Source organism: Leiobunum rupestre, chromosome 11 (assembly GCF_980474605.1).
Source record: "Leiobunum rupestre chromosome 11, qqLeiRupe1.1.hap1, whole genome shotgun sequence".
Lineage (NCBI taxonomy): Eukaryota > Metazoa > Arthropoda > Arachnida > Opiliones > Sclerosomatidae > Leiobunum > Leiobunum rupestre.
Genome location: NC_143394.1, coordinates 16420689 through 16564867, shown reverse-complemented (window position 1 = coordinate 16564867; position 144179 = coordinate 16420689). Strand labels below are relative to the sequence as shown.

General features: G+C 34.5%; 3 protein-coding genes across 5 annotated transcripts; 2 read left to right on the top strand and 1 right to left on the bottom strand.

Moving 5' to 3' along the window:
• Positions 1-57029: 57029 nt before the first annotated feature.
• LOC149921851 (uncharacterized) lies at positions 57030-115765 on the top strand. 2 transcript variants are annotated; one of them, XM_090163330.1, is made up of 5 exons: positions 57030-57345; positions 57402-57625; positions 59147-59176; positions 111056-111458; positions 115241-115765. In XM_090163330.1, the coding sequence occupies exons 2-4, from the start codon at positions 57544-57546 to the stop codon at positions 111361-111363; spliced, it is 420 nt and encodes a 139-aa protein (XP_090019456.1). In that variant the 5' UTR covers positions 57030-57345; positions 57402-57543; the 3' UTR covers positions 111364-111458; positions 115241-115765. The 2 variants fall into 2 exon arrangements, with proteins under 2 accessions (XP_090019456.1, XP_090019457.1); XM_090163331.1 differs by lacking the exon at positions 59147-59176 and having other exon boundaries at positions 57036-57625.
• A 695-nt stretch (positions 115766-116460) lies between these two features.
• On the bottom strand, positions 116461-118678 carry LOC149921850 (uncharacterized). Its single transcript, XM_090163946.1, has 2 exons — positions 118624-118678; positions 116461-117008 (listed from the first exon to the last, which is right to left on the bottom strand). The coding sequence occupies exons 1-2, from the start codon at positions 118638-118640 to the stop codon at positions 116600-116602; spliced, it is 426 nt and encodes a 141-aa protein (XP_090020072.1). The 5' UTR covers positions 118641-118678; the 3' UTR covers positions 116461-116599.
• Positions 118679-122157: 3479 nt separating this feature from the next.
• LOC149921849 (uncharacterized) lies at positions 122158-125961 on the top strand. 2 transcript variants are annotated; one of them, XM_090163324.1, is made up of 9 exons: positions 122158-122472; positions 122902-122963; positions 123052-123255; positions 123326-123439; positions 123493-123646; positions 123712-123764; positions 124881-125093; positions 125170-125385; positions 125895-125961. In XM_090163324.1, exons 1-9 carry the CDS (start codon positions 122430-122432, stop codon positions 125946-125948), a joined length of 1113 nt encoding a protein of 370 aa, XP_090019450.1. In that variant the 5' UTR covers positions 122158-122429; the 3' UTR covers positions 125949-125961. The 2 variants fall into 2 exon arrangements, with proteins under 2 accessions (XP_090019450.1, XP_090019449.1); XM_090163323.1 differs by having other exon boundaries at positions 122169-122472; positions 124881-125099.
• The last annotated feature ends 18218 nt before the right edge of the window (positions 125962-144179 follow it).

Sequence of the window (144179 nt, the reverse complement as noted above, 5' to 3'; positions counted from 1 at the left end):
CCTAAACAAATTTGAAGTAATTAAAAAACTTACTAATAACTCGTACCGATAGTCCTTCGAGCGAATCTCGGATCAAATAGATCTTCGAGTAATAAACTACATAAAAACTAAATAAAATAGCCAGAAATTCCAACGGTAGACCGGTTTCGTTCTATTTGGAACTCATCAGTACCGTGCGGGAAATCTGGCTGGCCACTGTTATATCGAAAAGAGAAACTAAGCCTAAACATTAAAAATTAAACAGAGCGGGGCAGGTTCTTCATTCTTTTTGGCATTAGAATTCAGAAGATCACGTGATTTCTTTAGCGCCCCTCGAGGGAAAACGTGGCGAAGTAAAAAAACCATAAAAAAATATTTTTGGCGACCATTCAAGGGGCTTGATTAAATAACGTAGCTAGTGGGTAGCGCGAGCAGTAGCGGAGAAAACATTTGAAAAATGCAGACGATTCTTTCCAATTTAGCTCGTAGAATTCCCATAGGATTTTGCTGGCTATTTTAAATTTTAAGAGACTCGACTCGTTTTGATTGAACTTGGTAATTTCTACGCTATAAAGGTATTAAATGTTAAAACTATTATTTGCTATCATAAATTTACATACTAATGAACAATAATCGTGATTCCGAAGGCGATATCTCCGTATAATTTTCTCAATACGCTTTGAAAAACCTTAAGCCTCGCCCGCTTTTTGCGATTATAGTTTTAAACCAAGGATGATCTATACCTACGTTTCAGGTTTGCCAACCGACGTTTTGGAGAGCAAACTACTTTTTCGCTACAAAGACTAAATATGGCGCTCACTAGATTTGCTAGTCCTAGGCCGCGTTCATTTCTTCTTTGCTCCGTGTCGAAAACATGATGATTCAAAAGTTTTACGTTGGCGACATAGGGAGTTAGATCAAATTTCCGTTTTTGCTTAAAATTGTATCCATACCCGTTTGGTTTTGTAAATTTATTGATGGGTAATTATTGATTAAATGCTAATTACCTCTCCGAGGGGACTTTGTACCCTAGGAGAGGTTATACAACCAGCGTGTCAGTCTGTGTGTGTGTGTGGCCTGCGAACGCGTTCGTATTTTCGGGGCAAAGGGTAATCACTGCGTACGCAGTCGAACAACCGTTTTAGCAGTTTAAAGGTTGGCAAAACCACCGTGTGACGGTAAGCGTTAACGGATAAACTTGCGATTGCGTTGAGTTTTTATTTTTCGTTAACGCCCACCGTCGCTACGTTTGTTATGGGTGCGTATTCTCCAACTCCTTCTTATTGACTTTTGGGACGGACCGAGTGCTGAGTGTAATGCTACCTCTCAACATCCAATGGCAGGGTTTCCACCAATTGTTCACGGTATTCGTCTTAGTATCGATTTGCGATCGCATCGGGCGGGATTTGAACCCGAGACCTCCTGTTCGACAGGCGGACGTTCTACCACAGAACCACCGACACTTGTTACGCTTTATTGAAATTAGACCTTCAGCTTTATCGGAAGCGTATTTAATAGAGTACGAAATTTTGGTTTAATTGAAATAGAATTGAAATTGAAATTATTATTAAAATAGAACGAAATTTCGTGTTCCATTTAAATTATTGCATCGAAGATATTCTAATGTACTGTCTACTTTGTTGATTAAAAACGGATGCGCCGCCCAGGTTTTGAACCCGAGCCTTCCTGCATGACAGGCGAATGATCTACCACAGAACCACCGATATATATTACGTTTCTTTGAAAATTATAAACTCAGCTTAGTGGAAGAGTATATTTATGGTTTTTAATGTCTACATTTCTTACGTATGCAATTTTTAGGGTCAAATCTTGTTTTAGCGCAGTCAGCAGAGATAAGAGGATTAAAGGGTAGAACCTGTGGGTGGTCCACTTTGTTAGTTTTTTTTGTTATTTATTTATTTACGGGTTTTATTATCGACTAAAATATAGTTGTATTAATGTAAAGGCGTTTATGTATCGTTTATTACTATACGAGCGGCCGTTTAGTCAAGTGGCTCTCTGTGCTTTGTTAATGGTAAGGTTTTTGCTTTTTGTTAATACATTTGGTGTGGATATTTGGATATCTACGATTCCTAATGCAGTCATTGATTTCCTGGGTGTGCGAGTCATTATATGATATTGGAAATTGGACGGCATTGGTCTTTTTAATGCGGTATGGTATCTTCATCAAGGGCGAGTGTTGAAATAAAATGAGCGTTAAAGATGCGGCAAGTAAGCGAGAAAAATTATTCGTCTCAATTATTTTAATTATAATTAAAATTTTATACCGGGCGGGATTGAACCGGGATTACGTTTTTAGTAAATAACTCTGAATTGCGGAGATATATCTTTAAGGGTCATCTCGAGAAATTAATACCACTAGGGACAATTCTTCCGAGGAGAGGTATATTTTGGCTTGCCAACTTGTTTTATTTTACAAATTGGACTTTTATATTATCGTCCTTGCTAGTGTTTTGTTGTACGCTTTCGTTAATAAACTGGTCTTAATAATAGTTAATTATTCTCTCGAGTTTAAAACCAAGAGGACTGGACGTATAAGCAGGAGTAAATAATATGGGCATCATTGATATTTTTGAGAGACGGCACTTATCATGAATTTTCCAGCCTTTTTTGAATTTTTAACGCGGATGAATACAACCCAGAGGGGGAACTACGCAAGTAAAACGCGTCTAGGCGCCATAAATTGGCCTGTGCTTTCTAGGGCTGTGCGATTAGTGGTTTTAGGCAAATCGAATCGGTTATCGAATATCAAATTTTTTTCATCGAGTATTCGTGTCGAATAATATTGAAATCGAGTCGAGTAACAGAGTACTTGATTAAGGGGAAACTTTATCTTATTCGAATCGAGTAACTAAAAAAACCTAGAGTAATAGTTTTAAGGAGTCGGGTTATCGAGCACTTAATTAGGAGCGGGTTTTATTCATGAAATTATGAAATTAAATTTAAAAGGAGTATAATGTAACTTTCAATGATGAAAAAAATGCCTTTAACTTAAATGAACCACAGTTTCCACAACTTTGTAGGTACCGTTTATTGCCCCCCAAAAAGTTGTAAAAAACCCTCCTAGAACTTTGAAGCAACGAGGATAGAAAAAACAAATACTCGACGAGTTTAGAGAGTACCCGAATATGCAATATGGTACTCGGTAATCGACGAGTATTCTCGCATTATTTATTCTAGGACAAGTTCGAGCCCTAGTGCTTTCATTTTGACTGCTATAGAAAACATGAACAGTTACAAATATAATTTTAACAAATTTTAGAAATATTTGCTAAGCCCGGGTACATGACGAAAATAAATAAGAGTTTAACCAATACTAAAACGCACCATTTGTTTTCGTGTATTCTACTTTACTTTAAATGTGTCTCCGTAGTCCGATTTCACATTTAGAAATAGAAATGAGCCTAGAACGACGATCGGATTGGGGGAGATGTACCAGCTAGAAGGCCGCCATTAGAGTAGAATTGCGCCATCTATTAAAAAAAGTTGAAACTAAATATGATCACGTGGCATAACGTCGTGTATGTAACTCGGTCACCTATTTAAAGGCATTATAAATGGCCAGGAATCCATACCTCTACTTGGAATGCTTATCCTGCCGTATCGCGTATGGTAAGATCACGCTGACGGCTTTGGTCCCGCCTACGATAAAAAAAAAATCCCCTCTACGCGCGCTCCCCTCTCACGTTGTTGTTTGTTCAGTTAACATAGTGAGGTCAATAAAAAAGTCAGCCATATCGAGACGAAAATCTGCCGCGATAACCATTGCAAGTAGATGTATGGATTCCTGAAGTCGCTTGATGACATGAGCCTAAGGTGCATGGTGCCTTGGGTATAAGCCTAGCTGATTATTATTATTATTGTTGTCGTTGATTGTTTATGTTCTTCGATCGGTTTTCGACATTGTAGAGTTGTAAAAAAGACATTATATAAGTTAGTTAAAATTTTTTAAAAAGACTGATACTTCATGGAGTTTTAAAATATTTTATTTATTTACAAATATTAGTTTGTAAAACTCCATGAAGTATCAGTCTTTTTTAAAAAAATTTAACTATTCAAAATAACCATGGAACAAAATTTTAAAATTTATAATTATATAAGTTACTTCGCATTTGCGTAAATTACGGGTAAGCCACTTTTATAAACGTTTTAAGTTTACTGCTCTTGAAATAAAATAAGCTTAGAAAGCTTATGTCTAATTGCTTTCCCTTCCATTTCCATTTTTTTGTCTCTGGAAATTTTGTACAGGCAAACTTTGGAATATGAAATAATTAGTTTTCTAATTAAAATATTTCGATGATAGCCCATCCCCAACTCAGCGTCAAACATAAGGTCTTGAAGTTGGCTGAAAATGAAAAACACTTATATTCCGAGATTAGTACAAAATAATTCCTGTAATATTTCATACTAATGAAATGAGCGTTTTATTTCTTTCCGAAATCCGTTTTTACAGTGCAAAAAACGCCATTTTTTATCATTTTTAATTTTCCGCGTTAAACGCCAACGCAAAAGTACCGTCACTGCACACGACGTGATGCGCAGTGGCTCGCCGCCTTCAAAATTTCCGCCGTAACCATGGCGACAATGTTTAAGGCGCTTGTCAGATGGCGCGGATAACTCAATTTCACCCTAATGGCAGTCCTTTAGCTTGCCCGTTTACTTTCGAATTGGCGGAAAGCAAAGTGGTTCTAGTCTCATTTATAAACTTATGTTTTCACCCGAAGTTCGTGGATTTCGCCTATAATATACAAGGCTTAGGAACATTTCAATTTAAACCAGAATTTGCGATGGCTAAAATGCATGTTGCCATAATTATCTTTCGATTTGTTGAGCAGCAAAATTGTAATATTCAGTATTTTTATTAAACGCTATATATATTATCATAAGCCTATCATAAGGTCCCCATAAAGCAAATGTCTAGCCAAGGGTCTACCATAGAGGCCCATGTTAACGGCGTTGTCCAGGAAGTAAGAAAATTAAGGTATGACGATATAGCAGTAGCGTTATCTTCGTTTTCAAAATTTCTACATCTAAAATATTATCTTACTTGGTCTAAATCTCAAATTTGAAAAATAAATACCTTCAGAAACAAGTTCTCTTGTTTCTAAAAGCCTGTTTTAGGTTCTGATGAATCATTTTGCAACGATAAGTGTTAGTTTTAAGTGAATAAGCCTTGGCTACGATGCTAAAGGCTCGCGGCAAAGATTTCTCCCGCGTGGTTCTAAGTTTAAAAACGTTCGCGCACGCCTTCTGCGCATTCATCATGCAACGCGCCAAATTCATTTGGAGAAATGCCTAGTTGAGAACATAACCACTAGGAGGTGCAGATTATGAATGCCTACCTCTTAATAACGGGTATATGTGATCGTCAAAAATTCGGCCTAGACCTTTGCTTATGGGGACGTTATAAAAGGTTGCGACTCCAAGTTGTTCGGAGAAAAAATGGTCTTTACAAAATGTATGGTTTTTTTAATTCATTTAAGAGAGCGAGTTTGGTACGTTATCGAATCCGGGTCCAATTTCGTCTTAATTGGTCGAAGCTTGGATTAATTAACGCAAAGGGGTGTTCCGGTATCGTTGAAATTCCCTTTGCTGGCGGAAAAGATAGGCTTGACAACGTCTGCGCATGCGCGAAAAAGAAAAATTGTACGTAAATTACGCCACCCGTTAATATATCTACTATTTAAGGGAGACCAAAAACTATAAAATAACTTATACCAAGAGTAAATAGGGGGAGTAGGCATGTGATCCGCTTTCCACGATAATATTTTTATTTAGCCAATCATAGATCACTTTGGAAAAGATCGCCGGGTGTCCCAAGAATGTATTTATTTATCAGGGTTAGTACAAAATTTTAGGAATTAAATTCCCTGACATTTCGAGTTTTTCCCTAATCAAATTGGCAAATTTTCCCTGACCATTTTTGTAGAATAAATGAATGGTTTGAAATAAAAATCTTGAAAAATATTTTCTTTCATAAATTTTTTTGGCTGATTTTTTTGAGGTCATTTTAAAGTTCCCTTACTTTTGGGGAACATTTTAAAATGCCTTGATTTTTCCCTGACATTTTGGAATAATTTTCAAAATCCTTAACTTTTCCGTGACCTTTTCGAAACATTTTAAAATTCCCTAACTTTTCCCTGACCTTTTCGTAACATTTTCAGGGGACTTTTCCAGGTTTTCCAGGTAGTGTACGAACTCTGTTTATACCAAGAATGTATTTAAATAATAATAATAATCAGCTAGGCTAACACATAAGGCACAATCTTAAGCCCGAGTCATCGAGCGACTTATAATGCCTCTAAACAGATGGCTGGGTTACAATACGTATTTATTTATACCAACAATGTATTTTTGTACACGTATATGTTGAAACGATCCGTGGGCATTATCGTGTCAATGGTGTCGAAGGTCGTAGGTTTTAGGTAGCCGTGAAAAATTGAAACTCTTTAAATAGTAATTTGTAAAGCTAGATGGTAACAGTTCTTAGTTATCCGTAAGCCAGTGGCGTAGCGAGGGGAGGGCAGGTGGGGCACCCACCCCGGGCGCCATTTATTAGGGGAGTCAAAAACTGTTTGACGACCTTTTTGTCAACGAACAAAGTGGCATTTTAGATATTTTTAAAGCAATAGGAACCCTTTAAGAGATTTGCCCATGGCGCAACAAACCCTCGCTGTGCTACTGCATATTCGTAACTGATAATTTAGTTTTTAGAAATGCCATTTACTCGTAGTTGGGAAAGTGGTTTTGCATGTGGGGTTCACGCGGGAAGCCAGGCGCTGGTCGCTAGGTGGAGTAATTGGCCATGTTTGTACAGCCGCTTTGTCGAAGGGACAATTCTGGGAAGAGACGAGTCCGCAGGCCTGGGGGCTGCTCTCTTGTCTTTCTGTGTTGTAGTAACGCCGTCACGGTATCCTCTCTCTTAAAGAATTCCTATTGAATAAAAAGCGAACCAAGGATCCTATATGTTAGAAGGATATGAGGCGAGGGACGAAAAATGGCAGCGGCGTCGGTGGGTCATGTGCGATAGAGAATCCGTCTTTAGATTCCGTCAAGGACAAAACATGGAGGAAGCACCGTCAAATTTTGTCCTTGAAGGAATAGAAACAAGACGTCCCACGTTTAGAGGCTCTCTTAATATCGACGGTGCTGCCGGCGTTTTGAAAACACGGGCTGGCCGGAGGGCTACCTATCCTTCTAACATATAGGATCCTTGGGCGAACTTACAATATTTCTTTAACATTTTCATTGCCTCTAAGAAAATAAGGATTGCCACGTGTTTTCTTAATGATCTTGTTGCTGCAGCCATATGTTGTTGTATTTCTAGTATCCACTATTATCGCTTTAATTAAACCGAGCTCCTTACTGCCAAGACGGAAATGTTTTTCTTTCACGTTTCCTCGAGCGCGTGCTTTGTCGGCTCACACGGTGCTTCCAGTGCAAGGGGTGTCTCCCCTTCACCAATTGGCCAAACTAAACTCCGCCCCCTAAAACACTATTCGTTCATGAATATGCCGACGTATATACAGGGTCTTACGGATAAGAATGTCATAAATTTTAGGGCGTGCTATTTGGGTCCTAATGAGTCAAATATGTCCTATGAACATGGGACCCAGAATGATTTGTTTCAGAGTTTTATGCCCAACAAAACCGGACCCCAAAACAAATAAATAGCCAGTTTTGCGAAGTTCGGTATTCTGCCTTGAACCCAATTGTTTCCAAAAGTTCATTATTGTACTAGCAGAGGTGTGCTTAGTCCTACAATGATTTTATGAATGCCAAGTTCCATTATTTCAAAGAAGCGAGTTTATACGACACTGTTAAACATGGTCAGAAATTTTGTAAATAAGCAACTTGTACGACGTGAGTGCGCTTTTTATTTTGGAAAGCGCAGAAGAGCGAAATAAGAGTGTTAATGAAACTGTTGAAGACACGGAATGGTGCTGATACAGTCTGATTAGCGTAAAGCCCGACCATTTAGCTTAGGCGGAAGAAAAAAATTACTCTAACAATAATACATCGAACGTTTTGGCCTAAGCTGTACTTAAGGGGGAAGACTATAGTGGCCATTGTCTAATTTCGCGCTATTTCAAGCTGAACTCTTTTAATTTTGTATTTTAACTTATAAAATTAATATTTAAGTGTAGAACAGCCTCTTGTTTAGTGCTTAAAATAATTTTGACAATTTTAAATTAAAAAATAATTAAGTTATTACGTTTTAATTCGGACCCCCGGAGCTAAACAAGTTGGGCAAGCGCCCAAACTACCCTTTAGTTAGGACCTTATATCTCGTTAACTATTAATATTATAATTATCAAAATTATTTTAAGCACTAGAGGAAGGTTCAGCCTAATAAGAAAATTATAATTAAATTATGTAATTGTTAAAACAGAAACGTTCAGCTTGTACGAAAAAGAGGCTTTTACTGTATTCTAACATGAGAAGCCCGCAACGGTCGAACATTTACAAAATACACATAAACTTGTTTACTGTATTCTTCCCCCTTAATGACACCTAACTTTGAAGATCAGGGGGATAAATTTCAATTTCGTTATTTGACTTTTTTGAAGGTCAGCGTGCTTTTTAAAGATCAAAATAAAGCGTTATATCGACAATTCATTATTAGTATGGCGCATTTTACTAATTCTGAGTACGCGAATATGCACCCAACGAACGGGCGGGCTCCGAGTGCAGTTCCCTCAAAGACCATTACCAGATCGACGCACATTTGCCTCTGGTGAAAGACGCTTGAGAGAACATGGAAAAATTCAACCAAGACAAACTCGTGAGCGAGTGCAAAAAGTATTCGGAAGACCTTGAGGAACAGGTACTTACACCAATTTTATTCAATTAGTTTTTGATGAAAACGTGTTATTCGATATGATTCGTCTTACTTTTTAGTTAAGTAAATTACTTCAAGCCAAGTGGATTTAAACAATAATTAGTTTAGGTTCTTACCATTGCCGAAAGCGATCCTGGAACAAGTACCCAGCGAGTTGGGAGACAATTGGGTGTAACTCACTTTATCGTTTGGCGAATTCTGCATGATCATCAATTTCACCCGTATAAACTTCAAAATGTTCAAGTTCTGAACGACGCGAGTTGACTTTTCTCAGTGGTTTGTTGACCATCAGTTCTCGAGTATTCTGTTAAAAGCCGATGATGATGAAGCCAATTTTTCCCGTGATGGTATAATCAAGATTATAACCAGTGCCGTATTTCCGCCTAGGCCAACCTAGGCCGTGGCCTAGGGGCCCATCCTTGGAAGGGGCCCTCCAGTGACCGTAATTACTGTATTCAAAGTCATAAATCTATAAAATCAATCGTAATTTATATTGGAGAAATTCCTAGGTAGAATATTTTTTTTTAAATTACCAAAATTTGTGCCTGGAAGTTTACGGACGCAGCCTTAGATCACAATGTTGCATAATTATCGCACATTTAGTCGACGATTGTTAAGAGCTTTTATTTAGTAATATAACCGTAGAGCTCAGACTTCTACGCTGAATCAGGGAAATTAAGGCACAGCCTAGTTCCAGGGAGAAGAGTAAATGCAGCGCGTGAAAAGGGGGCCCAGACTCCTTATTTGCCTATGGGCCCAGGATCTCTAAGTCCGGCCCTGAGTATAACTAATCTAATTAAATCGAAGCACTAATTCTAGGGAAATTAACGAGAAGGATCTCTAATTAATATTTAATTAAACACTGTCAATGTATATCAGTTGAATGTGGTAGGCCTATAAAATGTAAACTTAATTACTGTCTAAAACTTATTTCTAACTGTGCAATGCCTCTACCTAATGCGGCTGACACATAACATACCCTTTTAGATCGTTTTATTAATTCCAACCTAATTTAAATTACTCGATACCATTTAAAAACCAAGTTGTTAATTTTATTTTTGACCAAAATGCATATGGTTCTAATTAAATTAATATTATTTAAAGAAACAATTAACAACAAATACAGGAATTGTTCAAAATGACCACCACCGGCTCAAATACATGCATGCTTCACGAACTCTGGCAAAAATTCCTGGCGTGTTTCGAAATAAGACTTCGATGCTTTTTTTTAATCAAAAAGGGTGGACATCAATTGTGGTTGCCTTAATGCTCCTGTAGTATATTTGTAGTACACCTTTGGTCACTGTATACAACACGCATGACTTGCATTCGCTAACTAGTTGGTGCTTTTGTATTTTTTTGGTGAACAATAAATCCTATTGTATGGTTTATTTTAATTATAGTTACATTACTACGCGAACAATACAGGGTGTTTCAAAAGGTTACGCAAAGATTTGAAGGCGTTGTAAGGATTGAGTTGAGAAGTATGCCTGTTTTTCCCATTTTCCTACGATGAATTAAAAGAGCGCCAGAGAGCTTCAAAGTGTGGCCTACTAGTCCCTGGAAGTAGGCTGCAACAAACACAACACCAAGCAGCAGGGACTGTTACTACGGTTTAAGTTTACTTTTTTACGCTGGTTACCTCGATTTGTTTGTCCTTTTTAGTTTTACACGAGCCTAGTATAGGCTAGAGTAAAACTCCCGTAGCCCCTACAGTCCCCGCCGCCGCCGCCGCCTCCGCCGTTCGCAAACACGCCGTGTTCGAACGCCACGGTAGAATCCTCCTACGCACGCGTTTTAAACCAGAGAGGGAAAGCTAGCCATATTTTCCTATAGTTAAACCTAGGAATATGAATGTTAACATTCATCCTCCTAGGTTAAACCAGATTTTCGTCCCTAAAATTCACGTGCCTTCGACAACCAACAACCAAGCAAGTCGGGTAATCGGGATTCGGCAATCTTCTGGCGTTTCCGTATCTGGCGTTTTGGCGTTTTCGTTCGCACACGGTTTCCGCAACAGCGCTTGCCTCTCGCTTCCATTCGGGTGGGGGAGGGTAAGATAAGGCGGTTCTCCCACCGAGCGCTCCTTTCTACAGAGCCCCCAGGTGTGAAGGGAGGGGAGGGGCGGCATGGATTTTCGTAAGTGCATCTATAAAAGTGGTGAAATCGCTTCTGTTTGTTTTGTAACCCTTTAGCCCAACCACTCTGGGTAATTTTTTAGATTGTCACAACTATATTTCCCACAAACATATTTAGAGCGATTCCCATATTTCCTACAAAAATATTTCAAGCGGTTTTTCTCGACCGTTTATTTTATTTGATCATGTTTCCGTTACCGGTTATACTACTATTCGTTGTGTTCGCAAAGCTTGGCTCGTGTGAAACTATTATTTGGGACTGCCGGTCCCACTTGTTTACCTATCACACGAACCCAAACCTTAATGTTCGCATTTCCCTGCTGCTTGGTTTTGTTCTTCTTGCAGCCTACTTCCAGAAGCTAGTAGGCCACACTTTGAAGCTCTCTGGCGCTCTTTTATATCATCGTAGGAAATTGGGGAAAAACAGGCATACTTCTCAACTCTCCACGTACAACTCCTTAAAATTTTTACATAACCTTTCGAAACACCCTGTATACTTGGCCAACCCGAGCAAAACAACCTCAGTATGCTCCGCCTTTTACACATTAATCAAATCAGCCATTGAAGCACACGTGGGTCACGCTGTTCGTGCCCCCTCTCGTGGCCGCTAAAAACGAGACCAAGGTGCCCGCGGATCGTCCCAGCATTGTCATTCTACATAAATATAAATAGATTCATTCTTGATGAAACGCTATTTATAGTCGTTCATAAAATCTCCCAAAGAATTAAAACGCCATAACTACAAAAGGCGTTAACTTCGGGGGTCCTTATTACCGTAAAAACATTTAAAGCTAATGAACCAGGAGGGGGGGGGCATGAATTTCCGCCGCCTTTCACGTTGCGTAGTAAATTCTGTTTCCGCTTATAACGGATATGACCATTCTTATTATAGCTCCTATCGGGCGCGTGTACGCTTCGAATTCCGGCGCTGGGCCGAGTCCGGTTCATGTCTTTGCCGACTTTTAACACCTTTCTAATGTCCGTACCTGACACGAGGGGGCGTAGTTGTGGCGGTAAAAAGGGGGTAGCCGCGTGGGCAGAGAGAGACCTGCCCGGACCTGCCCGCGCTCTTAACAAGCGAGGTTCTGAAGTCTTCATTTCACTCACGCCCGCCGTGCTGCCTAATGGACATTTGTAACACATACCAAACAGTTGCCTTATAGTTTCACGCTTATACCTTTAGCAATTGCGTTAATAAGGCCAAGCTTTGGTAATTACTTACAAGAATACCGACGAAAGAACGCTTTTTTGCAGTCTAAATATAACCCAAAGAATTTTATTATTAGATTTGCAAATTCCCGCGTTCCAACTAAGTGGATACTTAAAGGCTCTATTCCCTTTGATTCACGCCAAAACGTGGCAACACTATACCGTAATAGTTTGTTTAATTTGCACCTTGTTCAGTGGCGTAGACAAGGGGGTGGTTCCGTGTTACCCCCCCCCCCTTGGGTATAACTTTGGCTGTACTAAAATGTAACCCCCTTCTCGACCCCTTAGGTATTTTACATAGTTTAAACACCTCCATTGAAGGATTTCTCGCTACGCCACTGACCTCGTTACCCCAAAAAAATATAAAATTGAATCATCTCGGTGATCATCAAATGATAATTTTAATATTTCACTTAATTTTTATCGGAATTATTTTTAAATAAATCAAAGTAAAACAATTAAATATCTAAATGTGATAATAATAGTAATGGTAATAGTTAGTGTACGGAGCTGTTGGCTCGCGTGGCATGAAAGGCTAGCCACCACTTTCCTACGCGTTGTAACCCGGCCACCTGAATTAATGGCTTTAAAAGTCGCTTGATGACTAAATTAGGCCTTGGGTGGTACCTTGGGTATTAGCCTATCTGATTATTATTATTATTATTATTATTAGAGTAAATAGTCCACTTAAAATAACGGTTGATTTGGAATATACTCCAGTCACGTCACGTTGGAAACCTCAGATATATTCTAAAAATGAACGTAATCGCTCAACAACTGGAAAGTAACAAAAAATGTAGGTATGAATAATTCACCTTTTCAGATAACTTAGAGACCCGTAGCGGCCAAATCGAGAATTTCAAGAACTGTTCCATCATTGATAAGCGGACGGTTATATTTTATAAAAACACAAAGCTTTTGTTTAGCATTGACGTTAAAGTTAAAATATTTTCCACGGCTTACTGGCTTAGTCTAGGAACCTTTCTCTGAGCAGGCGAAAATACAGTTCCTTCCGTTGACTACTACTTAATCGTAAAAGGTGAATTGGGCGAATGTGTCTAAAATCAAAACCTGCAATCACCTACTACTCTCACAGTAATGAGCAGCGAAGGCGGCGCCTACGTTTTGGCGTGAAACACTATATACTTCATCTACTGACGTCAACTGGTAAATTGAGTACCATTTTAGCGCCAAATTAAGTCAGAGTGTACACCGATTACTATAATCAATTTAAGCCAGTGTACACCAAGTCAAATTAAGTCAGTGTACACCGTTTACTATAGTCAATTTAAGCCAGTGTACACAGAGTCAAATTAAGTCAGTGTACACCGTTTACTATAATCAATTTAAGCCAGTGTACATCGAGTCAAATTAAGTCAATGTACACCGTTTACTATAATCAATTTAAGCCAGTGTACACCGAGTCAAAATAAGTCAGTGTACACCGATTACTACAATCAATTTAGGCCAGTGTACACCAAGCCAAATTAAGTCAGAGTGTACACCGATTAGTATCACCAATTTAAGCCATAATCTACACCGATTACTATAATCAATTTAAGCCATAATGTACACCGATTACCATAACCAATTTAAGCCATTATACACCGATTACTATAATCAATTTAAGCTAGCGTGTACATCGATTACCATAACCAATTTAAGGCGGCGTGTACATCGATTAACGTAATCAATGAAGCCTGACTTTACACAGTCAACAGCCCCTCTCTTTAGGGTGTTTCATTTTAAGCGTTCACTTCGTTTGTTAAGTTTTAAAGGAGCTATATACTATTTATTTTACATAATTTGAATTGCTCACCTACCAATGAAGTTCCCAAGTAAACGAAGAATCTACGAGTACTTAATATTTCCGGTTTTTTAACCGTCTACCCACGCTGTTGTAATATCATTGCTTCAATTCAAGTCAATAAGGTGTAAGAATTCGGTAAAATCTTTAAACAAACTTTTGTGTACATTGAAATAACGCTAACTTATTGGCAATACGTCTACTTGGAATGCTTGTCCTGCCGTATCGCGTATGGTAAGATCACTCTGGCGGCTTTGGCCCCGCCTACGAGAGAAAAAGTCCTCTTTGCGCGCGCTCCCCTCTCACTTAGTTGTTCGTTAAGTTAACATAGTGACGTCAAAAAACCGTCAGCCACATCGAGACGAAAATCGGCCGAGATAAGCATTCCAAGTAGATGTATGGATTCCTGTTATTGGTTATGCTATATTTTGAAAAATTATCTCTTCACGTAAGTTACCTTAGCTGTATAAGAAATCGACTCCCTGGTTTACGATTGCGAAAATACCCAACTTCAGAAAAATAAAAATATAATTTTTCTTGCTGCAACTAGGTGTAAAGGATATATAAAAAAACAATTGTGATAGCAGTGTTGCTGGTTAGGATTTTTTAATAATAGAGTCACTTTTCTTTGGCGCGAAGCAAAGTCTATTGGCCCATGAAGACGCCAGCTGGAGAAATAGTTGCTTTGACGTCATCTCGCGATGCGAACCCCCTTTTGGCCCGCCCCAATTCTCCCCTTACGGTGACCCCTCAAAATTGTTCCAATAATTGTCCTTAATTTTCCTCCATGCCTGAATTTATTATTAGTGTCTAAAAGAATTTAAACTTAGTGTGAATGGCTGTGTTAAGACGATAAGCGGCCACCATGGTCTAGTTCCCCCCAGAACGAGAGGGGGAAGGAAACACGTCATCGATGTGTGCTTCAATCGCGTCGGAAGACGTCAGTTTTAGGGTACTAAACTGGGTTACGTCAAGTGGAGAAGATATTTTCCTTATTAAAAGAAACGGTGTAACAAGAAAAAATATTTTTATTTTGCGAGTTTTGCGTCAAGTTGGAAAGATCGCGAAGTTCCAAACCAAATGGCGGTTGTGTCAAAGCATGGATGTAGCAAGTAATTCATTAAGCCTTGTCATCAAATGCTATTTCATAAATAGTACGCCATTCGACGCCATCTTGAATTCTTATTTAAAACTACCTCTAAAGCAGCGGTTCCCAATTTTATTTTTCTATGGAACCCTAAATTATCCACCTAATTCTGGTGGAACCCCAACTAATTTTTTTACTTATCTTAAAAGACTCTTGACACAAACAAAGATGGCCGCACTGCGAATTCTCGGAACCCCTGTGATCCTTCCGCGGAACCCTAGGGTTCCGCGGAACACCTTTTGGGAACCGCTGCTCTAAAGCGATCTTAGTTATCCTGAAAGATCTCTGACGTCAATCGCTCTTACTACCGGTTTTAAAATCCGTCAAGTTCGCGAGATCACAAGAAATCTTATCAACTTGACGTACCCAAGGAGAAAGCTGCTTAATTTTTGAGCATAGAGGGGGTTTGGAAACTGCAAATCGTCTCAACATAATCTCATACATTCTTGGTTTCTATAAGGACTTGACAGCATTACGTCACGGCGTACCTTTGGCCATGGCCATTATTTAAAATTGGAAAAAGCATGGATGACGTATAATCTGCATCATACTGCCAAATCCCTATAAGTGCTAAAATTTTGGAAAGTTGAATAATTTTCAATCCAGATGCGAGTACAAAATTTTACTGAGAATAGGCGCTTCCATAAATGCCACTCTCTTTTTCATTCCTCCCCTACGCGCATGCGCGAGTCACTGAATAAAATAGTCACGTGTTTATGAAAGGTTAAAGTTGATAGCGCGCGCGCATATTAATTTCGTTGCCCCGGAGAAAAAAATGTTGAAATTGAAATCTGGATCTGTCTCTGCCGCCGCTCCCAGTGCGAGTACAAAGTTCTGCTATAAAGGAATAATGGATGTGAAGAGGGGAACCATTCTCTATGCGCCGGAGGCTACGAGATAGATACAGAAAACTTTTGGGGGTTAAACTTAATTTGGCCGCCCGATGGAATTACAATTATATAGTTGTCAATGGTTCGTATTTTGCCACCACAAAAATATTTTATTCCTAATTTCTTGGCCAGCTAGCAAGATGGGACGTCAAAAATACCAGGCAGCTCTGGCGTCAGTTCTGGCTCCTCTCATCTGTTTCTAGTTTCGATCTATCTCGAAGGGGGTACAATGGTCGATTGTCCTGCGATGAGGGGAAAGGTCGAAAGAATGGGCGAGTGGGAATCATCCTTTGAAAAGGAGGGGTGTGCTAACAGGCAGGCAGGTAGCGTTGAGGGTAAGATAGTTTCAAGGGTGACATGTAGAAAAGGTTCTAGGCCATTAAGGGTCTCTCTTGAATGGAAAATATCGTGCAGGCTTTTGATTATATTGTCAGATTTAAATGGTACACGAGGAACGAAATAATATGCTAGCCTTCTTGGCGAACTTGTTTTATTTCAGAAGGCGCGATTGAAATTGAACAAGCCCTTCTATATTGAAGCGGTTTAAAATATAACGCTTTTAAAGTATGTCCTGGCTCTCTGTATTACTAGTTCTAGGCAAATAACTGATTTTTTTAGCTAGTTGTGTAAAATTTTGGAATGTTCAAGTTGTCTCTTTTTCAATCCAGACGTTGTGAGTTTGATCTTGATATTCGCCAAACTGAAAAGTCGTTTCGAATTTTGGTTAAAATAAAACCCTTTAGAACGCGCGCTTTTTCCTACGTACTTGAACGTTCAAACCACGTTTATTCGCTAATATAATTACCATTAATTGACGATATATATTTAAACGCGATACAATGGCGTTCTGCGGAAAAATTGGTCCGTTATTACGTCCTTATAAACGAATTTCGCGACACCGTTTGCACCTTAAATTAACTCGGTCGATAACCCCCAAAAATAGCGCGGGTGAAACGCATCCAAATAAAGATGGCTGCCCCCAGCAACAAAGCAAACAAAAGAAGAAGTAACGCAAGCGAGCCTTGACGAATGGACTTCCTTAAACGTGTAAATTATCTTCATTGAACGCGTCCCGTTTATTCGGTGTGATATAAATTAACCTGGCTCAAACGCTATTTCCAAGAAATCGCCCAAAAGTCGGCTTCAATTTGACGCGAGGACCAGAAATCGAATTACGCTTCGTTTCGCGCGAACTCGTCGCAACTGGGCCAGACGATCTTTGATCAATTCCACAGACGATTTATAAGGACGGACGGATATCGACGAAAAGACGCAATAGCGAATCACTTACTAAAGGCATCTATATCGCTTTAAGTGAGGCATTCTAGCACCGGTTCTTTCAATTCTTCTAGAAGCTGGACGAGTAACAATAAAGTAACAGGTGTGGGCTCGGCGGAGCGAGAGAAACTATTTTCGGATCGACAATGGGGGAAAAACAGCGGTATGTTGAAATAAAAGTTTGTACGGTTGTCGAACTCTCTTTGAAATGCTGCTGGACTGACGACGCACGGTAAATTTAATTTTAAAATACGACACCCACCCCCGCACAAACGTTTTACAAAAAAAATGTTAAAGATATTTGTTTCAATAGATAACCTTTTTTAGTTGAACTAATACGGCGCAGCTATTTCTGAAATGGTTGACTTTGTGAGATATGTTTACAATATACTACACTTTGATCTTAGTCAAACGACGAAGAATCTTGTTATTAAATTTCAAAAACAAATAATTTATACTAAGTCATCTCATTCGTAAAAAACGAAAAAATATATAGGTTTTGTTTAAGTTTTAGAAAAATAGTTTCCAAAATTATATCAAAAACGTCACAGCAAAGAAAAGTTATACTTTTTTAAATTTAAATTAGCTTTACTTATCGTGTCTGGACAAAACACTCAAACATACTAAAATATTTCCAGTCGGAATACTTTTAGTATTTGCTTTCCAATACTCTAAAATAGCTTTTACTAACACAGAAATAAAACTTTCTATAAAATACTCCAAAGACCCATTAGTTTCCTATGGTACTACAAAGATTAGAGAACCCCAACATGGCATTTGGTTTGAGAGGAGTTTTTGCCGAGGGGTAAGACACTCTGCGAACTCGGTGTACACTGCCGTACCTTTGACAGTGCTAAATGGAACTCGCGAACTCTTGAAAATATGTACCTTTAACAGTGCTAAATGCACGAACTCGGTGTACAGATTATCTGAGACTGTCTTACCCCTCGGTTTTTGCAGACCTATTGCACTAGCTAAGAGAAGTTATATAGCGCGTCTATTTGGATATAATCTCAATAGCTCCCCTACCATTAATTTATTTCAAACATGAATATTCGACTTATTACAAAAGCAAGCAGCAGGGAAATGCGAACATTAAAGGGGAACGGTCAAGCTTTAACCAGTTAGATAGCCCTATAGCCCATTAAAAAATAAAATTTATGGCGAAAACCGCATCAAAACATATTGAGTGGTTAATTTTTAATAAAATAAAGAAATTTCGGGAAATCGAAAAGCGCGCGTCCGCCGCGACCCCTGGTGAGAAGTCGGTGAGACAGAAAAGCTACGTAAAAGCGCTGAAACGCAAAAAAAAAATTGTTTTGCACGCGCGGCGCGTTCCAGTTAAGCCTAAATTGCGCGATTTTAAAAGTTAGGATAGTTCGCAAATCGCTCATACGGGGTTAGGGGCGCTGGCGGCAGCCCCTAAGATGGCGGCGAAAATTCAAACCCAAACACCTGGCGTTATTTTTCGTTTCAATTTTTTGGGCCAAAATCAATTTTTTCAAGACAAAAAAAGGTACGTGTTAGTATATTGAACGTCTTGTTAATCTTTTGATACGGAAATAAGGCCATATTTGGAAAAGCTTGGCCGTTCCCCCTTAAGGTTTGGGTTCGTGTTATAGCTAAGGTAAAAAAGGATTTTGTAAACAAATCGAGGTAACCAGCGTAAAAAAGTAAACTTAAACAGTATTTAAAGTCCCTGCTGCTTGGTTTTGCGCTGATCGCAGCCTACTTCCAGGGGCTAGTAGGCCACACTTCGAAGCTCTCTGGCGCTCTTTTAATTCATCATCGGAATATGGGGGAAAAACAGGCATACTTCTGAACTCACCCCCTACAACTAATTAAAATTTTTGCGCAACCTTTTGAAACACCCTGTATTGTTCGCGTAATAATGTAACTATAATTCAAATAAACAATTTATTAATAACATTATAGTACTGAAAATGTTCACTAGATGGATCAGGTTTCAAAATCCCAACCTGTCGCGTGAGAGGCGAGCACGTTACCATCAAGCCACTCAAAGATCGGCGACCCACACTGGCTTTTGTTGCATCGTTTATTTGGCAAGCAAACATACGGTAGAAATCAGCTTGAGAGCGGTCAATATCGCCAAAGCACGTTTATCTCGGAAGTTTTAATTATTTATAAATTAAATGTAATTGATAAAGAGAATGTGAGTAACGATAGAATTAGGTTCTGTTGGCTTTTTATCATGCCTTAACAGCCAATCATGATTTTTTCGGTTTTAAACAGGCTTGGACTTTCAGAACGTTTTGCGAAAAATAACTTTAGAAACGAGATCAGTGTTTATTTCACAAATTCTTTTGAATTTAATCAATAATTTCAAAAATTATTTTGAATTTAATCAATAATTTCAAAAATTATTTTGAATTTAATCAATAATTAAAATAAATCTATTGAATTTAATCAATTTCAAAAAGTCTTTGATTTAAGTCAATTATTTCAAATATTCTTTGATTTAAGTCAATTATTTCAAATATTCTTTGATTTAAGTCAATTATTTCAATAATTATTTGATTTAAGTCAATTATTTCAAAAATTATTTGATTTAAGTCAATTATTCCAAAAATTATTTGATTTAAGTCAATTATTTCAAAAGTGATTTGATTTAAGTCAATTATTTCAAAAATTATTTGATTTAAGCCAATTATTTCAAAAATTATTTGATTTTAGTCAATTATTTCAAAAGTTATTTGATTTAAGTCAATTATTTCAAAAATTATTTGATTTTAGTCAATTATTTCAAAAATTCTTTGATTTAAGTCAATTATTTCAAACATCTTTGGTTCCAAAAGGATATTTGGATTTTAATCAACCATTTTAAAAAAAATTGGATTTCAATCAATTATTTCAAAAAGATATTTGGATTTCAATCAATTATTTCAAAAAGATATTTGGATTTCAATCAATTATTTCAAAAAGATATTTGGATTTCAATCAATTATTTCGAAAAGATATTTGAATTTCAATGATTTCACAAATATATTTGGATTTCAATCAATTATTTCAAAAAGATATTTGGATTTCAATCAATTATTTCAAAAAGATATTTGGATTTCAATCAATTATTTCAAACATCGTTGGTTTCAAAAGGATATTTGGATTTTAATCAACCATTTTAAAAAAATTTGGATTTCAATCAATTATTTCAAAAAGATATTTGGATTTCAATCAATTATTTCAAAAAGATATTTGGATTTCAATCAATTATTTCAAAAAGATATTTGGATTTCAATCAATTATTTCAAAAAGATATTTGGATTTCAATCAATTATTTCGAAAAGATATTTGAATTTCAATTATTTCACAAATATATTTGGATTTCAATCAATTATTTCAAAAAGATATTTGGATTTCAATCAATTATTTCCTAAAATTATTTGGATTTCAATCAATTATTTCGTAAAATTATTTTGATTTCAATCAATTATTTCGTAAAATTATTTTGATTTCAATCAATTATTTCCTAAAATTATTTTGATTTCAATCAATTATTTCAAAAGGATATTTGTATTTCAATCAATTATTTCAAAAAGATATTTGGATTTCAATCAATTATTTCAAAAAGATATTTGGATTTCAATCAATTATTTCAAAAAGATATTTGGATTTCAATCAATTATTTCGTAAAATTATTTTGATTTCAATCAATTATTTCAAAAAAATACTTGGATTTCAATCAATTATTTCAAAAAAATACTTGGATTTCAATCAATTATTTCAAAAAGATATTTGGATTTCAATCAATTATTTCAAAAAGATATTTGGATTTCAATCAATTATTTCGTAAAATTATTTTGATTTCAATCAATTATTTCAAAAAAAATACTTGGATTTCAATCAATTATTTCAAAAAAATACTTGGATTTCAATCAATTATTTCAAAAAGATATTTGGATTTCAATCAATTATTTCAAAAATTATTTGATTTTAGTCAATTATTTCAAAAAGTCTTTGATTTTAGTCAATTATTTCAAAAATTCTTTGATTTAAGTCAATTATTTCAAACATCATTGGTTTCAAAAGGATATTTGGATTTTAATCAACCATTTTAAAAAAAATTGGATTTCAATCAATTATTTCAAAAAGATATTTGGATTTCAATCAATTATTTCAAAAAGATATTTGGATTTCAATCAATTATTTCAAAAAGATATTTGGATTTCAATCAATTATTTCAAAAAGATATTTGGATTTCAATCAATTATTTCAAAAAGATATTTGGATTTCAATCAATTATTTCAAAAAGATATTTGAATTTCAATTATTTCACAAATATATTTGGATTTCAATCAATTATTTCGTAAAATTATTTTGATTTCAATCAATTATTTCCTAAAATTATTTTGATTTCAATCAATTATTTCAAAAGGATATTTGTATTTCAATCAATTATTTCAAAAAGATATTTGATTTCAATCAATTATTTCAGAAAGATATTTGTATTTCAATCAATTATTTCAAAAATATATTTGATTTCAATCAATTATTTCAGAAAGATACTTGGATTTCAATCAATTATTTAAAAAAAATCGTCTCAACGTACTCATTCTTTCTAAGTATAAATAATTATGTTCTTGGTACACAATGAACAATAAAAAGAACGAGTGGAATCATTTATTAATTATTATTCTCTGAAATGGGAAATGAAGTGAAATCCAAACAAAGAAAGTTTGAAATAGCGCGTATTTCTTTTGTGACGAGGTCGGGTGAGTGTGTCATTTTCTGACAAAAATAAGGAAAGGGAAATTAAGTTCTAAAAATAATTACGAGAGAAAATTAAGCCAAAGAAATACGGAGGGGGGGGGGCTAAAAAGGGGGTTACATAAATAATAGTCTAGCGCGCGGTCGAAGGAGAAGCTCAGTGAAGTTGTCAAAAATAAACGAGATCGTATTAGAGTTACTAAAGACTAATATATACAGAAAATAACCTTACCTTTCGGATAACCGAATGTCATAATATTGTAAGTGAGATTTTTGCGAATTTTAGTTATAGATTGTTAAGTTTGAAGCTAAAAATTTTTACGTTTTTTTGAGCTTATATGTATGCCGTATAAATATAGATTTAGAAAATTAGTTATGATCCTAATCATTTACGAAACGTTTCTATGAAAACTTTATGACATTTTATAGAAAACTATAGATTGCCTAACGTTTTCTAACTAATATTGATATAGAAAATACCTCGCCTTTTCTGTAGGAATTTCAATTGCTATATAAAAATGACTCAAATGTCTGTAGAAATTTTGCACATTAGTTTTAAAAAGTTTTTTTAATGATATAAATGTCGAAATAGATTATTTATTTATTTTTTATTTTTTTTAGAATAATTTCCAAATTGAACTGGAAGGCGCTAATTTTTTTACGTTTATTAACATGAATAATTTAGTCTTGTGAGCTTGAGTGAGCTCTACGTAAATTTTGAGGTGTTTGGGAAAACAATTTCCAACTTTATCAGAATCGAATGCCGACTTTTTCAAAACGTAAATGAAATGTATTCTTGTTAGGTTCCCAAAATATTCCACCACCAGGACTGTGATATCGTTATATCTTTTGTTGAAAATTGTTGTAGACATTTTGACACTATCTTGTGCTTTCAGCCCTGTAAATAAAAGCGCCGTGTTTGAAGCGCCATCTACTATCGAAAAAGAGAAACGCTTAGTGTGTAATTTCCTTTTATCACTTAAATTTACAAAAACTGCCGTAGATGGCGCCACAATAAATACAAAAGGGGCGTTTAAAATAGTGTATATTGCAACTCTTGAAAAACGTAGATATACCATTTTGAAACGAAATATTTTGGAGATTCCCTTATCAGTTAAATTTCAATTATATTTTCAAGTCCAAAAGTAGGCTGAGAAAAAGCCCCAAATATGATTGGCCAGATCTGCATCACGAGGTACGGAAAAGGAGGAGCTACCGGATTTTCACCCAGATTTTTCAAATTCCAGTGTGGTTCTTTAAAATAAGACAACATTTTCGAGACTTAGCATTTTCGAGTTAACTTATTTTGTCACCGAAATTTGACGTTTGACTTAATCTATCTTTATATTATTTCTAGGCACAGGCGCACACGCGACTGTATTGCCATTTCCTGGACGTAACGCCGCCCCAAATTACCGGTCCTTAACTTCACACGACGCTAGTAGCGGACCTTGCCGGCGTATTTAGACGTCAAATCCACCCGGCTGGCCGCGCTAAAAATACACCAAAAACAGACCTCTTTCGTTACTAGTTGATCGGGCAGTTCTGCTTCTTTCGGCCTTCGTTGGGTCGCGAGGCTTTCGAGGTCGCTTTCCAAACAGCTAGCTCACTTGTTAACAATTCTCAGACATCGTACAAGAATATAGTAAATTGTCTTACAAGTAAATAGCCAGATTTATTATATGAATATAAAAAGATTCATTTAAAAATATAGCAAGATTCATTTAAAAATATAGCAAGATTCATTTAAAAAATATAGCAAGATTCATTTAAAAAATATAGCAAGATTCATTACAAAAATTTAGCAAGATTCATTACAAAAATATAGCAAGATTCATTACAAAAATATAGCAAGATTCATTTAAAAAATATAGCAAGATTCATTTAAAAAGTATAGCAAGGTTCATTTAAAAAATAGAGCAAGATTCATTTAAAAAATAAAGCAAGGTTCATTTAAAAAATATAGCAAGATTCATTTAAAAAATATAGCAAGATTCATTTAAAAAATATAGCAAGATTCATTTAAAAAATATAGCAAGATTCATTTAAAAAATAGAGCAAGATTCATTTAAAAAATAGAGCAAGATATTTTGCAAAATATAGCTAGATTCATTTAAAAAAATAGAGCAAGATATTTTGCAAAATATAGCTAGATTCATTACAAAATATAGCTAGATTCATTACAAAAATTAAGAAAGATTCATTACAAAAATATAGTAGGATTAATTATAAAAATATAGCTAGATTCATTACAAAAATAAAGAAATATTCATTAAAAAAATATAGCAAGATTCATTTAAAAAATATAGCAAGATTCATTTAAAAAATATAGCAAGATTCATTTAAAAATATAGCAAGATTCATTTAAAAAATATAGCAAGATTCATTTAAAAAATATAGCAAGATTCATTTAAAAAATATAGCAAGGTTCATTTAAAAAATAGAGCAAGATTCATTTAAAAAATAGAGCAAGATTCATTTAAAAAATATAGCAAGATTCATTTAAAAAATATAGCAAGGTTCATTTAAAAAATAGAGCAAGATTCATTTAAAAAATATAGCAAGGTTCATTTAAAAAATAGAGCAAGATTCATTTAAAAAATAGAGCAAGATTCATTTAAAAAATATAGCAAGATTCATTTAAAAAATATAGCAAGATATTTTGCAAAATATAGCTAGATTCATTACAAAATATAGCTAGATTCATTACAAAATATAGCTAGATTCATTACACAAATTAAGAAAGATTCATTACAAAAATTAAGAAAGATTCATTATAAAAATATAGCAAGGTTCATTTAAAAATATAGCAAGATTCATTTAAAAAATAGAGCAAGGTTCATTTAAAAAATAGAGCAAGATTCATTTAAAAAATATAGCAAGATTCATTTAAAAATATAGCAAGATTCATTTGAAAAATAGAGCAAGATTCATTTAAAAATATAGCAAGATTCATTTAAAAAATATAGCAAGGTTCATTTAAAAAATAGAGCAAGATTCATTTAAAAAATAGAGCAAGATTCATTTAAAAAATATAGCAAGGTTCATTTAAAATATAGAGCAAGATTCATTAAAAAAATATAGCAAGGTTCAATTAAAAAATATAGCAAGATATTTCGCAAAATATAGCTAGATTCATTACAAAATATAGCTAGATTCATTACAAAATATAGCTAGATTCATTACAAAATATAGCTAGATTCATTACAAAATATAGCTAGATTCATTACACAAATTAAGAAAGATTCATTACAAAAATATAGTAGGATTAATTATAAAAATATAGCTAGATTCATTACAAAAATAAAGAAATATTCATTAAAAAAATATAGCAAGATTCATTTAAAAAATATAGCAAGATTCATTTAAAAAATATAGCAAGGTTCATTTAAAAAATAGAGCAAGATTCATTTAAAAAATAGAGCAAGATTCATTTAAAAAATATAGCAAGGTTCATTTAAAATATAGAGCAAGATTCATTAAAAAAATATAGCAAGGTTCAATTAAAAAATATAGCAAGGTTCATTTAAAAAATAGAGCAAGATTCATTTAAAAAATAGAGCAAGATTCATTTAAAAAATATAGCAAGGTTCATTTAAAAAATATAGCAAGATTCATTTAAAAAATATAGCAAGATTCATTTAAAAAATATAGCAAGATTCATTTAAAAAATATAGCAAGGTTCATTTAAAAAATAGAGCAAGATTCATTTAAAAAATAGAGCAAGATATTTTGCAAAATATAGCTAGATTCATTTAAAAAAATAGAGCAAGATATTTTGCAAAATATAGCTAGATTCATTACAAAATATAGCTAGATTCATTACAAAAATTAAGAAAGATTCATTACAAAAATATAGTAGGATTAATTATAAAAATATAGCTAGATTCATTACAAAAATAAAGAAATATTCATTAAAAAAATATAGCAAGATTCATTTAAAAAATATAGCAAGATTCATTTAAAAAATATAGCAAGATTCATTTAAAAATATAGCAAGATTCATTTAAAAAATATAGCAAGATTCATTTAAAAAATATAGCAAGATTCATTTAAAAAATATAGCAAGGTTCATTTAAAAAATAGAGCAAGATTCATTTAAAAAATAGAGCAAGATTCATTTAAAAAATATAGCAAGATTCATTTAAAAAATATAGCAAGGTTCATTTAAAAAATAGAGCAAGATTCATTTAAAAAATATAGCAAGGTTCATTTAAAAAATAGAGCAAGATTCATTTAAAAAATAGAGCAAGATTCATTTAAAAAATATAGCAAGATTCATTTAAAAAATATAGCAAGATATTTTGCAAAATATAGCTAGATTCATTACAAAATATAGCTAGATTCATTACAAAATATAGCTAGATTCATTACACAAATTAAGAAAGATTCATTACAAAAATTAAGAAAGATTCATTATAAAAATATAGCAAGGTTCATTTAAAAATATAGCAAGATTCATTTAAAAAATAGAGCAAGGTTCATTTAAAAAATAGAGCAAGATTCATTTAAAAAATATAGCAAGATTCATTTAAAAATATAGCAAGATTCATTTGAAAAATAGAGCAAGATTCATTTAAAAATATAGCAAGATTCATTTAAAAAATATAGCAAGGTTCATTTAAAAAATAGAGCAAGATTCATTTAAAAAATAGAGCAAGATTCATTTAAAAAATATAGCAAGGTTCATTTAAAATATAGAGCAAGATTCATTAAAAAAATATAGCAAGGTTCAATTAAAAAATATAGCAAGATATTTCGCAAAATATAGCTAGATTCATTACAAAATATAGCTAGATTCATTACAAAATATAGCTAGATTCATTACAAAATATAGCTAGATTCATTACAAAATATAGCTAGATTCATTACACAAATTAAGAAAGATTCATTACAAAAATTAAGAAAGATTCATTATAAAAATATAGCTAGATTCATTACAAAAATATAGCAAGATTCATTACAAAAATATAGCAAGATTCATTACAAAAATATAGCAAGATTCATTACAAAAATATAGCAAGATTCATTTAAAAAATAGAGCAAGATTCATTTAAAAAATATAGCAAGATTCATTTAAAAAATATAGCAAGATATTTTGCAAAATATAGCTAGATTCATTACAAAATATAGCTAGATTCATTACAAAATATAGCTAGATTCATTACACAAATTAAGAAAGATTCATTACAAAAATTAAGAAAGATTCATTATAAAAATATAGCTAGATTCATTACAAAAATATAGCAAGATTCATTACAAAAATATAGCAAGATTCATTACAAAAATATAGCAAGATTCATTTAAAAAATATAGCAAGATTCATTTAAAAAATATAGCAAGATTCATTTAAAAAATAGAGCAAGATTCATTTAAAAAATAGAGCAAGATTCATTTAAAAAATAGAGCAAGATTCATTTAAAAAATATAGCAAGGTTCATTTAAAAAATAGAGCAAGATTCATTTAAAAAATATAGCAAGGTTCATTTAAAAAATAGAGCAAGATTCATTTAAAAAATATAGCCAGATATTTTGCAAAATATAGCTAGATTCATTACAAAATATAGCTAGATTCATTACAAAATATAGCTAGATTCATTACACAAATTAAGAAAGATTCATTACAAAAATTAAGAAAGATTCATTACAAAAATATAGTAGGATTAATTATAAAAATATAGCTAGATTCATTACAAAAATAAAGAAATATTCATTAAAAAAATATAGCAAGATTCATTTAAAAAATATAGCAAGATTCATTTAAAAAATATAGCAAGATTCATTTAAAAAATATAGCAAGATTCATTTAAAAAATATAGCAAGATTCATTTAAAAAATATAGCAAGATTCATTTAAAAAATATAGCAAGGTTCATTTAAAAAATAGAGCAAGATTCATTTAAAAAATAGAGCAAGATTCATTTAAAAAATATAGCAAGATTCATTTAAAAAATATAGCAAGGTTCATTTAAAAAATAGAGCAAGATTCATTTAAAAAATATAGCAAGGTTCATTTAAAAAATATAGCAAGATTCATTTAAAAAATATAGCAAGGTTCATTTAAAAAATATAGCAAGATTCATTTAAAAATAGAGCAAGATTCATTTAAAAAATAGAGCAAGATTCATTTAAAAAATAGAGCAAGATTCATTAAAAAATATAGCAAGATTCATTTAAAAAATATAGCAAGGTTCATTTAAAAAATAGAGCAAGATTCATTTAAAAAATATAGCAAGGTTCATTTAAAAATATAGCAAGATTCATTTAAAAAATAGAGCAAGGTTCATTTAAAAAATAGAGCAAGATTCATTTAAAAAATATAGCAAGATTCATTTAAAAATATAGCAAGATTCATTTGAAAAATAGAGCAAGATTCATTTAAAAAATATAGCAAGATTCATTTAAAAAATATAGCAAGGTTCATTTAAAAAATAGAGCAAGATTCATTTAAAAAATAGAGCAAGATTCATTTAAAAAATATAGCAAGGTTCATTTAAAATATAGAGCAAGATTCATTAAAAAAATATAGCAAGGTTCAATTAAAAAATATAGCAAGGTTCATTTAAAATATAGAGCAAGATTCATTAAAAAAATATAGCAAGGTTCAATTAAAAAATATAGCAAGATATTTCGAAAAATATAGCTAGATTCATTACAAAATATAGCTAGATTCATTACAAAATATAGCTAGATTCATTACACAAATTAAGAAAGATTCATTACAAAAATTAAGAAAGATTCATTATAAAAATATAGCTAGATTCATTACAAAAATATAGCAAGATTCATTACAAAAATATAGCAAGATTCATTACAAAAATATAGCAAGATTCATTACAAAAATATAGCAAGATTCATTTAAAAAATAGAGCAAGATTCATTTAAAAAATAGAGCAAGATTCATTTAAAAAATATAGCAAGGTTCATTTAAAAAATAGAGCAAGATTCATTTAAAAAATATAGCCAGATATTTTGCAAAATATAGCTAGATTCATTACAAAATATAGCTAGATTCATTACAAAATATAGCTAGATTCATTACACAAATTAAGAAAGATTCATTACAAAAATTAAGAAAGATTCATTATAAAAATATAGCTAGATTCATTACAAAAATATAGCAAGATTCATTACAAAAATATAGCAAGATTCATTACAAAAATATAGCAAGATTCATTTAGAAAATATAGCAAGATTCATTTAAAAAATATAGCAAGGTTCATTTAAAAAATAGAGCAAGATTCATTTAAAAAATAGAGCAAGATTCATTTAAAAAATATAGCAAGGTTCATTTAAAAAATAGAGCAAGATTCATTTAAAAAATAGAGCAAGATTCATTTAAAAAATATAGCAAGATTCATTTAAAAAATATAGCAAGGTTCATTTAAAAAATAGAGCAAGATTCATTTAAAAAATATAGCAAGGTTCATTTAAAAAATATAGCAAGATTCATTTAAAAAATATAGCAAGGTTCATTTAAAAAATATAGCAAGATTCATTTAAAAATAGAGCAAGATTCATTTAAAAAATAGAGCAAGATTCATTTAAAAAATAGAGCAAGATTCATTAAAAAATATAGCAAGATTCATTTAAAAAATATAGCAAGGTTCATTTAAAAAATAGAGCAAGATTCATTTAAAAAATATAGCAAGGTTCATTTAAAAATATAGCAAGATTCATTTAAAAAATAGAGCAAGGTTCATTTAAAAAATAGAGCAAGATTCATTTAAAAAATATAGCAAGATTCATTTAAAAATATAGCAAGATTCATTTGAAAAATAGAGCAAGATTCATTTAAAAAATATAGCAAGATTCATTTAAAAAATATAGCAAGGTTCATTTAAAAAATAGAGCAAGATTCATTTAAAAAATAGAGCAAGATTCATTTAAAAAATATAGCAAGGTTCATTTAAAATATAGAGCAAGATTCATTAAAAAAATATAGCAAGGTTCAATTAAAAAATATAGCAAGATATTTCGAAAAATATAGCTAGATTCATTACAAAATATAGCTAGATTCATTACAAAATATAGCTAGATTCATTACACAAATTAAGAAAGATTCATTACAAAAATTAAGAAAGATTCATTATAAAAATATAGCTAGATTCATTACAAAAATATAGCAAGATTCATTACAAAAATATAGCAAGATTCATTACAAAAATATAGCAAGATTCATTACAAAAATATAGCAAGATTCATTTAAAAAATAGAGCAAGATTCATTTAAAAAATAGAGCAAGATTCATTTAAAAAATATAGCAAGGTTCATTTAAAAAATAGAGCAAGATTCATTTAAAAAATATAGCCAGATATTTTGCAAAATATAGCTAGATTCATTACAAAATATAGCTAGATTCATTACAAAATATAGCTAGATTCATTACACAAATTAAGAAAGATTCATTACAAAAATTAAGAAAGATTCATTATAAAAATATAGCTAGATTCATTACAAAAATATAGCAAGATTCATTACAAAAATATAGCAAGATTCATTACAAAAATATAGCAAGATTCATTTAGAAAATATAGCAAGATTCATTTAAAAAATATAGCAAGGTTCATTTAAAAAATAGAGCAAGATTCATTTAAAAAATAGAGCAAGATTCATTTAAAAAATATAGCAAGGTTCATTTAAAAAATAGAGCAAGATTCATTTAAAAAATAGAGCAAGATTCATTTAAAAAATATAGCAAGATTCATTTAAAAAATATAGCAAGGTTCATTTAAAAAATAGAGCAAGATTCATTTAAAAAATAGAGCAAGATTCATTTAAAAAATATAGCAAGATTCATTTAAAAAATATAGCAAGATATTTTGCAAAATATAGCTAGATTCATTACAAAATATAGCTAGATTCATTACAAAATATAGCTAGATTCATTACACAAATTAAGAAAGATTCATTACAAAAATTAAGAAAGATTCATTATAAAAATATAGCTAGATTCATTACAAAAATATAGCAAGATTCATTACAAAAATATAGCAAGATTCATTACAAAAATATAGCAAGATTCATTTAAAAAATATAGCAAGATTCATTTAAAAAATATAGCAAGGTTCATTTAAAAAATATAGCAAGATTCATTTAAAAATATAGCAAGGTTCATTTAAAAAATAGAGCAAGATTCATTTAAAAAATAGAGCAAGATTCATTTAAAAAATATAGCAAGATTCATTTAAAAAATATAGCAAGATATTTTGCAAAATATAGCTAGATTCATTACCAAATATAGCTAGATTCATTACAAAATATAGCTAGATTCATTACAAAAATTAAGAAAGATTCATTACAAAAATTAAGAAAGATTCATTATAAAAATATAGCTAGATTCATTACAAAAATATAGCAAGATTCATTACAAAAATATAGCAAGATTCATTACAAAAATATAGCAAGATTCATTTAAAAAATATAGCAAGATTCATTTAAAAAGTATAGCAAGGTTCATTTAAAAAATAGAGCAAGATTCATTTAAAAAATATAGCAAGATATTTTGCAAAATATAGCTAGATTCATTACAAAATATAGCTAGATTCATTACAAAATATAGCTAGATTCATTACAAAAATTAAGAAAGATTCATTACAAAAATTAAGAAAGATTCATTATAAAAATATAGCTAGATTCATTACAAAAATAAAGAAAGATTCATTTAAAAAATAGAGCAAGATTCATTTAAAAAATATAGCAAGATTCATTTAAAAAATATAGCAAGGTTCATTTAAAAAATAGAGCAAGATTCATTTAAAAAATATAGCAAGGTTCATTTAAAAAATATAGCAAGATTCATTTAAAAAATATAGCAAGATTCATTTAAAAAATATAGCAAGGTTCATTTAAAAAATATAGCAAGGTTCATTTAAAAAATATAGCAAGATTCATTTAAAAAATATAGCAAGGTTCATTTAAAAAATAGAGCAAGATTCATTTAAAAAATAGAGCAAGATTCATTTAAAAAATATAGCAAGATTCATTTAAAAAATATAGCAAGATATGTTGCAAAATATAGCTAGATTCATTACAAAATATAGCTAGATTCATTACAAAATATAGCGAGATTCATTACAAAAATATAGAAAGATTCATTACAAAAAATATAGCTAGATATCTTACACGAGTATAGCAAGATTTAGTACGAAGTGTAGACAATTTTTCAAATACTTATGCTAACAGTCAGTATTAGTCAGTTTTGACTTTCTTTTATCGACCCAGATTGGGCAAATAGATCCCTCATTACTTAAAATAAATTAATACACACCGCGAAATAAAGATCAACAATTTTGGAAGAAGATTAAACATTATATTGGAACGAGTAGACTGAAATCATATAACAGCATTGCACTCTAGGGCAATGATCTACTACTTATTACTCAGGCTCCGCCCACTTAAAATTTCTTGGTAACCTCTCTTGATTGAAAAGGAAATTAGATTTTTATATTTTTTAAATATTAACATTATAAATTCCAATATAAATTATAATTAATTGTAATAAAACTTTAAATATTTATATTTGTATAAAAGTTCAATTTAAAAAATAAAAAGTAATTTATATTAATTATCAAAATGACAAAATTTTAATTTTGAATATCATAATACTTAAAATTTGATTAAAGGGCTATGAACTTCCATATTTACGAATTTAACATTTCTGCCACCAGGTTTAACACAATCTATGAGTGATTGACGTTACTTACACATCAAAAACCAGGTTATGTTGGATCAACGAATTTAACATTTCTGCCACCAGGTTTAACACAATCTATGTGTGATTGGCACTAGTTACAACAAAAACAAGTCGTAGCACTGTTAGCAGACGGTTTATCGATTTTTTTCCTACTCCTTTTAAAATGCTATTAAATTATGTTTAAAAAGAATGTAACGTTGAAACTCAGGAAAAACCCTCTACCAAGGCGCTACCTATCAAGCAAAGGCGAAACTAAATGGAAAAACTTATGGTGGCGCTTTAAAATGAGGACGAAATATAAAAATAAACAAGTTCAAATGACCGTTAAAATTTAGCCACAAACCAACAAGGCAATTCAGATCCCCTTTTGATTCACCGCTCCCTTATTTAGCTATTTTTATATTTCATTCTCCGATTGAACTTGTTCACCGTGTTTGTCTTTGAATGTCACGGTGTTGGCAGTTGACGTCATGGGGAAAAGTGTTAGCACGGTGTTCGCAGTTAACATCACGGTGAAAAGTGTTAGCACGGTGTTCCCAGTTAACGTCACGGGGAAAAGTGTTAGCACGGTGTTCCCAGTTAACGTCACGGGGAAAACTGTTGGCACGTTGTTCGCAGTTAACGTCACGGCGAAAAGTGTTAGCACCTTGCTCGCAGTTAACGTCACGGGGAAAAGTGTTAGCACGGTGTTCGCAGTTAACATCACGGCGAAAAGTGTTAGCACGGTGTTCCCAGTTAATGTCACGGCGAAAAGGGTTAGCACGTAGTTCTCAGTTAACGTCACGGCGAAAAGGGTTAGCACGGTGTTCACAGTTAACGTCACGGGGAAAAGTGTTAGCACGTTGTTCGCAGCTAACCTCACGGTGAAAAGTGTCAGCACCTTGCTCGCAGTTAACGTCACGGTGAAAAGTGTTAGCACGTTGTTCGCAGCTAACCTCACGGTGAAAAGTGTCAGCACCTTGCTCGCAGTTAACGTCACGGTGAAAAGTGTTAGCACGGTGTTCGCAGATGGCAGCCCGAGGCAAAGCGTTATCATTGTGTAAGCAGTTTTGACCACGTTATTGAGAATCAGTATTGGAGTCGCCTTGATTGTATTCGTGCGTTGTGTCACAACGGGCCGAAATGTCCATTGTCACGATAGACCATGTGAAAAACCCGCGAATACAAATAGTGGTTTACTACCACTGTAACAATTTCGGCCACCCTGTGAACCGAATGTCCCCATTTGGAGTATAAAAGAAAAAGAAAACAAAAATAAACACAAATACAAAAAAAAAGAAAAGTACATATTCAGATATAAGACATACACGAAAATAAACGATTTTAAATGTGAAGTTAGAAAAACGGTTGAGCGGAGAAATCAATTGGGCCACCATACCGATCGATCGGTTTGGGAATCATGTGGTTCAAATCAAATCGAATCCAATCATTTTATTTCAATTTCTTACAATTTATTTTGTGGTACGAGGGCTAAGTCAGCATGGAAACACGGAATAAGGTTGGTTGCAGTGCTGTCTGCAACGGGCTCGTCGGCTGGCTGCGAAAAATTGGGAGGGTGGTCGTACACGATGGTCTCGTTGGAGTCACTTCCGTAAACGTCGTCGTCTTCCCAATCATCGATGACAAAGTCGCTTTCGTGATCACAGTTTCGTATTCGGTAGGGCTTCATGTGGTTGACGACGTCGAGTTCTTAGGTATGGTGGGTCCTCGACACGGTAACTCACGGGGCCTGTCACGCGGTAAGAGCTTGGTAGTGCGGCCCTTTTTTAGCGAAATTCCGGATCAACACAAAATCTCCGACATCGAATGTAGAATTCCGTCGTATCGTTGTTTTTGTTTGACTTGACTCGCTTTGATGCGCTCCTTCACTCCCGCACGAGTCTCTTGAGCTTGCTGAACGTGACCTCTTCCGGCTAAATGATATTTCCCTGGCCCGGGAGAAGCGGGACAAGATCTTCCGTAGTTCAATTCATACGACGTCTTCTTCGTTGTCGCTTGCACGGATGAATTACTTGCAAAAACCGACGATTGAAGATGCTCGTCCCAATCAGTGTGTTCGGGGTTTACGTAATTATAGATCACGTCAGCCATGGTGTGATTAGCCCGTTCCACGAGCCCGTTGGTTTGCCTATGGTGACTGGAACTTGGCGCGGCTTTGATGCCCCACCGTCCCAGATCGACTTTGGTTTCAGCAGATAGAAAGGCGGTCCCACGATCACTTACCAATAGGCGAGGGTTCCCGTGGCGAAGTACGATGTAGTCTTTAATAAAGTCATTGACGTACCGTCTCTGTACTCGGTACGGGCTTGCTTCAATCCATTTTGTTAAATAATCCATGGCGATGAGAATGTGGCGATTTCCGGAGTTTGATTTCACGAGAGGTTCAGCGTGTTCGATTCCGACAACTTCGAAAAGTTTCGTCAGTGGTGGGATGGGTTGCAAGAGCGCTTGTAGTTGGCCGGGTGGCGATAACATGCTCGGTGTCCTGAGGGTCGTATTGGGCCAAAACCACTCCCAGGCCGTGGCCGGGAGCATCCGTATGTAGAGCTGCTCTATCACCTTCCGCGAAATGTCCGAGAATCGGTGATTCCTGGAGCGCGTCGTTTAAGCTCTCGCACGATCGTTCTTGAGCTATGCCCCAACACCACGGACAATTGTTTTTCAGCAAGTTCGTAAGCGGTTGTGACCTTTCAGCGTAGCCTCGAATGAACCAACGGTAGTACGACGTGGAGTCCTAAGAAGCCGCGAACGGTTAAGTCTCGTACAGCCATGCCCATTTCGTGCAGCCCAAGTTTTATAGGAGTTGGGGAAAATGCCCAGCGCGCTTAGATGTGACCTGGTAAAATAATCTTCTCGGACACGAAAATGCACTTGGATGGCTGAAGCGTGAGACTCTCCGACATGATTGCCGAAAGTACCAGATGTTCCCGGAAGGTTTTTGAAAAAACGATGATATCGTTGCATAATCCGAAAGGAAGCCAGGAAAATAGCGAAATCGATCTTCTCGATCTCGGCAAATTACTACAGGACTCGTAATGTAAGCCTATAAAACTTCGTCTTCCAAATGTCACGTTGAAATTTTACGTGAAGGGCAGCGCCACCTAGTGAAGTTCTTTGAATTTAAAAATTTGGGACAAGATGGCAGCGTCCATGGAGTTTTAGATCAGATTATTGAAAGGTAAAATTAACTCCGAATTTTCATTATACTAATCTATTTTATTAACTAGTATGATACGTATTTTTGGATATTAGATATTCTTGAGAATAGGTATCAATCTATTCTTTGCGAAACGGTTGAAAAACTCGAGGATGCGCAAAATATCCCTCTTAATGAATCTTCGAAAAGGCTGTTAAATTACGTAATATCGAATGGATATTCGATAGAATATTTGCAAGTAAAGAGTACAGCTCAAGGCGTAATATTAACTTCATTAATTACTGGTAAAGCTAAATTTTCCATGGAAATTTTGTACCCGATTTTTAGCTCTCGCGAATTACGCACGGTAGCGCTCCAGTCGAATAGCGCGACAGTTTGAAGATAAATACTCTATGGGAGCTTAGTATAGAATTGCGAGTCCTGTAGTAGTTTGCCCATGGTCGGAGGGTACTATACCGACCTCCGCTGCGTAAATACAACGAGCTGAAGTACTTGCATCCACCGAGCCTATCAAAGGTATCGTCGATATGCGGTAATGGGTAAACTGCCTTCTTGGTTATATTGTTTAATAGTCGAAAGTCTACACAGAAACTCCACGAATTTTCTTTATTTTTCAAGAGGATCACTGGGCTTGACCACGGACTAAACGATTCTCTGATAACCCCCACCTGTAGCATCTCGGTAATCTGCTCAGGTGTGATTCAGCCGGTGATACTCGTCGAGGTTATTGCTTGATCGGAAGATGGTTTCCCGTATCGATTTTGTGTTCCGCGAGATCCGTTTTTCCTAATTCTTTAAGAGTTAAGGCGAATAAAGCGCGAAAACGACTTAGAAGTGAGCGAATGTTCTGCGATTCTACCTCGGTTAAATGGGAGCCCAATTCTATTCTGTGGATTTCGTTGAAAATCACGTTCCCGTTGTCTTCGTTGTACGCGAGTTGCGAGTCTTCGAGTTGAATCGCGGAAGAAACGAAGGGTTCGCCAACGTTGCTCGAAGCGTTGGCTAATTCGCTGGCTTTGCCAAGTTTGTTGCCTGTCTTTAACGGAATTCCGTGATCGGTAGGGTTTACAATAAATACGCTCGTCTGACCAATCTTCAAAGCTCGCTAAACTAGCTGGTACGTTGAAGGATCGCAATGGATCGTGACGTTGATAGTTATGAATAAAGATGTAGCGCTGGCTCAAGCCCATACATTGTATACAGGCGACGTTGGATGTTTGTTTGTCGGCGGCAAAGGCATCCTCGAGATTCCAATCTGGCGATTGTCCGGGGTGTCGGAAATTGGCAACCCCTCCGGAGGAACGTCAAGTACTTCGCGTTCGGATTGCGATATTAGAATTGGTGACAACTGTCCCGATAGAAGAGATGAAAACGGTTGTGGGCGAATATTATGCCGGTTTGGCAAAATAGAGTAGCGGACCTCGAAACACTCAACCGTAATCGCGTCAAAACCGCCATCTACCAATCCCTTCGGCGTAGCTAGGCGTTTGTCGAAGCTGATGATCGGGGGTCCCTAATTACTGATTTTGGATTACGTATGATTCGTCGATCACAGATTTTCGAGCACCAGTGTCCAAAAGATCACGAATAGTCCCAATGTTCGTAACGGAAACGTCTATTATAGGCACAGCAAAATTTTCATTTCGAATGTCTGGCGAAGGGTTTTGTTAGTCCGCCGGCGACCACTCCGCACCCCTCTCAACGAAGTTTGGGTCCCGTTTCCCCGAATTAGCACCGCTGGTCGAGCCGTTGTTAAAACCATTTGTCGATCGAAGAGGGCACACCGGGTTATATATGTACCTATATGTAATCAAATGTAATCAAAATAAACCAAACCAAACCAAATTATCACGATGCAAAAATTATTCCCCGCGAAGCATTATTTAAAAAGTTAATTAAAAATTGCCCGAAGACGGTCGTACATATTTAAAATTATAAAATCTTTAAAATTAATTATTTGCGGCTAATAATTTTGGCACCATTAGTTCCCTTTATTAAGTACGTTGGTAAGGTGGAACTAAAAAGTGGAAAAGATTTGGCGGGGCTATTGTTCGAAATAACCGAAAGGTGTCCTAAACGCCCACAATTTTAGGAGTTTCTACCGCGGGGGAGAAACGTTTTGGCGATAACTGTTCGAGTTTTGATAATGTCGTCGATATTACGCGTTATCAATATCACGTTGTATCTTCTCCATCAGTGTCCCGAGTCTTTCAATCTTGTCCGTTAGTAGCTTGTGTTTTGGATCTTCCACCGTGGTAGCTGGTACAGAAGCTCTCGGACCTCCGAATGGGTGTCCGTAGGATGGCGGGTGGGCGACCGGAGCCATCATCGTAAAGGGTGGATAACCGTACCCGGGGAAAGGCGCGGGCGGGGAAAAAATTTATGAGGGGCAGCGACGTGGGGCGGAATACTTGCAGTCGGTGCAGTTCGTCGTAGTTGCCGAGTCGTGTACGTTGTAGAATCGGTCCAATTTTTTTTGGTTCTTTCGCGAGCATCAAAATGTCGTCGGAAGTTGCTGGCTTTGAGGAGCTAATTACCGCCTCGTGGTTACGATTTGCGAGTCGAGATATTACGTGCGTCAGTAGCTAAACCACGTCTTTTACAAAGATCCAATTTGACGAAGATTTACGACTCAACTGTTCCATTCGGCTGTTGTAATCTGTCTCGCATTTGAATCCTCCATTCTTCTTTGGAAAATCGCTCGGGAAAATCCGCTATAAAACTCCCTTTCCATCTATCGAAATCTTTGGAAGTTCCTCACACAACTCGATGTCAGTTGTAGGCCGTGCTGTTTGGTACCATATATCCGGCTTGGGCGATTAGTTTTATCTCGGTCGTCCATTTGAGTTGCGTGGCGAGCTGAAAAATAACTTATTTGAAGCGTTGGATTAGCGCGGTTTCGTTGTTTTCGGTATCGTCGTTTTCGGATTCGTGGTCTTCGACTGCGGGATCGTAGACCTCCGTCGAGGCGTTTCTTTCAGAATCCGTTTTGGCGTCCGTTGTGAGAGTTCGCTTGATGACTTAGGCCTAAGGTGGTGCCTTGGGTATTAGCCTAGCTGATTGTTATTATTATTATTATAATTAATATCAACACTGACGTAACAAGGCGTCTGTGTTATGACCCCACTTCTGACCCTAAATTTTGTTTCGTAGTAGCAGTGTTGTTCCCAGCGATTTCAGGAACGAACTTAAACCCATCACAGATCGAATTTCCGAAGCATTTTTTTGGAGGAAAACGTACTTTTCGATTTTCCGCTTAGTACGCCATCTATGAAACCAATTTTCTTCGTTTTTAAATGTCAAAAGATTTAATAAGCCTTTCTATAAAGTCATTACGCTTGCCGAACTGGTTTTAATGTTTCGCTTTCGTCACGAGATACGTAGGAGTTCAGTTCAGTTTTGAAGGTTAGATCTTTATAAAAAGGGCGACTCGTCTTGTTCAACTTGTTAAAATGTTCCACGCGCTCTTTAATATGTTAGCGTAAAAGGCTCGCGCGTTTCTTTTATTTCAGAGAGCACGCGCGAAATCGCTCGAGCCCATTTACGCAAAAATATCAAGATGCGCGTGGAACATTTTAACAAGTTCAATAAGACATAAATAGATTTTATGCTAGCGTCAATTGGCTATCATAGTAAAACGTCACTTCTACGTCACGAGTGACGCCCCCGATACATCTAAACAAGAAGGCCAATGTTACTTTATAGAAAGGCCTATTACAATTCCCTTGAAAAAAGCGCAAATGTCGCTTTCAATAGAGGGCCATACAAAAGGAAAATATCAAAACGTATTTTCGTACTAAAAATTTTAAAACGTAATAAAATGGTACAAATGTACCGCTTGGAACAACACCGCGTAGTAGGGTTCGTAGAATTAATTCAATTCGACTCGAAAAATGACTTTTTAACTTGGACAATTTCGCGTAACAAAAATCCTTAACTTCCCCTCTCTCGTGTCACGTCTCCAACCAACCTCGAGCAGTGTTGCCAATGGTCGAAAGTCGAAATTCCTATTGCTGGATAGTAAATTTCCCACAAATTCCCACACCCCTATTTAGCCCGGCCCTCAACGAAAAACCAGCTATAATTTTCAAAAAGAAAATTAAAATCAACTTTTTAAAATTAAATATTGAAATTTCATTTTTTAAAAATTTTGTTTGTTAGGCCTATACATTGTTTTATTGTATTATTAGGAGGCGTCTCCTTTATATTATATCTAAAATCCCAAGATTCACGAAAATACACAGCTCTAGATAATTTTGAGCTTTCTATTGATAGTCACATTAAAAAAATATAGGATAAATAACCGCGGACATGAAAATTCCCACAAAATCAAAGCTTCTGAAAAAAAAACCTTTTTCCTCACAGAGGTAAAATGGACTGAAAATTCCCACAACATGGGAAAGTTCCCATAATCTGGCTACGCTGCTCTCGAGTTCCCGTTCAACCCGTTCCTTTGTTTCCGCTCCTGTTTCACAACGGGTCAAAATGTCCATCGTCATGATTGACCAGGTGTCCGTTGATTCTCGGAATTCCTCTGTCCAAAGATGTAGAGAGGGGGAACGGTGCTCGAAAAACCCACGACAGTGTTGCCAGACGTACGATAATTATCACACAGTGCGATAATATCATCGAAATTTTTAGGGCGTACGATATCGTATCATTATTTCGATTATTCTGCCTCAACGTACGATAATTTTCAAATCTTTTTAAAAACCTACGAACGGTTTAAATTTTATTATTAATTTATATAACTTCTACTTAAAAATGAATTCTATACATTTTCTGCCGAACGCTCTGCGTAGTCCTGAGTGTGAGTTTATTTCTCCTGGCTGTTACCGCATTTATACATTTTTAAACATATTAGGTACAGTTAAGAATGATAATAGGCATTTTGTTTATTTCCCTGAAATAAAACTCCTATAAGGCTTTTAAAAAAAATGAACGCATAAATATGAATTCAAATTTAGCGCCAAAAAGAAATGTGCGATAATTTTCCAGGAAAATCGATAATTTTTTGGCCTAGATACGATTATTTCAAATTTTCGATCTGACAACGCTGACCCACGAATAAAAATAGTGGTTTACTACCACTGTAACAACATTGACGCCGGTCCGACAGACGCGGCTCAAAGTTAAAAGACCCGCCGACCTTTAAATTTTACTAGTTTCTCAAACGAACTCCGGAAATAGGTTTGGAAAGGGAACAGAATATGATTGGCCCGATCTGAAATCTCGAAATACGTAAGAGAAGGAGCTATTTAGCTTTCACCAAGATTTTTAAACACCTACGTGTTCCTTTAAATATTCTAATCTTGATCAACTACCGCATAAATTTATTTGAATTTAAATTAAGCACGAATTCATTTTCCATTTCATTCATTTTCCCTTCGGTAATAATTTTGTTTTTAGCGACCAATTTCGTTTCCATTGGTAACTGTTACTTATAGTGTTCTGTCGTTGCAGATTTCCAAAGTTTACTATTTACTTATAAATTAACCGGCAAAATTTCGATCAAAAATAAAAAGTTTGGTTAACATTTTATACTAATAAACAACGATTTAACATACAAAAATATTCGGTTTTTTCGTATATTTTTCGGATAATTTGCGGTTATGAATAAAAATAAATAATTGGATAATTTCTTATTCAAACGCCGATCTCTAGACACACTAGTGATCGCACGGGGACCCCGACCCTGACCCCGACCCTGACCCCGACCCTGACCCGGTAAGTCGGGGATCCCCGGGTTTGGTCGAGTTGTTTAATTTTTGGGTCGGGGTTTTTTTTAAAGGGAATATAACCTCAGGTATTTGGTGTGGAACACCAACGTTCGCGGCTCTGGCCGCTCTTGCCTTTGGCTTTAGAAATGTTTGGCGCCACTGTACAGGGATATTTGAAAAATTTAAAGGATCTTCCATAAAGATTGCTTTGCAGGTTATATTCCCTTTAAGTCGGGTTTTCCAAATAAAAAAATTGACTGGGCAAGCCAGCAGCCTATTCTCTCAGAGACGCCTCTCGTTCGAAGGTACAAACAAAGAGTATAAAAACTACGTAACCTAGAGATATAATGACGGTCAAAAGCAGTAAAGGAAGTTGTAGCAACCGGGGGGGAAGGCACTCAGTGAATTTGCACTTCAAATTTCGGTACCGCAGCGCCACTACGGCAGTTTTTAGTACAATAAATAATAATACCGGAGAAAAATGGCAGTTACGGTGTTGCGGAGGTGCTAAATTTGGCATTTTGGATATTTAATTGTCTAATATCTGTCAATTCAAAAAAGTGACAGTAATTGGTTACTGTTTCGTGATTTTTTTAGTTAGAATTTGTGGATTCGTTGTTTCGGTGTTTATTTTCAAAAATTGAAGAATAAGGCGTTTGTTTTCTAACCTTGCCAAGTCCTAAAGGTAGCCAAGTCCTTAAGGAATTTTCAAGAATGTTGAACTAAATCAAAATGATTGCCACTTAAAACTGCCGTAGTGGCGCTGCGGTACCGAAATTTGAAGTGCAAATTCACTGAGTGCCTTCCCCCCGGTTGCTACAACTTCCTTTACTGCTTTCGGCCGTCATTATATCTCTAGGTTACGTAGTTTTTATACTCTTTGGTACAAAGGTCGCTGGTTTTCATTTCGTTTTTGGTTTTAGCATAAGTCTATAATATTGTTCCATAATTTTAAGGAATATTTAACTGAGAGCTAGTAACGGAGTGATGTCATCACAAGAAGAAAATCAAAGGCTACGTGTGACGCGGGAGCAAGCGGACGCAAAACGGCGACGAAGCCCGTAATGCAGTCTGTCTTGTGAATAGCTCTCAGTAAAAATTTTACATGTGAAGAATAGAAAGTGTCACACTTATCGAACAATATTATACACTTATGGTTTTACTGTTACTTTTAAATAGTCAGCCGTTGAAGCGACTACTCTCGTCACTTTTGTAATTAGAAAACGCTTAATTATAAAAATTCCAAAAAACCCTGACCCGACCCGGTTTTTCGGGGTTTTTTCTCTCCCCGACCCCAACCCCGACCCCGACCCCGACCCCGACTCAAATGTCACCCCGACACACTCAATTTTATACCCGCTTTTCCGAATGGCAAAGCTTAGCAAGCACCCTCTCGTTGAAATGGTGCGAAATATATCAATTATCGTGTAAAGTGATGCCTATGGAGAGTAATTTAACACTTTCGTTAAATGAGTTTAATTATTTGATAATTTTAAAATATATCACGCAGTTTCGTTTGCGTACACAAGTTGCCAAAAGCCGCCACCACAGCGCTGGCGTCAGGCGTTGTACTAACTTAACTCCAAATTGAGTGTACCGTCCCTTATTTGTTGGTCTAAGCCGTTTGTCAGCGTGCTAAGTTTTCCCGGTCACTGGTCAGTTGGGGGGGAGTAACGGGGGCGGAATCACCTCAGGCCAAAAATAGAAAGGCACCGGACATTCATTACTTCGGAAAGGTCGCGAGTAGGCGAGTAGAGGACTAGAGGGGACAGTCGTAGGTCTGAAGTTCGCCGGCCATCACCTTGTGTCACTACCCCTGCCCGCGGGGTCCGATCGTCCAAACGCCACTACCGCAGTTCTAAAAAGGCTTAATTTAGAACTGGATTAAAGGTTCAGTTATAGAAATTATACTTGGGAAAAAACCTTCAACGTAGAGGTTGCTCAATTTTCATTATTGCGTTTTTTACAGTACAAACGATAAAACAATAATATTCACGAAAAATTTTATTTACGTCATTACGGTTCAAAGAAGTACTTTAGGATTTAGAAAAATAGATTCCTTAAAATTTAAAAATTCAAATATTAGTTTTCCAAAAACTCTATTTTATTTTTCAAAAAACCTCAATTATTTTAAGATCAGTATTAGTTTATTATTTCAAGAAATATTAGTTTTCCAAAAACCTCAATTATTGTAAGATCAGAAATGAGTTTATTATTTCAAGAAAGATTAGTTTTCCAAATAACCGAGTATTATGTTTTCAAAGATCTAATAATTTTTAAGAAAGCTATAGTATTAGTTTTACAAAAAAAAAGATTTTTTTTTCGAATTGCGAGTATTAGTTTTACAAAAAAAAAAGATTTTTTTTCGAATTGCGAGTATTAGTTTTACAAAAAAAAGATTTTTTTTTCGAATTGCGAGTATTAGTTTTACAAAAAAAAAGATTTTTTTTTCGAATTGCGAGTATTAGTTTTACAAAAAAAAGATTTTTTTTCGAATTGCGAGTATTAGTTTTACAAAAAAAAAGATTTTTTTTTCGAATTGCGAGTATTAGTTTTACAAAAAAAACCAGATTTTTTTCGAATTGCGAGTATTAGTTTTACAAAAAAAACAGATTATTTTGAAAAGCGAGTATTAGTTTTTCAAGAAATATCAGTTTTCCAAAAACCTCAGTTATTTTAAGATCAGTATTAGTTAATTATTTCAAGAAATATTAGTTTTCCGAATAACGGAGTATTATGTTTTCATTTTTTCAAAGATCTAATAATTTTTTTCGAATTGCAAGTATTAGTTTTACAAAAAAAAACAGATTATTTTGAAAAGCGAGTATTAGTTTTTCGAAAAAATTGAGTATTTGTTTTTCAAAATAACGAATATTAGTTTTCCAAAAAAGCGAGTATTTTCTTTTCAAAGAAATGTTCATTTTCCAAAAAAGAGAGTAATAATTTTTAAAATAGGAGTATTTTAATTTCCCTTAAAAGGACTAAGTAGTTTAGCCATGAATGAAGAAAGATGATATACTGTAGTTACAGGTATTAACAGAAGTTAATTAATTTTTGAAAATGATAGACTACCATTCCACCGACTACTAAAGAATTGGTGGCGTTCTTTATTTACTGATTAGGGAACTACATAACATGTGTTTATAATTATAAATAGTTAAATATTCATATTAAATAAGGTAATAATATTTATAATTTTATTCAAATACAAATTTACTAATGATATTTAAAATATTGAATTTATATGTTAATTACACATTAAATATATTAATATTATATAATATACTTAAAAAAATATTTACCTGTGTAAAAATATTGTAAAAACATAATAAATTACAATAACATTAAGATGTTTGAAAATAAGTATTTGATCTTTGCGGAGGATTAGCGTTTGTAATGGCTTCCCTTTAGCTTCGATAAAAACATTTCATTTTAAGAAAATATACACATAGTTTAGTTAAAATGATTCTTACCCCCTCGAGGGATATCTTCAAAAATGAAAAAAAAAACCTTTCAACTAGACCGAAGCTCTACTTACATTTATTCGAAAGACGTTTTTCTTAAATAAATTACTGAAATTTGGAATAAAAACCAAAAATCGATCAAGACTGAGAATATCAAATTAAAGAAAACCCAAAAATAAAAATTGAAGAGAAAGAAAACCAAATCCGTTTTCTGAAAAAACCCCAGACAGGATTCGAAGAAGCTTAAAACAATTTTCGCTGTTGATTAAATTTCACAGGCGGACGGCTTGAGGCTTAGCTTTAAAACGAAATCACAAGCAACTTAGCGAGTGCCTTTTTTTTCAACTCCTTAGTTTTGTCTTTCTAGTCATTAAAATATTTTTACCCCGTTCCTCATTTCGTTGCCCCCGAGGGGAGGAAGGCAACGACATAATGCACTTTCCGCCGGCAATCCACAATACGGACTGAGAAATTGCAGCGCCATCTACTATCAGTAAAGGTAAATAATTAGTATTTGATTTCTTTTCCTCACGTTCTACAAAGTTAAAATAGTTAATAGAAAAACTACCGTAGATGGTGTAATCTATCCAATGAAAATTTATAAAATATAGGAATAATTATTAAAGGAAAATTTTAAGACTTCGTTAGATTTGCATATTTATTATTTAAAAACAATGACATGTTTCCGGTTTCGACTAGCTTAGCCGAGCTTAGCCCATCATCATCAGAGGTCCGCAAAGTCTTCCTGGCGAGATCGGTGACATTTTATAAGGCAAAATTAAAGCAACCTTTGTGCAATAAATATTCCGGAATAAATTCCGATAGTTATTTATATTTTTTTATTATACAAATGGTGCCATTGTGTTTATGTTTCAGTTTTTTTTTAAATATATTTATTTTTGGTTTGTAAGAATTATGAGGCTCTTTCCATGAGCGCACCCAGAGCGACCTTTCGGTGTCGACGCATCTGAACGGTCATGGAAACGGGTTAGTGCGATAAAAGTGTTCGACCTTCTTGGCACGACAAAAGAGGTGTTCCTAGGAGAAAATATCGCTCCTTTTTGTTTCTTGGAAACGGTCATCGCATCGTTCTCACTACATTTTGGGTGTTTCTCTCCTTATTCCTTCTATACTCGGTGTGCCTCTTAGCCAATTTCCAAATTGAAAAACAACTGGTAAATCTAGTGCTTCTAATTTCTATCTGAACATATCAATCCGTTATCTTTTTCTCACATGATCAGGTACAATCTGAATTATATATCCAAACTGCTTCACTAATTTCACCGTCAAATTTACATTTATATGAACGTATAAATTTGGGGCGTAAGCGTAAGTCAAATTAGTTTGGGTGAAAGTCGAGTTTGACTTAATCCACCGCATTGGGCTAGAAAGATGATATTAGGATAAATGCTTCAAAGTGCCAGTTAGTAGCACTACAAATGGAGCGATCTACTCATCAGTGGGGGTTCGATTCGACAATGGAAACAGGCGGCGATATCGCGTCGCGTAATTTTCATGACCGTTCAGATGCGTCGACACCGAAAGGTCGCTCTGGGTGCGCTCATGGAAAGAGCCTATATATTAACAATTATAACGTAAACGAAAAGGGTTTCATAAGTAATTTATACAATTTAGAGGTTAAAACGATTTAAGTACTTACTTTTTCTACTATTTTGATGTTCTAGCCTTTTTCTAGGGCTATGGTTCTATTGTTTTTCAATTCTTTGTCAAGGAGGGTTTTGTTTGAACACGAAGGGCTCTGTAGACTTAAGTTCGAAAAACGCCAATTGTTTGCGTTTTTCGCGTCTATAAGCATAACCGCGGAAAATTAAAAATGGTTAAAAAATTGCGCTTTTTTTGTACTGTAAAAACCGATTTCGGAAAGAAATAAAATACTCATTCCATAAGTATGTAATATTATAGGAATTATTTTATACTAATCTCGGAATATAAATGTCTTTCATTTTCAGCCAACTTCAAGACCATATGTTTGAAGCTGAGTTGGGGATGGGCCATCAACGCAATATTTTAATTAGAAAACTAATTATTTCATATTCCAAAGTTTGCCTGAATAAAATTTCCAGAGACAAAAACCTGGAAATGGAAGGGAAAGCAATTAGACATAAGCTTTCTAAGCTTATTTTATTTCAAGAGCAGTAAACTTAAAACGTTTATAAAAGTGGCTTACCCGTAATTTACGCAAATGTAGATTCTTGCGAAGTAACTTATATAATGTCTTTTTTACAACTCAACAATGTCGAAAACCGATCTAAGAACATAAACAAACCAGACGACGTTGCCACGTAATCATATTTAGTTTCAACTTTTCTTATTAGATGGCGCGGATATTCGCGATTCTACTATAATGGCGGCCTTCTAGCTGGTGCCTCTCTCCCAATCCGATCGTGATTCTAGTCTCATTTCTATGGCCGGGACAAGTGGCGTAGTCCTGTAATCCGAATCTTCTGGGAGGCAGATAATGTGGACGGCCTTGTAAAGACAACTACCAATACCCCAACGGATGGTTGTCACGCTTCCGCCACGGGTGTCCTGTCCCTATCCCCAAGTGGGGATATCACACCCCTGATTAGTAGCTTAGGGGTTAGTGGACTGAATTGTCCCATCTACTCAAGCGTTTGTCATAGCAATTTTACAATTAATTATTGTTCTTAGTACATACTGGTCAAGAAAAAGTTAAGTAGTTATAAAGCCTTAGTTAGATAAATGAATTTTTCGTTGGGAGAAAATATCTGAAACAAGATAAAGCAGGACACAATAAGATGAATATTTTGGTGTGAACAATACTAAAATCGATTTCAATGATAAAAATACAGTTTCCTTTGGGAGAAAATGACCAAAATCGGGATAAAGTAAGACACAATAAGATGAATATTTATGTGTGGATAATACTAAAATCATATTAAATGCTAATTAAAATAATTATCAAAGCGAGTTTTGTGTTGGGATTAAATTACCAAAATGATGAAAGCAGGACATAGTGAGATGAGCTACTTTTTAAAAAGGGAGATATATTGTACAAAAACCAGTTCCTTGAACTGAAAACTATGTTAATTCTTGTACATCTTACTGCTCAAAAGGAACAAAGTAGCTTGAGGATATGTGTCTTTCCAAAACTGAAAGACACATTTCAACTGAAATTTTTATTTCTGATTTGACTCCTCAGACGAATACTCGAAATATAATTATTTCCACTTAACCATATCCTTTTAGGACACTTACGACTGGCAGTGACGTAGCTTTTTGCTTTCAAACCCTTCTTAGAGCCCAATCGCCCCGTTTTTGACTATACTAAAATTTCATGACTCTTTTTTCTCGCCTTAGACCGCATGTTTGAATAATTTCCCCAACAAGAGTGATTAACACATAGCCTGCGAATGACATTCGCTGGATCCGGAGATTGTTATGAGATTTACTATATACTTCTGATATCACTTAAGGTTAAAATGAAACAAATACCAAATAAATTTCATTTCAAAAACGTCTTGTATTACTCGAAAACTTTGGGAGCATTGCGATATGACAGAAAATGTCCGATTCAATCTAATAATATTTTTCACAGTATAGGCCTCTGAGATTGTATTTCAGGTAAACAAATACCTTAGTGAAATGTATAAAACTATTATAAGTCTTTATATAAGAAATGTCAAAGCCATATAATATCGATAAGAACTCTATATCCAATGTTACGATAAATAGGTCTTCAATATCCCCTTTTTTCTGTGACAATCTAAAACAACTGCATAATTTCTAAAATATAAAATAACTCAACAGACCACGGAATAGTTTACGAACTCAGGACATTTGAGGTCTATCAGCTGATAGCAATCTTCTTCAGGGCCCCCGAGAGTGAGTCGAGACCCCATTAAAACTATAAACTAGGGCCCCCAAGAGAGCCGTGATTACTAAAGAAAGATAACTATTTAGAGCTGTAAGTCGGAAAATTTTCCAGAAAAATCCAGAGGTTTCCATTCCATGATTAGTCTAGTATTGTTCGCTAATTTAAATTTCGCGGCATTTTGTCTTCATTTTTTCGAATCCAAAAGTAAAACTAAACCAAGTGATTTTTAGCCTACGCACTTGTGTGAAACTACCATTTGATGACGTGGCCCACTTGTTTTCATTTCATTTCAATTCAAAATTGTTGCGGGGGGTCCTAATAATATTACATTAACACCCACCGTTTTTTTTATTTAATATTGCGCAAAAGAGATAAAGCAGTAATTTGAGAAAATAAAAGATCTGTTTTCATTGCAAAATACGGCGTACGTAGATTAACCCTATATGATTTTGAAAACCAGAATAAAATTATCCATGTTCTAATACCGCTAAGGCGCTAATGTTATTAGCTTGAAACATATGCCTTCGCCAGTTCCCACTTCTGTCGAAATACTTAAAGAAATTATCACATGGGGAAAACATGATTTACGAATCAGTAACTATTACTACGCAGTGTAATTTTTATATTTTTGGTAAAGTAGTAAAATACGGTAAATGTTAGCTATGATGCGGTTTCACGGGAAATCAGTGATGCCAAGGGGTCCTTAAATTTCCCTTTTTCGCCTAAACCCTAAGAACTATAACACTTTATAATAATTTTCTTTATTGTCCTTCAGAGAGTGATATTGAATACATAGCGCCTTCTACATAACCATTATTAAACTAATGAACTAGTTTAACCAGTTATAATTTATAACTGGCTAAAAGCCTAAACCAACATCGTATTCAGTAGAGTTGTAAGTCGGAAAATTTTTCGGAAAATGACCGAGACCTTTTTTCCGGAAAATTTTCCGGATTTTTCCGAAAAATTAATTCCATGATTAGTCTAATATTGTTTTCAAATTTAAATAAAGCGGCATTTTCGCCTCATTTTTTCGAATCTTATATTAAAACTAAACCTCTAGACTAGTTTAAACTGTTTAAAAATGTAACACTACTAAAGTTTTAGTAGTATGTTTTCTGTTATTAGACATTTTATATCGAAAAAAAGGTAAAAACATTGAAAACCCTTAAAAAGTAATATATGCTTAAATGTTTTATTTTTTCCGATTTGCGGAAACTTTTCTGGAAATTTTTCCTCATTTTATTTTTCCGGAAAATTAAAAACTCAAGAATTCAGACGTTAGGCCTAGCTTAGCACAATGAGCAATAAAAATAATGAATTCGCACCCCTCCGTTAATAACCCGAATCTCACTCCAGAATCTCTTGTAGCAAACGAGGCGTCGCAAAGTAAAATTGCATTGAAAACATTACGCTTTCTTGCTAAGATTACTCTCAATTAATATTTTCTTCAAAAAAAATCAATTATTTTAAATATTGTGTTTATTTAGATTGGTAGCTTCAATTTAAAATAACCCTAAGTCGAATCTCCCTAGATTTCGCAAATTTTTGGCCTGATTTCCCTTTTCCCTTTTGGGATTTTTAGCAGTTAAAATTTCCCTAGATCTGGGAAAGTTTCCTCGATTTGGCATCATTGCGGGAAATGGCCTTTCTATATAGTAACATTGGCATTCTTGTTTTTATGTTTCTGTGACGTGTCGAACTGTCGAAGACGTTTTACTACGAAAAGCCCTGGATTTAGAGTAAAATCAACCAAGCACCTGGTTTTTAAACCAACTGAACGGAACTTCTACGTATTTTGTGACGAATGAGCTACATAAAAACAAGTTCAGCAAGCGTAGCTTATTTTATAGAAAAGCCGAATAGGCGCTTTTATTAAAACTGGTGATTTGACGGTTACCTAACTTACCTTTACATTTAGTATTATGAGTTTCTAGGAAACTATTTTACATTTTGAATTTTGTGGGTTTGATGTGTGAAAAAATATTTGCAAAATAATTTTTCACAATGTTTTTACTGGGGTACCATCATCGCAGCTCTTGTAGAGAAAGTTCGTCTGCTATTTACTCCCAAGCAATCATAGATGGCGATACTCAGTTACTCACTCAGAAGCAGACAAACATTCGTACAGCGAGGATGATTTTGAAAATCCCTTATAACCCGTACCAAAAAATAAGTGGTCTAGGAAATACTTTAAGTTTGGAACAAATACCAACTTAAAACCAACTAAATACCAACTTAAAAACTACTTAAAACCAACTTTCAAATAATATGTAATTTTCTGACCACTAAAAACCAACTAATTACCAACTTAAAGAAAAAAGTATTTTCCCATCAACTTAATAACAACTTATTACCCCTTTAACTAGTTTATTGAAATATTCTGACCACTAGCCAACTTAAAACCAACTAAAATCCAACTTATTTTTTGGTAAGGGAATGCATTTTGTATTTTTATTTTGAGTTTCAAAAACCCTTTTACATTTTGCATTTAGAAAAACCAATTTTCAAAATGCATTTTGTATTTGGAATTTTGAGTTATGGAGAAAGTGTTTTGCATTATACATTTTGCATTTAGAAAAACCAATTTTGAAAATGCATTTTGTATTTGGCATTTTGAGTTATGGAGAAAGTATTTTGCATTTAGAAAAACCAATTTTCAAAATGCATTTTGTATTTGGCATTTTGAGTTATGGAGAAAGTATTTGGCGTTTTGAGTTATGGAAAAAGTATTTTGTATTTTAAATTTTGGATTTTGAATTATGGAGAAAGTATTTTGTATTTTAAATTTTGGATTTTGAATTATGGAGAAAGTATTTTACATTTTACATTTGGCATTTTGAGTTATGGAGAAAGTATTTTGCATTTTACATTTGGCATTTTAAGTTATGGAGAAATATTTTGCATTTTACATTTGCCATTTTGAGTTATTGAGAAAGTATTTGGCATTTTACATTTTGCATTTTGAGTTATGGAGAAAGTATTTGGCATTTTACATTTTGCATTTTGAGTTATGGAGAAAGTATTTGGCATTTTACATTTTGCATTTTGAGTTATGGAGAAAGTATTTGGCATTTTACATTTTGCATTTTGAGTTATGGAGAAAGTATTTTGCATTTTGAGTTATGGAGAAAGTATTTTGCATTTTGAGTTATGGAGAAAGTATTTTGAATTTTGAGTTATGGAGAAAGTATTTTGCATTTTGAGTTATGGAGAAAGTATTTTGAATTTTGAGTTATTGAGAAAGTATTTTGCATTTGGCATTTTGAGTTATGGAGAAAGTATTTTGCATTTGGCATTTTAAGTTATGGAGAAAGTATTTTGCATTCTGCATTTTGAGTTATGGAGAAAGTATTTAGCATTTTCAGTTATGGAGAAAGTATTTTGCATTTTAAGTTATGGAGAAAGTATTTTGCATTTTGAGTTATGGAGAAAGTATTTTGCATTTGGCATTTTGAGTTATGGAGAAAGTATTTAGCATTTTGAGTTATGGAGAAAGTATTTTGCATTTTGCATTTTGAGTTATGGATAAAGTATTTTGCATTTTGCATTTTGAGTTATGGATAAAGCATTTTTTATTTTGCATTTTGAACAACCCTGGAAGTCAGCCTGCAATTCCGCCGCTCACATTACGTAAGCTCGTTGAAAACGTAATTTGAACCTACAAAGAATGCGTGGATCGTTGTTTTTCGCCAAAAACGAGAATCTTATTTAGGAATAATATACTGAATATTTCAACATTTCATTCGTGTTTCTTTCGCGTAAAAAGACGAAGAAAATTACTTGTTATTCATACCAAACTGACGTACCAATACAAAGATTGTTGATAACTAATTATTAAGTTGAAAATTACTCGTTTTAAATATTTGGCCCTAAACCTTTCTAAAATATTGTACTCCAAATTCTAGGAAATGTCGATGGGCTGATCACTCCTCGTAATCGGTGTTTAAATTTGTAAAATTACTGAAAAAGTAGATTAGTCCATTATGAAAAGGAATAAAAAAGCTAACCCCTAAAGAAATTTGAAGAAATTTAAAAACTTACTAATAGCTCGTACCGATAGTTCTTCGAGTAAACAAAAAGACGCGAAACTCGGACCAAATAGATCTTCGAGTGAAAAACTAAATTAAATTAAATAATAATAATAGACTTGTAGCTTTGTCTGTACTAAAGTGATTACGTAGCTGATTATGGAATTAGCATTACCAAAGGCTGTACTCATATAATTTAAATCGTTATAGAGAATTTTAAGAAATGATTAGCGCCTCGGGAAATGTACTTGAAATTCTATAGAAGTGTACTCGAAATTCTATAGAAGTGTACTCGAAATTCTATAGAAGTGTACTCGAAATTCTATAGAAGTGTACTCGAAATTCTATAGAAGTGTACTCGAAATTCTATAGAAGTGTACTCGAAATTCTATAGAAGTGTACTCGAAATTCTATAGAAGTGTACTCGAAATTTTGTAGAAATGATGTACTCGAAGTGTTAGAGAAATGTACTCAAAGTATTATAGAAATGTACTCGAAATTATACAGAAATGTTTTTCGAAATTCTATAGAAATGTTTTTCGAAATTCTACAGAAGTGTACTCGAAATTCTTTTGAAATGATTTTCGAATAGTGCTTCCAACCGATACTCAGATAACAGTTAATTTAGATCTTTGAAAATTATAATCGCTTTTACACTTTTTGCGGTTTTCAAATTTTAATCGTTTGCCAACTACTTTTTTGCTCTTTTCCAATAAAAATCGCATTGCCATCTACACTTTTAGCTCTTTTCAAATTATAATCGCTTTTACACTTTTTGCTGTTTTCAAATTTTAATCGTTTGCCAACTATTTTTTGGCTCTTTTCCAATAAAAATCGCTTTGCCAATTACACTTTTAGCTCTTTTAAAATTATAATCGCTTTTACACTTTTTGCTGTTTTCAAATTTTAATCGTTTGCCAACTACTTTTTTGCTCTTTTCCAATAAAAATCGCTATGCCAATTACACTTTTAGCTCTTTTCAAATTATAATCGCTTTTACACTTTTTGCTGTTTTCAAATTTTAATCGTTTGCCAACTATTTTTTTGGCTCTTTTCCAATAAAAATCGCTTTGCCAATTACACTTTTAGCTCTTTTAAAATTATAATCGCTTTTACACTTTTTGCTGTTTTCAAATTTTAATCGTTTGCCAACTACTTTTTTGCTCTTTTCCAATAAAAATCGCTATGCCAATTACACTTTTAGCTCTTTTCAAATTATGATCGCTTTAACACTTTTTGCTGTTTTCAAATTTTAATCGTTTGCAAACTATTTTTTTGGCTCTTTTCCAATAAAAATCGCTTTGCCAATTACACTTTTAGCTCTTTTAAAATTATAATCGCTTTTACACTTTTTGCTGTTTTCAAATTTTAATCGTTTGCCAACTACTTTTTTGCTCTTTTCCAATAAAAATCGCTATGCCAATTACACTTTTAGCTCTTTTCAAATTATGATCGCTTTAACACTTTTTGCTGTTTTCAAATTTTAATCGTTTGCCAACTACTTTTTTGGCTCTTTTCCAATAAAAATCGCATTTCCATCTACACTTTTAGCTCTTTTCTAATTATAATCGCTCTTACACTTTTTGCTGTTTTCAAATTTTAATCGTTTGCCAACTACTTTTTTGGCTCTTTTCCAAATAAAATCGCTTTGCCAACTACACTTTTAGCTCTTTTCAAATTATAATCGTTTGCCAACTACTTTTTTGGCTCTTTTCCAATGAAAATCATTTGGCCAATTACACTTTTAGATCTTTGAAAATTAAAATCGCTTTTACACTTTTTTCTGTTTTCAAATTATAATTGTTTGCCAACTACTTTTTTGGCTCTTTTGCAAATAAAATCGCTTTGCCAACTACACTTTTAGCTCTTTTCAAATTATAATTGTTTTTTCACTTTTTGATGTTTTCAAATTATAATCGTTTGCCAACTACTTTTTTTGGCTCTTTTCCAATAAAAATCATTTAGTCAATTACACTTTTAGATCTTTTCAAATTATAATCGCTTTTACACTTTTTGCGGTTTTCAAATTATAATCGTTTGCCGACTACTTTTTTGCTCTTTTCCAATAAAAATCGCATTGCCATCTACACTTTTAGCTCTTTTAAAATTATAATTGCCTTTACACTTTTAGCTCTTTTAAAATTATAATAGCTCTTACACTTTTTGCTGTTTTCAATTATAATCGTTTGCCAACTACTTTTTTGGCTCTTTTCCAATAAAACTCGCTTTGCCAATTACACTTTTAGCTCTTTTAAAATTATAATCGCTCTTACACTTTTTGCTGTTTTCAATTTTACTCGTTTGCCAACTACTTTTTTGGCTCTTTTCCAATAAAAATCGCTTTGCCAATTACACTTTTAGCTCTTTTAAAATTATAATCGCTCTAACACTTTTTGCTGTTTTCAAATTATAATCGTTTGCCAACTACTTTTTTGCTCTTTTCCAATACAAATCGCATTGCCATCTACACTTTTAGCTCTTTTCAAATTATAATTGCCTTTACACTTTTGGCTCTTTTGAAATTATAATCGCTCTTACACTTATTGCTGTTTTCAATTATAATCGTTTGCCAACTACTTTTTGTGGCTCTTTTCCAATAAAAATCATTTGGCCAAATACACTTTTAGCTCTTTTAAAATTATAATCGCTCTTACACTTTTTGCTGTTTTCAATTTTACTCGTTTGCCAACTACTTTTTTGGCTCTTTTCCAATAAAACTCGCTTTGCCAATTACACTTTTAGCTCTTTTAAAATTATAATCGCTCTTACACTTTTTGCTGTTTTCAAATTTTAATCGTTTGCCAACTACTTTTTTGGCTCTTTTCCAAATAAAATCGCTTTGCCAACTACACTTTTAGCTCTTTTCAAATTATAATCGTTTGCCAACTACTTTTTTGGCTCTTTTCCAATGAAAATCATTTGGCCAATTACACTTTTAGATCTTTGAAAATTAAAATCGCTTTTACACTTTTTTCTGTTTTCAAATTATAATTGTTTGCCAACTACTTTTTTGGCTCTTTTGCAAATAAAATCGCTTTGCCAACTACACTTTTAGCTCTTTTCAAATTATAATTGTTTTTTCACTTTTTGATGTTTTCAAATTATAATCGTTTGCCAACTACTTTTTTTGGCTCTTTTCCAATAAAAATCATTTGGCCAATTACACTTTTAGATCTTTGAAAATTATAATCGCTTTTACACTTTTTGCGGTTTTCAAATTTTAATCGTTTGCCAACTACTTTTTTGCTCTTTTCCAATAAAAATCGCATTGCCATCCACACTTTTAGCTCTTTTCAAATTATAATCGCTTTTACACTTTTTGCTGTTTTCAAATTATAATCGTTTGCCAACTACTTTTTTGGCTCTTTTCCAATAAAAATCGCTATGCCAATTACACTTTTAGCTCTTTTCAAATTATGATCGCTTTTACACTTTTTGCTGTTTTCAAATTTTAATCGTTTGCCAACTACTTTTTTGGCTCTTTTCCAATAAAAATCATTTGGCCAATTACACTTTTAGATCTTTGAAAATTATAGTCGCTTTTACACTTTTTGCGGTTTTCAAATTTTAATCGTTTGCCAACTACTTTTTTGCTCTTTTCCAATAAAAATCGCATTGCCATCTACACTTTTAGCTCTTTTCAAATTATAATTGCCTTTACACTTTTAGCTCTTTTAAAATTATAATCGTTTGCCAACTACCTTTTTGGCTCTTTTCCAAATAAAATCGCTTTGACAACTATGCTTTTAGCTCTTTTCAAATTATAATTGTTTTTACACTTTTTGATGTTTTCAAATTATAATTGTTTGCCAACTACTTTTTTGGCTCTTTTCCAATAAAAATCGCATTGCCATCTACACTTTTTGTTCATTTGACATCACAACGCCTTAATCTATTAGAAGAGAAACTCGAAACGATTTCATATTTGTTTCTGCAGACGAATTCTACGAGATACGCGCGAAAATATTTCCCGGCTAACTTCTTAATAAAGGTGTGTAGAAAGCAGAGAGAAAACAAGCATCTAGTATATCCCCTGTGGAGCGTTCGGGGAGGACGTAGGCAGGTCGGTGGGGTCGCGCGGTGACGTCGCACCGGAGGGGGATTTCAATACGTCGGCGGGCAGGCGGCCCTGTTTCAGATTGGGTAACTCCGAGAGCGGGTCTTCTTAAACCTCGCGCTCAGCCGGACAAACCGCAACCGGACAGCGAGCGAGACGAGTGGCGAAGCGAAGAGCGCGGGTAACGCTCCCCTTTTTTGACCGCGATAATTCATCACAAAACGATTCATTTCAACACTACCAAACAGTCTCGATCACCTTCTGAAATTTACGTTTACTTTTAATTCATATCGACGCTACTCGTATTTAGTTTCATTTTCAATTCAGTAAGATTTAAGTTATAGAGGTAATTTTAGACCAAAATTTAAACGAGTTTTTTTAGTTGTTAGCGATTTGAAATAACAACCCTAATCTTTGGAACTCGAGAAAAAGTTGAAACTTTTCACCTGTTGGGAAACTCATTTTTACGTATACGGCGGGAACGTTGTCTAAAGCGAATACTCCCGAAAAAAGTTGTATCGGGTATGGGAAGAGTTTTCAAGACGAGTTCCGCTTGGCAAACGGTATGGCTCTTGACGTGCGTGGCCGCCTGCTTCACTCTCACAGGTCTGTGTCTTTTGATATTACAATCTTATCATAGAAATACTCGTAGGAAGACCAAGGAAGTTTCTAGAGTAATTTTTGTAGGAATTATGTTATTACTTTCCATAGAAATTTATCCATCGCCATTGAAAAGCAAATCTATGTTTTCTTTAGTAGTTCTTATAGAGTACTTAGACCAAAATTCATATAGCAATTCTAATAAACGTTGAGTAATGTATATAATTTCTATAGAAATATGTCGAAAGTCATTGAAAATCAAATCAATAAACAATCGAGATACTGTCAATATTTTCTATAGCAATACTTATAGAATACGTAGAAACATTTAATGTAGAAATTTTAATCAAAATAATCTAAATAATTTCTATAGAAATATGTCGAAAGTCATTGAAAATCAAATCAATAAACAATCGAGATACTGTCAATATTTTCTATAGCAATACTTATAGAATACGTAGAAACATTTAATGTAGAAATTTTAATCAAAATAATCTAAATAATTTCTATAGAAATATGTCGAAAGTCATTGAAAATCAAATCAATAAACATTCGAGATAGCAATTTTCTATAGCAATACTTATAGAATACGTAGAAACATTTAATATAGACATTTTAATCAAAATAATCTAAATGATTTCTATAGAAATATGTCGATAGTCATTTAAAAACAAATCTAGAAAGGTTCTGGCAATTTTCTATAGGTACGTAGTAAGACAAAACTATTATCTAGTTTTTGTTATCCGAAAAATCTACATACTTTCTATTGAAATACGGCTTATTTGAAGCTAGTCACTGAAAAAAATGTATAAAATTTTGACGCATTTTCTATGGAAGTCTTTATACTATTTACATATAGTCTTTCTATAGAAATTTTATCGTCTAGCATTTTTACTAAAAATTTTAGTTCAAAATATTTGAAAAAGACAGGTTTACCCAATTTATCCATTCATACCAGATCTCAATTAAAAGCCTAATGATTATGCTACCTTAGCACAGTCAGGCTACAGCGGCCCTTTAATCAAATCAGGGGGCAGAATTTACGTTAATAAACTATTTCTCAAAGAAATGTTTTTGATAAACACTTAAGAGTAAATGTTTGCCGAGTTCCTCTATTAAACTTAAATTAAAACTGGTAATCTTTATAAATTCTTTACAATTATTTATTCATTTTGTCTATATTGAAAAGAAATCTAGAAAACTTCGATATCATTCTATAGAAATTTTATATTCTAAAATATCTGTAATTGGAATATTCTATATAATTCAATAGATGTATCTGTCTGTAGACATTGAAAAACTCTAGATACGTTAGTGTTTTTTTAAAGAAATATTCATAGAGCACGTAGGAAGACACAAACATTTTCTATGGAAATTAGGATTCACTTGTAATCGGAATAATTTCTAAAGAGAAAAGTAGAATTTCTTTCGATAAGTTCGAGATCCTTTCTATAGAAATGGTTCTAGAGCACTCCATAAAACAAAGAATACTTTAGACATTTATTAGAATTTTATATTATTTCATAGAAAATTTTACAAGGGGAACCCTTAGAACAGGTGAGTATTTTTATAGAAAGTATAATATACCTGTAATCGAAATAAAAAATATAATTTATATATAAATATGGGTTAGGTTTCTATAGGCACTGAAAAAAACAATTTAGTAATGTGTGAAATTTATTTGGTAGACTTTTTTGTATATGACAAAAAAACTTAGACCTACAATCTAATTTTATGAGTTAATCTTTCTAATTTCTTAAGGGTTAATTGCAGGGTAAAATTGTCGTTTTATTAAGTTGAATTTCGTATTTCAACACCTCAATTAATAGAAGTACTGAAACTTATAAAATGCAAGATGCTTACTTTCAATGATAGATCATAAGAATTACCTGTTCATAAAATTCACACTCCGTAACGGTTACAATTACAACTATAAGAACTTAAAAAGTTAATTATTTTAATTGCAGTTTACCTGTTGCCTCCTATTTTAGTTTATATAGTTTTACCGTGTTCGTGTAGTTCTAAAAGTTAGAACTGCTTTTTCACTCTACAAGTCTAAAAAATATTACGCATAACCATATTTTTTTAGTTCTAAAAGAAAAAATAATGTGCGGATGAATACACTTTATAGAGATTTCCTAAAAGTGCATCGGCAAATTATTGTTTTTAATTAGTTAAGTATTTCTACGCAGTGTAATTTTTAAATTTGACACTAGTAGGCGCAGTAATACCCGAGATAAAATGTCGAGGCGTGCGAAGGTACATAGTTGAATACTTATCTCCTATATGCTATATACTTCCGATTATATTTATAATAATGACATTTCAATCAAATTATTCTACCATGATACGACCTTAGCACACTAAAATGCAAGATTATCGCCGCTTTAAACAACACAAGTGAAGGTCTTAGCAAACTAAATTCGAAGCAAACAGGTGATATTCAACGAGCCGGCGGTAGCTATCTAAATACATTGACCATCAATTTGGGCAACCCCAAATTGATATCGGTTGATTTCGAATTGTAGGAGTTAGGTACATACCATTCAACTATGTAGAGCGTCAACGGGACATAAGTGTCCCTCGCCTCGTGAAACGCACGATATGTTTATCTTTAACCACGAAAAGTGATCAAACTGACCGTTTTTCTTATGATCGCTTTGATCTTGAGACTAGTGTTTATAATTCGCTAGAAGAGTTCAAAATAAACTTTTTCGTATATGAAATCATCGGTATTTAAAGGACTGTTCCTGATATATTTCGCGAGAAGTGTTCCAAAGGTCCGTCTTTCTTATGACAGATTCGGTTTTTAAAAACTGCTCCTTCTACCTTTCGCGGGAATTGTTCCAAAGGTCCGTCTTTCTTATGATAGATTCGGTTTTTAAAAACTGCTCCTTCTACATTTCGCGGGAATTGTTCAAAAGGTCCGTCTTTCTTATGATAGATTCGGTTTTTAAAAACTGCTCCTTCTACTTTTCGCCGGAATTGTTCAAAAGGTCCGTCTTTCTTATGATAGATTCGGTCTTCAAAAACTGTTCCTTCTACTTTTCGCGGGAATTGTTCCAAAGGTCCGTCTTTCTTATGATAGATTCGGTCTTCAAAAACTGTTCCTTCTACTTTTCGCGGGAATTGTTCCAAAGGTCCGTCTTTCTTATGATAGATTCGGTCTTCAAAAACTGTTCCTTCTACTTTTCGTGGGAATTGTTCAAAAGGTCCGTCTTTCTTATGATAGATTCGGTCTTCAAAAACTGTTCCTTCAACTTTTCGCGGGAATATCTTTAGACTGCTGTTTATATTATATTTCGCGGGATGTGATCAAAATGCCCGTGGTTTTCTGACCCATTTTGTTAGTGTCACAAATAAATTATCCTTATGCTCGCAATCCCCCTAATTATCGAAAAATAAGCAAGAACGGTCAAAATAGATACGTCATTAAATTTGAAATGAAAGTTCTAAAGTTAAAATAACATTTACATAATGCGTTGTTAAAGTTTCTACTCTATAATCTATATTAGTGTCTGACAATATATTTAGCCAATCTAATATTACATCAATGCGATCAGCAGATTGAATTTTCGGTTGAGGCAGCGAAATCCAGTTTTTTGGTAACAGTGGCTTGCGTTATTTGACTTTGAATATTACATTTTTGGAAAAATGTGATACGAAAAATAGAAAATATGTAGTCGATTTTTAAGCGTTAATGGGAGAGCTTTCGGGAAAATTAGGGAAAAAATGTAGAATTTCTGTTGAAATGAAGTTTCAAATATAGGTTTATATATTTCATACATGAATATGAAGTGAAAATACATGGTTCTTAAAAGGAATTTGGTTTGATAATTGACCGAGAGAGCGAGGATTTTTATTAGGGTTGAAAATGTATGGCTAAAAGTTGCGTAATGCTTTCCAACTTTGTTGCATTGGATTTCCGTCAATAATAAAATCTTTTCATGGCAACGGGAAAAGGCCTAAAAAATTCCGAAAAAATATCTGAAAATAATCTAATTAGTAGTAATTACAGGAAGGTACAGAAAGATCGTTTATAAAAATGACAAAATATAGGAAAAGTTACAAAATGTAGGAAAATGATAAAATATAGGAGAAAATTATAAAATGTAGGAAAATGATAAAATATAGGAGAAAATTATAAAATGTAGGAAAATGATAAAATATAGGAGAAAATGTAAAAAAAGAGTAAATTTTGGAGAAAATGTAGGAAAATGATAATATATAGGAGAAAATGTAAAAAAAGAGTAAATTTTGGAGAAAATGTAGGAAAATGATAAAATATAGGAGAAAATTATAAAATTAGGAAAATGATAAAATATAGGAGATAATCATAAAATGCAGGAGAAAATTTTAAAATATAGGAGAAAATGACTAAATATAGTGGAAAATTATAAAATATAGGAAATAATGATAAAATATAAGAGAAAATGATAAAATATTGGAGTAAATGATGAATGGGTTATTAAATGTAGGAACTGTGATGAAATGTAGGAAAAGTAAAAAAATGCAGGAAATTGATAAAATATTGGAAAAATGATAAAATATAGGAAAATGACAAATTATAGGAAAATGACCAAATAATGAAAAGATATAGGATAAAATGAAAAATATTGGAGAAAATGATGAATGGGTGAGAAAATGTAGGAACTGTGATGAAATGTAGGAAAAGTGATAAAATGCATGAAATTGATAAAATATAGAAAAAATTATAAAATATAGAAAAAATTATAAAATATATGAAAAATGATAAAATTTAGGATAAAATGATAAACTATAGGATAAATTTATAAAATATTGGAGAAAATGATAAAATATTGGTGAAAATGATAAAATATTGGTGAAAATGATAAAATATTGGTGAAAATGATAAAATATTGGTGAAAATGATAAAATATTGGTGAAAATGATAAAATATTGGTGAAAATGATAAAATATTGGTGAAAATGATAAAATATTGGAGAAAATGATAAAATATTGGAGAAAATGATAAAATATTGGTGAAAATTATAAAATGTGTCACGAAATGTAGGAAAGTGATAAAATGTAGGAAAAACTATGAAATATAGGAAAATAATAAAATGTGTGGTTAACCTGAATTTGAAAACCATAATGCGGAATTTTATGAAATTCGTATTTTACGTGCCAAGACGAAACTATATTAGGTGGGTTTTTTTCGCTTGTCCGTGGACAAAAATCGTAAACTTTTTACCCTAAGACGTTTTATTCGCCTGTTCTCGGGGTAAGATTTACCCTGTCCCGAATTTTGTTCGCTTGTTCCGGAGCTCTAAGGTTACACTTTTGACTCCTCCTCGAAAGGAGGTGTAGATGGAGTAATCTAGCTTTGTCGTCTGCTTAAATTTCGTTTCACGAAAACATGACGGGCAAGCTTTTTATAAATAACCTTTAACCTTCAACTACTCCCTTCTTACTCCAACTACTCCCTTCTTACTCCAAATCGTTTTTTTCGTCAAGACAGAATTGAAGTGAAATGACGTCATATGGCTACACTTTTTAACCTGCTCAAAAAACCTAGAACGCGCGGAAAAAAACCATCTACTCTTTATTCTAGTTGGGAAATCGCTTTTAAATGATACCAGAAGTTTATGAAACATGCAGGTTCGAAGCAGATTCCGCTGGGCGCGAATGTGTACAATGCACCACGGCTCAACATTTCCCGAGTTGATTGCTGCACTTCAAGATGTAAAATCTATAGTGTTGTAAGTCGGAAAATTTCCCGCTCGGAAAATTTTCCGGAAAATTACCGAGGCCTTTTTTAAGGAAAATTTTCCGTATTTTTCCGAAAAATATTAAAAACGTTTTCATTCCATGATTTGTCTAATATATTGTTTGCAAATTTAAATAAAGCGGCATTTTCACCCCATTTTTTCTAATCTAAAAGTAAAACTAAACCTATAGACTAGTTTAAACTGGTTGAAATGTAACACTATTAATGTTTTGTAGTATGTTAACTGATATTAGTCATTTTAAATCGATAAAAAGTTTAAAACATTAAAAACCCTTGAAAATTAGTTTATGTTTTAATTTTTTATTTTTCCGATTTGCGGAAAATTTTCTGGAAATTTTTCCGCATTTTATTTTTCCGGAAAATTAACAACCCTAAAAATCTATAAAAGTCCACATATTATTATTATTATAATAAATTATAAATCTTATTTATCTTCCCAAAGGTAGGTAATAATCATAATAAAAGTAAAATTAGCAAGATTTATATTATATTGCTTCTGATAATACCCAGTTGACTTAATTTACCCGATTCGCAATAAAAATGAGCATTTGATAAACAGAAACTTCAACCAGTCAAATTCGAAATTTCACAAAATAAGTATCTTTGTTCAAATGTTACCGGAACATTTCAATTTCTAAGGTTTCTATGAGAAATATGTATATTTGGAGGCGCTTATTTTAAAGTTCTCTTCGAGTGGTTTAAAATATCATCTTGGTATTTTACGATTTCACTTCGTTAAAAGACCATCTAGGGCTTCCAATTAAAGTTTTCAATTAAAATTTTACTTAACTTGCCACTGATTTTCGCTTTCACCGTGGAGTTTCCAAAGTACGTTTGAATATTCTTCAAAAATAAAATCAAAGAGTGATAAAATTCAACGTAACTTCTCAATATTTTACGAATTTGTTATCTCAGTTCCGGTAAATAAAGTCAACTGTGTATATTATATCTCTTACGAGAGTAGTAAGAACTATTGTATTGAGGAAAATGTTCTTTCAATCGTTCATATTCTTATACAGTTTAATTAAAAAATTTTGCTTGGTTAGAAAAAATAATAAACGCGGTAATAATTAGTGTAGGGAGTTGTTGACAAATACTTAAACGCCACTTATATTTTTATATATGACTGACAAGGAGACATCCCGAAGTGTAACCCACCGATATTGTTCAAACTCGGGGGATTGGTAGACCTTCATGTATCATGAAAAATCCGAAAGGGAATTTATTCAATGGACAACCGTTTTGCCACTGCAACGAAAAATGTTAAATTTTCCCATTGAAAATAACATGGGATTTTGACCTCAAATTGATCAAAAGTTTATCAATTTTGATGTTTTTTTTATTAATTTTTATCTATTTTTAAAATTTTTGGCATTTTCGAAATTTTTAAATTTGTTAAAATTTTTCACAGGGGGGGGGGGTCCTAGGAATCGGTCAGAATCCCATGTTATTTTCAATGGGAAAATTTCCATTTGTTGTTATCAAAAACATTTTTCGTTGCCATGGCAAAACGGTTGCCCATTGAATACATTCCCTTTAGAATTTTTCACGTTACACGAAGGTCTACCAATCCCCCGAGTTTGAACAAAATCGGTGGGTTACACTTCGGGATGTCTCCTTGTGAGTATTGTCTAAATATATAATTATGTATTTTGAGTTTCACGTAACCTGCTTTACCGCACAATTTATCTTTTTGTATAAGCATACCGATTTCGCCATAAAGCCGGATGCTCACATAAAGCTCGCAAGCGAATTTTGAGCGCGCTCGCACGCATCGTTTCAAAAACCGAGCTCGCGCACGAGCAAGCGGAGGGTGTGCGAAAGTCTCATGTGTGCAGCTGGCTTCAGGTTTTGACGGATTTCAATTTAAACCAGTATTTACGCATTTTAACAATTTTTGCTGAAAAGGAACAGTTAACCATAGCTATTTCTCGATTTGTGAGTTGGAAAAGTGTAAAATCCCGTATTCTTATTCAATCACTCTAAATATTGTACGACTGGTCACGTAAGCTTGACAGAATCAACTAGGCTAAAACCCAAGGCATCAAGTGACTTTTAAAACCATTTATTGAAGTGACCGGGTTACAATGCGTAGGACGGTTGAGCCAACAGCCCCCTACACTCACTATTACCGTTAACCTCTACAAGTTTTTAATGAAGGGAAAAACGAAGACCTCGGGGACAACCCCTTGAGCCAGTGGGGAGAGAACTAATAAAACAGCTAGGCTAATACCCAAGGCACCACCATAGGCCTAAGTCATCAAGCGACTTTTAAAGCCATTAATTCAGGTGGCCGGGTTACCATGCGTAGGAGGGTGGTGGCAAGCCCTTCATGCCACGCGAGCCGAAAGCTCCCTACACTCACTATTACCGTTACCAGTGGGGAGCGAACTGGAAAACTCAACGCAGAAGGGGTTGTTGCGAGGTTTCACCCAGTGCCACAAGCTGTGATTGAACCCGGCTCCTCTTGCTGCGAGGCGAAAGTTCTAACCACTCCCCCACCCCAGAAGTTATAAAATATTGGACTCCAATGAATAAACTGGAAATCAAAGTGCCTTTTGATGTCGTTCCAGTTCCTATAGAGTGCAATTTCAATGAACCAAACCTCGTGTTGACTTTCTTCGAATAAAATACGCCAAATCACTCGTAACATAAACCAGATATAACGAACTACGGAAAGATATATGACGTTAGTTCAATTAAATTAAGAATCGATATTAGCCTTTCCCAATTGCCAAAGTGTCCCCCAAAGCCACTCCTCCTCGACTGGGTCAGCGGGGTCTCACCATACTCTCTCTGGATCGCGATAGACCCCACCTAATTGAAAATCTCAGCTTAATAGAGATGTCCAATAAAATGAGTAGGTACTAAGGCTTTTTTAGACGGAAACCTCACAAATGGAACGCTCTTTTATTAACTTTTATCGGGAAAATGACAGACTTGAATCTCCGCCATTTCGCTAATATCAGTGGTACCATATGTAACATAATTAGTCATAAGTGTGCCGGCAAGACCTTTTTCCCAATGAGACTTTGTTGCAAGGATATGACGTAATTGACGTCACTTCCCAGTCGATGACGGTTTTGAATGATAATCCGAAATGTACGTCCGCAAGGTACCTTAGACCCAAGTAGAGCTTGGCGGAACAGATAAATTATTTTATTTATAAAAATTTCGGGTAACTTTTTATTTATGGATATTATTCGCGGTTGTAAAACGAATTAATATGCAAAATAATACGTTTTTAGTCAGATAATTTTCAGTTATGGATAAAATCAAATCAATCGGATAATTATTATCCAAACACCGAGCTCTAAACCCAAGTCCTCTATCGAATATTTAATACCATTAATTTAATACCATTAATTTAATACCATTAATTTAATACCATTAATTTAATACCATTAATTTAATACCATTAATTTAATACCATTAATTTAATACCATTAATTTAATACCATTAATTTAATACCATTAATTTAATACCATTAATTTAATACCATTAATTTAATACCATTAATTTAATACCATTAATTTAATACCATTAATTTAATACCATTAATTTAATACCATTAATTTAATACCATTAATTTAATACCATTAATTTAATACCATTAATTTAATACCATTAATTTAATACCATTAATTTAATACCATTAATTTAATACCATTAATTTAATACCATTAATTTAATACCATTAATTTAATACCATTAATTTAATACCATTAATTTAATACCATTAATTTAATACCATTAATTTAATACCATTAATTTAATACCATTAATTTAATACCATTAATTTAATACCATTAATTTAATACCATTAATTTAATACCATTAATTTAATACCATTAATTTAATACCATTAATTTAATACCATTAATTTAATACCATTAATTTAATACCATTAATTTAATACCATTAATTTAATACCATTAATTTAATACCATTAATTCAGGTGGCAGGGTTACAATGCCACGCGAGCCAACAGATACGTTAATACAACCAATTACACGGAAAAAAATTATATCACATGAATTATGAACCGGAGTTATAACGCATTTAAGCTATCGCCTGTCCGCCATCTTGAAATAGCTGCAATTTTTAAAAACTACGGATTTGAGAGAGCACAATCGAACATCGTTTATACCATTGAATCATCTATCAACCCTGAAAGTTTCGTCTGGTACCTCCTGATGAGCCCAAAAACCAATTTTAGCGCCTGGCTCGTGGAATGTTATGTCCGATATCGACGTTTCTAACATCAAGTCTTCAAAGAGACTAATACATCGCACGAATAAATTATTTAAATTTTAAGGTAAAATATGTTCAAAGGCAATAAGCTAAACTTCAGGGTTTTAATGGCATATTCAAACGAGCGAACATTTTGATCCAACTTTGTTTCCATCTGATTTCATAATACATTACCCGTTATTTACCAAACCTTCCTGCTAAGTTTTGAGCGTAAAGCTAGGTTTTCCTAAGCCGCTTGAACCACAAAAATATACTACAATATACATCAGATTTTTAATATTTTACCAGTAATTTTCAATATTTCAGATAATTCTCGATATTTCAGAATATTCTCGATATTTCAGAATATCCTCGATATTTCAGAATATTCTCGATATTTCAGAATATCCTCGATATTTCAGAATATCCTCGATATTTCGGAATATCCTCGATATTTCGGAATATTCTCGATATTTCGGAATATTCTCGATATTTCAGAATATTCTCGATATTTCAGAATATTCTCGATATTTCAGAATATCCTCGATATTTCAGAATATCCTCGATATTTCGGAATATCCTCGATATTTCGGAATATTCTCGATATTTCGGAATATTCTCGATATTTCGGAATATTCTCGATATTTCGGAATATTCTCGGTATTTCGGAATATTCTAGATATTTCTGAATATTCTCGATATTTCGGAATATTATCGATATTTCGGAATATTCTCGATATTTCGGAATATTCTCGGTATTTCGGAATATTCTAGATATTTCTGAATATTCTCGGTATTTCGGAATTTTCTTGGCGCAGTGAGTTGTATCTTCTTCGAACGAATCAACTTCCTCTAGGCTAGGATGATTGAACTTGGGAAAGGCGCACACAGGGTCGTAGCGAAGTATTTTATTAGGGGATGCGAAGGTAACTTTATCCAGAGGCGAGGCGACAGTACTGGAAAAGATATTCTAGGCTCCAAAGTCTAGAGGTCGGTGGAACAAATAAATTAACCGCAAAAATTTCAATAAATCATTAAAATTAGTATTATTTGTTTTATACGAATAAATTATACGAATAAACAACGATTTAACATGCAAATTAATCATTTTTTTTCGAATATTTCTGAATAATTATCGGTTATGGATAAATATAAACAATCGTATAATTTCTCATTCAAACGCCGACCTCTACTCCAAACTCAAGATGGGAGGGTGCCAGTGCTGCCAAAACTTTTTCCAAATTTCGTGTTCAAGGTGGTCGAATTTGGATTTCGCCAACTCTGGGAAACGTTGGTTGGAACAGCTTCCTTCTGGGCGCACGCGTCCGAATTTTGCATTTGGCGGTGGGAATAGAAGCGGTAAAAACAAGAATTTGGTTCCTTTCTACATTACACTCCATTTAACCATTCTCGCGAGAAAAGTATAAAATTCTTAGCAACTTGACGCGCCCAGGTCTAACCAAACACTTTCGCTACTGTGGTAAAAGCAATTACAATAAACAGCCACTGTAAAACCCAACCAAACAAAACCAACTGTTAGCTATAAGCCTCGGATTAAGTCACCTTTTATCACGTACCAGTTAATAACTAGGCGCAAAAAATTCCCCCGCAACAAGTCCTCTTATCAGGGCGGACGTTTAAGAATTATGGCCGATTTTGTCGTGGCCGAAAGCTATATAGCTCCAATACACTTGTCGAAAAATTCGAGCCATTGTTAAGGTGAGCCCGCACAAACGTGAAATATGGAACCCTATTCCCGGTATAAAGGTTGATTTACAGCGCCCTCTATTTTTAACCCGTCGTAGCCAAAGGCTCCTTTTTAGGCTTAACGCTCTACGATAACACCATCGTGTTAAAAGGCTACCCTTAACCTTTAATTAGGTTCCACTTAATTGTTATAATAAAGCGTGAAGGAACACTAATTCTATTACCTCTAGTTGTAATTAAACGCTAGAGAGTGTCGTATACCTTCCCGAGTATCGTCGAAATAATATATCCACACCTTTGACGTCATTGATCTAGTTAAATTAAAAGAGTGGCGTTGGTGGAACATCATATAATTTTCATAATGAAAAATATTCGCTCGATGACTGGCTATTTTGCGATTGATAAAAGCGCCGAAAGGGACTCGAAAAGGTGGACCAAGGCTTAGCTCTTCCTTTCACTCCCAATCAATTGATTCGCGCTCACCCCTTTTCTCGACAAAAGCCATTCTAATTAGAAAAGAAATGGTACCCGCTTCTAGCCCTTCCCGACGTTTCCACTTATTGACTTGTTTGGACTTGCCCGAGCGAGCGAGTTAAGGCCATTCTCGATCCGCGTCATTGTGGACTACGTTTAAATAAATATCTAAAAATATCTCTGCAAATAACAGGAATTATTTCTATAATTTCGAGTAATTGTTCGCTCAAATTTATAAGTTGAATAGCTTAGAAAATATAACATTAGCTTTCAGTTTTAGCTAAATTTAGCCATTTAAAGGGAAGGTCAATCCAGAAGGTAGTATAGAAAATTCCAATCTCCCATAATGCATCGAGGTGTATAGAAGTATCGTTAGGAGATTTAATCACGAAGTAGGATATTCTACTAACGTCGTAAGTTCTAGACTTCAGAGTTACTAGTGAAAATTAACTAGGGTACCTCTTACGTCACTATTACTTTATCGATAGCGTGTGAATCTCACATGGTACGTTTAAAAGATGATGCGAAAATATACTACACTTTGATCTCATAAGTAGTAGCTTTGAAAACGACCAATATTTTAGCGTTAAAAAGACACTTCGCGAAACCGATATTTTAAAGTTCACTAATAAAAGACCCTTCCCGATACTGATATTTTACAGTTCATAAAGATACTTCCAGATACTAAAATTTTTGCTTTAAAAAGACATTTCCCGTTACAAATATTTTTAGCATTAATAAAAGAAACTGAATCATCCCTATATTTTACTTTTAATAAAAGACACTTCCTCATCCCCATATTTTACCATTAATAAAAGACACTTCTTCATTAGCATAATTTACCATTAATAAAAGACACTTCTTCATTAGTATATTTTACCATTAATAAAAGACACTTCATCAACCCCATCAATCCTATATTTACCATTACTAAAAGACCCTTCATCAACTCCATCAATTCTATATTTTACCATTAATAAAAGACACTTCTTCATTAGTATATTTTACCAATAATAACAGACACTTCTTCATTAGTATATTTTACCATTAATAAAAGACACTTCATCAACCCCATCAATCCTATATTTACCATTAATAAAACACACTTCATCAACCCCATCAATCCTATATTTTACCATTAATAAAAGACACTTCTTCATTAGCATAATTTACCATTAATAAAAGACACTTCTTCATTAGTATATTTTACCAATAATAACAGACACTTCTTCATTAGTATATTTTACCATTAATAAAAGACACTTCATCAACCCCATCAATCCTATATTTACCATTAATAAAAGACACTTCTTCATTAGTATATTTTACCAATAATAACAGACACTTCTTCATTAGTATATTTTACCATTAATAAAAGACACTTCATCAACCCCATCAATCCTATATTTTACCATTAATAAAAGACACTTCTTCATTAGTATATTTTACCAATAATAACAGACACTTCTTCATTAGTATATTTTACCAATAATAAAAGACACTTCATCAACCCCATCAATCCTATATTTACCATTACTAAAAGACCCTTCATCAACTCCATCAATTCTATATTTTACCATTAATAAAAGACACTTCTTCATTAGTATATTTTACCAATAATAACAGACACTTCTTCATTAGTATATTTTACCATTAATAAAAGACACTTCATCAACCCCATCAATCCTATATTTACCATTAATAAAACACACTTCATCAACCCCATCAATCCTATATTTTACCATTAATAAAAGACACTTCTTCATTAGCATAATTTACCATTAATAAAAGACACTTCTTCATTAGTATATTTTACCAATAATAACAGACACTTCTTCATTAGTATATTTTACCATTAATAAAAGACACTTCATCAACCCCATCAATCCTATATTTACCATTAATAAAAGACACTTCTTCATTAGTATATTTTACCAATAATAACAGACACTTCTTCATTAGTATATTTTACCATTAATAAAAGACACTTCATCAACCCCATCAATCCTATATTTACCATTAATAAAAGACACTTCATCAACCCCATCAATCCTATATTTTACCATTAATAAAAGACACTTCTTCATTAGTATATTTTACCAATAATAACAGACACTTCTTCATTAGTATATTTTACCATTAATAAAAGACACTTCATCAACCCCATCAATCCTATATTTACCATTAATAAAAGACACTTCTTCATTAGCATAATTTACCATTAATAAAAGACACTTCTTCATTAGTATATTTTACCATTAATAAAAGACACTTCATCAACCCCATCAATCCTATATTTACCATTAATAAAAGACACTTCATCAACCCCATCAATCCTATATTTTACCATTAATAAAAGACACTTCTTCATTAGTATATTTTACCAATAATAACAGACACTTCTTCATTAGTATATTTTACCATTAATAAAAGACACTTCTTCATTAGCATAATTTACCATTAATAAAAGACACTTCTTCATTAGTATATTTTACCAATAATAACAGACACTTCTTCATTAGTATATTTTACCATTAATAAAAGACACTTCATCAACCCCATCAATCCTATATTTTACCATTAATAAAAGACACTTCTTCATTAGTATATTTTACCAATAATAACAGACACTTCTTCATTAGTATATTTTACCATTAATAAAAGACACTTCATCAACCCCATCAATCCTATATTTTACCATTAATAAAAGACACTTCTTCATTAGTATATTTTACCAATAATAACAGACACTTCTTCATTAGTATATTTTACCAATAATAAAAGACATTTCTTCATTCCCATATATTACCATTCCTCAAAGACACTTCATCATCCCTATATTTTGCCGCTAAAAATTATATTTCTGTCATTTTACAGTTGAAAACAGCAAGTCTTTGCATTTTACTACGTTGATTTTAAGAACTTAAAGAGATAGTGTCAGCTTGGACACATTGTGAATTTTGTGATAGATTTTTATGTCCAGAATTCTAAAATATATATGTTATGGCACTTTATACAAGTATTTAGTTATGAAAATTAACGCAATTTTGCCTATTGTGGACGTCATTAATTGTTGCGGAGAGTTAAAAAATTAGAAGATTTCCTAGTAACCCAATTCCTACCGATCTGCTTTTTGTTAGGATTAACTACGTGTATAAAATTAAGTGTTGATTATAGAGTTGTTAATTTCCCGGAAAAATTAAATGCGTAAAATTTTCCTTAAATCGAGAAAATAAATATTGAAACATTTATTACTTTTTAAGAGTGTTTATTCTAGACTAGTCTAGAGGTGTTTTACTTTTAGATTCGACAAAATGAGGTGAAAATGCCGTGAAATTTAAATTTGCAAACAATATTAAGCTAATCATGGAATCAAAACATTTTTTTTTCTTTTTTCGGAAAAATACGGAAAATTTTCCGGAAGAAAGGCCTCGGTAATTTTCCGACTTATAATTCTAGTTGATTCTTTGGGCGCGCGCTCTTAATATTTAAGATCCCTTCAAAAACAATAAATAAAAACGCGGGCGCTCAATAGCCTTAACAATGCATCGGAAAACAGCGAAAACCTCCAATATAGTAGTGTCAGTGCTACATCACGCAACGTCACCCATGCTTTTTCCAATAGAGAAAAAAACGCGCCTAAAATGGCGGCCATGGCCAAAGCTACGAGGTGATACTACTCTATAGTTTTCGAAAGCTTATTACATTATCGTTTGTTTTGGAAATAATGTATTGATTTCTGTTTATTGATAATTAAATTCGGAATACGTAAAAAAAATTATATGATTTTATTAAATGTAGAATTTCGATTGCGATGTCGTATTAGTGTGCATAAGGGTTAATTGATTTTTGAAAATGGCAAAGTTAGGCTTAAGATTATTGGCTTGTGAAATTTCGATGCTACTATTTTCCCTCTAAACAATCTCTCTCGGCTCGCTCTAGTAGCAACCAATATAAACTTTTACCGGCTAATGACGTCAATAATAGGCACACTAGGAATGCCGGGAAGCCTACCGTTCCATTTAAAAACTTCGATTTACTAGTGTAAATTTATTTTTCAAGTAAAATCGTCATTAGCATTATTATTATTATGATTATTATCGTTATCTATTTATATAACTCATGCAAAAATCTAATAAACCATACAAAAATATTCTGACACTATCTCTTTAGTAGCGAACACGAGCCTTAAATTACTAAAAAATGTACTTATCTTACACTCCTAGCTGCCATAACAATAAAACCAATTCTATTCCTAGCTAAAAAATGAAAAAAAAACATACATTTCGGGTTTTTTTTATTAATATCTAACAGGTTTCACGACGAAATTACATTACAAAGAAACCAACGACCCTTAAAATAGACCAGGTATTATTTATGAACCTTTGTAGGCTCGACGAATTCTCGGAGTGGTAGTGGCCGGTACTGGGCAGATCTAAATACAAGTGTGCGGACACACCCAGGAGTAAGCGAGAAGAAGCTGAAGTGGCCTTAACCGGGAGAACAAGCTATTCGTTTTATCCATTGAAATGTTTTTCGCGTACAAAGCGACGAAGACTTCGCGAGCCTGAAAAACCCTAACGCAAGTGACACGATATACTGTAAGAAAAAGCTGCGCTAGCACAATTATTCTTTTGAAATCCAAAATTTATACCAACAGAATTTCAATACGGTATTATATTATTTTTAGACATTTTAAATTAATATTTAGGGCTAAGGTAACATAAAAATTAATAAGTAAACCAGATAGGCTACTAAATAATTAATCGGAGTTTCACGGCGACTTAAAAAAAACAACGCTACATAGTGGTGATTTCATTAATTGTACAAACGTGTAATGGTATCTAAGTGCTATAGGATTGGTATAAATTACTTAAGTTACATATTATGAACTTGATAATATTTATACTTATAAGAGTTAGTTCTAACTGCGGTACAAATATATTCGGCCAGAACTCGGTTAGTTAACCTATTATTTGATGACGTAGAATTTAAACCAAATTATCTAAAAGTTAAGGCAGTTATAGTACATGGATCCACCATTTTCCAAAATGGTTTCGGATTTCAATTTAGAACCATAAGTCCCATCTGCTAGGTGTGGCCAACCAACACAGAAAGGTTCATCAAAATCGGATAAATATTACGTCAGTTATAGCGTCAAGACAGTTTAGTTTTATCCACCATTTTTCAATATGGCGTGTAATTCCAAACCAAAACAAACAGGTGCCATATGCTGTGTGTGACCAACCAACGCAGATATTTTCAGCTAAATCGGCTTAAAATTATTCCAGCCATTTTCAAATGGTTTGGTCTAATTCCCTTAATTAGCTCGTTCAAATACGCAGTTTCAAAAATAATATCCACATTTACGATAGAAATGTTACGTATGATAAAATCAAGTTTTAAAATTACTTAAAAATATTTAATTTTATAGTACTAATAACAACGTATATTGTAATATTTAAGATCTAGCAGTGTAATGACAAAATCATTTTTAATTATCTGAGAATTTTGATGCTGAATAACCGCAATCAGAACGCTCAGAGATAGATTTGAGAATTGTAAACTAATTTAGAGCGTAAATTAGATGAGTGTAATTACTATGACTTATGAATAGAAAAACACTAACAAATGCCAGCCTTCTAAGGTCTCTCATATTATAACTTTAAAACGAAAGTTTTGTTCTCAAAGTGAAAAGTTTCTCTTCGGAGAGAAAGCTCTTCAGGGTTGCAAATAGATGGAGATTTTTGGATTTGTTTATCCCTTTTTTTCAGAGATGGGAGTAATAATATTTTGGAAAGATTAACTTTGTAAGAAAGAACAGGATATGAGTCTCTGCACTGGATATCGCCAGAAGGTCCTGTGAAATAGATATTTACTTTAGTGAAATATACGCTATTTTCGTAGGCTCACTCGGTATTGACGCCTACAGTTTTAAAAATTGTAATTTAAAGTTGAATTTTGAAACGTTTACTATTGACAATTTCTCGGTATATTTGGCTTAAAGACAGACTTTTCAGTATTACTAAAGCCGAGTTCACACTGTCAACAGTTTTCATTGCGAGTTTCCCTCCATTTTAATTGGTCAAAACTGGCGTTTAAACCGACTTAAATTGGGTTTTAAGCTCTAGGTTGTCTCTATAGCGGTGACCAGACACTGAAGAGAACAAATATCAGTATAATCATTTAGGAAACATATTTTTCAAGTGATGCGACTAATATTTAAAATTGAATACTTCAATCAGAGCGCTTGAAATATAATAATAATAATTATAATAAGCTATACTAATATCCAAGTAGTCGAGCGACCTTTATTGCCATTAATTCAGGGGGCCTTGTGACAATGCGTCGGAGGGTGGTGGCAAGTCCTTCGTGCCACGTGAGCCAACAGCTCCCTACACTCACTATTACCGTTAACCTCTACAAGTTTTTATGGAAACGGGAAAAACTCGGGATATAACCATTTTAATCAGTAGGGAGAAAACTTGCAAACTGTAAGGAAAAGGAGAACCTTTGAGTTTTCACCCAGTGCCAAAAGCTGTGTTCGAACCAGGCTCCTCATTCTTCGAGGCGAAATTGATAACCACTCACCAACCCCACCTACAAAAACTCTCTAGTTTATAAAAACAATTATTATTTTTTTCAGACAGTCGTAGTTTTAAATAAACACGCGTGTGTAAGCTTTAACCTCTAATATCTCAGAGCACAGATGGAAATTTAAAACTCTGGCCCAGTTAAGATTTAGTTTTGTTAAAACATTCACTCAAATCGGTTCACTCTGACGATTGCTACGACATGACAAACATTTCGCCATCTGAAGTTCTTTGACGATTCGCTTCAATAATATCCTCGCCTCAAAAATATGCTATAATATGAATCCTGTAACAAACTGCCATTTAAAAGGACTTGGATCATGATATTGAAGTTAGTTTGTAGTGTATATAATAATGGGTTAACAAATATTTGTATGTTTCGGTATTATATAATACAAAATTAATAATATGGGTCGTAAAGCGGTTACAGAACAAGTTATAATAATAATAATCAGCTAGGCTAATAATAATAATAATCAGCTAGGCTAATAATAATAATAATCAGCTAGGCTAATAATAATAATAATAATAATCAGCTAGGCTAATAATAATAATAATAATAATCAGCTAGGCTAATAATAATAATAATAATAATAATCAGCTAGGCTAATAATAATAATAATAATAATCAGCTAGGCTAATAATAATAATAATAATAATCAGCTAGGCTAATAATAATAATAATAATAATAATAATCAGCTAGGCTAATACCAACTTAAGCCCAAGTAATCGAGCGACTTTTAATGCCTTTAAACAGGTGGTCGGGTTACAATGCGTAGGAGGGTGGTGGCAAGCCCTTCATACCAAGCGAACCAACAGCTCCTTAAGCTGGTTTCACACTCGACGGAAAATATGCCGGAAAGACGATTATAAACGCCGAGCTGAAAATTTATTCCCATTCGATAAATAGTGCAGGCGTTGTTGTCAAAAAAAGGGTTCCGCTTTGATGCTCTTTAAAAAGCGATTTAACTCTAGATTATAATATAAGGGTCATTAACAAAAAATATAACCAATGTTACCACTTTGGCAGGTCCGTTTAAGGGGGTGAAAATGGGGGATGAAATTTAACTTTTCGGAAAACGGTTTTTAATTTATTTTAAAGCAACTAATTAACTAAAAAAATTGCTTTAAATGGTATTTGCTTACAAAACGTGTGGCGCATTTATGAAAATTTTTGGAAATCGCTCAGTGGCGTCGTTTAGGAGGGGCGCGTCATAACTCTCATCCCCCCTTTTCTTAAATCTCATTCATGACCGGTGGTAACAACTATATATATTTAAAAAAAATAAATGCTTGTAATATTTACTTAAATAGTTTTCGGGGCTTTCAAAAACATATGGCATTACTCTTTAGCCCTATTAATAACATTTCTAGATTTTTTTTTAAAATACCCCCTCAAATCATAAATCTCGCCACTCATGAAAAATAATTTATTTTGTTTTAGATTTTTTTATTACTATTGAGTTATATTATTGCAGTATCAAATAAATATAGTTAATTAACAATACTACTCGAGATGTTGAAATAAATAAAAATAATTAACATCACAAAAAGTACTTTTTAAGTTTTATCAGGTACGTAACGCGATTGACTATTTACATATATTGTAATCATTTTGGGGAAAAAAGACACTTAAAAAAAAAGGAAATTTGTTTAAGTCGAAAAACATCAAGAAAATAACTATTCTTCTTCGTCGTCAGATATCTCAAAATTCAATTCACGAAATGCTACGTTGGCAGCTTTATTCTTCGCGTAGTTTTCACGGTAAAAACCTTCCCCCTACCAGGGGCGCAATGAAACCCGAGGGGTAAGACACTCTGCGAACTCGGTGTACACTGGCGTACCTTTGACAGTGCTAAATGGAACTCGCGAACTCCTGAAAATATGTACCTTTAACAGTGCTAAATGCACAAACTCGGTGTACAGATTATCTGACACTGTCTTACCCCTCGATGAAACCCCATATATTACCTGCGCTGCGTTTGGAAAGGTTCGCGAGAAAATCACCCGCGCTTACCACTTCCAGAAAGGTCAGGATGGAAACTAAATAATAACAACCCGGGAAGCTACGAGACGGTTACAAGCTTCGAGTTACTGGCACTCGAAGCTATCTTAGAGCTTATAAAATGCGGGTGTAAAAGTGGCTGTAAAGGCAACTGTTCTTGTCGAAAAAATGACCTGCATTACACAGACGCCTGTATTTGTGCTGATAATTGCCAAAATGTTCCAATATTGAATTTTGAGATATCTGACGACGAAGAAGAATAGTTATTTTCTTGATGTTTATCGACTTAAACAAATTTCCTTTTTTTTAAAGTGTCTTTTTTCCCCAAAATGATCACAATATATGTAAATAGTCAATCGCGTTACGTACCTGATAAAAATTAAAAAGTACTGTTTGTGATGTTAATTTTTTTATTCATTTCAACATCTCGAGTAGTATTGTTAATTAACTATATTTATTTGATACTGCAATAATATAACTCAATAGTAATAAAAAAACCTAAAACAAAATCAATTATTTTTCATGAGTGGCGAGATTTATGATTTGAGGGGGTATTTTAAAAAAAATCTAGAAATGTTATTAATAGGGCTAAAGAGTAATGCCATATAATTTTGAAAGCCCCGAAAACTATTTAAGTAAATATTACAAGCATTTATTTTTTTTAAATATATATAGTTGTTAACACCGGCCATGAATGAGATTTAAGAAAAGGGGGGATGAGAGTTATGACGCGCCCCTCCTAAACGACGCCACTGAGCGATTTCAAAAAAATTTCATACCATTTAAAGCAATTTTTTTAGTTAATTAGTTGCTTTAAAATAAATTAAAAACCGTTTTCCGAAAAGTGCAATTTCATCCCCCATTTTCACCCCCTTAAACGGACCTGCAAAAGTGGTAACATTGGTTATATTTTTTGTTAATGACCCTTATATTATAATCTAGAGTTAAATCGCTTTTTACAGAGCATCAAAGCGGAATTACAATTTCGCCTGTACTAATACCGCTAACGTTCAACTTCACGCTGCTAATTTTACACTTACTATTACCGTTAACCTCTACGCACCTGTTTAAAACTCTTTAGATGACTGAGGCTGATAAATTAAGTAGCTTAGTTATGATTAAAGTTAAATACAAACAAATACATATAGCAAATTCTATATATAGACTTTGTTTCACGCCAAAGAATTTATTGAGGTTAACAGAGCATATCCGGTCAGCACCCTGTTCGCCTCGGGAATGCCGGAAGAGAAACCATTTGTCCTGGTCCGGGGGAAGAAACCAGGTACGATCGCAAGCTCTCTCTCCGTGTAGGCGATATTTGCAAATTTTGCGTAAAGGATTTCAGAAATCAGAAACTGATTTTGAGATTTCAGACCACAATTTTCCAGTTGACTTTTGGTCTTTTAAGCTGATTTCGAAATTTCGAGACTGATTTTTGCGCAGATTTCGGGATTTTCACGTTGATTTCAAGATTTATTAAATCATTAATCTTAAGAGTGTACGGGATTTTTACCAATGTCGGACCCCTCGGGAGAATAACTTCATGGAATCATGAACAGAGGATATAGTTCCGGCCAAATATTCCCAGTTATCTGCAATGCCTTCTTACTATATAATTTGTTACACTCCAAAACATGAGCGTTGCTACTGCATATGAGTGGTTGGTTTTGCGCTTGTTGCAGCCTACTTCCAGGGTCTAGTAGGCCACACTTTGAAGCTCTCTGGTGCTCTTTTAACTCATCGTAGGAAAATGAAAAAAAAAAAACAGGCATACTTCTCAACTCACCCCGTACAACTCCTTAAAATTTTTGCATAACTTTTTTAAACGCACTGTATAAAGAGGGTTATAAGAGCAAGGAATCACATACACCCGTAAAAATTTATTGTTATATGAACAAAATTTTATTTACTTTTAATTAATTGTGTGCTTAATTATTAATAGTTAACTTCCTTATACACTCTTTTAAGAAAGGTTTACTGGGCGCCGCCATTATCGTACAGACAACCAACGAGCAAGCCCTCTACCGCAGAAATTTCATCCCCCAAAACCAGTTTTTTTCATCACCCTCCCCGTAGACTGTAAGGTAATGGCGGTCGATTGGGAAGGCGCGTTAAAGAGTCTATAGAGTGTTGTCGTCTGAAACCCTGTGACGTCACCATTGTAATTTGCCTTTTGATAAAAAACGGTAACTGTCATGGCGGCCACTATTAGCACTACAGCTGTGACGTTACAAGTTTTCAAAATCGTATCAGACGACAACACTTTATACTGTTTTCGGAACTCTTAATCAGAAATGGAACACGAAATGTCCTTTAGAGGCTGGTTTCCACGATGCTAAACAAATTAGGCCTAAAGCTGGTTTCACACTCGACGGAAAATTAGCAGCGTAAAGTTGAACGTTAGCGGTATATCGAATGGGAATCAATTTTCAGCTGGGCTTTTGAAGCCCCATTTTCATGCTCGCTGGTAGCGGGTAAAAATCGACAAAATCCGCTTCCGCTACACACTTTTTCACTTTCCGCGTCGATCTGTTTGAAACAGATATTTTAGCTTTATTTTCACGCTTGCGAGTGGCGGATGCGAATTTTGACGATTTTTATCCGCTACCAGCGAGCATGAAAATGGGCCTTAATATCGTCTTTCCGGCATATTTTCCGTCGAGTGTGAAACCAAGGTGAAACCAGCTTAACGGGAATTTTTTTGCGTAGACCATCTCCGTTTTTGTGCTAGTGAAAATCAGCCTTCATAGTTGTTAGACGGAAAACGTCGTAGCATTTTTAAGCAATCACATTTCAGCACCGAAGTAACGGTTCGTCGTCTACGATTCCTCGGGTGAGAGGAACCTTCTGCTGCAGAGCGGAGCCGCAGCGGGAGAGGATGATTCTAATATGAAACTGACAGGAAAATCTGTAGTGCCGCTACGCTCCTCAGCCACAAGTGTCTGCTTTATACGAATTGTATTAACTTGCTCGAAAGATGAAAATGAATGGAATACTCAGAAAAAAATAGTTAGATCGCTTTGTTAGTGAATAGACCGATACTTATTTGACAAGGAAGAAGATCCTTTCACAGGGATAACGCCATTAAAGGGATAGTTTTAAATACACTAAGTCTTACCAGATGGCGCCAGCAGTCGGAAACGTAAATATTTTATATTATTAAAAAACCGTTAAAAATATTATTTTTTGTTCAAGTTTATTTTCCAGAACTGAACTTTTGTTTCTTAATAATTATTAAATAGGAATAATTATTAATTAACTAGTTTTATAATAAATCAATAAGTGTTTATTCCCTTACTACCCATATTCCAAAAATTATTGATATTTTAACTATCAATATTCCCAAAATTGTTTATTAATATTTTAATGATCAATATTCCAAAAATTATTTATTGATATTTTAATTTAGAATTTTTATACTAATACAACCCTTATCTAGATTTCATTTCGTCACCGCATCTTAAAAGGAATTTGTACAGGGCATAACCTTTTCAGGAATTTGGGACAATACACTTGTTATACATAGTGTGAAATATAGGGATTTTTGAGGTATATCTCACTAAAAGTATCCCCACTTTGGTAGTGCTTTAATTACTCATATCTACTAGAATGCCTTTCGTGTACCTAAAACCACGTACCTCATTATTAAGAAATTATATTTGAATAAACATCCAAACACTAATGAAAATAATTAATTTATAGCTCGGATATTGTTGTTTATATGTTAATTAAGGGTGCATTTAAAAAATAAACACTAAATAAGAAACAATAAATGTTTCAAGTGAGAAAACCTCTTCAGGACCGGCACGCTTCCTCTAATAGAAGAGTTTGGTGTTTCTAATATCGTTCTAGACTAGCGCCATGCGCGAGAAAAGAGAGAAGCTATGGCGCACCCTAGCAAACAAGGATGGTTCTACTCTCTTTAAAAATCAACTTTTAAAATAATTCGCAACAATTGCGAATTTACCTAATCTTATTTCAAATCGTGTAGGCTTTCGGTATATTGAGAATAAAAAAAATTGATACACGGTTTTTTTATTTAAAAAATAAAAAAAACTATTTTTGGTATATTGAGAATATAAAATGAAATACATGATTTTTAGTACATTGGTAATTAAAAAAATCGATACGCGATTTTTGGAATATTGATTTTTTTAATAAATACATTCTTGATATTAATAAAAAATGTAATACACGATTTTTGGTATATTGATAATTAAATAATCGATACATGGTTTTTGGTACATTGATATTTAAAAAAAAGACTTTCGGTATATTGATAATTAGTAAATCCATAGACAATTTTTGGAATATTGATTATTAAAAATTCGATTCACGATTTTTGGTACATTGATAATCAAAAAGTCAATTGACAATTTTTGGAATATTGATAATTAAAATATCAATAAACCATTTTAGGAATATTGATAATTAAAACATCAATAAACCATTTTAGGAATATTGATTGTTAAAATATCAAATAATTTTTAGAATATGGATACTTGAAAAATCAATAAACAGTTTTTGGAATATTGAATGTTAAAATTTCAATGATAAATTTTTGGAATATTGATAATTAAAATATCAATAAACAATTTTGGAATATTGATATTAAAATATCAATAAACAATTTTGGAATATTGATATTAAAATATCTACAGACGATTTTTTAATTGTCAATATATACAAGTATGCACAAAAGGACAATATAAAATTAGATACTTTAAAAAGTAAAAAACATTTAAAAAATATCAGATGAACCGCATAAAGACCAAGATATGTACTGTAGACAATTGTATTGTAAGTATGCCGTTATCCAAAATCGAGGGGCAGATCACTATGTTACAGGGTGTCCTAATAATCATGATTAAAAATTTAATCATGATTTAATCATTTTTAATCTTTGTACAGCCAAAGCTACAGATTTAATTTAATCTAATCATAATTTAATCATACGAGGGTGTCCTAATAATAATTGGAGTGAGCTGCCTCTCGTTCAAAATTCATAAAAGATGTTTTCAATTAACACATAAAAAACTTCTCTCAAAACAAATGAAATCTTTTAAAATACTATAATTCTTCTCTAATTAAAGGGAAAATCAAAAAATTAAAGGGATAATAATGGCTATTAATTTAAAACGGAAAAATTGGACACTCTAGGATCAAATTTACTTAAAATAGACGAAATTTTAAAAATAAAAACTGATATTCTTATATGAATTAATATATGGGCCAGACGAAAAGAAAATTTTAAATTAGAAAAGACGCTCGTAAAAATGTACAAGGTTAGGTGAAAAGCGAAATAGACTTTGAAAACGGATATATCGTTATGAAATATGCAAATTCAATTAATTTAGATTTTTAAAGCTGTGCCTATTAAAATATAGGATAATTAAATCTAAATAAGGGTAGAATTTGTATAAAAAATTCGGGGTTATTAAAAATTAATTAATTTCAAAAATTACTCAGATATAAGAGATATGTGAACCTTGACCTTTTTAATAATTAATAAGGTTGTTGAAGATCCGCGTGACCCCGCGAGTCAGAAGGGAAACGCCTTCTTGCTTTCGACGAGAGCTCGCTGATTTCCCTCTTCTTCCCCCTCTGGCTTGGCCAATTGAAAGCCTGCCGCGACGTCACTAGTGTGACGTGACTCGTGATGACGCGGGTTCCGGAAATAACGGTAAAACGCCCCCTACTCAAAAAATTACTCGTACACTGTCATCTAGCGTTATTTTAGGTAAGAAAGTTTGCAACGTCATCTATTTTGCATTTTTTTTCGTACTTTTCTAACGCCATCTATTTACAAACCAAAAATTAATAGCCATGAAACAATGCCTTCTACTTTAAATTTAATTAAATTATGAACAACATCTTTTTTACTAATAACAATAAAAATAACAATTTTTAGCAGAAAAATAGAATGGTTTTTTCCAATATCTTTATTACATATTCAGCTCTAGGGTACAATTTATTGAAATAAATTTACATAAAACAGGCAATTTTGACCACTCAGTTCGTGAAGCTACCGTTAAGTGACGAAATATTCTTTAGATCATTTACTTTATGGATTTAAATTCAAGCAAGAAATATGATACGCCATAGAGAAATTGGCCTATAGGAGTAGTGAACGGTAGATTGCTCAGTACTATCAGTAGCTACCAGGCGGCTGGAGCCTTATCGCAACAGGCAATAGTGAGTGTAGGGAGCTGTTGGCTCGTGTGGCATGAAGGGCTAGCCACCACCCTCCTACGCATTGTAACCCGGCCACCTGTTTAAATAAGTCGCTGGATGACTTGGGCCTAAGGTGGTGCCTTGGGTATTAGCCTTGCTGATTATTTATGCATTTATTTATTTATGTAAATAATAATTACACCTTTTATGTGTGCATAATTGGGATGGGTTCTTAAATCCGCTCACCCATTCGCCATACCTACAGGCTTTTCTAGAAAATCACAAAACAAAATTTTTATAAAATAAATAAATTTATTTCAGTATTGTTTGAAGTTTGTGAAATAAATATTTGACTCAATTCGGTTTTGTGAAATATTTTCATAAGCACTTAACAATTGTTTAGTTACGCTTTGTTATTATTGAGCCAAAAATGAAAAATTGGTGATGAAGACCATTCATTTTCTACGGAGGAAGTGGAAGCCTCTATTTCACTCAAATGTGAAGAGTTTCAGCTGCGTAAAAGCAGTGCTCATAACAATGAGCAGAATAATCGATGGGCCGCAGTTCCACTCGTAGTTAATCAGCTTTGCTAGCGCCCAAAAATTCTTCATTTGATTTTAAAAAATGGAACAACCTAAAAACTAATGCAAGAAATATCCAGACATTCTTAAAAATAAAACACTTAAAACATATGCTTACGAGAAAACAGTTGTACAGATTATTGCATAAGTGTCGTACGCGGGAGTACCTGATGGTATTTACATGTGAATAGGGGCTCGCTGTGAAAAATCTGCAAATACATCGATAGAAATAATAATAATAATCAGCTAGGCTAATACCCAAGGCACCACCTTAGGCCCAAGTCATCTAGCGACTTATTATGCCTTTAAACAGGTGGCCGGGTTACAATGCGTAGGAGGGTGGTGGCAAGCCCTACATGCCACGCGAGCCGACAGCTCCCTACACTAACTATTACCGTTAACCTCTACAAGTTTTTATGGTATTAATAATGCGAGTAGATAATTATTAATTGTTAGTAAAGTATAATGGCAATTAATTAACTGAGTTTAGTGCTCTTGCTTTACAAATATTCAATCATAATTATTATTTTAATCATTTACCAATTGTAACAGGACGGGCAATGTTTTTCTAAATCCGGAAATTATGGAAGAGACCGCAGGATAAAAAATATTCCAATACTCCATTAAATATAAATGTTTTTAGTGACATTTAATTAAACAAACATTACGGTAAATGTACCTTGTATTGACGTAATTTTTATCCCCTGCCCTTGTTGGTTAAGACACCAGTTAATGTTTACAAAATTCGTTCAGTAGTATGCATCTGGAAATTCAAATATTTGTATTTACAAATTAATAATGTAATCATAATTTACAAAGAATGTTGTACCTTTGGCTTCGGAAAAATTCACTTTACAAATGACTATAAAAATGTCTTAAAAATTTATTTGCAACAAGTAATACGTCACACTAGTGCAGCCCTTCAATTGGCCAAGCAAGAGCTCTCGTGGAATTTTAGCGCTGAAGCAAGAAGTCGTTAACCCTTCTTACTTGAGGGCAATGAGGGGTCATGCAGAATACGACCGGATGATAAGTCACAGATTCTGTCGTTTGGAATGGGGAAAATTTTTTGTTTAAGTTTTAATTAAATATTTGATCATGTAGTAGTAATAATAATTATAATCAGCTAGGCTAATACCCAAGGTACCACCTTAGGCCCAAGTCAGCTAGCGACTCTTAATGCCTTTGATTCAGTTGAGCAGGCAACAACGCGTGGGAGGGTGGTGGCAAGCCCTTCGTGTCACGCTGCTAAACTCTAATAGATTTGTAAAAGACAAATTCCCGAAAATCCAATTATCTAGGTAAGCTGAATCAATTAGCGAACTAAAGTACGAAAGAAATAATAGGAAATTTAATTTCAACCTTTGCCCCAAAAAATGGTTTGATTTTAATTGAGAAATCACCCTTCTTAGGTGTTAATTAAAGAGCGTTCTGAAGCCAAAAATCCGAATTATCCGAACTCCCGTTAAGTTCGTGATTTTTAACGCAAATTAAAGTTTCAAATCTTTTGTCGGAAATTTTTTTCGGAAAATGAAACAAGTTGAATAAGACGATTGAAGAAGGAGATAGGTGGCTCTATTAAAAATAATAAAGCCTTTATTTCAAAATCACAACTAAACATTATAACAGTAATTAATTTCTACTTATGGAGAATTACTATGCTGACTAGAGTACCCGAGATGTTTATTGCGGATTTTGTTCAAAGTCGGGCGTAATGCAGACCTATATGAGATATGAAATTTCCCAAAAGGAGACGTTATTGAGTTGCTCTACCCATTCGATTGGTCATGGCAACCGAAAGTGTTTTTCAAAACTTAAAACAAAAAAATCTCCATTTAAAAATCATGGGATTTTTTCGATTTCGAAATTTTTTAAAAATTTTAGAATCACGAAATGGGTAATTTGGACCACATTTAAGTAAATTTCATCAAGTTGGAACATTTTTGGGGTAAAATAAGGAAAAAATCTTATTTTTGTTGTAAGTGGTCAAACACATTTTCGGTTGCCATGGCAAATCGAATGGGTAGTGCAACGTCTCCTTTTGGGAAATTTCATATTTGATATAGGTCTGCATTACGGCAGACTTTGAACCAAATCGGCAATAAACACCTCGGGTACTCTACTTGTAAGTATAAATAAATTCATTATTTTTTATAGTTTGGTTAAAATTATATTAATAAGTAATTTAATAATTAAAGTCTGATTATAGGCTTCAACCTCAGTTTGGGAATAAGCTAATAGTTGATTTTTAAAATAAAAAGAGGTCTTTCTTAGTGCACGCGCGCGCTAAAATAATCTATTTACCTCGCGCCTGTATAGCACGCGCTCGTAATGACTTGTAAAAGGATAAGAAACTCTGACGTAAGAGCAACATTTAAACAAGAAGGCCAAGTTACTTTATAAAAAGAACTATTTCACTAATATTAAAATGAAATAAAGGAATTGTAGAAGTTACTGTAACGTCAGCTTAGTACGTCGCGGGAAAAAAACATATCCTAACCGTTATTTTTAAAGTAGTTAAATTTACTATAATATAAGTGTCAAACATTTCTTCTATTTGGTTGAAAACAATATTTTTCAGCCACAACTTTTGCGTTGGAAACGGCGAATTTACATCCAAACCAAAATGTATGATCGCATTAAAAATAAAAAAGTATGGTAATATAGGAGAAATTTTGGGGAGAAAAAGGGGTTTGAAAAGCGAAGAGAGACCGCAGATTAGAGAAATCGCGGAAGATAAGAGATTAGCGTGGGGGAATTGTAGTTTTGAGACTAAGGAGTCAAAATATTAAAATTTCCCAGATACGCCTTAGGAGTCGGCAGATACGGAAACAGTGGTGGACGCGATAGTTTCACAGGTTCGCTTAAGGCCTTGGCGAGCCGAGGGCGGATACAGATGCAAATGAAACGGACTGCGAACAAAGGTTTTGGCTTCTGAATCCGCGGGGGATTAGGCCAAGGATCGTCAATAAGAATTTAAATAAATTTCAAAACAGACAGATACTATACGTATAATAACAGACGGACGGAGGCTCGTCGCTAGAGGTTTATCTCAATTCGATTATTGCGAAGGTGGATTGCTAAAATTATCCTAATTTAATTCTGGTAATCGCTCGCTATTTTGGTATTTATATACGTTTATCCAAAATATCGGCTCCTAATTTTAAATAGTCTTTGTAGGTATTCTCGTAGGTCAACTATTTTAGCAATCGCAAGACTGGATTTGCTTAGTAATTATACATAAGTAACGTTATAACCATACGAGATTTCCCAAAACGGCACACTTTTTAAAAATATTGGCTTAAGCGGCAGTTTTTTAATAGAAATTTCCTTCGACTAGGCCCTTTTAAAAAGTAACATTGGCCTTCTTGTTTTGATGTTGCTGTTGCGTCACGGGTGACGTATTGATGACGTTTTACTATGAAAACCCCTGGACATAAGAGTAAATTCGAAGAGGCACCCCGTTTTTGAGTATAAACTGACGAATGAGTTACATAAAAACCAGTTAAGTAAGCGTAGCTTATTTTATAGAAAGTCCTAATGATTTTTATAAAATTCTGTCGTCACGAGTTCTAAATATTTTTTTCACTGGTAGGTTACAGTTGAAAACCTTCAAAAAGAAAGTTGTAGAGCATTCTTGAACACGTACAAATAAAGTTGATTCGGTTTCCTACGTCATACAATATTATACACTTATGGTCATACGTAAACCCTGAAAATTTAAAAACTCTACCTAACTACTGTATGTTTTTGAGAAAAATGCGACATATATTTAAAGGTTTCAAACTAGAATATTTTTATCCATAAAAAAAAATAAAAAATAAAAAAATAATAAAAAAAAAATAATAAAAAAATAATAAAAAAATAATAAAAAAAAAATATAAATAAAATAAAATAAAATAAAATAAAATAAATAAAATTAAATATTTTTACAAAACAAATTGGGCCATTTTAGCCTATCGGAAAGTATGCCGTTGATGACTATAAAATTATTGAAGGGGGAAGAGTTAACTACATGTATCTGACTTGGACTCGCAATAGCACCGAGAGGTCCTTGCTAGTGGTATATTTTAGACTTATAATACAAAAGTTTTAATTAATTTATTAATAATTTTGTTATACGTAAAGTTGATAACTCAGTGGTGCACCCTGAATTTATTGAATGGGGGGCTGCTAAAAAGTAATAAAATTCCATATAATCGCGGAGGACGCTACTGAATTCCAGAATGGCATGGTTTTATTCGCTTTTTCAAAACTGGAACCTATTTGGAATGAATGAAAATAGACTACCTTTTAATCTTAACCTTATTATTAAATTTCCAAAAACATTTCGATCGTTTTGGAGAAATATACCTTAAGCTAAAGCGTCAGAACAAAACTATTTGATCCGAGATTCGCGTTTTTTGTTTGCTCGAAGACCTATTGGTACGAGTTATTAGTAAGTTTTTTAATTTCTTCAAATTTGTTGAGGATTTAGCTATATTATCCCTTTTAATTATGGACTAATCTACTTTTTCGCGTATTTTATCATTCTTCGCACAGTCCATAGGTGGTTTCTTCTAACTTAACTTATCGTATATTCTATTCTCCACCACACTCCCCCCTTTTCGGCTTTCCGTTGCTATGCAACGCGTTTTGAAATTTTTAATGTTTAGGCTTAGTTTCTCTTTTAGATATAACAGTCGCCAGCCAGATTTCCCGCACGGTACTGATGAGTTCCAAATACGCCTTGTCGGTTTCAAACGAAAATGACACGCAGCGCCTCTCGTGGTGAGATCACGCGTCACTTGGTTAAAAGTTTTTACCCGCCCCCATTGAAATTAATGTAAAGTTGGTAATAATTAAACGTTAATTAACCTACCAAATGATATCAGAAATATTCCACTGACAATTTTTTCCGTTTATATGAACTTAAATGTAATATAAAATCGTCTTGAAAAATCGTTTATCGCTTTATAACGTTCAAAAATAATATTTTTAACGCGTCATGTAGATAATCGAACATCTACTCGTTTAGGTAAAGTTTGCGTTGTCAACGAGCGTATTAGAAAGCAAAATGAGATTTTAGAAAGTAGGTTGTAATTCGGAATGATATTACTACTTTTCGCGAATTTTGTCATCAGTGAATTATAAATATGACTTGAAATAAGTTTCCAGGTTTATTTAAAAGCTAGTTTCATAAGTTTTCATCCATTGGTTCGTTCACAATGTATCTTTAAAGTTAACGAAAATTTGAAGGCGGTGACTCTTGCCCAGCCTTAAGCCTCGGTTTAATCTCCCGCATATTTTGAAACTCAAAAACCCGAGTACTATCTTTAAATGATGGCGAACGCTAATTGTAAAACGAAACAAATAACGAAATACGCGGGATTTTTGGCGTTAAATGGACTTAGAACGTAATTCGTTATTTGTTTCTTATTACAAGGAGCGTTTGGGTTTTTCCGTTTGAAAATACGCGGCAGATTAAACCGAGGCTTAGGACTTGGCAAGATTTACTGCCTTTCATTTGCTTTCTAATACACGCGTTGACAACGCAAACTTTACCTAAACGAGTAGATGTTCGATTATCTACATGACACGTTAAAAATATTATTTTTGAACGTTATAAAGCGATAAACGATTTTTCAAGACGATTTTATATTACATTTAAGTTCATATTAACGGGAAAAATTATCAGTGGAATATTTCTGATATGATTTGGTAGGTTAATTAACGTTTAATTATCGCCAACTTTACATTAATTTCAATGGGGGCGGGGAAAAACTTTTAACCAAGTTACGCGCGAGCTCGCCACGAGAGGCGCTGTACGTCAATCGCTCGCTCCTTATAGAACAAAACTCGAACACGCAACCAAGATTTACAGTCTTCTATAGTATTTCTCGCTCGGTCCGCCAAATATATCTTATTTCATTTTTAAAAATCAAAAGGTTCACGTTGCAGATTACGTAGTAGCGAATTTATGAATTTATATTATTCAATCGATGCGCTTTTCTTCGACCATTAAATCAAATTTAGATCAAAATTATTTTTATATATATCCAAGTCAACGCCACTAGCGTCGGTACACAAAACATAACAATAGCAGAAGCCATATTACAGTGAAAACAGAATAACGGGGCAACATTGTTGTTGTAGTATTCTATTATGATATAGATGCCTTTTGTGAGGCAACGCCACCTGCCGTACGAGTCGGGCAGTTTTTAAAGCAAACATAGTAACTTTGTTTGCTCAATAGACGTAACATAACGTAAAAAATATGATATAATTGTGTACCCTAGCGTAAAAATAGCGCGAGGTGACACGGAAATGGGGGGACATTCTTTTTTTAACGATTACTACGACAAAAAGCGCCATCTAGTGACATGCAAAGTAAACAAGTCCGCGAGTCTTCAAATACAGTTGCGCACGTTTGACATATCATGATTGGAGTTATATTTTTACGAACAGTGTCGTGTTAGTGAAACTATTCATAATAGTTCGTATGTGAGAAAATCTCACAGATTGAGACCACTATACTAGCTTACAGGTTCCATCATTATTTTTGTACTCGCAAACTGAGACCGTTCTTCTAGCTTACCGTTCCATCCTAATTTTTGTACTCGCAACTGAGACCGTTCTTCTAGCTTACTGTTCCATCCTTATTTTTGTACTCGCAAACTGAGACCGTTCTTCTAACTTACCGTTCCATTCTTATTTTTGTACTCACAAACTGAGACGTTATTCTAGCTTACCTTTCCCTCATTATTTTTGAACTCGTAGACTGAGAGAGCACTGTTAGGTTGGAAGAATACATTAGAGTTTCAGATTTGAAATTATTAAGCGAGAACATTTTATACTTAGCAAAGATCAAGCGAAGAGACTAGTCGTCGTAGATAAATTCTAAAACCACCATCGGATTCCTGACTTTTTAAAATATTCACACTTTTAACATTTGATGTTATTTCCGGTGAATTTTAAGAACTAGAACATTAAATTAAAGAGGCTTTCCACCCGTAAAAGCATCTGGTTCGCCGGGGCAGTAGTTGGGGCGTCTGTGAAATGTTCGTTATTGTGATAATACTTTTCACTTTGATTATAAAAGTAGTAGACTGATAGCAGTGACCAAATTGGACTGCCGGTTTACTCAAAGGTTCAAGGTTATTATTGCACTTGTCAACAAAGTACTATGATAAGATACGCGAATTAGTTAAATAGTTCATAATGAAAAGGGATAAAAAAGCTAAACCCTAAACACATTTGAATAAATTAAAATACTTACAAATAGCTCGTACCAATTCATTTATGGGTAGAAATTATTTCATGGGTAGAAATTAATTCATTCATGGGTTAGAAATTAATTCATTCATGGGTAGAAATTAATTCATTCATGGGTAGAAATTAATTCATTCATGGGTAGAAATTAATTCGTTCATGGGTAGAAATTAATTCATTCATAGGTAGAAATTAATTCATTCATGGGTAGAAATTAATTCATTCATGGGTAGAAATTAATTCATTCATAGGTAGAAATTAATTCATTCATGGGTAGAAATTAATTCATTCGTGGGTAGAAATTAATTAATTCATGGGTAGAAATTCATTCATTCACTGGTAAAAATCGATTCATTCGTTAATGGGTAAAAATGAATTCGTCGATCTGATTTCGCTTTCAAAGTCTCAGTATTACAAATATCAGCAAGAATATAGCATGAGAAATCGGGCTCTCACGCTCCGCGCGCGAGTCCTAATCAAAGGCAAGCCTCCATTTCGTACGAGAAATAATGATAACAAGTTCCAAAATGAAACGTGTCTAATTACCGCCAGCCACCGGCGCGAAGATTGAGCGCTCGGATAATAATAGTGCTGGAAACCGAGCTGACAAATGGCAGAAGGACGACGTGGACCCGTACGCGACCGCAAAACGATCTTTTAAAGCCTCACGACCATCATTTCAATATTTTTGCTCGGCGCGTGCGGCCCTAGCCGCGCGTAGAATAGGCCAATTAATTCGAAGCCCTGCCCTGACTATTAGTGGGGCGGGGAAAAGAACGGCGATGACGTCACTTCCGGCCCCTCCGCGTGTAATTGCGGAGGAACGCGCTGATTAAGCCTGGTAATTAGTACCCCTCGATCAACCGCGGGTATTACAGCTCTAATTTTATACGTCTGCCCGTTTCAAGACGCATTGAACCGAGTTCTCGAAGAACGATAATAATAACTATAAATAATTATTTCATTTAGTAAATGCAATAATGTATTGATTTAAACTGAATATCCAGTGCGCTCCTCCCCTTAAACGTCAATCAAATCGATTGGATCCCTAAAATATACGTCTTTTGACGTGACTGAAAAATACGTTTTTCCTTTTCTAGTGACGGGAAAAAAACTTGATCATGGGCTGCGTTCAGTAACTCTAGAAAAGCTTAGCGCTGAGCTCAACGGTCAGCGGTTTTTTACTGAACGGGTTTTTTGACTTCCGGTTTGACGTCACGTTGCCTTTCCGTTGAGCAACGAAGTCATCGGCTCTTGAGCAGGTTTTCCGTTGCTCAATGGTCACGTGACGTCGCAGCACGGAGTAAGGCTAGCTGCATACGATATTTTACTAATTTTACAACAAGCGTAAAAAACGTTCAACAAGATCCTACGTCACGTTAGCAACGGTCTCAACGAAAATAAGTTTTCAGATACTTCGTCTCTACATAGCTATTCTCTCTAATTATATATAAATATATTCTTGGTAAACACAAACGAGAAAGTCTCGAACTTACAGGGATTTTAAATCAAAACGTGTACTCCACCGCGGTAGAAAATAGTTCGTTTCTTTTTGAGGCTATTGGCAAAATTGCATTATATAATTCTTTTATGCAGTTATTTCATTGAAATATATTAGATTTTAGTTAAATTAAATTAATTTTTAATTATCAAAGTTCAATAACCGCTTATTTGGCATCATAAAATTTTTAATCAGAAATGTGTTCGAATTTGGAGCAATTCGGTTGGCTCTTTTAAATCACAGTGAAATCTAAAATACGCGGTCAGTTCCAGACTTCTTCACCCTATTTACTTTTGGTACAACGGTAACCCCGAGTAAAGATTTTATACTTTGAAATAAAAAATTATCTATATCCTCCCCCAGTCAAGCTAAATATTAGTAGCGCTGTAGTAGCACCTACTTTAGTAAAAATCTGCTGCTTACCGATTTTGTTGAAACTAGGTGGGATAACATGAAATTTCACCAAGGGAAAAGTTGCAATGGACATTAGTTTCGCCATGGCAACCGAAAATGATTTTGACAACACAGTATGTATATTTTCCCATTTAAAATAACATGGGAATCTCTCTGTAAAAATTGTCAAACCCAAAAAAATAGATCAAAATTGACAAATGAAATTAATTTTATGATATTTTGATCAAAATATGTAAAAGTTGATCAGAATCGGTAAAAATTGAGAAAGGCGAATTATAAAAATAAAAAGTTGTATTTAGCAACTAATCGCCAAATCGACGGTAATAAATTTTTTCAAAATAAATAGAATATAATTTAGTTGTTTGAATTTGATCAAAATGAATAATTTTAATTAGAATTATTATTATTATTTTTTAGAAGTGCTCAGATTCCCATTGCAACTTTTCCCTTGGTGAAATTTCATGTTACCATAAGGTCTACATACCCACCTAGTTTCAACCGAATCGGTGATTATCACCTCAGGTAGTCTCCTCGTTAGTTGCTACTGGTGGACCGAAATCCATCTCTTGATGTTTGAAAAAAAACCTAATTTTTGTATTAATTACATTTAAAAATTACATTAACTTAAGCACAAATAAGACACAAGTATCTTTACAATTGGTACTTCGAGTTATCGGCCTTTAGGCTAAGACGACGTTTAATTCAACGTTGTTATTTTTAAACAAAACTCTCTGTCGCAAGCATCCCGATATGAAATGGAAATAAAGAGGCATCTGCTGTAAAAATATTATATTTTAAAATCTCAAAAAACTTTTAAATCTTAAAATCTCAAATTACCTTTAACTCTTATAATCTCCAACTACCTTTAAATCTCATAATCCCAAATTACCTTTAAATCTTATAATCTCAAAATACTTTTAAATCTCAAATTACCTTTAACTCTTATAATCTCCAGCTACCTTTAAATCTCATAATCTCAAATTACCTTTAAATGTTATAATCTCTAAATACTTTTAAATCTCAAATTACCTTTAAATGTTATAATCTCTAAATACTTTTAAATCTCAAATTACCTTTAAATCTCATAATCTCAAATTATCTTTAAATCTTATAATCTCTAAATACTTTTAAATCTCAAATTACCTTTAACTCTTATAATCTCCAGCTACCTTTAAATCTCATAATCTCAAATTATCTTTAAATCTTATAATCTCTAAATACTTTTAAATCTCAAATTACCTTTACCGTATGTGCATCCTATAATCGACTATTGGGATAGAGCTGCTCAGTCTATTTTAAGAATTTCGCGAGGTCCACTGAACTTTTGGATCTTAAATCTTCTGGGACGGAACGTTGAAGGAACTTAAGTTGGTAAAGTTCGATTTTTGACTCGGGTTTAAAAGTTGAATAAATACCGATATTACTATATTGTTTGGTAAATTAGAACAAATTATAGGATCGATCTGAAGATATCGAATTCTCTAATTAGATTAGTCAACTAAAGTTCGAAATATTTTTGAAGATTCTTCAATTTTCATCGAGAAACTTTTAATTCTTTAAATTTATTCTGTACAAACATTAGAATCATTGATTTTATTGAAACCGCGAAAGGTCAAGTTTTACTGCGGTTTACAAAATAATTTTAACTTAGTAAAATTTAAGCATATCAATTTTAATTTGCATAAAATAGTGAAAATCAATAGGTCAATTGAATTAAACGTGTACTGGATCCTTTATCGGGTTTTCAAATAGTTATCAAAACATTAAGCTTAACTAGTTAAGCAATTAGTGCACATTGTCCACCTTAACCCCGTCGAGTTTTTTCAAATTTCGTTTTTAGGGTTCTCTAGTCGTTAGAAACCAAATTCCTGATTTTAAATTTCTCCAATATTTCATCATGAAATGCTATCTGAAACAAGATGTCACGGACATTTAAGTACACACAATCCTCCCGGTGTATTAACTATATTTTAAATATTAAAATTAAATTTAAAAAAAATTTCCAATCATCTTGTACATTAACTAAATAAACCCAAGAAGAATTTGATCGAAAAGAATTTTTCGAGTTACCTAGTTTTGGAAATAAGGTACCGAAACGCGAAAACTTTCATTTAAATTAATTGTTAGACAAACCGAAATTTTCAAGTTACCTGGTTTTGAAAATAATGTAGCGAAAAGAGAACAAGTTAGATGGCGCTTGTATCAATTGGCACGAAATTCAAATATGACAATAGTGCGTACGCGGGATGTGGGGTCCCGCGAATTGGCCAGAAAGGTCACTTCAAATTAAAATTTATCAATGCAACCGAAGGTGTAGTTCAGAAATGATCAGTACTACTTAAAAATATAATTTACAATCAAGTCGGCTCTTAATTTAAGGCGAAAATCGCTAAAAAACCACCGCACTGACCCTTCTAGACCTAATTGTTGAAGAGTTATGTGGAATACGGCAGCGGCGGCGTGGGCACCGGCTACACTGTCCGTGAGCCCAGTACACAAATAACCCCTTACGATTGTATGTAAAAACAGTCATATTTTCAAAATGTTATCGTTTATTAAGTTTATTAGTTTTTTCCTTAGGATATTTAAAAACTCGATTAAAAATATAGATAAAACATTATGGCCAAATGTAATAGTAGCAACTCCAGTATTTTTTGCGGAATTCAGTGTGGCACACTATGTAATATTTTGGCGGAATTGAATTTTTTTTTATTTTTTTGGCGGAAATGATGATTTTTTTTTAAATAAAAACCTATTAAGACTTAGGACAGTATAAACAAATTTTTAGTGAATGATAACTTTTTTCATTTCCGCCCAAAAAAATGCATAGTGTTCAACACTGAATTCTGCAAAAAAAAAAAAATAAAAAACCGGAATAGCTATTGTAAAATTTGGTCACATTTAATACGCTAAACAATTATTCAAAATTATTATAAAATGAAACATGTACCTTCGAAGGCTCAACGAAGATTTTATTGGGCACGAATTTCCTGGAATATCTGACAATCGGAGTTTTGTTATATATGCTTTGTGCTTACAAGGAGACTACCCGAGGTGTTACACACCGATTTTGTTCAAACTCGGGGGATTGGTAGACCTTCATGTACCTTGAAAAATCCCAAAGGGATTTTATTCAATGGGATTTTGACCGATTCCAAGGGTCCCCCCTGTGACACATTTTACAAAATTGAAAAAAAAAATTAAAATACCTAAATTATAAAAAAAATATAAAAATTGACGAAAAAAATCAAAAATGGTCACATTTTGATAAATTTTTAAAAATATTTTCACAGGGAAATCGGTCAAAATCCAACGTTATTTTATGGTTTTTCCGTTGCTCATCGGTGTCGTGACGTCATTCGACAAAGTTGAAGGAGGGGTAGCAGACGATATTTTGTTCGTTAAGTCAGCGAACTATAAATCGTACAAAAACTTTTAGATTTTTGTGACGTAGCGTTGATTAAAAGAACTCAACGACAACTCAACGGTTTTTCTCCGTTGATTGTTGTTGAACGCAGCCCATGTCGGTACTTTGGTGAGTTTGCACCGTCTGTTTTGACGTACGATCTCCTTAAAAAGAGACAATTTTTGTATTTATTATGACGCCATCTACGCCAGTTTCTGGAAACCTAGTCCAGAGTGACCACATAATACTTTAAAATCCTTTAAAGGAATTATAGGACATTTATCAGTGAAATATAGTTACATATAGGAAGAAAATTGGGAGAAAACAGATAAAATAGGATAATATTAATTATGCAATAAGAGTAAACGGTTGTCAAAATTGTTTAAAGGGGGTATAACATTCAAAATAAAGTTGATAACCGAAAAAATTAAATTAATTAAAAGTGAGAACCATCTTTATTATTAAATAATTGATTAAAAATATCACTTTTTCGAAAAAAGAAAATATCTAAGGGTAAAATATCAACTATTTTAATTTCTCCAGACTTTTGAGTTAAAATACAGGTTATTAGAGGAAATTTAATGAAATAAAGGTGAAAAAAAGGAAGGACGTTAAATTATAGGTAAAAATAGGAAATGTAGGAACTGTGGTCAACCGGCTAGTCGTATTAAAAGGGATTATAAAGTAGAATGGTCGATGATGAATCAACGAATTTCACGTTTTTGGCCACTAGTAAGGCTGTTGATTGACTTTTAGGATGAAAAGGCTGTAGGAGCCTCTATTCCTACTGTCAAATGCGAAATTCCAACGCGAGCGCCTTTCCCGCGGGAGTTTCTCCTAGCCTAATGAAAGATGATTCGTTCAAAGATGATTCTGCTAAAATTTCACTGTGAAAAGTTGGGGAAACCTCCTATTGTAGTATACGGGGAAATTTTGTAAATTTTAAGTATAAATCAAAAATTTATATATTCATATACGTTTTTGATTTATACTTTTAGGCTTAATTCGAAAATCATCGCACGACAAACAATTGTCTCAAACTATCGATGTCTATGATAATTATCGTACGTCTGGAAACGTTGGCGATACTTCGGTTTCTTCGTCGTTTGCTTGAGATCAAAGTAGTATATTTTGGCCTTAGCTGTTAAATATTTAGCGTTAAAATTATGTTGATATATACCATCTATATTCCCTTGACCCAATAGTTGTATCCCAGATTTCGCTAAATCCTAGTAGTTTATCTCAGCTTCGGGCTTCATCAATAGTCTTTTCATGAATCCCTAGAAGTTTAATTTACGGCGCCTTTTCAATTCGATTACTAAAGTGAATTGAAATTTAAAAAACGTGAAGTCTTAAACGTTGGAGTTTTCTAGAAGTTTGGTTCCAAATATCGATAAAGCAGGTTACAGGAAGACAAAAAAGGTTTGTAGACAGAACTACATTTGTAAATGATCCTTTTCGCGCTTAATATTTAATCTTTTGTAACTTGGCAACACTGCTCACAGCAAAGAAGACCCTCATATTGTTACAAAGACTAAATAGTAAGTACAAATCTGAGTTTGAAAATTTGTAGATAAACGTAATTCATCGTCGTGTAATCTACTTTACCTTAAAAAACGTCGCTTCAGTACGGATCGTTACATAGAGCATAGTATATAGTCGTTATTCGATTTTCATCGCCTTTGATATGGAAGTAGAGACACTTTCAGCTACATATGTCACATTAAAAATGTGTTAATTTCGTATGAAATACTCGGTCTCTATAAAATATAAACTGTTAGTACTTACGAGTACCTTACGAAACGACATTGACTACGTCATGTTGCTTATCTGGGGTACGTCCGGTATCGCCCATCAAAAACATCGATGAGTAATCGATGCCAACATTTTGTTACTGTACGATTTTTCGCTTTTCCGATTTGACGTCACGATGGGCATCCGATGCTCGTCAAAAAAACCGTTTTTTTTGTCATGACGTCAAACGCGTCGGTGTATACAGTTTAGCTGGTGGAGGAGTTAAAATTATACAACTGTCGTTTTAATCAACAATTCTACTGGTTTCGTCAAAGGCCTGACATTTAATTGAAATGCCATATCGAGTGTCACATGATGGTTTTCGACTGTTTGATTTTCTAGTTTCTACTTAGGAGTCGTATTTTTTATAATATGAAGAAGACGCCAAATTTTTGTCGAGCTAAATATATTGCATATTGCAACTTTCCAGCTCAAAACAATCGAGATAATTACAGAAATTCCTTCTAAAAATAGTAAATACTGGTATTAATTCAAATTCTTATAAGCCTGGTACAATTAAAGGCGAAATCAGTACGCGCATACAAGAGGATATATTTTTAGTACATGAAAACAAATAATTGTGATTAGACAATACTCACATACATACATTAGGCTTGTTTTAGGATTATTCAACTTAAAAATTATTTTCGTTTCGTCGTGTACCCAGGTTTAGACAATTTCTTAAAATGTGTTAAGATTCTATTGTAACCGCACTGATTTTTATTTACCGTGGAAAATAAAAGCATAATCCATTTCAATGAATATTTGTTCTCACACGTCTATTCTCAAACTTCTAGAGCGCATTAATTCGAGTCACGTGATCATTGCTTTGTTTTCGCGTTTATCGTATGCCTTTTAATACAGTTATCACCGAAAATGTTTAATTTGATCTTTCGATAGAGTTTTAAAACCATTCCAAAGTGTGAACGTTTTATAACTTGAAGACGACGCCAAAAAATATCTACAGCGTTTAAATGAAAATACTGAATATTATAGGTTTCCTGCTCAACAAATTATTTCCAGGTTGTTCCCTTTCTAGCAGTTCGTTTTAGCAATCGTAAATACTGGTTTTAATTGAATGAAATGTTCCTAAGCCTTGTACATTATATTCGAAATCGGGGAAACATTTAAAGTAAAGCAGGGTACACGAAAACAAATGTTTGTCTTTAGACAATTCTCACAGCAGTACGTAAGGTGCGTTTTAGTATTGGTTAAACACGTTTTATTTTCGTCATGTACCCGGGTTTAGCAAATAGTTCTAAAATGTGTAAAAATTATATTGTAACTGTTCATGTTTTCTTTAGCAGTCAAAGTGAAAGCACGCTTAACTGATTTTAAAGCATTTAATTTAATTTAATTTAACGAACGCCTAGATAGTCCCGATGTTGTCGTTCAAACGTCTAGAGTGTCCTGCTTAACCTCTCTAGTAACTGGACATTACCCTAAACCAGAGCCTACTTTTTAAAACTACCGAAGTAAAACTCTGAATATTACAAAGATAAGTAAAAAAAGCTGTCAAAGAGAGCCCGGAGCTCTAAATTAGATGAGATCTACCTCCGATGACCGACCCCGAGAGATTTGAAAGCAATCTCGAAAATCCGGGACATCTATCCGATTCCTGAGGCCTGACGTAGCGTGGGTTACCGTTCCGAGTGGCAACCCGGAGGGCATCGCTAAAACCACTCGGCAAAAACGGAAAACGCGCGCCCACGAAAGCCTAACCAAAAGGGAAGCTTTCACGCCCTTTTAGCCCCTAATAAACTTCGTTAAGCGCATTAAGTAGACATTGATCGCTCGCTGATCTCCGCTCTTTCGTCGGCGGTTATTTTTGCAACGGAAAAGCGACAGACTATTAAGCCTTTGTAGCTGACTAATTTTCAAAAATCAACGAGGTCCTTCGACCGTTATTAAAAGGAGTTGGAACTAAATCTGCTAACACACTACAATTCGCTTTTAACGTAACTAGCGCCAATCAACCCGAGTTTCTGTTAAATTTATTGATCCATCATAAAGTTGGAAGTTCATACACACTTTCGAGGGATTATATGTCGCCGCTAGGAGCGCTGTTGATCGACTTTTCTGTATGAGCATTGGATCCTACCGCCTTAAGGCTGGTTTTCACTATGTGAAAACGCCAGACCGCGAGCGTCGACGCAAAAATTATATTGGGCCTAAGGGCGGTTTTTAACCAAAAATAATATCAACCTCGTACCTCAGATTCGAAATAACTGCCTCACGCATTGTCAACAGCGTTTACCCACTTCCTGCTGGAACACCGAAAACATTAGCTTCATAGTTACCATGGTAAACAACTGTAGATAAGACCACGGCCAACTTTGATGACCCCGCTCGGAACAGCTCGTCATCAAAGTGGGCTGTGATAGGACTATGGCAGCTAGGAGCAACAAACACAACACCCCAGATGGCAGCGACCGATGGAAGCCTTTTTTTTTCGGAGGTCACGTACTGGAAGTGGGTAAACGCTTCGTTACAAAACCGTCAATCATAAAGCTCACAGAATTCGACGCAAAAAGTTCCCGATAGGACTAATACAATTTTTTGCCTCGACGCTCGCCGTCGTGACGTTTCTGCATTACTTAAAACCCGTTCTTATGCAAAACTGGAACTTGTGCGCCTTTACCGCGTTTCTACTAGCTCAGTGGAAGATTCGTTCTTAGAAGATTCTACTAAACAGCTCACTTCGTAAAATAGGAGCAAATACCTATCGTAGTAAACTGTTGTGCAGATTTTGTTGAGTGTGAAATGGGGATTTGAAATTACATTTCTGTCGACACAATTAGTTTCCCAAATTTTCAAAATACTTTCAAATAGTATCTGATTCATTATCACAAGTAACCTAATCTCATCTCATCTTATCTTATATTTAAGCCAGGGTTGGCTGGTTTAAATCATGGTTTAACGCAAGTGATTAAAAAAAACGATGATTTTTTAATAATTTTGTTTTTTAATTAACGCAAAATTATTCCAAAGTGTTTGTACATTTTCTTACCGAAATGTTTTCTATAAAATTTTAGGCATTTACCGGGCCACCCTCCAATTATAACATCAGATTCAGTTATATATATATATATATATATATATATATATATATATATATATATATATATATATATATATATATATATATATATATATAATTATTTTGTCAGTTCAAATAACGCAACTGTGATGTTAGCAGAATGACTACCAGCTTAGTTTGATGACGGTAAAGAGGATCCAACGCCCCCCGGCGATTTCTACTTACATCCTGACTATTTTAGACTGTAATAAATTATGTGTTATTAATAGATAGAGGGTTTATTGGCTGATTTCCAAGTCAGTCCTAACCCGTATTTTTAGAACCTGCTAATTTTCTACCATGGTTTTATCATACCAACAGTGATGGGCATTTTTTGAAAATTCATTCTCAGCTCACAAGCCGCTCGTACTAACGTGACATATTTATATCTCACGCTCTTCTCAAGAGCAGTTTAGATAATGTCTCTCTCTCATAACAGCTCATATCAAACGCGTTTACTGATAGCTGATCATACCTCATGTCTTTTCTAATTTAAATTTTGTAAGGAAAGTGACTGCTCTCTCATTCGCTCATTTTAGAATTGAATACTGCCAAAGCTTTCTCGCTCTCAGCCCAAAAAAAATACAATAAATTTCGCTCGTCTCATCAAACATGTCAACGAACATAGAAAACGGAATCAGTTCTATAAAAACCACTGAAAACCTAAACTAACTCCATCATATTACATATTTAATCAATAGAGGCTCTTCGCCTCTCAATTATTTGAAAGTCACCGCTCATTCTGACTAAAAACCTCTCAAAAATGAGCGGAGCGCGCCCATCACTGGTCACCAACCGATAGGAAAATTTCTCGAGTCCTTCCATTTTAACGGTTTATAAGATGGATCTATTAATACCAATTTAACGGAGAATTATATTTAGCTTTAGTTTCGCGGACATCCCCATCTCAGTTTCCAAGAACAACCGATAATTTAATTCTATTCCCTCCGTTGGTAAATATGTTTAGGTCCCAAATTCGGAAACCCAAACCTTCGTAAACGAAGCTAGCGTTTACAATAGTCAATTTTATGTTCAATAAGTATAATTTTTTCGAAGTTAAAGTTCAACAATAGTGGTTTAAATTTCATCATAATATTGATGGTTTTATTATTCCTCGTGTTACCATAGTGCCAGATCTGGTCGTTATTATGGTGGAGAAGCTTAAATTTTAGAGTCACATTAACCAAGTTGGTGGATCTTAAAATTCATTGTGCGTCATGTTAGGGTATAAAAGCAGGTAAATAAGCCTGATGTAAAGGTGGTGTCGCGCGCAATAACGTTAATTGGAGAATGGTTTTTAATTTTTAATGGCGTGTAGCTGCTTCGAATGCATGTGTACTTGTTACTACTATGTAAATTGGCGGGAAAAGACTGAAATTTGAACACAGTTGAGGTTCTATAAACTATAAATGCTTTTAAAATGATAATTTGAGCCTTTTGAAGATTTCAACTGACCAAAGGTTGGAGGGGGCAATAACATAAGATGCCCCTCCCAGCAAAATTCTAGGGAGGGGCATTGCCCCCCCCCCCCTGCCACTCCCGGTTCCTACGCCCCTGACGAGGTCTATATTATCTTTGATTTTATAAAAGGGGAAGCTCCATCTGGGGCGCGTCAAAATTCTACGTCATTGACAATAAAAATTATTTTTACACGATTTCACGACAAACATTTATAATTTAAAAGAAAATATTTCATTATAAATTAACTTAACATTCGGTTTTCTCTTAAATTCATTTTCGACAACAAAAATATTTTCTTCAGCATCAAGTAAACCATAGAAATCTCATAGGTAACTAGAATGCTGCCGTGTAACTGGCAAATGGGCCAAACGCCGTGGCAGACGATAGCCAGATATCAGCCAATCAGAGCTCAAAGAGTGGTTCTGCCAAGAATTTAATGTCACCAGAGAGAATGACGTCACCTATCTCCGGCTATAGTAGCGGATCCAAGGAGGATTATTATCCTCCTTGGCGGAACCACTCTACGGCCTCTCATTGGCTGAAGGTTCAAGGCGAACTGGCGTCAAGCTCGGCCGTAGGCGGCAGCATTCTAGTTACCTATGAGATTTCTATGAAGTAAACTGACTAGAATATTAGCTGCTATTTTTATTTACAATTTCCCGCCCTTTTTGAACACGTGAGAATGCTCGGAGGCATTCTTACTCTTCTCAAGAGAACTCGTGAGAAGAGATTACGTCACCTCACGTGAGAAGGACCGTCAAAATTTTGAGAAGTGAGAATTCCCACTAGCAAGGGAAGAATTCTTAGAATTTTGACGCGCCGAAAGTCATTAGGTTTAACACGTGCTCTTTGCTTTGTCGTTATTGTGATGGCGCGTAGGAATCCGCGTGCAATTATTGTTTTTCAGTGGCGGGTATTCCCGGCAATTTTCTCTATGACATCAATTCTGGTACACCGTGTAAATAAACTGTGAAAATACTTGCTTTAAATTTCAATTCAAATGGCAGGTACAGTCAAAAGCACGACAGTTTAAACCCAATAAGTAAATAGTTATTTACCGCTTTCCGTCGTAATGTGATCGAACGAGATGCTGGTTTGGGAAGCTACGCGAAGAGGGTTTCGTGGGAAGTTCTGACGAATAAAGCATTCGTTTGATAATTTTGAGGTACACCTGGGTACGCGAAGACGACAAATTAATTAGACGATTCAACAGAAATGCCAAAAAGCTTATAGGATCTCTTACTAACTCGTCGTCGTGGACCCTGCTAGAAGAATTTTTTTATTAATAAGCATTGAAAACGTTTCCAAAAGGTAATTTTAAATTAAGCTAAAATTTATTATCCTATTGGTAATTTTAAACTCAGTATTGAACTGATTTAGCTTGATCATGGCTAAAGTCGCTCAGAAATCCAAAGTTTTACGGGACACACGGACATATCCTCATCTCTATCAATAGCGCGAAACGCGTGTCGTATTACGGTAGAGAAGGGACACAGAAATGGCCTTGCCCAGAAAGTTGACGACATTTATTTGCCCTTAGAAGATGAAGTGCTCGTAACTCAGCCTCGTGGTCAAAGCGAAAGCGGTCAAGCGCGTCTCCAAACTACATCTTTCGTCGAAGAGAAAAGGCCAACCTACAGGACCAAGTCGCCGTAGTTCAGGGTCCGCCCTTAACAAGGACCATATCGAACAATATAGATATATAGGAAATGTCAGGCTTGACTTTGAAACTTTGGCCAAAGTATTTCGAAAATTCTGGATTTATAAACGAATGTTTTATTGGCCTACTTTAAACCCAAAGCAATAAGTTTCTTCGGTCGATTCTTCAACTAGTAGCGTAGCCAGGATTTTGTTTCGGGGGGGGGGCACGCCATTGAAAAAAAAAGTAAAAAAATAAAAATATTTGTACGTACGACCATACATTTCGGGGGGGCATGTGCCCCCTGTGCCCCCCCGGCTACGCCACTGTCTTCAACACTCCATATTGCTTACCAACTTGCATAAACGTAATGGCAAACTCAAATGAAAATTGCATAAATTCAATTTAAAGTCCACTATCAGCCGCCATTTTCGACTAACTTTAATGTTCATTCAGAAGTTAATGAAGTTAAGTTATCGGGTAGCAAAAGCTGTAATGTACGCGGAATTTTCCATTTGAGTCCACGTTACAAAAGGAAGAGAGGAGTATGACAACGGTAGCAATAATTCCCCCTCCAAAGACAGCAAACATCTCAGGAAAACCACCATTCGTTAAAACTTGACTGAGACAAGTGTTACTGGGACCCTCATTCGCACACGTGGAGCAATTGAGTGTACGACTTGTGTTGCCGAACCATGATGGTTTGTTTAAATGTTAAACGCGTGAGTAAGCCTCAAGAATTCAAATCTGTTACTAGGAATGATATCTTGATAAAATATTGCGAAATGTTATGGGCAGGCGTAACACGGTTCGTTTAAAACTTTAGAGACACGGCAATAGCTAAGTAGGATGGATGTCTTACTACGACCGTCGTAGTAAGACAACCAAGAGGGTATTGCCCCTAAATACTCAGTTTCAATCTTATAAAAATACAAAAATACCATTATTTATTTGCAGAATTTCAAATTTGGGTGGTTGAAGTTTCTGTTTATCACATGCTCGTGTTATCCCAATTCGGGTAAATAAAGTCAACTACGTATTATTTAAAAGTCCGATTTCTCGATTCGAATTGGTCACTTTTATTAGCTCGCAAAAGCAAATATCCGGCAAAAATATTTACCAAGAGTGTTTTTAAACTTCTGACCCCAATATATTTTATCACTTTTTAAACGTAAGCCTCTGTATCTAGATATAAACACTTTTTAAATATATAAAAAAATATACAAAACAAACCAAAAAATTTGAAACGAATTCCAATAAAATAAATATTTGTGGGGTGTTTAAAATATTTAACAGAATCTCTAAATCAAATACGAAAGCTTTAAAGCCGAATTTCTTCCGATAAAATGTTCTCAGAAATATTTAATATATAGAGCCCCGTTATGGCTTTAGAAGTTGGAGACTTGGAGTGCGGATCGCTATATTTGACCAGAAAACCACGGTCATGTTTGTTCTTCTTTGACCACCAGATGGAATCTGCCTGCCAGCGCACACGTATTAGTCTTTCCTTCTTTTTTCTCCCTCGGGCCCCTTCGTCAGTTCTACCTCACCTACGCTATCACTCTACTCCCGGTACTCGAAGATCAATGTCAAACATCTTCATCCCTTTTATCATCAAGGGACCAGGAAAGATTTTTCTTCGTCATTTCCTTTTAAACCCCGCCATTAAACCCGGAATAAAAATATTGAAAGGAAAATAAGTGGTTTCGTGGTCAAAATAAAGTGGCACATACGAAGTTTATGGGTTGGACTACATGTCATTATCAAACGAAGCTGAACTAGCAAGAAGTAATTAATATTATGTACGAAATCGATTAAACTTTCAAAAGTTAGCACGTTACACTTAAATTATATTTACGACCATAAATATTAAATTATGGAAAATGCGCGGTAATTTCTTCCTTCGAGGAAACCTTGGATTTAATAGGACTATAGTAGCTTCTAGGGATGCATCGGTTTTTTTATACAGCGGTAATATCGGCCGATATTAACAAAGTTATCTATCATAACAGTAGTGTATATGATAAAATCATTGTAAAAGACGGCGGTTCAGTCCACTGTCATACCATTTTATTCAAAATCCCATGTTTTTTTTCGGTAAGGAATTTTCCATTTTGTGTAGTCAAAAACATTTTTGATTGCCATGGCAAAACTAATGGCCGTTGAAACTTTTCCATTTGGGAATTTTCATGATTCATTAAGGCCTACTTAACCCCCGAGTTTCAACCAAATCGGTGTGTTACACCTCGGGTAGTCTCCTTGTTAAGCCCAGTTCACACTATACAATTAATTGGGCCACTTAATTGAAACCAACTAATTGTAAGCAAGAAAATTGAATAGTGTGAACAGAAAAAACTTTTTCTGTTCACACTGTACAATTTTCTTGCCTACAATTAGTTGGTTTCGATTAAGTGGCCCAATTAATTGTATAGTGTGAACTGGGCTTTAGTGTTATTATGTTACTTACGCTATTACTGTTATTCATTGATTGATAAATTTCGTTTATTATGTATCTATATTTTAGCCTTAAACCTCATAAAGCTTAATAATTTAACATTATTTATAGTTAATTAAAATGGATAAATGTAATTCACGTATATTCTGCTTTTTGAAAAGTATTTGTAAAAGCATTTACTTCCTAATACTTTGGAAATGTCCTACTTTATTCCGTTTTATATTTTATACAGTGTATGGGTTTTACAGAAATGACCGCGAGCCAATAAGCGTTCATCTAAACGTCACGTTCGCTGTTGATCGGAAACGGATTCAGCTCACGATTGGGTTTAAACTCCGAAGGATAGATTCCCGTCGCCGTTCAAGGTTTTATAGAAACTCAGGGTATAAAGTAAACATAGAAAACCCGAAGAAAAAAGTGCAACAAAAATAGACTCTTTAAGCTGTGGGCACCCAAAGAGCGCATTTAACCTTCTATTACGTTCTTAGTTTTACGGGTAAAGAAAACAACCATGAACATTGACTTTTTTCAAAAATGCCCAAAGCCTTCATAAAACGCTTCTTGGGTCTACCCTCGCTTGAAACCAGACGACGCTAAGTGCAGGGCTGCTAAATGGCGCTCTTAAAACGACATTTTGATTTCGCTAATAAAGGCCAGTACGGGAATGTTTTTTCAAAATCGTATGATTTTCCATAGTTCCATGGTCTCCGAAAATGATTCTAAGTCTTACATCTGATTTCTATCGTTACAACGTTCATACAAACGTGGGCTTGGCCAAAACCTTAAAATAGCTTAACCAGGTTTTCTTTTGAAATTAATAACCAAAATTGAGAATTTAATGACGATTTTATGTATCAAACGAGTCGAAAAAATTAAGGGTCCTTCCTTAGGTTCTACGGTTAATCACTAAATTATTCCCCCCACTCCTATAGCGATGTACGAAATAGGGCCCACTCGAACCTTTTAAGGTTTCTAAACCGTTTTTCGCTTTACTTGATTAGCTCTATCGGCCTGGTTTCAAAATTAAGTACTTCGTCGTACCGTCTTTACCCAGCGATCGAAGGAAGTTCATTTTAAAATCCTTTATTACTAACGGTGAGTTTTAGCTTAATCCGTCGAAAGGCGCTGTTATCAACATTGAACAATCGTGACATTTTATCAATTTGTATCTTGCCCGTTGTGACACGATGTCACGATCTAAGACTCGTACAAAGAAACACGAATAAAATAGTATATTTTGTCACCTTTTAATCGATTATTGAAACGACTAAGTGAGGTAGCGGTATCGGAACTTAGTAAAGAAAAGGTACGTTTCGAGGTCTCTCTTAGAGGAGTTCGGGAAAGGCGTCGGCAATTAGATTATCTCTAGTAAAACTCAACCATTTCGCAAACAAAGGAAACCCCGTTCCCTTTCTTTCTGGTATCGACCGCTCCAGGCACTTAATCAGTGACCGTCCCTCAGCGCTTGTTAATAGGGCCCGGGCCCTTTAATGTTTTTAGGACGTTGATTTAAATTCTTGGCTTCCGTTGATTACGCCGTACTCGCTAATTACAATATAAATACCTTCAAACTAACAAGGATACATCCCGAGGTGTTTCCCCCTGGTTTTTTTTCAACTCGGCGGTTAAGTAGCCCTTCATGTACCTTGAAAGCGGCTAAAGGCAAAAGTTTCAATGGCCATTCATTTTGCCATGGCAAACAAAAATGTTTTTCATAACTCAAGTTTAAACTTTCTCTACGTAAAATAGCATGGCAAAATCACGGTTTGTACATTTTCAAAAAAATTAAGAAAAATCAAAACAAATGGGTAAAATCGATAAAAATGGCTAAAATCAATAAAATTTCGTTAAAATCGTGATTTTGCCAAATTATTTTACGTAGAGAAAGTTTAAACTTGAGTTGTGAAAAGCATTTTTGGTTGGCATGGCAAAACGAATGGCCATTGAAACTTTTCCCTTTAGGAGCTTTCAAGGTACATGAAGGTCTACTTAACTCCCGAGTTTGAAAAAAATCGGGGATAAATCTAGGGATGTCTCCTTGTAAGTAGTTTGTCGCGAAACAAGCTATTAGCCGATATGCATGAAGGCTTGTGCCCTTTTCAAATGAAGCTTCTAAAACCGTATTTATATAAACCAAAGTGAGCCTCTAAAATATGTATGAAAAACCGGACCGTCATCGTCGAATGACAGTAGTATAAATTTGATCCATTTGGCCTTACCTATAAGTGTTGCTGCCCTGCTTTTAATTTAATACAAAAGTATTAAGTTTCAGAACTTAATATATCAAAATTACAAAAATAAATTGGATGAAGTCTACAACATTATCTTGGTCGTCGTTGTACCCGCGACACAAATGCAACTGAACATACACAATATCAGTTCATGTCAGTCACAGATAGGGTTGGACATAAGGCACTAGTCACGGCATTTTACTACTAAAATAAATGCTCTGACTACTAAAATTAATCGAAATCTGGGGGCTCACTAGTCAATTTGACTAGTGAAAAATTTACCTAAATATTCATAAATAATGGCGAATATGGCTTATCATGAATTCATCATTAATCAATCTCATTTTATTTAAAAAAATCACATCATGTAACTCAAGTGAAAATAAACTGTTTATATCTATTTTAACTCTGACGGGTAAAGCAAAATGTTGGCTGTCCTTCTTGTTTATATACCCCCACTAGTCAGTGACTATTAAAACAAATTAAGGCTGACTACTAAAAAATGTATCCTTATATCCAACCCTGGTCACAGACCTAGTCGAGTAACTAGCGGTGCGATCATTGCATATAGACCTATATATAAGCCGGGAAACGTTTAACAGTGTAGCCTGCTAATGCTCGCTATTTATAAACCCATTTTAGGTCAACTTAATAATATTTCGCCGCGTATTTTATTTTTCTCAGATGGCATATCTCGAGAGGACGACGAGACGCAGTTGGCCCTGGACGAAGTCGGCCGTCTTTTCCGGCGCATGTTTCCTCTAGTTCCAGACAAAGCTCAGTATTTCTGGAAGAGCAGCCATCTGGGAGGGACGTTACTTTTGCGAAACCACGATCAAATGATGCAAAAAGACGCCGGCGACGTCAGGCTGCAGGGGGGCACCAGCCCCTGGCGACTCGAGGTGCAGTTTCGGAAGAGAGGTCCCGACTGTATGCGCAAGTGCATAGCCCAAGGGGTTCTACATCCGGTCCAATGCCATTCCCTCTGCTGAAAAACCCCGCCAGACACTCCTCCCACCAACGTTGACGAAAATCTTAATACCGAAAAATTTTAATCAACCCGATAATGGACAAGAGGAATTAAGCGGTAAGGCCTTCTAAATTATCCTATTTTGCGAACGGAAGTTATATACATTTATCCAATCAATTATGAAATTGAAAAATATGTTATAACACCGGGTACCCAATGACGAATACTTGTGGTTGGGCAATATTATGGCCCCAGTGCATTTTGTATTACCAATTTTTATTTTATTTATAGAAACTGACCACATTGAAATGAATTTTAATGTTTCTACCAATCTACCTCGCGGTCTTCCAGTATGCTCATCAACCAAACCTTCCAAGTATCTCATATGTTCCCTAAAACACACCCAACTCTTTCGTGCTGGATGGAAGACCACTCTTACCATTGTATAACAAAAGTTGAGTTAATGGAATCGTACCGATTGAAAAGTACTATGTGAAATAAGGAAATAGTATTATCGATACACAAGTATTTCGTCGTCGGGTACCCGATTTTACATTGGGCATATGTATAGAACAACCTTGAAAGCAAATGATTAGCTAAAATATACGTTTTCGGTGTTGCTGTTCAAGTAGCGCTACAAATCGTCCTATCTACATATTTGGCGGGAAAACAAAAGTTGTTCGTTTTCGGTGTGTATCAAAGAATATAATCTGACAACATTGCTATATTTTTTGAGCGTCTGATAATGTTTTTTTGCCTGGAATAACTGATAATGTTTTCCTAAACTAGTCGGCCATTTGTTTTAACTATCGACTATTTTCATGATATTTTCAAGTAATGAGTCAGATTAAATAGAAGGCTATCATCGTTTTTGCATCCTAGCAATTTAGTTCCAGTACCACTTGCATTTGCACTCAAAAATCTAATTTTCACATATAGATTAGACACCTCAGGCGTTTAAAAATAGTTTTGGAAATTTTAAATTTTAGTACTTTACTATTTGTAATAATTAACGGACAACAAAAGTAGGGTTAAGAAAACTAGATGTCAGATCTAATTCAAAGAAAGTCCGCCTGTGGCACTGTAGTACAACGCCAAAGGTATACTAGTTTCCGTATCCCGGTGCGATTTGAGAAGGTTCTGCCACGTGGTTTTCCCCCGTACCACTTTTGTTGCCCTTTAAAAATAGTTTTGGTAATTTTCAATGGTAGTAATTAACTAGTTGTAATATTTAACAAAAACCTCTTCCACTTGTTGAACAGTCTATAACCACGGTCATACGACAATTAAGCCAGGTTCACACTTACCCCTAAAATCGCTTTGTTTTAGATAACTAGTTTTCAAAACAGGCGTGAAAAATCACTTCGTGTTGGTACAGGAAGCAACTCGTCCAAGTCGGTTCGCTTAGAATCGCTTTCAAAACGACAAGGCGGGGAAGTAAAATTCATGTATTTCCAAAAATAATAGGAATATAACTATAAATAATATCCAATAACATTACTGTATGTATAGTAAACAAGATTAACTAATTGTTTTGGGATATATTTTAGTATTTTCAAAATTCTGGTCATAATTTGAAATGACGTTAAGCCTTGGCTAGAAGCGAACCGGGATGAAGCGATTTCGCACGAGTGAACCAAGAATTATCGTTGGCAGTCAAAACTGACATTTAAACCGACATAAACTGGGTTTTAGCTCTAGTGTGACCCTGGCTAAATAAAACCCAATAACTAACTAGTTATTTACTGACTTCAAAACAAGTTGCGAACATACTTGTTGTAAACCCACTTAGGCTATGTTGGTTGGGGGAAGCAACTCGAACATGGTTCGGCGAATTTGTTCTGAAGGATAAAGCAATTTCCACTTATTTTGGCGATACTCCGGTGTACACGAAAAAGAACAATTCTTTGGACGATACTACCGCAATTAATGTTTACAACTTTGTTGTCTAGTATCCTGTTTTACCATCCTAACTAATGCTAGTTGTTTTCCAAGGCGCGTATAGCCTACTCTAAATAGCATTGAAACCAATATTGGCCTCTCCATTGTATTACTTTAGATATTTCTGGCGCTAGTTAGTGATTTCTTGCTCAAATTATTAGGGGTCTTCCATATAGAATGCGTTGAGGCTATATTCTTGGGACCGTGGCTAATTTCCTTCCAAACTAGCCTTGCAACGTTTTGTAATCGTTTTTCTCATCTCGTGCAAATTTCGTATCATAAATTTGTCGTTGAATTGCCATAAATTCCTAAATCGTCGACATTATGTAGCATAAAAAAGTCATCACAACAGACAGTCTTGACCACTCTCGAAAATAGATTAAAGGGAATATAACTGGCAAAGCAATCTTTATGGAAGACCCCTTCAATTTTTAAAATTTCCTTGCACAGTGGCGCCAAACATTTCTAAAGTCAAAGGCAAGAGCGGCCAGAGCTGCAAACGTTGGTGTTCCACACCAAATACCTGAGGTTATATTCCCTTTAAAGGGACTTTCAATGGAGATGTGAGGGGTCGAAAGTTGATTCAAAAAACGTCACTGAAACGTCATTAGAGTGTAACTTTGTAAATGCGACGTACGGCGACCGAAAGACGTATTTTAATTTGACTTCAATCCCCCACACGGCTCTCACTTGAAAGTCCTTTTAAACGCGCCTTATGTATTTTTGTGAGTATTGTCTAAACAGAAAGGTTCATTTTCGTGTACCCTGGCTAACCTCATAATGTCCCTCCTTTTTCTTTTAAGGCATAGGAACAAATTACACCTTTATGCATTTTACCATATATATGCAGCTGATAAAAGAAGAGCTTACCATAATTATATCCCTATTTGTTGAGCTTGAAAATTGTAATGTTCAGAATTTTTAATCAAGCATAATTATATGTAGTATTGAATCAAGTATTTATGCTTAAGGAAAAAGACAATGTTGAAACGATTTTCAGCATCTTCCCCAATCCTTGGGCATTACATGGACGAATTATAACCATTAATAATTCGTCCATGGGCATTATGATCTAATTTACCCCGGCACGAGAGTGTGGGAGATTAACGTCACCGGTGTGCTCTTCAATCGCGTCGGATGCATGTCGGATGACGTAAATTCTAAGAAACCAGTGAGTTAAGGGCTCATTTGTTTAATGTCCGGGGGAAAGAGCTAAATCTTCGAGCACGAGGGATTCAATCTATCATTTTTCCTAAGTATACATTCTTGATATAAATAAATAAATTCTTGGTATTTAAGTGCTAAGCATGAACCCCGAATATGGTCATGCAACTCTCGACGTTGTCGCCCAAACTTCTAGATTGCTTTGTTTTACCTCTTATGTATTAACACGAACGTTTACGTCTGCCCTTTGACCTGCGGGAAATACTCGTTTAAATTTGAAACAGCAGACAATCATTAATCCATTTCTGTCAGAATAATATTTATTGCGATAAATAGGGCACATGACGACCCAATCCATGTTTAGACAGTAGTACATAAAATACGCTGAAGGGCTTAAATTGGCGTCCTTTTCCTAAACATGCCACCTGCTTTACCAAGGTAATATTATAGACATTCGAGTTTGTAAATTTTCGTTAGTGGCTAAAACTGCATATTATAATCTTAAATTGAAAATTAAATTTAATTTCCATAGTTTGAACTAGGCCTAAATATTAAAAAAAATCTAAAATTGAGTTTGGTCTCAACATAGAATAGAGGTGTTGAGTGTAAATGTTAAATCAAAAGTGGTGTGGAACTAGATATAAGGTTTTGCTTAGATGGCATCATGGTTGCTTAGATGGCGCTGTACTTCGGCTTTCAACGTATATTTTAACTACATCTTTTGAAATTATTTTAGACCTGTTATATATATATATAGTTTTTTAGTGGAAAATTAATTTAATACTTAATAACAGTGATCTACATGATGGGTGATTTTGGATTTTCGAAAAAAAAAGAAATGTTTTTTAAAGCGTTTTGGAATTGTGAAATAAACCCAAGCATGACGTGAAACGCTTTCAAGCCTCATCAAGTTTAAATTAATTTCGAATCATTTAAAATTATCGTCAAGGAAAATATATTTAATGTATTTTTCGTTGAAATCGAATTAGAAAAAAAAAGTATTTTTTTTTAATGTTACGTTTGGAAACCAAGAGGACTGTTGAATAATTGATAATGTACTTTTTAATAATAAAAATGACGAGATAAATATATTTGAATGAGTTATATCTAACGATTTTTTTAAATTAAAAATAAAAGATCCTAATATAAATGAAAGATTCTACAGGGAATTTATAGAGCACCACCTCAAGTACCAAATTTATAATAAATAATTATATATGATAATGATTTCAGCACTTCGCACAATGTTATAACAAAAGGGTTGGTCTGTTTTTACCTAAAATTCTTATTTGGTGGAAAAATGTAACCAAAATGGAAAAAACTACGGGAAATTATTATGAAAAATCTAGTCCAGATAAATTATCCTATGTAAAATATTTGTGTTTAAATATGATCGTGATATTGAAGAGGGAAAATAATATAAAAAAATATATAACTTCACCACAAAAAATGTAGTTTTTATTGTAGATTACTGTGTACAAAAGATAAATTAAAACCATTGTCGGTATTAAAAATAGAATAAAACTGTATTTTTCATTTAACATAATTTGATTTTACCTCTACTGTGGTTTTTTTCGTTTCCGATTTTCATATAGACATCGCGTCAACAGTTACACTAGAAAAATCAGTGTGCGTTATGTGGGGCAGAGTACAGTTGTTGCTGTACAATACAGGTGGAAAACGGAAAGTTTAACGAAATAACATCACACGCCATGTAAAAGTAATTACTAAACTAGGTAAAATCAGTAAATATGATTTTACTAGGAAATGTATTCATCTTGGCCTTAAACATTATCTGTCTAGTCCACAGTATTTTTACGAACCTTGAGTCTAGTCGCCTTTCTGGCCAATTTTTAAATACAAAATATATCGGCGAAAGTGTTATTATTGAACTCGCGAATAATTAATTAATTAAAGGTATTTATGTAGACGTTAAAAATTTCGGGAAGTAATTTCCTGGGTATAATTTAATTTTATTGTATTTCAGTTTAAAGATGTTTTTTTAGTTTTATTAAAGGTTTCACGTTTAACAACTATTAAATTAGGGGCGCACTCACTTGTCAGTTTGAAAGGGGCTGCTTGGATTCAACATCTACATTTAGGCGGTGTTTGAGATGTAATTGCGAGACAATGAATCATATTCGTTACAATCATCAATGCAAACACGGCAAACTGGAAGAAGTACTTGGTTTGGAGGGACTGGAAAATATTCTTTCCATGGGGCCATTGTCTTCGCCGTTACAATCAGCGTCGTAAACGTCGCAGCCCTTTTCGTGATATTCTTCTAGAATACGGTAATAAGGCGAGGAACCTTCGTGAACTGTATACAGAGTCGGTAGAGGACTGCTCTGAACCACAAACAGAATCCCCGTTCCTTTATGAGCGTCGCTGGCTGATGGCGCCGTTTCGAAGAGAGTCGTTCTGTTTGGGTAACTTCCTCTGGCCAAATCAAACGTTTTTCTCTTCCGATTGCATTGACGGTAGAGGGCGTAAAGGACGGAGGTGGCGACCAATATTCCCACGGACAAAATCAAAATGAAAGCCGTCAACTCGATTTTATCGCTACGGTACAAAACAATAAACATTAAGCTGTGGAATTTTACATTAATTAGGTTTTTTGGCAAAATAAACAATATAACTTTTATGAAAGCCGTAGCCATTGAGGCTACAAAAGAAGAAACATGTACCTTCGCTGGCTCAAGACAGTATTTAATGATGGCTTTTTTTTATAGTTAAAAAGTGGTGTCGGCCCGAGGCCTTAGACACCAAATTTAATTTGGCTAATTCCCCGCCAAATCGCCGAAGAGTACACCGCATCACGAATGAAAATTTATGGTCGTTGCTATTTGGCCTCTTTTTCGGGTGATGTTAGCCTACGAGTCTATTTTGGATGGATTTTTGGGCTGAAATAGCATCCATCTTAGTGTTGGCTATTTTCGCCCTAAATACCGACCAAAGTAGATACTTAAAAATATTATTAACTAAATTATTACGATTGTTAAATGTTAAACTGCATATGAATATTTAATTATTTAAAAATCATATTTTACGTTTAAAAAAGTTATTATTAAGCGTATTAAGCGAAAACTCAACGGATCCTACGAAGAAGGTACATGTTTCGAGAGAATAACATCACTTCTTGCGTTTTTAATATTAGGTCATATTTCTACATTTTACTGTCCTACGCTTTAGGTCGTTGACTTATTTCAAGGCTAGCTTAAAGCAGAAAGCGCAATATTATTTTAGACATCCCACTGGGTTTAAGAAAGAATTAAACCTTAGGGAAAAACCATGATATTTGTTTTTGTTAAAGTAAGAAAACCCGCGTTTTTCTTGTAATCAGAGAAGAATATGGAATCTTATGGACATCGGCGACAAGCAGACTTTTCCGTACTGGAATCAGGTATTAATTTTAATTATTATAAGACCATTTTTAGTGTTTTACAGTGTTGCCACAATATTTTCAGATTCAAATTTCCTGACTAATCCCTGTTTTCCCTGACAATTTTAAGAGATTTCCCTAGAATAATTTTAAACTTTATATTTGACTTTTATCAGAAGTAAAACTCTACTTCAGTATTCATTATCGCACCATCGACTGTTATTTTTAAGTTTCATTAAATCGAAAAAAACCGAAATTAAATACTAATAATTTATCTTTTCAGCTAGTAGATGGCGCGTCAGGAAGTGTGCTTGAACAGGCTCTATTACTGAAGTTGTATAATAATAATAATACCCAAGGCACCACCTTAGGCCTAAGTCATCATGCGACTTTTGAAGCACTTAATTCAGGTGGCCGGGTTACAATGCGTAGGAGGGTGGTGGCAAGCCCTGCATGCCACGAGATCGAGCCAACAGCTCCCTACACTCACTATTAATGTTAACCTAGACAAGTATTTTAGGCGTTAGATCGTAACATTTCATTATATTTACATTCAGCTGTAAATAATTATTTATGGTCCCTAAAATATATTCCCTAGAAAAACTGTCCTAAAACCTAAAATAGAGTAGTTTAGCTGGTTATCTTTAGCCATGGCCGCCATTTTTTATTAAAATAAAATAATTACTATATAATATATTTTTACCTCATTTCCTACATAGTTTGGATAAATTAGTGTGGGTTTGTACAAGTCCTAACTCTTACAAAATGGTTAAAGATAATTGTATCAACCCTTACCTTTTGGAATCTTCCATGACAGGCGGGAAGAGTTATAGAAAAAGTTTTTGTTATAAAGTTTAGACTTTTAAATTATTCATTATTGTAATGCCAGGTAAACGAACTTCTGTCTATTTTGTCAACCATTCACATTTCCGCTGGTATAGTGTCAGACTGAAAATAATTGTGTCACTAGCATGGCATCAGGTAAAACCTCCCCCTCTCTCTCCTGATTAGAGTTTCCAACAACAGGTGCGAACAACCACTGGCCTCTCATCATTCTTTCACGCGCTGTTAGGTTTATTGCCCCTAATATCTACAAAACATAACCAAAAAGAGAGGTTTTAATGCATCCTGGTTAATTTCTTTCATTTTGTAAATTGATCCGGTGCCTTTGTAATTCTTGGAGGCCGGTGTACGCTGATTTCTTTAATCTTGCACAAATGTCCAAACAACTAAGCATCAAAAGAAAAGCCTTCGTCTGTAGCAGCCATTTAAAAGATCAGATTTTAGTGCGTCCACAAAAATGAAAATATTGCTAGGCCATGCAGTACCGCTTATACGCAGGGAACATGCACAGACTGAGCCTTCTTTAGACAACACAACGGCAAATAAACGAAGCTGCCTGAAAGAGAAAGACTTCGTAAAGTATTATGTGATTCCATCTAGGAGCAACACCCCACACAAGGAGAACGCAATCCGTCAAATGTCGTGCATTTTCCGGTGTACATTTTTCATTGGTTAGATGCTTTAGCGCCTGCTGCCGACGGAAGTGGAAATTCGGAAATTATATCCCCCCCCCCCCCCGCCCGTAAAACGTTCAGCCAACTTCAGCGTAAAGGCTCGTCCAATGAAATTTGTACACAACACTGCATCAGCGTGTTTAAAGGCTAGCTGCGTTTTCCTTGTGTTTGTTGCTCCTAGATTCCACGATGCTATTTAAAGTTATATTTAATTTGTGTTAAAGAATTGATATTTAAATAGTGATAAAGACCTGATATTTAAATAGTGATAAAGAACTGATATTTAAAAAATGCTAAAGAACTGGTATTTAATTTGTGATAAAGAACTGATATTTAATTTGTTATAAAGAACTGATATTTAATTTGTTATAAAGTACTGATTTAATTTGTGATGAAACTTGGCTTACTTAGATTTACATGATTATTGCATTTTCAAAAGCGTATTTTTTAATAAATTTAATACAATATTGAAATCAATTCCTATAATATCTAGAATAATAATATTTCTATGCCTATTGTTTAAAAATAGCAACATTTTGTATGGCTCACCGTAAATAAAGCTATATCATTCAAAGTCTATTCGCGACCAAAAACTATCGCTACGCCCCCTTTGATTCGCCATTGAAACCTAGATAGGTAGCGGCTAAAGCAGACGCTAAATTAGTTTTTCCTCATCGGTATTCGTTAATTTGACTTAATAAATAATTAAACTGGCATTTTAATATAATTTGGCATCGTTTTCTTGTATTTTGATACGTTTATTTAAGAAACAACGTTTTTTTATTCAAAGAAGACAGGGCTGATTGAGTCTGATAAGACCGCGAGCCCGGCGAAGACACCATCTGATTAATCAGCGCGAGATATGTGTAACGGCCCCGCCAACGGGTTGATACGTGGGGACAGGGGTGGGGACACCCGTGACGGAAGTATTCCGACCACCCGTTTGGGGGATTGGTGGTTCTTATGACTTTTTAATTTGTCTGAAGCAGACGTTAGTACCTTAGAGAAGCCAACGCTGTTACGCCACCTCGACTCGTTTCGGGCGTGAATACTTGTGTTATAGCGCCAAAATTAAAAAAAAAAACACACACACACATTTTGAGAAGTAGCGCCACCTCTCGGGAAATATCGCAACTACACCAAAAAAAGTTACCCTTCCGGTAATGGAGCGCGCACTGGTCTCTAAGAATTACGGAGGCACCGATTGACCCCTTTCAAATTTAAAGGAGACGGGCATCATAAGTCAATAATTATTTCTCATCAGCAAAGAGTCTCTACGTGAACTAGAGACAAAATGACCGGGTGGGTACAGTAAAAGATGACGGAGCCTTAGAGGAGGATGTTACCACAGGATCCGGTAGTGGCGCTACGGTACCGCGATTTTGGGTCTTAAACATCGGATTTTCATCCCCTCTAAGCTTGCTCTAAGTCTCCTCATCATAGACTACACTCCACCCTGCGATTTTGACTCTAGTTCACTTACGAGGTTGGTCCTATATACTCGTGCCATAAGTGTGTCAGATGGTTGAAATCATTGCTGCTAGTGTTGTGTGGAGCAAAGACTATATATAAATAGACTGGCGTGTTCAATGGCTCAACTTGCATACGATAGCGGACGCTGGTCAAAATTTTCCCCGCGCTTCAGAGTGCTACTAGTGGCGCCTCTAACGGCTGGTCAAAGGCTTCTACCGTGTTTCGAAAGTGTTAACAGGTTTTTTTGTAAGAAAACGCCTGTCTAGTAAGCGAAGCGTATTTATAGTCTTTGGTGTGGAGTGATGTAGGACTGACGTCATACCCATCGCCTTCATATTCATGGAGGATCAACGAAATTTATATTTCTGCTACTAAGTTTAACCAAGGACAGTAGATACAGGGACGAGAAAGCAGGAAAAAAAATTTTGATTTTAAACGTCTTCATATTCACGGGGAGTTAGATGTAAACAAACCGCGGCCATTGTTAAGACGTGGTTCACCATGGACAGTATTATTGAAGTTAGTTTTTACCATTTTGATGTTAAATTAAAAATAAAACTACGAGCGTAAATAAAAAAATGCCCATTTGTTTTGAACACTTAAGCCTCGTCAAGAACCGCTAAAATTAGGTGACCATTTGTTTTGTTTACAACTAACTCTCCTTGCGTTTAGGTCGTTTTAGGTGATATATTCCCACAGAGGCCGCCAATACACTTTCTCGTCCCTGTATCTACTGTCCTTGGTTTAACAGAAGCTAGCTAAGGGTGATTGGTGCTAGTTACGTTAAAAACAAGTCGCGGTGCGTGTTAGCAGACGATGATTCGATTTACTTCCTATTCCCTTTAGAAACTAATAATAGCGCGCCGGTTTCAGCTTTGGTATGGCTCTTTCGATGTGCTAACTACTTCGACGAGCGTAGTCCTCCAAAATTGTACGGTCATTCTTTAAATGGCTGTCAGCTAATATTTAACATACCGAAGATGCTAGATCATAGGCGCTATCTCTGAGAAGCTAGCACCTTTACCCCAATGAAAGATTTTCATTAGTGCTATTTTCAACGGTACAATGAATTTTGATATCGATCTACTTTAGATTAAAAATTTATCCGTAACTTTTAACAAAGAAAGTAACAGAGAAATTTAAAACAATAATATACGATTTTTCCGCTTCCATATTTTAATATGATATCGCCGTGACATCTAGTAGTGTAATTTACAACTCCACAATTCACAAATAACGGTAATCATAGACTCGCAGATAATTGTGTTATATCTCATCTATTTATTGCAGATTAGGGTGGCTTGATTACACCGTTTGTAGGGTTGTACTGCGAAACTATTTTTGAGAACTTATACCGGTAGAAGGCAGTGTATAATTAAATCTTAGGTCTATTGCATTTTACATCGTAGACCGGACTAAGCTTTAGGCTTGATAATGTTATTTCCTTAGTGTGACGTGATGTTAAATATAGGAAGAACGCCTATACTCACTCGAAAATATCGCCCTAGTATACTGTCATACTACCTTGTCATCGAACCTACTGCACTCTAAAACAGAATTCCTGGAAAAAATAACGGGTCCATCTTTGTTTTAGCCTTTTAGAACGGCAATATGTCAAGTTCACAAGAAAAACCCGCTGTTTTAATATTAGGAGGTATTTATCGCTTAATTTATAAGCTAAATTAGTGCATGAATTATTTAATAAAGTAGTTTATGTATTTTAATTACTTGCCTTTCCAATTTACCTGGGTAAAATTTTGTTTTTAAAAATTTAGTTGGGCAAAGGCTTAACGGTATTCAAATTTTTATTACCATTCATTAGTAGAGCTGAAACTACAAAGACCGGTACAGTAGAAAGCATGTGCGTTCAGAATTATTGGGCGTTGTTCCTTAGATTAATGCTAATGAGCTGTCAAATGTATTCTAGTATTCTATATTTTATTTAAAACTAATGCATATTTATTTGAAATAGTGTAAATTAAAATTAATAATTTTACTAATCAATTAATTAAGATCTTTGAACAAAAATGAGTCAAAAAACATTACAATATATTTGCATTTTTGAATTTTTTCCTGACACTAGGTTGTGGATTTATTGGACGGCATTTAGTTGAATATTTGTTGTCAAATGAATTGGTATCAAAGGTAGAACGATTTGTTTTATTTCTGAAGGTTTTATATTTAAGTTCAGTTTTATCATTTGTTAATTTTAAACTTATATTGCGCTTTAAAGGTTCGTGTATCTGACAAAGTGCCTCCACAAATGGCCTGGATGAATAAAAAACATCAAGATATTTTTGCACATCCGTTACTAGAATTTAAGAGTGCAAATTTGATTAACCCTGGCTCATGTCAAAATGCCTTTGACGACCCTGATATAAATTACGACTATGTGATCAACTTAGCTGCTGAAATGAAACCAGGCCAATCTGACCCAGTGAGACATAAAAATCATAGAAAACTTCACGGAATCACAAATTCTTACACAATCATCACTCATTTTTTAGGTTTATAAAGAAGGAATAGTAAAATTAAGCTTAAATTGTGCAAAGGAAGCTGCAAAACGAAAAGTGAAACGATACGTTGAACTATCCTCAGGGCAAATGTACTCAAGTGAAAAGGTAAGAATGTTTTAAAATTTTTAATAATTTTAAATTTATTTTAATGTTTGTAGACTCCAATTAAAGAGAACACTAAAACTGATCCATGGACGGGAATGGCTCGCTTTAAGTTAATGGTGGAGGAGGAGCTGGCCACAATTACCGATCTAAACTACGTTATTATAAGACCAGCCATAGTGTACGGAACGGGTGATAAACAAGGAATAAGTAAATATTTTAGTTTTTTACAATCTTATATGTTTGATATTTGTAAGAATGATGGTTTTTCACAGCTCCTCGTTTAGTTGTTGGTGCTGTTTATCGTCATTTAGGAGAAATGATGAAGGTATGGTTGAAATTACAATAAAGTATCAGAAATACTCTAATTGAAATATCAGGGAGCTTTTTTCATGACTAAACTCAATTTCTTTGTCATGGTATGTCACTCACCTTGGAACTTCACGATTTTTAGGTATACTCTGTGCTATAAGGATTCAGAGGAAATAAATACCTTGTCGAGGTTAACGGTAATAGTTAGTGTAGGGAGCTGTTGGCTCGAATGGCATGAAGGGCTTCTGTGCCTCCCACCACCCTCCTACGCGTTGTAACCCGGCACACCTAAATTAATGGCTTTATAAGTCGCTAGATGAGTTAGGCCTAAGGTGGTGCCTTGGGCATTAACCTAGCTGATTATTATTATTATTATAATAATATAATTTCCTTCGTGTATTTCTGACCCATTGATATTTATTAATGAATTAATGACAAATATCAACACACCAACACAAGTGTGATTTTTCTTAATTGATTTTTCTGGAAGCTTGAAAATTATTTTGCGGAAATTAAAATTTGTTGAGAAATTAATTTTGTAAAATTAACGTTTTTAGCGTTGCCTTTCGCCAAAATTCAGCCTGCTTCATTGTTGTAGGTGAAGTAGTATACGCAATGGGCTTAAAAGAGATAAATATGCAATAAAAGTAAAGCATTGGCCAAATTTTATTTGAGGAAATGGTTACATTAGCTGAAATTAAATGTTAGAATGGTAAAGCACCTATCTCCGAACACAAGACGAGTGTAAAAAGGTATCGTGGAAAAATACCAAAATATAACCATAAACCCCATTCTTGCTAATCACGATGGGCCGGCTATCGTCGCTACCTAGAGGTCATATAACCAAGAAAAAATAGTAAATTCTTTGTCCCTGCCCAATATTGCACAAAATGGAAAATTTTGTGTACTCTACTATACGACAAACGGAATAGTAACGCTAGAAAATGTTAGTTTTGGTGAATTTCATTTCCACTAAATAATATTGACACAGAAATGTTCAATATCGTCTAAAGTACCCAAATTAAAATAAAAAAACCGAACATGCGTTGGTGTGTTGATATTCACCCGAATTAATGTGTGTTATATCAGTAGAGTACTAGGAATTCATTCTAATAGTTCTAAAATCTTGCAGCTTCTATGGACCAAAGACTTAAAAATGCACACTGTACACATATCGGATTTGTGCCGCGCAATTTGGCACCTCTGTTTGAATGGAAAATCTGGTGAAATTTACAACGTGGTTGATAAGGGAAACACAACTCAAGGAAGAATAAGTGAAATAATTTCGGAAATATTTAACATTAATCATGACTACTTGGGATCCGTCGCATCCACATTCGCCAAGGTACTAGTAAGTGTTTATGCCTAAGTGTTGCTGCGGTAATTCCGTAATAATTTTTCTTTAAATTTTTTTTATATAGACCGATATGACTGGCTTGGTCGATGATATTAACGATAAACACATGGGCCCTTGGGCAGAAGCGTGTAACAAGGACGGAATAGTCAATACTCCCCTAAATCCTTACTTATATCAAGAGCTTTTGTACAATAAACACCTCAATTTGGATGGTAGCAAGCTAGAGAGTCTTGGATTTCAGTACTTGGTGCCTAATTTATCCGAAGATAAAGTGAAAGAAGTAAAACATAAATTAATATTTATATTAATAAACTTATTCCATAAGTGGGTAATAAACATAAGTATGGCACCAAACGAATTCGGGTAATGATAGTCTGTCGTGGAGTGATTGCGAAATAGGAAGTTTCCTAACATGAAACTCGTCCCTTCCTACTCTTTCCATTGGCAAAATAGTTGGTTAGTTGGATGGCGAGAAATACGAGCGTACACGCGTTATATTTGAAATAAAGCATCATTATTTTAAAAAAGTAAGCGTTATTTACACTTTTGAAAGCAGTTCAATTTTCAATAGTCCCTGGCTGGTCTGTCAAAAAGGCTGCGGGCAAATTTCTGGGCTTCCTCCACTAGTAACAGATCGTGGAGAGTTGTCAGTCCGTCGGTACGTAATGGTTTACGTTGTCATTGGCGAAACAGACAATCATTTAAAAATTTGCTTTTTGTGAATTGGAAGTGTCATACTTATGTTTATTATCCACTTATGCTTATACTAATAACCCTTATTTTATTAAGATCATAAGGGATTACGCTGCCATGGGTATTTTCCCCTCCTCGCTGGTCCATTGAAACAAAGCTTTACGCAAGAAGTAAAAAAGGGGAAAGTTACTAGTCAGCAACGAATCTGATATTTTGTGGCTCAATTTTACATTTGCTCCTACTTAAATTCCTGTATCGCATTCCAAAGAAACTCGTGCCATTTGCAGTGATTAATTATATTTCATTAGTATTTCGTAGATTTAGCTCTTAGCTATTTTTTTACTCTTATTAAATATACTCGCAGTATTTAGCTGATGAGCTTTGGTTAAGTTTGTTGTTAAAAGTACCTATAAGCCATAATGTTACTAGGAAAATCTCATTTTAACATATTTTTATAGAGTGTCACTGTTCTTGAAAGGTTTTTTTGGTCAAATTTGTTGAAAGGAAGTGTCGTAGAATATTTGGTATTTATACAAATTTGAAATAGTTCTGGACGTAATATTTTTACAAGCCTTAATAACTAAATCTTTCAAAACTACTTGAAATTGTACAATTGAACTATCCCCATGTTTGTATTCAAAACTGTTGGTAATCTATTTGTCAATGGTTTTTTGGTTGTCGCGAGTGCAGATGAACGTGTAAAGGTTTCTATCCTGCTATTATACAAGTTACATCGTAATGTTTGAAAAATGTAGCCATGTTTTCGCATTTGTGAGGTTTCTTAATAGCGATGAAAGCCAAGAAAACAGCCAGAATGAGAAACAAAGATCGATTTAACCATTGCAATTCCTAGACGTATCATGTTAGACTTAAAGAATTCTGAATTGCGTTACATAAAGTCGTGGTCAGGGAATTTTTCTAAAAGCGGGTAAGTGGGAATCGCACAATGTAGAATGAAAAGTAGTCTTAAAATTTATGTGAAAGTGATAAAAACATTTTGGGAATTTGTCCTAATAAGTTGAAAAATTTTAGATCTAAAAGTATTTACAGTGACTGCTAAATGGAAAATTAGTATAACTAGTTGTGGTGCTGAGAAAATAATTTTTTTTGAAATGGCAAGATACTAAGATTTTCCCGTATTTACCCTATCAAACTGGAGTATGTCAATTTTTCGAAACTAAACGAAACAAATCTTGTACATTTTTTACTTTGAGAACTAAAATAAGATATTTCTAGGTAGTTATACTGTATAGGATTTCAAATGTTGCTAATCAAAGTAGCTTTTTCGAGGATTAACTCCAATTTTACACGAACAGTGATAACATTTCCAGTTTTGTGATTTAATTTTTGTTTATTACTAATACGGCATTCCATTTTGTCATTTTTAACTTATTAGGTCAACAACTTATTTTTTAATCTGTGTAATTTACTCAAAAATTTTTGTTTGTTTAGATTTAAGCTTGTAGTACATTTAACCCTGATTTATTATCCCACAATACTTTTGGAAAAAAAATTTAAAAAGAACTCCCATTTGTACTATTAATATGATTATTAATAAAAATAATACTTTTTTAAACACAATATTTAAGATAATAGTTTCTTTAATGGCAAATTTTTTAGTAAACGCCCATTGTCCCTACAATTTACATAAAATATTCTTTTGTCCCATAAATTAAAAATAAATCCCTTTTTGGGTAAAGTATTACCTTAAAGTTTAAAAGTAAAATTCTTATGGCAATGACTAATTATACAAAAACCAGTTCTACGAACTGAAAAAACAGTGTTTATTCTTGTAAATGTTACAGCTAAGAAGGGACAGACATTAAAATAAATTTAGAATTCATGTTTTTACGAAACATAATAACAAAAAAATGTACGCAAAGTTTATCCAGAATAAACTCTATAAATGTTAAGAGATTATTTACAAAATTTAAGAGTGGAAAAATAATTATGATGTGCGATTCGAAAATCGCTCTTGTCTACGTCACTCCTTGCCTAATTGTAAACTCAGTTTTCTACTGAGGTTACTTAGGCTTAGTGGAGTGGATATACACATGGCAAGAGCGGCCATGCCGTATCCGTATGCATTGGCTCAGGCTTAAAGGCGTCCATTGTACTACTTAGGTAAATACCATTGTTGTTAGTTGTATACTCTACAGTAACTGATATGCCATCGAGTCGCTCTAATACCTGCCACAACTGTTTCTCACAAGATCCGGCTAAGACTCGCGCTGTGGGAACCGTACAACCTGAAAACCACTACACTGTTTCTACATTGCTTGCGTAAATATCCTGTTAAAAGACCTTCAGAATACAAAAATTAATTGGAGGTGCTCTTCCTGTGCAACCAAGTCTCCAACCACCTTTTCAGCCCACAAAATGACTAAAGGATTTAACCCTGACAAAGATTCAGGATCTATTGCGAGCAGTAGCGGCGCTAAGGGTGGGCTGAAGTGGGCTTTAGCCCCCCCCCCCTGCATTTCTGAGAGGGGCCACATATTTATATTAAAAGGGCCACATATTTATGATTAAGAGGCCACATATTTCAATTAATGAATTTTCTTTATCTCTAGAAATTTGTTTGGAAACGTTTTCTGGGGTAAAATATTTCAAAATCAATTCGTTTATTCAAGAAGATAGTATTAGTAGACCATAAACAGATAGAGGAAGGGAGCAGAAATTGAGAGAAAGTTAAATGGACAATAGAAAGAAAAGAAAGGGGATGAAGGAAATTTAGGGAAATACCCCTGGCATGCACGTGTTCCCTCCAGGACGGATACAAGGTCAGTAGGGGGTCCAGTAAACGCGATGAGAGAAGCAACAATAAAACGACCTTGCTCTTCTCGCTTCCTGGAAAATTTTGGATTTTTTCGATTTCACCACTTTTGCAAAATATGGTCAATCCAAGGTTCCCGCCAAAGACTATATAACTTATATCGTTTTAGTACACTTAATGGACTCGAATCATTTTTAAGAACAACTATGTCTGAAAATCGATTAACAAATTTAACCTTGCTCTCTATAAATAGAGATTTATCTAATAGGCTGAGAGACAATCCTTAGTTGGTTCTTGACGAGTTTAGTAAAAAAAAGAGAAGAGTGCAATTTATACTTCGAGTTAAATTTTTAAATATGTATACGTTATAAGAGACATTTGGGAGGGCAAGCCCCAAAATTATAAGGGGTCACTAAAGTTGTAAGGGCCACAAAAGTCTTAGCCCATCTGTGAAAAAACCTTAGCGCCGCTACTGATTGCGAGATGTTGAATTAGAAGACGTAATCATAGCTTATGTAAAACACCCTCGACTGCTCCCACACCAAGCCGAACAGTCTACTTCTAACTATCGTTGCCCTGTTAAGCTTGTATTCCCATCATTACAGTCTATAGCTTCCCTCGTGGCATTAAGGACCTAAAAATTAATAACAGTGATCTTAAAATCTCCTGTTCGATCGATCACTCTCCAGCTAAAAGACTAGCCCACAAACTAGCTGTAGCTGAACTATGACAACGCCTGGATAAGTGTGAGAAAAACCTCTGCATCCGTAATGGTAAAGTGCCCAACCGTCACACACTGTGACAGACCATTACTACTGTATCCTCAACAGCCCCAAAAACTGACTATCCAGCAGGAATCAATCATTAATGGTCCCTGCTCCAATGATGTAAATATTGTAAATACACCTCGCCTAGACTGTGATTTCCTTTACACCAACAATTTAAACCATAAACCTAACAAGACCCCCTAAGTTTGAATTGGGTATAAGTGTACATGTATTCTCACTGCCTACTACTATTATTCTGAACCATGAAGCTGTTACGCCAATTAATAACCTCAACGTACTCTTGACAAACGCAAGCACCCTAACTGCGCATAAAGTGGCTGAGCTCTCCTCTACAAACTACTAAAACTGATATCGTGGCCATCACGGAAACCGGTTTTACACCAGACATTCTTGACAGCGAAGTGAGATAACCACAATTCAGTATATTCCTCAGGGATCGTTGTGGCCCTCATAAAGGGTGCGGTGTTGCATTATTTTTCCCGACAGTGATTAATGCCCAAATAGTGGACCTCCTACTCGCTGCAGATGTATGGTCTTGATGTTCTAGCAGCTAGCTGTCTTCCATGATACTGGTATTTTGCCTAATCTACCTAATCCAATTGGTACATGAGTTCACAAGACATAGCCAACTATTTCAGAGTCCAATCATACTTTACTTGATGATCATCTACTATACGATGTTGTACAATTACCAGCACTTGCAGGGACCCCAGAGGTCCTATAATTCCTATAAAATCCTATATTTTCCAAAATGTCCTATAACATCCTATATTTTTAGCAAAATCCCCCATAAGTCCTATAAAATCCTATAATTTTGATAATTTGCCCATTTCAAATCCAGCCACTCAGTTAAATTGCTAGATTTAGCTATAGGATAAATTCCTATACCAAGTCATTCTAGTCTATACTTTTGTCATTGTTAACACGGTTAGCTAATAGTATATTTTTGTGATAAAATGGTTAAATAGTTTCTATTTTTTAAGTGAAAATCAAAGATTTATTTAACTAAATATAGATTTTGTTTTTAAATGCATAAAGTTAGTAAATTAAATATCCTATAATTTTGTAAAAATTGTCCTATAAAGTCCTATAATTTTGTAAAAATTGTCCTATAAAGTCCTATATTTTTAGAAATATAATCCTATTTTTCCTATAAAAAAATTGAAGATTTGAGTGGGGGCCCCGCACTTGGGAAGAGGAACCATAACGCCGTAGCCCGAACCAGACCGTTAAAGCTCATCCTACCAGGCTCTGTTGAGACTATTTTAAAGGAAACTATGAAGAGTTCTATTCATACCTACTTCAATGGAATTGGGTAGAAGAGCTGAAGAGGTAGAGTTATATTGGCTTAGTTACCTTGAGACGGTTAGCCATGGTATTCCCTTACCGACGAACTAACTTACTGGGTCCAGCACACTTCTCCTCACGTTTCTTAAAGTTCCGTCAGTTCAGAGCAACAGCATGGCGCCGATACATTTGATCCAAAACGAAGCAATACCCCATGCAGCTCGATTAAACCGTTTTCAGGACCGCCCACATCATCTAGAACGCCTAATAAAAGGGGCAATAAAAGGGGCGATTGCGATTGGCCTTACTGAGCTCTTTTTCACTGTCACTTCCGTCATCCAACAACTGTCAGATTTGAACCAGAATCAGTCTGCTGGAAATTATGATCGCCATCCTTTCATGTTAAAACAACTAGCCCCTTTAATCGACCTTACTATTTCCATTATCATAAACAAGAGCTTTAACACTGATGTCGTACATCGTTCATGGAAGTATGAAACCATCAAACCTATCCACAAGACTTGCGTGCGTTCAAACCCGTTGAACTACAGACCAATCGTTAAAACAAGTCATGTCACTCGTGTTGCAGAACGGCTTGCAGATGGCCCCCTCCGGCCGTTCTTACCTGGACGATACTAAATTCCTCCACCCGGCTCAACACGGTTTACGCTCTCAACGATCTAACCTATGGTCTGCAACTAATGAATGGACCTGCTGGTTGGACGAGGGAAAGCCAGTTGATGTGATATACCTCGATCTTATATAAGGCTTTCAACACAATCCCTCACCAGATGCAACGAAATTTTTGAATTAAATAGAGTTATTTAAATAAGAGTGCTAATTGTATACGGGGAGGAAAAGTAGTAGAATAACCCCTCCCCAGGTTTGAGATAAAGTTGTGTGGGGCCCATTTCTTGGAACCCGCTCGGTCGGCGAAGATAAGAATAGCCTTTGTTGGTCGCCGTCCTAAGTGCTCCCCCTTCCCTCACTTAATGGCCGTCAGGGAGTCCCCAACCTTTCTTTTTAATCCTTTCTTCAAAAAAAAATACCGTGCCGATGGTCAAATCGCCAAACGTCCGAGTTTCTCGGGAAAAATGTTTTACCTTTCATGTGGACGAATTTATGCTCGAATTTATGACTTTGTTTTGAAAGTGTACGCTTAGGTTTTTGTGGGAATATTTTTACTTGTCAGGGGATTTTACTTTTTATATAATTTATTAGTGTATTTTGGTGGGTTAGTAATTGGGGTAATTGCCAAGCCAACTGCCAAGCCATGATGAATAAGCCATAAAGCCATCTTCCGAATAACTTTTAAAATTTCTTAGTATCAGTTGTAAATCACAAATAATTGTAGAACTCTAGTGTAACTACTCGTAATTTTTGGATTGGGTAGTATAAACTCCACCCATGGTCAGCGATTGTTTCACCTACACGTGACCCAAGATTTCCGGATGAACCTTGACATCAAAACCAGGGAACTCTGTGGAAAATATCATTATTATTATTTTTACTTTTCTATCAATCCGGAATCTCAACTTAATCCTCAAGCCCAACTAGTATGGGGCTTGGACCTTAGGGTCCAATGTGCGTTTAAAAGAGTTCGTAGTTGAACCATAAGTAAAATAATAAGTTATTCGCTCGTAAGTCGCGCTATGCGCGAACACCACCTGTGTCGTTGTCGGAGCCTTCGTTCGTCGCTGCTATCTTCAATCGTCTAGTCTTCCTCTGTGTCCAACTGTACTCAACTCTTCAAATTCCGTTTCCGAAGGTGACGCATCAGCGATCGGTACCGACAATTGTGATAAGTACAATTATAAGTTATACATGGCTGGCTTGGCAAATAGTTTTTATAAGATTTTACTAGTATCGGTTTAATGATTGCATATAGTAGTAGTGTCGGGGTTTATTTTAATGAGGGTTTGGAATGATGATGCATGTGGGTTGGGATTGTTGGGGAATTGCAACGTTATTAGTCGATATTGATTGAAATTGTGTAGGTGCTTAGTATTGTATTTGTTAAGCGTTTAATTTGTGTATTAAATGATCATAGGCATGGTAATTTATCGTAGTCATTTAGCATACCCTTAGCTCTTCACATTCGATAATTCGTGGTCGTCGATTAAATGACAGCCTTTAGAGTGGCGTACCAAGAGAGGTGAGTTTAAACCGTTGCACAGGGTCATGTCGAAGCGCCTAAAATGGCTGGTATGAGTGGTAATGCCTTAAAATGACTTACTAACTTCATTACAGATAGACAGCACGCTGTTGTTCTGCAGGGTCGCACGTCTGAGTCACTCTCACCTAAGAGTGGGGTCCCTCAGGGTAGCGTTCTAGACGGTCATTTTTCTTCAGGTGCCTGAAACTTACGCGCACCCTCTACCAAGCAATCGTATACCCACAAATTAATTACGCTCGTAGGTGACCAGACCCAACTGACAAAAGCTCATAATAGATTTAATAAGCTAACCAAAGGCCTCGAAACCTTATCCCCTGACCAAAGAAACTCTCAACTAAACATCGACCCGCAACTCACGCGGCATGCAATAAATGATGTAATACAGTTATGGAATATATTGCGCGCGGGACTCAGCCCTCAATTAACCAGACTTTTCAAACTGGAAATTCTACATAAAACACGTTTCCAAAATGTGAAAATTGTCAGACCCCGCGTTAAAACAACCGTCCGCCCATGGCACTTCGCTTACCTTACTATCTCCCGATTGTGAAACTCGGTGGGCTGTTCGCTGGTGCCTGCGGAAACATTTATATCCTAGATTTTATCTAATTTTATTATATTTTGCCGTTGTAATTTTTTTTCTTATATTCTAGTTGTTTAATTTTCAATATTGGTCTTAAGCCCCGTTTTCAATTACGATATTTTTCAGGCTTTTCGCCTTTGCTTTTTGGACGCGCTTTTATTTCAAAAGAAGTCTATATCAAATCCATTTAGATATCGGATTCTCGTGACAAAAAACTATTTTTGATGATTAATAGATAAATAAATAAGAGGTTAGATTACCAGTTATAGAAACGCCGGGTGAAGGAGATGGAATTATGTTGATTTGTCAAGAGCGCCCTCTGTTGCAAATAAATAGAAGCTAAAAGAATATAATAGAATAGAATTGTTATTTTTTGTGCAATAAAACAGTTTACACAGCAGTTATCACTATGTCGATACAAAAAAACCGTTAAATTAAACTAAGTTATAGGTTTTTGTAGAGTGTTTAAGTTCATTTACAAAATCATATTCGCTACATTAATAGAATATTTAAACATTCATAAATAAAAATTCAGAATTTTATACATACATTTGACAAATCAATTTTTAAACTTTAAGATATCTTGGGTCATTCCATGTGAAATCGAGAGATTGGGAGCACTACCACACCGATTTTTACATGATTTTTTGTGTGAATGTAGGCTTGAAATAATGACAATTCCCAAAATTTAAGCCCTCTAGCTGTAAAATTGGGTGTTTTATGATTTATTGAAATTTACACACAACGAAGGCTTCGCGGCCCGAAAAATTCAATTATTTTCCATAACTCGCAGTGAAATTACCCAATACTAATAAATGAGTCACTTTATCACAAATTCGACAAGACATCCGAATCTGGAAATGAAATTTAAATCGGACTATTATTGTAGAAGATATTAAGGTATTAGGGGGGTTCATTTGACCCCCAAAAATCGAAAATAACGTCACCTTCGATTTTTTTAATTTTTTTATATGTTAGTTCTCCTGACTTAAGTAACTTATATTTAAAATATCAACGATGATAAACTTTTATTTTAAGTATAACACTTACGACGTTAGTTTATTTTATTTTGAAAAAAAAAAATATTTTTAATTTGTAATGTTGCATATAGAGGTCACTTTTTCAATACAGTGCAATTTAAATGTTTTGTATTTATCATGAAAAAGAGGTTTTTCTAGCGTGCGGGCAAATCGCTTATGCGGAAAAATATACTAATAAAACCGTGTCTTGTGACGTAAGAGCAACATTTGAACCAGTTGGGAAAGAACACTTTTATTTTATATAATCAACTATTGTTTGAGTTACAAAAAGGTTTTTTAGAAATAATCATTGTTATTTTTTAGCGAATATTTCTATCGATTCCAACCACAAGTGGTCGAGAAGATAGCCGTGGTCGTAAGGCAGGTTTTTCAGTTCAGGAAATAAATGTGGTCGAGTTCAAGGAATTTATTTTGCACGTTTTCGCTTTTAGACAGTAAATACTCGGCCCAACCTCCCCAAGAAAGTAAGCTTTGATCGTACTAAGATGAGGCAAATCATTTTGAGCAGTTTTCAAAGTTGAGTTTAATAAAATTAATTTTCTTTTATGATTTAGAAAAAAATATTTTCTCTGAATATTTATTTAATATTGTGTCTATCCTGAATAAAAATAAAGGGAGACAATGATAATTAAAAGTGAAGCTAAGTTATCTAAAATAGAAGTTAACGATTTCCTAACTTTAACCAGACTTTGTGAAGAAGCCCCATTTTTTATGTTTTTACGGTGAATTTTACGAACAAATTGAGGGCTTGCCAATGGGTTCCCCCTTAAGCCTTTTCTGGCTGATATCTTTCTTGATAATCTTGAAACTATAATGCAATAAGAGAGTCCAACCAAAAACCCCTAACGTGGATTCGCTAAGTCGATGACATTTTCTTAGTCTGGCAACACAGCATTGAAGCCTTAAAAAAAGACTACTTGGACAATTTACATCCTAATATTAAATCCACACTAGAACTCATGAAAAATAATGTTTTACCCTATCTCGACGTGCTTGTTAAAAAGGTCAACAATCATATTGAAACTATTCCGCATCCCACTTCTCAAAAAATGTCTTATTTTTATACTTTGCTGTATCGCGCTCTAAACATTTGCTAAAGAGAAAATCTTCAGTAGTGGCGTTGGGACGGTAACCCAAAGGTCGTAGGACCTGGTATTGACAAACTAGACAACTGGAAAAACTATAAATAACTTAATTCTTTGTAAACGGGTCATAGCCCTGATGACGGCGCAATAACTCGGCCGTAACTAGTCGGGCTTAATATTTTTAAATAAAAACATCTTTTTGTGCACTTTTAATTATTATTGTCTCCCTTTATTTTTATTCAGTACTTTTGCACAAGTAACTAATAGATTTTAACTATTGTGTCTATCTTTACACAATGTAGGGCTCGGCGTTCGGATAAGAAATTTTCCGTTCATTTCTTTTATATCCATATCCAAAAATTCGAGGGGTCGGACATTTGCCTCTTTCGTGCACGGGATTTTGAATTTTTTAAAAATCCAGGATTTTTTATTGTGGATTTGTCAAACAAAGTCTATGGGAGCGAAATTCTTGAATTTTGGATTTGTGGATTTGACCAAATGTCCGACCCCTCGCAAAAATTATTCAAATAAAAACTTATTTGTTCATATAAAATGGTATAATAGTCGCGAATAATATCCATAAAAAAACAGTTAATCGAATTAATTATGATTAATTGAAATTTTGGCGCTTAATTTATTCGTTTCCCCGAGCTCTAACTAAATGTAAAAATCCAATATGGCACTCCTGCACAATAAATAAAAGAGGGAAAATTTGAGGTAAGCTTCCGTAATAAAACCTCCTAATGTTAACTAAATCTGACTTTACTTAGGAATTTATGAAAGCCCTCTTGTTATTAAAGGTTTGGGTCAGCACTTCTTTACCGGTTCAGATCATCCCATATCACCGGCAGTCTTATCATGCACGTTATAGCGTCCATGATCTCATCATAATGCCTTACGCCAGCGTCCACAGCCCGAACGGGTGACAATACAGCTAAGGGCAGCAAGATAACTCTACCGCAGACATTCACACCTTAGATGCAAGCCACCCAACCCTCCAAAAGGTGCAGCAACGGAACAACCATCCCCATTTCCCACACAGCTGTGGGAATAAGAGCGGATGCTCTAGCATCTCCAGCCGACACCCTACCTACTTAGGTAAAGAGCCACTAGCCCTCCAGAAAAGGCACCAAAAGGCGGACAACGGGCACACTGTGACCCAGTGCAACCACACTCAGCTGGCACCAGAGACCCTGTATTCGTCCAAAATGCTGGGAAGCAAGGGCCAAATCCGTCGAGGCAATCACAGATGCTTGGAGCATCTCCGTTAAGCTGAACCGAAATCCAGTTTCCTGCCCCTTGTAGGGATTTTATACTCAAAACTTTGCGTCGCCCTCCTAGCCTAAAGGAGACCCAGCGACCAAGCCTACAATGGTGAGTTTGATCCTCCCTCCCGCGTAACCTTCGGGGTTAGCGAGTTTGAAAAGGGATGTCTAGGGGATATTTTCTTAAACATTAAATTGAGAGTTGCCATTACACGAAATTCAAAATTAATAATTAACATTTAATTAAAGAAGGTAAACCAAATTAAAACAAGAAAACAATTACAATAACTAAACACATACTGAGCGCTACAGGTTACCAAGGTAACCAAACTAAATAAAACACTTTTAACAATATGACACTTATGAAAGAATTCAATTTACATAACACCTGATGGCCAAAGCCGTCCTCCTTATTTCAAAATACTTATTTTGACGGTCCGGATTGGCGGTCCATGTTGGTCGGGGTCCTTAACCGCACCTCTTGCTGTTCCTGATCACGCGCACATACTCGGTAGTTTCCCCGTAACTGGAAACAAATAATTGAAGCTTTATTTTGTCATTGCCGACCGAGAACTTATCTAGCTACGCGAGACCGTAAAGTTACCCGCACTTTGCGGTCGAGAATTTCGCGGATTCACTCTTACCCGCCACCGCAACTTCGCATTTTCAAAGTCCGATTCTGGGACAACTTAGAGAGTGTCTTCGACCTTATGGAATAAACGTGAGACCCAAGCCAGTTCTGACCAAAAGGGCGCGAACACCCTGGTTTTGTTCGTTGCCAAATTCACGTGGCTCACGAGGCACGCACTTTCACTCCAATCAGAGGAGCCGGACCCTAAGTCCTGGCTGGACCCAACCAATCGCCAGAAAAGCGTTATCACGCTCATTTTAAATTTTTGGTTCCCACAAGCGGGACACCTCAAAGGGTCAGCCGTAGCGTCACCACTAAATCGTCGTTTGCAATTATGTCAAGCCTGGCGCCATCGAGACGCCAGGCATATATCACACATCACTTAAAGCTATTTTTAAAAATATAACACAAAAAGGAGAAATATTCCGAAGAAGATAATTGGCTACCCTTAATTAGGAATTGTTGTAAAAGAAACTGCAGGGAAAAAGAGAAAGGTTTTAGGGGGTTTGCGGTGAATTGTTCATATAATAGGGGGATTCGCTAATCCCGAAGATGTATGTACGGAGAGAGATAAAATAACGAAGGGGGAATTTAGGCTACCTCTGTCCACAAGGTCACCTTTTACAACCCCCCTCACATAGTGACCGTCCGAAGCGCGGCGCGGTCACTTCAATGAGAACAGTCAAGGCTAAGAATAACTTCTCACGGGTCCCCCTGGTGGTGACGACCAGCATCCCCATCAGGTGGCCCAAAATTACCCCAACCAGTAAACTTTCCTGGAAACGTCAAGGTCAAATTCTGACTAACGTGGGAAAGAAAACATTATTACAGAATAAACATTAAATCGGGCTTCTGAATTAACTAACATTAATACATTACTAAAATTGGTCGCTACACCCTACGCGACTGAAGTCGGAGGTGGATATACGACCAATGGATCACAGCTAACATCTCCCAGTGCGCCACCACCCTTATGAGTTACAGGAGCGGGACCCCAACTACCCGGTAAAGCCATCAGTTATTGTACACCGTGACCTGCTAAGGGCCTTGTTATTAAAGCTACCCGAACAAGCGCATCCCCGTCTCACTGACCTTTACCAATGTCCATCGTCGATGACGTGAGAGAGGCAAATTCTGGGTACGTTACTTAATGTTTTACTTGAACTTCTCCGCGACTAGTTCGTTACAAACGTATTGTTCGTTTTACAGAACAGGAACGAAGTAGGTCAAGCACCGGTTTCCCGCAATGTTCAGTTGAGCTTGTTGCAGCTACATCCAGGGGCTAGTAGGCCCGAGTTGGTCACACTTTGAAGCTCTCTGGCGCTTTTTTAACTCATCGTAGGAAAATGGGAAAAAACAGGCAAACTTCTCAACTCACCCCCTACAACTCCTTCAAATTTTTGCATAACCTTTTGAAACACCCGGTACATCAATTTTCGGTATTTTTATATGTATGAAAGAAAAATTATCCGAGCATCCATCGGAGGAAATACTTTGAATTGGCATTCAGCTCGTATAAGTTGCTTATTTACAAAATTTCTGACTTTATTTAATTCAAGGTAGGGACAATCAGAAATTTGATTATACAAAATTTTACAGCATGCTCGCAAGAAAAAAACAATAAAGTTACGTAGGAAAATCCAAAAACAATTCGGCGTCTGGAACGAAATTTATCGGCGGCGACGTCAGCGGCGCGCCGAATAGTAAATGACTCGGCGGCAGCGGTTCGGCACCAGAGAAAACATCGGCGGCGGCGGCGGCGGCGTTGGATCGGCAGTCGGGGACGATTTTACTATAGTGTCTATTAATAGTGCGGCAATTAATGTAACGCGCTAGTCCTCATGACAGAGAGGGATCAGTTTATTGAGAAGAACTTCAAGCCAGCGATAGTACAGGAAAGATTGTATGATTAGCTACTTCTCGGAAAACTAAAAATTTGTCAACATAAAGTTTTGAAAACTGGATAGCGCTTTTCAATCTATGCACCGAGCCTATTTTAGTATTTTCAGTTAACATAGACAAGTAATATAGATTAGCTGCTGATAACTAAAATGGATAAATAAAATAATTTTCTTAGGATAAATAAACTATTTTTCATTAGGATAAATAAACTATTTCTCATTAGGATAAATAAACTATTTCTCATTAGGATAAATTAACTATTTATCATTAGGATAAATAAATTATTTCTCATTAGGATAAATAAACTATTTCTCATTAGGATAAATAAACTATTTCTCACTTGGATAAACTATTTATCGTTAGGATAAACTATTTGTCATTAATAAATTATTTATCATTAGGGTAAATAAACGTTATAATTAAGATAAATAAACAATTTCTCATAGGGTAAATAAACTATTTATCATTAGGATAAATACGTTATTTTCCTTAGGATAAATACGTTATTTTCCATTGGTTTTCGAGATGAACTTTGAATAACCTTGAACCATGAGTTAAAGTTCATCGGAACTAAAGTTCATCACGACGTACCGGTTTTGTCTAAAACCCCTCGACTTGTTATTGGTCCAATTAGTTGGGTCCTAAAATATGACGGGGAACACGTTTCTAATTGAAACCAACTTTGTATCTCTAATAAATTTTTAATGACCTTGAAGACAAGGGTCAAGGTCATTGAATTTTCTGTTGTCAAGTGATCCCCTGCACGTTCTATATGTCGTGAATATTTCAAATTCCTAGCTAAAACACATTTTGAGTTATTGGCCCTGAATCGTTTTTTTAGTAAAATTTTCGCTTCACTGTTAACACACTGTATATTGAATTTTCGCTTCGCGGTAATTTCAACAGATAGCGATTCGGGCGCTACAATTGAAATGACGTAGTATGCCTGCATGAGCTAGTCTACTGTGAATTGATGTATGAATACTCATGCTTAATGAACTACCGCACATTTCTGTCATAGCAGACAAAAATGTTTCCATTAAAATACCGCCACCACTAGATCTCATTCATAACCACATAGTCCTATTATTTAAAAAAAAAATCCCAGCGCCATCTTTCGATTAATTGCAGAAGGATAAAATGATCACGGTGTATCTATATTATTTTACTCTTGCAATCGTTGACTTCTTATGCGTGTTGATAATGGTGTGAAGGCTTCTGCTGCCATATACACCAATACAAATTAGTTTATATACAGCACCGATAGACCGCGCAATGTTCCTCGAAACTAGAACAGATTTCAATCGATTTCTCGTTGCAAAGGCCAGGCACGAGAATTGGCTATCAGTGGGTCTACATTCTTTTAAAAGACGAAGTACAAATCGTCATATAACGTAGGCACTTTACAAAATAAAACATGGTTCACGGTATTTCTTATATTACTGAAAAAATTAATTTTATTACAATAAAAAAGATACTTTAATTATTTTGTATAAACGTCAAGAGAAATGATTGATTGGCTTAATGGTGTAGAGGCTGAAATACCTATCAAAATTAGGGGCTCTGGTCTACGTTAAGTTGAAAACTTGAAATAGAATACTTTGCAAGACTTTCGAAGATTACAAAAATTTGTAAGCACGCGCTGTCAAAGTAAATCAAGAATTCAAAATTAAAAAATTCGTCGAAACGATTTATAATAATTGCAATTACCAAAATATTTGATTGAGAGAGGAATAGTTTTGTGCGCTTTGTCCTGACCTAATAACCAACTCTAAATATATGCAAAAAAGGCTGAAATTTTAGCAGTATGCCAATAGATCTTTCTATAAAATAGTGGAATCGCGAAGAACTTCGGTTATTAAAGTTAACGCTGGACTCGTGACGCTAAAACAATTATCCTTCGATCATGGTTATTTAACTTAAAGAGGTTGGATAACGGAAGCTTTCGGATGGTTCCCATAAGTCAGATTTACTTTCAGCAGATTTCCACTTTTTTAAAATAGCACATGTCTTGATCTTGGTGAAAATAGGAATATCGCAAATTATCTCGTAAGACCTGATAATACACAAAATACAGAGTCAGATTGCGTAATTCTTTATCTTTCGAAACATTAATATTTTACCGTACGCTTAGCAAAACAAAATATTTAAGGGACACGTTTAAGCATTAAATACGAAGCAAAAACCACACTTACATTGCAAAAAAACTTACGCGCTAAAAGAGTTGGAAACTTGGAAACAGAACGGAATAGGCGTCCCGTAGTGGTATTCCCAACAACTCTACTCAAAGCAGGCGGGAGGGGGGGACCTTCGTAATGGTTCCATTATTTCTATTTCCATTAGAAGAAAGTAATTCTAGCCGTTATTTTTGGGGGTAGGGCCTACCCCAATATCACTCCGGTCCCAGAAATAGCGGGGATATAAAGCCCCAGAACTCTTCAATATGCCTAGAACGCTCATCCCAGCCATACGTCTTGTAGGGCCAGCACCGAGAGCTGGCGCCCTCTTTCGTTCACTTCGGGAGTAGAAAAAAAGTAGTAATTCAGAATCATAGCTATAGCTAGCCTATAAGCTTTCTCCCCCTGCACAGGTCATAACTACTATCGAATGCTAAAACGAATATGTTGGGAAGCGGTCATTTTTACTCCTCCGTACGTTACGTATAACGTAGAACTCGCGAAACGGCCCAAAAAGGATTCTGAGCACGGATGGGCTTTTTTCCTCCTGGCTAGAGTCATTTAGGGATTGCTTCCCAAGTACTTCTTTATTATCTTATATACTCCTTCGCTTCGCGCTATACCTTTTAGGTCTCTATTCGAACGTTTCCTACACCTCACCGTCTCTCCTCTATCTCTACGATTCTACATCCTTTCTTGCCATTCTCAAGTTCTTTATTTAGTTTTTTCCGACTTCGTTTATTGTCTTGTGCATTGGTTTGCTTTTTCGATCAGTACTCGCTCGACTTGTTTCAAATACAACAATTAATGGGTCTGCTAAGGTACAACATAACTTTATAATTATTTCTTCACATAAATGGGCTAGTTCCATATCTTCCAAATTTTAGATTTTTACTGAAAAACATTTCTAAAATGGCGTGTAAAGACCAGAGCATGATAATTGTTTTTCAGTGCCAATTTTGGGTATGCCATCAATTCACTACACACATAGCTATTAGTATGAATGTATTAATTTTACCCAGGAATATTGAAAATTACTCAGAAAAATACTTGTACTACTACCAAATCAGTTGATAATCACAAATAAAGGTAATTGCTGTTAATATTTTTAACTTTTTTCTTTAAAAAATGTCCATTTTAATTTTACAAATTAAATTTCGCTCTAATATTTGAAAACGGCTCCTCAAAATAATTGGCCAGTTTCAATAACATCGATTTCAAATATTTAGATCTGAATAAGGCAGATCGTTCTTAAAGTTAGTCTCGCGCCAAAGTACCATCTTGACCAATTGCGATAAAATAAAAGAGCGTGTCAAAACTATTGAAGTTGGCTGTACTCAATCATTATTGAAACTGGCTAATTTCTTAGCGGCGGTTAAGGAAGCCCCTTCTATCTTGGATTAACAATAGTAGTGCCTACCTGGATATATCACTCTAGCGTTCCGCGTACATTTCCGAAGTGTTTGTTACGGGTTCTGCCTTGTAGAAGGCTACGTGTTACAGGAGTTTCGGATATTCTCCGTTAACTTCGCCGAAGCGGCGCTGCTGTCGCAAAAGTCATTTGCTTGTCAGGTTTTTTCCAAGTGATATATCTAGGTAGGCACCAGGCTGGGAAATAAGGATTTTTTTTAAAGTGGACATTTGACCAGTGACCCCCCTGGCCTAAAATAAATAAACTGGTCCATGACCAGTGCAGATCGTCTGCTACATTGTATGTACTTGTACTACTATGTTAACTTTCAACCGTTTTTAATAGGGTAAATTCAAATTGGAGTGTACAAACTAACTAAACTAAACGTAAAATATCGTTTATAACTAATTAGTATTTTATTGCCTATTTATGAGCTTACAAAAAATGTATATGAAAATTTATTACTTTTTAGCAGTTTAAAGCTATATACCTTTAGAAACGTTTAGGAACTATGGTATGAAAACGTTATACTTAAGGACTTGAGTGATAGACTGGCCAAAGTGACTGGCGGCCAGTCTATTTTCTACGGACCTTGGGCGACCCCGGCTGAAGCTTCCAGAAGCTAGAGCTGCCAGACACCCTCTCTCGACTTTTAATGCAGAATCGCGGTTCACTTACAAGCGGGCATTTTTCAAGGCCGCAGCCGCCGTTACACAGACCTCTAAATAACATTTGGAACTACCAATTGCAAAATATTCAAGCAGAACCACTAAAAAAATTAAAACACCTTGAATTAATTAAGTGGTCCAGTGGACCACTAACCCCACTCCGATTTAATTAATAAACTGGTCCGGGCAATTTTTAAACCGGTCATTTGCCCACTGCCACTGCCTTATTTCCCACGCTGGTAGGCACTACTATTATTAATCCAAGCTTCCATCCAGCAACTGAGGGCATACTGCCTTAGACAGTTCGATATTTATGCTTGAAATAAGAAAATTCATGTTAATAGTAATTATTTCGGTTAATAGGCCCTTCCATAAAATATTTCTACATACTTTCACTGTTTTTTCCACGTCACCCACCCCCAATATCGCTAAAACTAAACAAAAAGTTGGCTGTACTTTTTGCATTTTCCGGTAAGTTTTCCCCAAACATTTTACACGGAGCTCGGGTTAGTCTTAGTGACTTTGGAGTTCAAACTGATTTTAGTTTATTTTCGTTACTAATTAAATGAATTGTTAACAACAACAATCTTTA

Coding starts and splice junctions, on each gene's coding strand:
- LOC149921851 (XM_090163330.1), top strand. CDS start 57,544: ATGGGAAGAGTTTTCAAGACGAGTTCCGCTTGGCAAACGGTATGGCTC. Junction 57,626..59,146: donor CGCCTGCTTCACTCTCACAG/GTCTGTGTCTTT, acceptor ATTATTTCATAG/AAAATTTTACAAGGGGAACC. Junction 59,177..111,055: donor AAGGGGAACCCTTAGAACAG/GTGAGTATTTTT, acceptor TATTTTTCTCAG/ATGGCATATCTCGAGAGGAC.
- LOC149921849 (XM_090163323.1), top strand. CDS start 122,430: ATGTCAAGTTCACAAGAAAAACCCGCTGTTTTAATATTAGGAG. Junction 122,473..122,901: donor CGCTGTTTTAATATTAGGAG/GTATTTATCGCT, acceptor TCCTGACACTAG/GTTGTGGATTTATTGGACGG. Junction 125,386..125,894: donor CCGAAGATAAAGTGAAAGAA/GTAAAACATAAA, acceptor TATTTTATTAAG/ATCATAAGGGATTACGCTGC.